Raw genomic sequence first — 144,179 nt, 5'->3', positions numbered from 1 at the left:
CCTCCTGACCCGCTCACAGTGATCCTGCCTCCTGACCCGATCACAAAAACCCTGCTCCTGACCTGATCACAGTGACCCCGCTCCTGACCAATCACAGTGATCTATATCTCTTACCCAATCACAGTGATCCTGCCCATGACCCGATCACAGTTACCCTGCTCCTGACCCAATCACAGTGACCCTGCTCCTCACTCGATCACAATGACCCTGCTTCTGACCTGATCACAGTGACCCTGCTCCTGACCGGATCACACTGACACTGCTCCAGACCCAATCACAGTGACCCTGCTCCTGACCCAATCACAGTGACCCTGCTCCTGACCCAATCACAGTGACCCTGCCTCCTGACCCGATCACAGTGACCCCACTCCTGACCGGATCACACTGACCCTGCCTCCTGACCAGTCACAGTGACCCTGCTCCTGACCCAATTAGAGTGATCCTGCCTCCTGACCCAATCACAGTGATCCTGCACCTGACCCGATCACAGTGACCCTGTTCCTGACCCGATCACAGTGACGCTGCTCCTGACCCGATCACAGTTACCCTGCCTCCTGACCCGATCACATTGACCCAGCTCCTGACCCGATCACAATGACCCTGCTCCTGACCCGATCACAGCGATCACGCTCCTGACCCGATCACTGTGATCCTGCTCCTGACCCAATCACAGTGACCCTGTTCCTGACCCGATCGCACTTACCCTGCTCCTGACCCGATCACAGTGACCCCACTCCTGACCAATCACAGTGACCCCGCTCCTGACCCGATCACAGTGATCCTGCCTCCTGACCCAAGCACAGTGACCCTGCTCCTGACCTGATCACAGTGACCCCGCTCCTGACCAATCACAGTGACCCCGCTCCTGACCCAATCACAGTGACCCATATCTCTTACCCAATCACAGTGATCCTGCCCATGACTTGATCACAGTGACCGTGCTTCTGACCTGATACAGTGACCCTGCTCCTGACCGGATCACAGTGACCCTGCTCCTGACCCAAGCACAGTGACCCTGCTCCTGACCAGATCACAATGACCCTGTTCCTGACCTGATCACAGTGACCCTGCTCCTGATCCACTCACAGTGATCCTGCCTCCTGACCCAATCACAGTGATCCTGCACCTGACCCAATCACAGTGACCCTGCTCCTGGCCCAATCACACTTACCCTGCTCCTGACCCAATCACAGTGATCCTGCCTCCTGACCCAAGCACAGTCACCCTGCTCCTGACCTGATCACAGTGACCCTGCTCCTGACCAATCACAGTGACCCCACTCCTGACCAATCACAGTGACCCATATCTCTTACACAAACACAGTGATCCTGCCCGTGACCCGATCACAGTGACCCTGCCCCTGACCCAATCACAGTGAATCTGCCCCTGACCCGATCACACTGACCCTGCTCCAGACCTGATCACAGTGATCCTGCCCCTGACCCAATCACAGTGAATCTGCCCCTGACCCAAGCACAGTGACCCTGCTCCTGACCGGTTGACAGTGATCCTGCCTCCTGACCCGCTCACAGTGATCCTGCCTCCTGACCCGATCACAAAAACCCTGCTCCTGACCTGATCACAGTGACCCCGCTCCTGACCAATCACAGTGATCTATATCTCTTACCCAATCACAGTGATCCTGCCCATGACCCGATCACAGTTACCCTGCTCCTGACCCAATCACAGTGACCCTGCTCCTCACTCGATCACAATGACCCTACTTCTGACCTGATCACAGTGACCCTGCTCCTGACCGGATCACACTGACCCTGCTCCAGACCCGATCACAGTGACCCTGCTCCTGACCCAATCACAGTGACCCTGCTCCTGACCGGATCACACTGGCCCTGCCTCCTGACCTGATCTCAGTGACCACGCTCCTGACCGGATCACACTGACCCTGCCTCCTGACCAGTCACAGTGACCCTGCTCCTGACCCAATTAGAGTGATCCTGCCTCCTGACCCAATCACAGTGATCCTGCACCTGACCCGATCACAGTGACCCTGTTCCTGACCCGATCACAGTGATCCTGCCTCCTGACCCGATCACAGTAATCCTGCCCCTGACCTGATCACAGTGACCCTGCTCCTGACCCGATCACAGTAATCCTGCCTCTGACCTGATCACAGTGACCCTGCCCCTGACCCAATCACAGCGAATCTGCCCCTGACCCGATCACATTGACCCAGCTCCTGACCCGATCACAGTGATCCTTCCTCCTGACCCGATCACAGTAATCCTGCCTCTGACCTGATCACAGTGACCCTGCCCCTGACCCAATCACAGTGAATCTGCCCCTGACCCGATCACATTGACCCAGCTCCTGACCCGATCACAGTGACCCTGCTCCTGACCCGATCACAGTGACCCTGTTCCTGACCCGATCACAGTGACCCTGCTCCTGAACCGATCACAGCGATCATGTTCCTGACCCGATCAGTGACCCTGCTCCTGACCCGATCACATTGACCCTGCTCCTGACCCGATCACAGTGACCCTGTTCCTGACCAGATCACAGTGACCCTGCTCCTGACCTGATCACAGTGATCATGTTCCTGACCCGATCACAGTGACCCTGCTCCTGACCCGATCACAGTGACCCTGCTCCTGACCTGATCACAGTGACCCCTGCCTCCTGACCCGATCACAATGACCCTGCTCCAGACCCAATCACAGTGACCCTGCCTCCTGACCCGATCACATTGATCCTGCTCCTGATATGATCTCAGTGACACTGCCTCTTGAACCAATCACAGTGACCCTGCTCCTGACCCGATCACAGTGACCCTGCCCCTGACCCAATCATAGTGACCCTGCCTCTTGAACCGATCACAGATCACCTGCTTCTGACCCGATCACATTGATCCTTCTCTGACCCGATCACAGTGACACTGCCTCTTGAACCAATCACAGTGAACCTGCTCCTGACCCGATCACAGTGACACTGCCTCTTGAACCAATCACAGTGACCCTGCTCCTGACCGGATGACAGTGACCTTGCTCCTGACCGGATCACAGTGATCCAGCCTCCTAACCCAAGCACAGTGACCCTGCTCCAGACCCGATCACAGTGATCCAGCCTCCTGACCCAAGCACAGTGACCCTGCTCCTGACCGGTTGACAGTGATCCTGCCTCCTGACCCGGTCACAGTGACCCTGCCTCCTGACCCGATCACAATGACCCTGCTCCTGACCTGATCACAGTGACCCCACTCCTGACCAATCACAGTGACCCATATCTCTTACCCAATCACAGTGACCCTGCTCCTGACCGGATGACAATGACCCTGCTCCTGACCCGATCACCGTGACCCTGCTCCTGACCCGATAACAGAGACCCAGCTCCTGACCCGATCACAGTGACCCTGCCCCTGACCCAATCACAGTGAATCTGCCCCTGACCCGGTCACAGTGACCCTGCCCCTGACCCGATCACATTCACCCAGCTCCTGACCCGATCACAGGGACCCCGCTCCTGACCCGATCACAGTGACCCTGTTCCTAACCAGATCACAGTGACCCTGCCTCCTGACCCGATCACGTTGATCCTGCTCCTGAACCGATCACAGTGACCCTGCTCCTGACCCAATCCCAGTGACACAGCTCCTGACCTGATCACAGTGACCCTGCCCCTGACCCAATCACAGTGACCCTGCTCCTGAACCGATCACAGAGACCCTGCTCCTGACCCAATCACAGTGATCCTGTCTCCTGACCCAATCACAGTGATCCTGCCCCTGACCCAATCACAGTGAATCTGCCCCTGACCCAATCACAGTGACCCTGCCCCTGGCCCGATCACATTGACCCAGCTCCTGACCCGATCACAGTGACCCTGTCTCCTGACCCGATCACATTGATCCTGCTCCTGAACCGATCACAATGACCCTGCCCCTGACCTGATCACAGTGACCCTGCTCCTGACCCGATCACAGTGACCCTGCCTCCTGACCCGATCACAATGACCCTGCTCCTGACCATATGACAGTGACCCAGCTCCTGACCCGATCACAGTGACCCTGTTCCTGACCCGAACACAATGATCCAGCTCCTGACCTGATCACAGTGACCCTGCTCCTGGCACGATCACAGTGGTCCTGCTCCTGACCCGATCACACTGACCCTGCTCCTGACCTGATCACAGTGACCCTGCTCCTGACCCGTTCACAGTGACCCTGCTCCTCACCCGATCACAGTGGCCCTGCTCCTGACCCGTTCACAGTGACCCTGCTCCTCACCCGATCACAGTGGCCCTGCTCCTGACCCGATAACAGAGACCCAGCTCCTGACCCAATCACAGTGATCCTGCTCCTGACCTGATCACAGTGACCCTGCTCCTGACCGGATCACACTGACCCTGCACCAGAACCGATCACAGTGACCCTGCTCCTGACCTGATCACAGTGACCCTGCTCCTCACCCGATCACAATGACCCTGCTCCTGACCAATCACAGTGACTCTGCTCCTGACCCGATAACAGAGACCCAGCTCCTGACCCGATCACAGTGATCCTGCACCAGACCCGATCACAGTGGTCCTGCCCCTGACCCAATCACCGTGACCCTGCCCCTGACCCAATCACAGTGACCCTGCCCCTGACCCAATCACAGTGAATCTGCCCGTGACACGGTCACAGTGACCCTGCCCCTGACCCAATCACAGTGACCCTGCCCCTGACCCAATCACAGTTACCCTGCCCCTGACCCGATCACATTGACCCTGCCCCTGACCTGATCACAGTGACCCTGCCCCTGACCTGATCACAGTGACCCTGCCCCTGACCCAATCACAGTGACCCTGCCTCCTGACCCGATCACAATGACCCTGCTCCTGACCAGATGACAGTGACCCTGCTCCTGACCCGATCACAGTGACCCTGTTCCTGATCCGATCACAATGACCCTGCTCCTGACCAGATGACAGTGACCCTGCTCCTGACCTGATCACAGTGACCCTGCTCCTGGCCCGATCACAGTGACCCTGCTCCTGACCCGATCACAGTGACCCTGTTCCTGACCAGATCACAGTGACCCTGCTCCTGACCCGATCACAGTGACCCTGCTCCTGACCCGTTCACAGGGACCCCGCTCCTGACCTGATCACAGAGACCCTGCTCCTGACCCAATCACAGTGACCCTGCCTCCTGACCCGATCACATTGATCCTGCTCCTGAACTGATCACAGAGACCCTGCTCCTGACCAGATCACATTGACCCTGCTCCTGAACCGATCACAGTGACCCTGCCCCTGACCTGATCACAGTGACCCTGCTCCTGACCAGATCACAGTGACCCTGCTCCTGACCCGATCACAGTGACCCTGCTCCTGACCCAATCACAGTGACCCAGCTCCTGACCTGATCACAGTGACCCTGCCCCTGAACCGATCACAGTGACCCTGCCCCTGACCTGATCACAGTGACCCTGCCCCTGACCTGATCACAGTGACCCTGCCCCTGACCCAATCACAGTGACCCTGCCTCCTGACCCGATCACAATGACCCTGCTCCTGACCAGATGACAGTGACCCTGCTCCTGACCCGATCACAGTGACCCTGTTCCTGATCCGATCACAATGACCCTGCTCCTGACCAGATGACAGTGACCCTGCTCCTGACCTGATCACAGTGACCCTGCTCCTGGCCCGATCACAGTGATCCTGCTCCTGACCCGATCACAGTGACCCTGCTCCTGACCCGATCACAGTGATCCTGCTGCTTAACCGATCACAATGACCCTGCTCCTGACCTGATCACAGTGACCCAGCTCCTGACCCGATCACAGTGACCCTGCTCCTGACCCAAGCACAGTGATCCTGCTGCTTAACCGATCACAATGACCCTGGTCCTGACCTGATCACAGTGACCCAGCTCCTGACCCGATCACAGTGACCCTGCTCCTGAAAGGATCACACTGACCCTGCCTCCAGACCCGATCACAGTGACCCTGCCTCCTGACCCGTTCACTGTGACCCTGCTCCTCACCCGATCACAGTGACCCTGCTCCTGACCAATCACAGTGATCCTGCTCCTGACCCAATCACAGTGATCCTGCACCTGACCCGATCACAGTGACCTTGCTCCTGACCCGATCACAGTGACCCTGCTCCTGACCTGATAACAGAGACCCAGCTCTTGACCTAATTACAGTGATCCTGTCTCCTGACCCAATCACAGTGATCCTGCCCCTGACCCAATCACAGTGAATCTGCCCCTGACCCGATCACAGTGACCCTGCCCCTGGCCCGATCACATTGACCCAGCTCCTGACCCGATCACAGTGACCCTGCTCCTGACACGATCACAAGTGACCCTGTTCCTGACCCGATCACAGTGACCCTGCTCCTGGCCCGATCACAGTGACCCTGCTCCTGACCCAATCACAGTGACCCTGCTCCTGACCCGATCACAGTGACCCTGTTCCTGACCAGATCACAGTGACCCTGCTCCTGACCTGATCACAGTGACCCTGCTCCTGACCCGTTCACAGGGACCCTGCTCCTGACCTGATGACAGAGACGCTGCTCCAGACCCAATCACAGTGACCCTGCCTCCTGACCCGATCACATTAATCATGCTCCTGATCTGATCACAGTGACACTGCCTCTTGAACCAATCACAGTGACCCTGCTCCTGACCCGATCACAGTGACCCTGCCCCTGACCCAATCACAGTGACCCAGCTCCTGACCTGCTCACAGTGACCCTGCCCCTGACCCAATCACAGTGACCCTGCCCCTGACCCAATCACAGTGACCCTGCTCCTGAACCGATCACAGTGACCCTGCCCCTGACCTGATCACAGTGACCCTGCCCCTGACCCGATCACAGTGACCCTGTTCCTGACCAGATCACAGTGACCCTGCTCCTGACCCGATCACAGTGACCCTGCTCCTGACCCGTTCACAGGGACCCCGCTCCTGACCTGATCACAGAGACCCTGCTCCTGACCCAATCACAGTGACCCTGCCTCCTGACCCGATCACATTGATCCTGCTCCTGAACTGATCACAGAGACCCTGCTCCTGACCAGATCACATTGACCCTGCTCCTGAACCGATCACAGTGACCCTGCCCCTGACCCGATCACAGTGACCCTGCTCCTGACCAGATCACAGTGACCCTGCTCCTGACCCGATCACAGTGACCCTGCTCCTGACCCAATCACAGTGACCCAGCTCCTGACCTGATCACAGTGACCCTGCCCCTGAACCGATCACAGTGACCCTGCCCCTGACCTGATCACAGTGACCCTGCCCCTGACCTGATCACAGTGACCCTGCCCCTGACCCAATCACAGTGACCCTGCCTCCTGACCCGATCACAATGACCCTGCTCCTGACCAGATGACAGTGACCCTGCTCCTGACCCGATCACAGTGACCCTGTTCCTGATCCGATCACAATGACCCTGCTCCTGACCAGATGACAGTGACCCTGCTCCTGACCTGATCACAGTGACCCTGCTCCTGGCCCGATCACAGTGATCCTGCTCCTGACCCGATCACAGTGACCCTGCTCCTGACCCGATCACAGTGATCCTGCTGCTTAACCGATCACAATGACCCTGCTCCTGACCTGATCACAGTGACCCAGCTCCTGACCCGATCACAGTGACCCTGCTCCTGACCCAAGCACAGTGATCCTGCTGCTTAACCGATCACAATGACCCTGGTCCTGACCTGATCACAGTGACCCAGCTCCTGACCCGATCACAGTGACCCTGCTCCTGAAAGGATCACACTGACCCTGCCTCCAGACCCGATCACAGTGACCCTGCCTCCTGACCCGTTCACAGTGACCCTGCTCCTCACCCGATCACAATGACCCTGCTCCTGACCAATCACAGTGATTCTGCTCCTGACCCAATCACAGTGATCCTGCACCTGACCCGATCACAGTGACCCTGCTCCTGACCCGATCACAGTGACCCTGCTCCTGACCTGATAACAGAGACCCAGCTCTTGACCCAATCACAGTGATCCTGTCTCCTGACCCAATCACAGTGACCCTGCCCCTGACCTGATCACAGTGACCCTGCCCCTGACCCGATCACAGTGACCCTGTTCCTGACCAGATCACAGTGACCCTGCTCCTGACCCGATCACAGTGACCCTGCTCCTGACCCGTTCACAGGGACCCCGCTCCTGACCTGATCACAGAGACCCTGCTCCTGACCCAATCACAGTGACCCTGCCTCCTGACCCGATCACATTGATCCTGCTCCTGAACTGATCTCAGAGACCCTGCTCCTGACCAGATCACATTGACCCTGCTCCTGAACCGATCACAGTGACCCTGCCCCTGACCTGATCACAGTGACCCTGCTCCTGACCAGATCACAGTGACCCTGCTCCTGACCCGATCGCAGTGACCCTGCTCCTGACCCAATCACAGTGACCCAGCTCCTGACCTGATCACAGTGACCCTGCCCCTGAACCGATCACAGTGACCCTGCCCCTGACCTGATCACAGTGACCCTGCCCCTGACCTGATCACAGTGACCCTGCCCCTGACCCAATCACAGTGACCCTGCCTCCTGACCCGATCACAATGACCCTGCTCCTGACCAGATGACAGTGACCCTGCTCCTGACCCGATCACAGTGACCCTGTTCCTGATCCGATCACAATGACCCTGCTCCTGACCAGATGACAGTGACCCTGCTCCTGACCTGATCACAGTGACCCTGCTCCTGGCCCGATCACAGTGATCCTGCTCCTGACCCGATCACAGTGACCCTGCTCCTGACCCGATCACAGTGATCCTGCTGCTTAACCGATCACAATGACCCTGCTCCTGACCTGATCACAGAGACCCTGCTCCTGACCCAATCACAGTGACCCAGCTCCTGACCCGATCACAGTGACCCTGCTCCTGACCCAAGCAAAGTGATCCTGCTGCTTAACCGATCACAATGACCCTGGTCCTGACCTGATCACAGTGACCCAGCTCCTGACCCGATCACAGTGAACCTGCTCCTGAAAGGATCACACTGACCCTGCCTCCAGACCCGATCACAGTGACCCTGCCTCCTGACCCGTTCACAGTGACCCTGCTCCTCACCCGATCACAATGACCCTGCTCCTGACCAATCACAGTGATTCTGCTCCTGACCCAATCACAGTGATCCTGCACCTGACCCGATCACAGTGACCCTGCTCCTGACCCGATCACAGTGACCCTGCTCCTGACCTGATAACAGAGACCCAGCTCTTGACCCAATCACAGTGATCCTGTCTCCTGACCCAATCACAGTGATCCTGCCCCTGACCCAATCACAGTGAATCTGCCCCTGACCCGATCACAGTGACCCTGCCCCTGGCCCGATCACATTGACCCAGCTCCTGACCCGATCACAGTGACCCTGCTCCTGACCCGATCACAAGTGACCCTGCCCCTGACCCAATCACAGTGACTCTGCCTCCTGACCCGATCACAATGATCCTGCCCCTGACCCAATCACAGTGATCCTGCCCCTGACCCGATCACAGTGACCCTGCTCCTGGCCCGATCACAGTGACCCTGCTCCTGACCCAATCACAGTGACCCTGCTCCTGACCCGATCACAGTGACCCTGTTCCTGACCAGATCACAGTGACCCTGCTCCTGACCTGATCACAGTGACCCTGCTCCTGACCCGTTCACAGGGACCCTGCTCCTGACCTGATGACAGAGACCCTGCTCCAGACCCAATCACAGTGACCCTGCCTCCTGACCCGATCACATTAATCATGCTCCTGATCTGATCACAGTGACACTGCCTCTTGAACCAATCACAGTGACCCTGCTCCTGACCCGATCACAATGACCCTGCCCCTGACCCAATCACAGTGACCCAGCTCCTGACCTGCTCACAGTGACCCCGCCCCTGACCCAATCACAGTGACCCTGCCCCTGACCCAATCACAGTGACCCAGCTCCTGACCCGATCACAGTGACCCTGCTCCTGAAAGGATCACACTGACCCTGCCTCCAGACCCGATCACAGTGACCCTGCCTCCTGACCCGTTCACAGTGACCCTGCTCCTCACCCGATCACAATGACCCTGCTCCTGACCAATCACAGTGATTCTGCTCCTGACCCAATCACAGTGATCCTGCACCTGACCCGATCACAGTGACCCTGCTCCTGACCCGATCACAGTGACCCTGCTCCTGACCTGATAACAGAGACCCAGCTCTTGACCCAATCACAGTGATCCTGTCTCCTGACCCAATCACAGTGACCCTGCCCCTGACCTGATCACAGTGACCCTGCCCCTGACCCGATCACAGTGACCCTGTTCCTGACCAGATCACAGTGACCCTGCTCCTGACCCGATCACAGTGACCCTGCTCCTGACCCGTTCACAGGGACCCCGCTCCTGACCTGATCACAGAGACCCTGCTCCTGACCCAATCACAGTGACCCTGCCTCCTGACCCGATCACATTGATCCTGCTCCTGAACTGATCTCAGAGACCCTGCTCCTGACCAGATCACATTGACCCTGCTCCTGAACCGATCACAGTGACCCTGCCCCTGACCTGATCACAGTGACCCTGCTCCTGACCAGATCACAGTGACCCTGCTCCTGACCCGATCGCAGTGACCCTGCTCCTGACCCAATCACAGTGACCCAGCTCCTGACCTGATCACAGTGACCCTGCCCCTGAACCGATCACAGTGACCCTGCCCCTGACCTGATCACAGTGACCCTGCCCCTGACCTGATCACAGTGACCCTGCCCCTGACCCAATCACAGTGACCCTGCCTCCTGACCCGATCACAATGACCCTGCTCCTGACCAGATGACAGTGACCCTGCTCCTGACCCGATCACAGTGACCCTGTTCCTGATCCGATCACAATGACCCTGCTCCTGACCAGATGACAGTGACCCTGCTCCTGACCTGATCACAGTGACCCTGCTCCTGGCCCGATCACAGTGATCCTGCTCCTGACCCGATCACAGTGACCCTGCTCCTGACCCGATCACAGTGATCCTGCTGCTTAACCGATCACAATGACCCTGCTCCTGACCTGATCACAGAGACCCTGCTCCTGACCCAATCACAGTGACCCAGCTCCTGACCCGATCACAGTGACCCTGCTCCTGACCCAAGCAAAGTGATCCTGCTGCTTAACCGATCACAATGACCCTGGTCCTGACCTGATCACAGTGACCCAGCTCCTGACCCGATCACAGTGAACCTGCTCCTGAAAGGATCACACTGACCCTGCCTCCAGACCCGATCACAGTGACCCTGCCTCCTGACCCGTTCACAGTGACCCTGCTCCTCACCCGATCACAATGACCCTGCTCCTGACCAATCACAGTGATTCTGCTCCTGACCCAATCACAGTGATCCTGCACCTGACCCGATCACAGTGACCCTGCTCCTGACCCGATCACAGTGACCCTGCTCCTGACCTGATAACAGAGACCCAGCTCTTGACCCAATCACAGTGATCCTGTCTCCTGACCCAATCACAGTGATCCTGCCCCTGACCCAATCACAGTGAATCTGCCCCTGACCCGATCACAGTGACCCTGCCCCTGGCCCGATCACATTGACCCAGCTCCTGACCCGATCACAGTGACCCTGCTCCTGACCCGATCACAAGTGACCCTGCCCCTGACCCAATCACAGTGACTCTGCCTCCTGACCCGATCACAATGATCCTGCCCCTGACCCAATCACAGTGATCCTGCCCCTGACCCGATCACAGTGACCCTGCTCCTGGCCCGATCACAGTGACCCTGCTCCTGACCCAATCACAGTGACCCTGCTCCTGACCCGATCACAGTGACCCTGTTCCTGACCAGATCACAGTGACCCTGCTCCTGACCTGATCACAGTGACCCTGCTCCTGACCCGTTCACAGGGACCCTGCTCCTGACCTGATGACAGAGACCCTGCTCCAGACCCAATCACAGTGACCCTGCCTCCTGACCCGATCACATTAATCATGCTCCTGATCTGATCACAGTGACACTGCCTCTTGAACCAATCACAGTGACCCTGCTCCTGACCCGATCACAATGACCCTGCCCCTGACCCAATCACAGTGACCCAGCTCCTGACCTGCTCACAGTGACCCCGCCCCTGACCCAATCACAGTGACCCTGCCCCTGACCCAATCACAGTGACCCTGCTCCTGAACCGATCACAGTGACCCTGCCCCTGACCTGATCACAGTGACCCTGCCCCTGACCCAATCACAGTGACTCTGCCTCCTGACCCGATCACAATGATCCTGCCCCTGACCCAATCACAGTGATCCTGCCCCTGACCCAATCACAGTGAATCTGCCCCTGACCCGATCACAGTGACCCTGCTCCTGACCCGGTCACAGTGACCCAGCTCCTGACCCGATCACAGTGACCCTGCTCCTGACCCAAGCACAGTGACCCTGCTCCTGAAAGGATCACACTGACCCTGCCCCTGACCTGATCACAGTGACCCTGCTCCTGACCCAATCACAGTGACCCTGTTCCTGACCAGATCACAGTGACCCTGCTCCTGAGCCGATCACAGTGACCCTGTTCCTGACCAGATCACAGTGACCCTGCTCCTGACCAGATCACAGTGACCCTGCCTCCAGACCCGATCATAGTGACCCTGCCCCTGACCTGATCACAGTGACCCTGCTCCTGACCCAATCACAGTGACCCTGTTCCTGACCAGATCACAGTGACCCAGCTCCTGACCAGATCACAGTGACCCAGCTACTGACCCGATCACAGTGACCCTGCTCCTGACCAGATCACAGTGACCCAGCTCCTGACCCGATCACAGTGACCCTGCTCCTGACCTGATCACAGTGACCCTGCTCCTGACCCGTTCACAGTGACTCTGCTCCTCACCCGATCACAGTGACCCAGCTCCTGACCCAATCACAGTGACCCAGCTCCTGACCTGCTCACAGTGACCCCGCCCCTGACCCAATCACAGTGACCCTGCCCCTGACCCAATCACAGTGACCCTGCTCCTGAACCGATCACAGTGACCCTGCCCCTGACCTGATCACAGTGACCCTGCCCCTGACCCAATCACAGTGACTCTGCCTCCTGACCCGATCACAATGATCCTGCCCCTGACCCAATCACAGTGATCCTGCCCCTGACCCAATCACAGTGAATCTGCCCCTGACCCGATCACAGTGACCCTGCTCCTGACCCGGTCACAGTGACCCAGCTCCTGACCCGATCACAGTGACCCTGCTCCTGACCCAAGCACAGTGACCCTGCTCCTGAAAGGATCACACTGACCCTGCCCCTGACCTGATCACAGTGACCCTGCTCCTGACCCAATCACAGTGACCCTGTTCCTGACCAGATCACAGTGACCCTGCTCCTGACCCGATCACAGTGACCCTGTTCCTGACCAGATCACAGTGACCCTGCTCCTGACCAGATCACAGTGACCCTGCCTCCAGACCCGATCATAGTGACCCTGCCCCTGACCTGATCACAGTGACCCTGCTCCTGACCCAATCACAGTGACACTGTTCCTGACCAGATCACAGTGACCCAGCTCCTGACCAGATCACAGTGACCCAGCTACTGACCCGATCACAGTGACCCTGCTCCTGACCAGATCACAGTGACCCAGCTCCTGACCCGATCACAGTGACCCTGCTCCTGACCTGATCACAGTGACCCTGCTCCTGACCCGTTCACAGTGACTCTGCTCCTCACCCGATCACAGTGACCCAGCTCCTGACCTAATCACAGTGACCCTGCCCCTGAACCGATCACAGTGACCCTGCCCCTGACCTGATCACAGTGACCCTGCCCCTGACCTGATCACAGTGACCCTGCCCCTGACCCAATCACAGTGACCCTGCCTCCTGACCCGATCACAATGACCCTGCTCCTGACCAGATGACAGTGACCCTGCTCCTGACCCGATCACAGTGACCCTGTTCCTGACCCGATCACAATGACCCTGCTCCTGACCAGATGACAGTGACCCTGCACCTGACCTGATCACAGTGACCCTGCTCCTGACCCGATCACAGTGATCCTGCTAATGACCCGATCACAGTGACCCTGCTCCTGACCCGATCACAGTGATCCTGCTGCTTAACCGATCACAATGACCCTGCTCCTGACCTGATCACAGTGACCCAGCTCCTGACCCGATCACAGTGACCCTGCTCCTGACCCAAGCACAGTGATCCTGCTGCTTAACCGATCACAATGACCCTGCTCCTGACCTGATCACAGTGACCCAGCTCCTGACCCGATCACAGTGACCCTGCTCCTGAAAGGATCACACTGACCCTGCCTCCAGACCCGATCACAGTGACCCTGCCTCCTGACCCGTTCACAGTGACCCTGCTCCTCACCCGATCACAATGACCCTGCTCCTGACCAATCACAGTGATCCTGCTCCTGACCCAATCACAGTGACCCTGCTCCTGACCCGATCACAGTGACCCTGCTCCTGACCCGATAACAGAGACCCAGCTCTTGACCCAATCACAGTGATCCCGTCTCCTGACCCAATCACAGTGATCCTGCCCCTGACCCAATCACAGTGAATCTGCCCCTGACCCGATCACAGTGACCCTGCCCCTGGCCCGATCACATTGACCCAGCTCCTGACCCGATCACAGTGACCCTGCTCCTGACCCGATCACAAGTGACCCTGTTCCTGACCCGATCACAGTGACCCTGCTCCCGACCCGATCACAGTGACCCTGCTCCTGACCCAATCACAGTGACCCTGCTCCTGACCCGATCACAGTGACCCTGTTCCTGACCAGATCACAGTGACCCTGCTCCTGACCTGATCACAGTGACCCTGCTCCTGACCCGTTAACAGGGACCCTGCTCCTGACCTGATGACAGAGACCCTGCTCCAGACCCATTCACAGTGACCCTGCCTCCTGACCCGATCACATTAATCATGCCCCTGATCTGATCACAGTGACACTGCCTCTTGAACCAATCACAGTGACCCTGCTCCTGACCCGATCACAGTGACCCAGCTCCTGACCTGATCACAGTGACCCTGCCCCTGAACCAATCACAGTGACCCTGCCCCTGACCCAATCACAGTGACCCTGCCCCTGACCCAATCACTGTGACCCTGCTCCTGAACCGATCACAGTGACCCTGCCCCTGACCAGATCACAGTGACCCTGCCCCTGACCCAATCACAGTGACCCTGCCTCCTGACCCGATCACAATGATCCTGCCCCTGACCCAATCACAGTGATCCTGCCCCTGACCCAATCACAGTGAATCTGCCCCTGACCCGATCACAGTGACCCTGCTCCTGACCCGGTCACAGTGACCCAGCTCCTGACCCGATCACAGTGACCCTGCTCCTGACCCAAGCACAGTGACCCTGCTCCTGAAAGGATCACACTGACCCTGCCTCCAGACCCGATCACAGTGACCCTGCCTCCAGACCCGATCATAGTGACCCTGCCCCTGACCTGATCACAGTGACCCTGCCCCTAACCCAATCACAGTGACCCTGATCCTGACCAGATCACAGTGACCCTGCTCCTGACCCGATCACAGTGACCCTGCTCCTGACCCGATCACAGTGACCCTGCTCCTGACCCGTTCACAGGGACCCCGCTCCTGACCTGATCACAGTGACCCTGCTCCTGACCCGATCACATTGATCCTGCTCCTGAACTGATCACAGAGACCCTGCTCCTGACCAGATCACAATGATCCTGCCCCTGACCCAATCACAGTGATCCTGCTCCTGACCCGTTCACAGGGACCCCGCTCCTGACCTGATCACAGTGACCCTGCCTCCTGACCCGATCACATTGATCCTGCTCCTGAACTGATCACAGAGACCCTGCTCCTGACCAGATCACAATGATCCTGCCCCTGACCCAATCACAGTGATCCTGCTCCTGACCCAATCACAGTGACCCAGCTCCTGACCTGATCACAGTGACCCTGCCCCTGAACCGATCACAGTGACCCTGCCCCTGACCTGATCACAGTGACCCTGCCCCTGACCTGATCACAGTTACCCTGCCCCTGACCCAATCGCAGTGACCCTGCCTCCTGACCCGATCACAATGACCCTGCTCCTGACCAGATGACAGTGACCCAGCTCCTGACCCGATCACAGTGACCCTGCTCCCGACCCGATCACAGTGACCCTGCTCCTGACCCAATCACAGTGACCCTGCTCCTGACCCGATCACAGTGACCCTGTTCCTGACCAGATCACAGTGACCCTGCTCCTGACCTGATCACAGTGACCCTGCTCCTGACCCGTTCACAGGGACCCTGCTCCTGACCTGATGACAGAGACCCTGCTCCAGACCCATTCACAGTGACCCTGCCTCCTGACCTGATCACATTAATCATGCCCCTGATCTGATCACAGTGACACTGCCTCTTGAACCAATCACAGTGACCCTGCTCCTGACCCGATCACAGTGACCCAGCTCCTGACCTGATCACAGTGACCCTGCCCCTGAACCAATCACAGTGACCCTGCCCCTGACCCAATCACAGTGACCCTGCCCCTGACCCAATCACTGTGACCCTGCTCCTGAACCGATCACAGTGACCCTGCCCCTGACCAGATCACAGTGACCCTGCCCCTGACCCAATCACAGTGACCCTGCCTCCTGACCCGATCACAATGATCCTGCCCCTGACCCAATCACAGTGATCCTGCCCCTGACCCAATCACAGTGAATCTGCCCCTGACCCGATCACAGTGACCCTGCTCCTGACCCGGTCACAGTGACCCAGCTCCTGACCCGATCACAGTGACCCTGCTCCTGACCCAAGCACAGTGACCCTGCTCCTGAAAGGATCACACTGACCCTGCCTCCAGACCCGATCACAGTGACCCTGCCTCCAGACCCGATCATAGTGACCCTGCCCCTGACCTGATCACAGTGACCCTGCCCCTAACCCAATCACAGTGACCCTGATCCTGACCAGATCACAGTGACCCTGCTCCTGACCCGATCACAGTGACCCTGCTCCTGACCCGATCACAGTGACCCTGCTCCTGACCCGTTCACAGGGACCCCGCTCCTGACCTGATCACAGTGACCCTGCTCCTGACCCGATTACAATGATCCTGCTCCTGAACTGATCACAGAGACCCTGCTCCTGACCAGATCACAATGATCCTGCCCCTGACCCAATCACAGTGATCCTGCTCCTGACCCGTTCACAGGGACCCCGCTCCTGACCTGATCACAGTGACCCTGCCTCATGACCCGATCACATTGATCCTGCTCCTGAACTGATCACAGAGACCCTGCTCCTGACCAGATCACAATGATCCTGCCCCTGACCCAATCACAGTGATCCTGCTCCTGACCCAATCACAGTGACCCAGCTCCTGACCTGATCACAGTGACCCTGCCCCTGAACCGATCACAGTAACCCTGCCCCTGACCTGATCACAGTGACCCTGCCCCTGACCTGATCACAGTGACCCTGCCCCTGACCCAATCGCAGTGACCCTGCCTCCTGACCCGATCACAATGACCCTGCTCCTGACCAGATGACAGTGACCCAGCTCCTGACCCGATCACAGTGAACCTGTTCCTGACCCGATCACTATGACCCTGCTCCTGACCAGATGACAGTGACCCTGCTCCTGACCTGATCACAGTGACCCTGCTCCTGGCCCGATCACAGTGATCCTGCTCCTGACCCGATCACAGTGACCCTGCTCCTGACCCGATCACAGTGATCCTGCTGCTTAACCGATCACAATGACCCTGCTCCTGACCTGATCACAGTGACCCAGCTCCTGACCCGATCACAGTGACCCTGCTCCTGACCCAAGCACAGTGACCCTGCCCCTGACCCGATCACAGTGACCCTGCTCCTGAAAGGATCACACTGACCCTGCCTCCAGACCCGATCACAGTGACCCTGCCTCCTGACCCATTCACAGTGACCCTGCTCCTCACCCGATCACAGTGACCCTGCTCCTGACCAATCACAGTGATCCTGCTCCTGACCCGATCACAGTGATCCTGCACCTGATCCGATCACAGTGACCCTGCTCCTGACCCGATCACAGTGACCCTGCTCCTGACCCGATAACAGAGACCCAGCTCTTGACCCAATCACAGTGATCCTGTCTCCTGACCCAATCACAGTGATCCTGCCCCTGACCCAATCACAGTGAATCAGCCCCTGACCCGATCACAGTGACCCTGCCCCTGGCCCGATCACATTGACCCAGCTCCTGACCCGATCACAGTGACCCTGTTCCTGACCCGATCACAGTGACCCTGCTCCTGACCCGATCACAGTGACCCTGCTCCTGACCCAATCACAGAGACCCTGCTCCTGACCCGATCACAGTGACCCTGTTCCTGACCAGATCACAGTGACCCTGCTCCTGACCTGATCACAGTGACCCTGCTCCTGACCCGTTCACAGGGACCCTGCTCCTGACCTGATCACAGTCACCCTGCTCCTGACCCGTTCACAGGGACCCTGCTCCTGACCCGATGACAGAGACCCTGCTCCAGACCCAATCACAGTGACCCTGCCTCCTGACCCGATCACATTAATCATGCTCCTGATCTGATCACAGTGACACTGCCTCTTGAACCAATCACAGTGACCCTGCTCCTGACCCGATCACAGTGACTCTGCCCCTGACCCAATCACAGTGACCCAGCTCCTGACCTGATCACAGTGACCCTGCCCCTGACCCAATCACAGTGACCCTGCTCCTGAACCGATCACAGTGACCCTGCCCCTGACCTGATCACAGTGACCCTGCCCCTGACCCAATCACAGTGACCCTGCCTCCTGACCCGATCACAATGATCCTGCCCCTGACCCAATCACAGTGATCCTGCCCCTGACCCAATCACAGTGAATCTGCCCCTGACCCGATCACAGTGACCCTGCTCCTGACCCGGTCACAGTGACCCAGCTCCTGACCCGATCACAGTGACCCTGCTCCTGACCCAAGCACAGTGACCCTGCTCCTGAAAGGATCACACTGACCCTGCCTCCAGACCCGATCACAGTGACCCTGCCTCCAGACCCGATCATAGTGACCCTGCCCCTGACCTGATCACAGTGACCCTGCCCCTGACCCAATCACAGTGACCCAGCTCCTGACCTGATCACAGTGACCCTGCCCCTGACCCAATCACAGTGACCCTGCACCTGACCCGATCACAGTGACCCTGCTCCTGACCCGATCACAGTGACCCTGCTCCTGACCCGATAACAGAGACCCAGCTCTTGACCCAATCACAGTGATCCTGCCCCTGACCCAATCACAGTGACACTGCCCATGACCCAATCACAGTGATCCTGCCCCTGACCCAATCACAGTGACACTGCCCCTGACCCAATCACAGTGAATTTGCCCTGACCCAATCACAGTGATCCTGCGCCTGACCCGATCACATTGACCCGGCTCCTGACCCGAACACAGTAACCATCCCCTGACCCGATCACAGTGACCCTGCTCCTGACCCAATCACTGTGACCCTGCTCCTGACCCGATCACAGTGACCCTGCTCCTGACCGGATGACAATGACCCTGCTCCTGACCCGATCACAGTGACCCTGCTCCTGACCCGATAACAGAGACCCAGCTCCTGACCCGATCACAGTGATCCTGCACCTGACCCGATCACACTGACCCTGCTCCTGACCCAATCACAGTGACCCTGCCCCTGACCCAATCACAGTGAATCTGCCCCTGACCCGGTCACAGTGACCCTGCCCCTGACCCGATCACATTGACCCAGCTCCTGACCCGATCACAGTGACCCTGCTCCTGACCCGATCACAGTGTTCCTGCTCCTGACCCGATCACACTGACCCTGCTCCTGACCTGATCACAGTGACCCTGCTCCTGACCCGATCACAGTCACCCTGCTCCTGACCCGATCACAGTGACCCTGCTCCTGACCTGATCACAGTGACCTGCTCCTGACCCGATCACAGTGATCATGTTCCTGACTCGATCACAGTGACCCTGTTCCTGAAAAAATCACTGTGACCCTGCTCCTGACCTGATCACAGTGACCACTGCCTCCTGACCCGATCACAATGACCATGCTCCTGACCTCTTCACAGTGACCCTGCTCCTGACCCGATCACAGTGACCCTGTTCCTGACTTGATCAGAGTGACCCTGCTCCTGACCCGATCACATTTACCCTGCTCCAGACGCGATCACAGTGATCCAGCCTCCTGACCCAAGCACAGTGACCCTGCTCCTGACCGGTTGACAGTGACCCTGCTCCTGACCGGTTGACAGTGATCCTGCCTCCTGACCCGATCACAGTGACCCTGCCTCCTGACCCGATCACAATGACCCTGCTCCTGACCTGATCACAGTGACCCCACTCCTGACCAATCACAGTGACCCATATCTCTTACCCAATCACAGTGATCCTGCCCATGACCCGATCACAATTACCCTGCCCCTGACCCAATCACAGTGACCCTGCTCCTCACTCGATCACAATGACCCTGCTTCTGACCTGATCACAGTGACCCTGCTCCTCACTCGATCACAATGACCCTGCTTCTGCCCTGATCACAGTGATCCTGCTCCTGACCTGAGCACAGTGACGCTGCTCCTGACCGGATCACACTGACCCTGCTCCTGACCCAAGCACAGTGACCCTGCTCCTGAAAGGATCACACTGACCCTGCCTCCAGAGCCGATCACAGTGACCCTGCTCCTCACCCGATCACAATGACCCTGCTCCTGACCAATCACAGTGACCCAGCTCCTGACCCAATCACAGTGAATCTGCCCCTGACCCGATCACAGTGACCCTGCCTCCTGACCCGTTCACAGTGACCCTGCTCCTCACCCGATCACAATGACCCTGCTCATGACCCGATCACAGTGACCCAGCTCCTGACCCGATCACAGTGACCCTGCTCCTGTCCCGATAACAGAGACCCAGCTCTTGACCCAGTCACAGTGATCCTGCCTCCTGACCCAATCACAGTGATTCTGCCCCTGACCCAATCACAGTGAATCTGCCCCTGACCCGATCACAGTGACCCTGCCCCTGGCCCGATCACATTGACCCAGCTCCTGACCAGATCACAGTGACCCTGCTCCTGACCCGATCACAGTGACCCTGCTCCTGACCCGATCACAGTGACCCTGTTCCTGACCAGATCACAGTGACCCTGCTCCTGACCCGATCACAGTGACCCTGTTCCTGACCAGATCACAGTGACCCTGCTCCTGACCCGATCACAGTGACCCTGCTCCTGACCCGTTCACAGAGACCCTGCTCCTGACCCAATCACAGTGACCCTGCTCCTGACCTGATCACAGTGACCCTGACCCTGACCCAATCACAGTGACCCTGCTCCTGAACCGATCACAGTGATCCTGCCCCTGACCTGATCACAGTGACCCTGCCCCTGACCTGATCACAGTGACCCTGCCTCCTGACCCGATCACAGTGACCCTGCTCCTGACCAGATGACAGTGACCCTGCTCCTGACCCGATCACAGTGACCCTGCTCCTGACCCGAACACAATGATCCAGCTCCTGACCTGATCACAGTGACCCTGCTCCTGGCCCGATCACAGTGATCCTGCTCCTCACTCGATCACAATGACCCTGCTTCTGCCCTGATCACAGTGATCCTGCTCCTGACCTGAGCACAGTGACGCTGCTCCTGACCGGATCACACTGACCCTGCTCCTGACCCAAGCACAGTGACCCTGCTCCTGAAAGGATCACACTGACCCTGCCTCCAGAGCCGATCACAGTGACCCTGCTCCTCACCCGATCACAATGACCCTGCTCCTGACCAATCACAGTGACCCAGCTCCTGACCCAATCACAGTGAATCTGCCCCTGACCCGATCACAGTGACCCTGCCTCCTGACCCGTTCACAGTGACCCTGCTCCTCACCCGATCACAATGACCCTGCTCATGACCCGATCACAGTGACCCAGCTCCTGACCCGATCACAGTGACCCTGCTCCTGTCCCGATAACAGAGACCCAGCTCTTGACCCAGTCACAGTGATCCTGCCTCCTGACCCAATCACAGTGATTCTGCCCCTGACCCAATCACAGTGAATCTGCCCCTGACCCGATCACAGTGACCCTGCCCCTGGCCCGATCACATTGACCCAGCTCCTGACCAGATCACAGTGACCCTGCTCCTGACCCGATCACAGTGACCCTGCTCCTGACCCAATCACTGTGACCCTGCTCCTGACCCGATCACAGTGACCCTGCTCCTGACCGGATGACAATGACCCTGCTCCTGACCCGATCACAGTGACCCTGCTCCTGACCCGATAACAGAGACCCAGCTCCTGACCCGATCACAGTGATCCTGCACCTGACCCGATCACACTGACCCTGCTCCTGACCCAATCACAGTGACCCTGCCCCTGACCCAATCACAGTGAATCTGCCCCTGACCCGGTCACAGTGACCCTGCCCCTGACCCGATCACATTGACCCAGCTCCTGACCCGATCACAGTGACCCTGCTCCTGACCCGATCACAGTGTTCCTGCTCCTGACCCGATCACACTGACCCTGCTCCTGACCTGATCACAGTGACCCTGCTCCTGACCCGATCACAGTCACCCTGCTCCTGACCCGATCACAGTGACCCTGCTCCTGACCTGATCACAGTGACCTGCTCCTGACCCGATCACAGTGATCATGTTCCTGACTCGATCACAGTGACCCTGTTCCTGAAAAAATCACTGTGACCCTGCTCCTGACCTGATCACAGTGACCACTGCCTCCTGACCCGATCACAATGACCATGCTCCTGACCTCTTCACAGTGACCCTGCTCCTGACCCGATCACAGTGACCCTGTTCCTGACTTGATCAGAGTGACCCTGCTCCTGACCCGATCACATTTACCCTGCTCCAGACGCGATCACAGTGATCCAGCCTCCTGACCCAAGCACAGTGACCCTGCTCCTGACCGGTTGACAGTGACCCTGCTCCTGACCGGTTGACAGTGATCCTGCCTCCTGACCCGATCACAGTGACCCTGCCTCCTGACCCGATCACAATGACCCTGCTCCTGACCTGATCACAGTGACCCCACTCCTGACCAATCACAGTGACCCATATCTCTTACCCAATCACAGTGATCCTGCCCATGACCCGATCACAATTACCCTGCCCCTGACCCAATCACAGTGACCCTGCTCCTCACTCGATCACAATGACCCTGCTTCTGACCTGATCACAGTGACCCTGCTCCTCACTCGATCACAATGACCCTGCTTCTGCCCTGATCACAGTGATCCTGCTCCTGACCTGAGCACAGTGACGCTGCTCCTGACCGGATCACACTGACCCTGCTCCTGACCCAAGCACAGTGACCCTGCTCCTGAAAGGATCACACTGACCCTGCCTCCAGAGCCGATCACAGTGACCCTGCTCCTCACCCGATCACAATGACCCTGCTCCTGACCAATCACAGTGACCCAGCTCCTGACCCAATCACAGTGAATCTGCCCCTGACCCGATCACAGTGACCCTGCCTCCTGACCCGTTCACAGTGACCCTGCTCCTCACCCGATCACAATGACCCTGCTCATGACCCGATCACAGTGACCCAGCTCCTGACCCGATCACAGTGACCCTGCTCCTGTCCCGATAACAGAGACCCAGCTCTTGACCCAGTCACAGTGATCCTGCCTCCTGACCCAATCACAGTGATTCTGCCCCTGACCCAATCACAGTGAATCTGCCCCTGACCCGATCACAGTGACCCTGCCCCTGGCCCGATCACATTGACCCAGCTCCTGACCAGATCACAGTGACCCTGCTCCTGACCCGATCACAGTGACCCTGCTCCTGACCCGATCACAGTGACCCTGTTCCTGACCAGATCACAGTGACCCTGCTCCTGACCCGATCACAGTGACCCTGTTCCTGACCAGATCACAGTGACCCTGCTCCTGACCCGATCACAGTGACCCTGCTCCTGACCCGTTCACAGAGACCCTGCTCCTGACCCAATCACAGTGACCCTGCTCCTGACCTGATCACAGTGACCCTGACCCTGACCCAATCACAGTGACCCTGCTCCTGAACCGATCACAGTGATCCTGCCCCTGACCTGATCACAGTGACCCTGCCCCTGACCTGATCACAGTGACCCTGCCTCCTGACCCGATCACAGTGACCCTGCTCCTGACCAGATGACAGTGACCCTGCTCCTGACCCGATCACAGTGACCCTGCTCCTGACCCGAACACAATGATCCAGCTCCTGACCTGATCACAGTGACCCTGCTCCTGGCCCGATCACAGTGATCCTGCTCCTCACTCGATCACAATGACCCTGCTTCTGCCCTGATCACAGTGATCCTGCTCCTGACCTGAGCACAGTGACGCTGCTCCTGACCGGATCACACTGACCCTGCTCCTGACCCAAGCACAGTGACCCTGCTCCTGAAAGGATCACACTGACCCTGCCTCCAGAGCCGATCACAGTGACCCTGCTCCTCACCCGATCACAATGACCCTGCTCCTGACCAATCACAGTGACCCAGCTCCTGACCCAATCACAGTGAATCTGCCCCTGACCCGATCACAGTGACCCTGCCTCCTGACCCGTTCACAGTGACCCTGCTCCTCACCCGATCACAATGACCCTGCTCATGACCCGATCACAGTGACCCAGCTCCTGACCCGATCACAGTGACCCTGCTCCTGTCCCGATAACAGAGACCCAGCTCTTGACCCAGTCACAGTGATCCTGCCTCCTGACCCAATCACAGTGATTCTGCCCCTGACCCAATCACAGTGAATCTGCCCCTGACCCGATCACAGTGACCCTGCCCCTGGCCCGATCACATTGACCCAGCTCCTGACCAGATCACAGTGACCCTGCTCCTGACCCGATCACAGTGACCCTGCTCCTGACCCGATCACAGTGACTCTGTTCCTGACCAGATCACAGTGACCCTGCTCCTGACCAGATCACAGTGACCCTGCTCCTGACCCGATCACAGTGACCCTGTTCCTGACCAGATCACAGTGACCCTGCTCCTGACCCGATCACAGTGACCCTGTTCCTGACCAGATCACAGTGACCCTGCTCCTGACCCGATCACAGTGACCCTGCTCCTGACCCGTTCACAGAGACCCTGCTCCTGACCCAATCACAGTGACCCTGCTCCTGACCTGATCACAGTGACCCTGACCCTGACCCAATCACAGTGACCCTGCTCCTGAACCGATCACAGTGATCCTGCCCCTGACCTGATCACAGTGACCCTGCCCCTGACCTGATCACAGTGACCCTGCCTCCTGACCCGATCACAGTGACCCTGCTCCTGACCAGATGACAGTGACCCTGCTCCTGACCCGATCACAGTGACCCTGCTCCTGACCCGAACACAATGATCCAGCTCCTGACCTGATCACAGTGACCCTGCTCCTGGCCCGATCACAGTGATCCTGCTCCTCACTCGATCACAATGACCCTGCTTCTGCCCTGATCACAGTGATCCTGCTCCTGACCTGAGCACAGTGACGCTGCTCCTGACCGGATCACACTGACCCTGCTCCTGACCCAAGCACAGTGACCCTGCTCCTGAAAGGATCACACTGACCCTGCCTCCAGAGCCGATCACAGTGACCCTGCTCCTCACCCGATCACAATGACCCTGCTCCTGACCAATCACAGTGACCCAGCTCCTGACCCAATCACAGTGAATCTGCCCCTGACCCGATCACAGTGACCCTGCCTCCTGACCCGTTCACAGTGACCCTGCTCCTCACCCGATCACAATGACCCTGCTCATGACCCGATCACAGTGACCCAGCTCCTGACCCGATCACAGTGACCCTGCTCCTGTCCCGATAACAGAGACCCAGCTCTTGACCCAGTCACAGTGATCCTGCCTCCTGACCCAATCACAGTGATTCTGCCCCTGACCCAATCACAGTGAATCTGCCCCTGACCCGATCACAGTGACCCTGCCCCTGGCCCGATCACATTGACCCAGCTCCTGACCAGATCACAGTGACCCTGCTCCTGACCCGATCACAGTGACCCTGCTCCTGACCCGATCACAGTGACCCTGTTCCTGACCAGATCACAGTGACCCTGCTCCTGACCCGATCACAGTGACCCTGTTCCTGACCAGATCACAGTGACCCTGCTCCTGACCCGATCACAGTGACCCTGCTCCTGACCCGTTCACAGAGACCCTGCTCCTGACCCAATCACAGTGACCCTGCTCCTGACCTGATCACAGTGACCCTGACCCTGACCCAATCACAGTGACCCTGCTCCTGAACCGATCACAGTGATCCTGCCCCTGACCTGATCACAGTGACCCTGCCCCTGACCTGATCACAGTGACCCTGCCTCCTGACCCGATCACAGTGACCCTGCTCCTGACCAGATGACAGTGACCCTGCTCCTGACCCGATCACAGTGACCCTGCTCCTGACCCGAACACAATGATCCAGCTCCTGACCTGATCACAGTGACCCTGCTCCTGGCCCGATCACAGTGATCCTGCTCCTGACCCGATCACACTGACTCTGCTCCTGACCTGATCACAGTGACCCTGCTCCTGACCCGATCACAGTCACCCTGCTCCTGACCCGATCACAGTGACCCTGCTCCTGACCCGATCACAGTGATCCTGCCCCTCACCCAATCACAGTGATCCTGCCCCTGACCCAATCACAGTGAATTTGCCCCTGACCCGATCATAGTGACCCTGCTCCTGACCTGATCACAGTGACCCAGCTCCTGACCCAATCACAGTGATCCTGCTCCTGACCCAAGCACAGTGACCCTGCTCCTGAAAGGATCACACTGACCCTGCCTCCAGACCCGATCACAGTGACCCTGCCTCCTGACCCATTCACAGTGACCCTGCTCCTCACCCGATCACAGTGACCCTGCTCCTGACCAATCACAGTGATCCTGCTCCTGACCCAATCACAGTGATCCTGCACCTGACCTGATCACAGTGACCCTGCTCCTGACCCGATCACAGTGACACTGCTCCTGACCCAATAACAGAGACCCAGCTCTTGACCCAATCACAGTGATCCTGTCTCCTGACCCAATCACAGTGATCCTGCCCCTGACCCAATCACAGTGAATCTTCCCCAGACCCGATCACAGTGACTCTGCCCTGGCCCGATCACATTGACCCAGCTCCTGACCCGATCACAAGTGACCCTGTTCCTGACCAGATCACAGTGACCCTGCTCCTGACCCGATCACAGTGACCCTGCTCCTGACCCGATCACAGTGACCCTGTTCCTGACCAGATCACAGTGACCCTGCTCCTGACCCGATCACAGTGACCCTGTTCCTGACCAGATCACAGTGACCCTGCTCCTGACCTGATCACAGTGACCCTGCTCCTGACCCGTTCACAGGGACCCTGCTCCTGACCTGATCACAGAGACCCTGCTCCAGATCCAATCACAGTGACCCTGCCTCCTGACCCGATCACATTGTTCCTGCTCCTGACCTGATCACAGTGACACTGCCTCTTGAACCAATCACAGTGACCCTGCTCCTGACCCGATCACATTGATCATGCTCCTGACCTGATCACAGTGACACTGCCTCTTGAACCAATCACAGTGACCCTGCTCCTGACCCGATCACAGTGACCCTGCCCCTGACCCAATCACAGTGACCCAGCTCCTGACCTGATCACAGAGACCCTGCTCAAGACCCAGTCACAGTGATCCTGCCCCTGACCCATTCACAGTGAATTTGCCCCTGACCCGATCACAGTGACCCTGCTCCTGACCTGATCACAGTGACCCTGCTCCTGACCCGATCACAGTGACCCTGCCGCTGACCCAATCACAGTGACCCAGCTCCTGACCTGATCACAGTGACCCTGCCCCTGACCTGATCACAGTGACCCTGCCCCTGACCCAATCACAGTGACCCTGCTCCTCACTCGATCACAATGACCCTGCTTCTGACCTGATCACAGTGATCCTGCTCCTGACCTGAGCACAGTGACGCTGCTCCTGACCGGTTCACACTGACCCTGCTCCTGACCCAAGCACAGTGACCCTGCTCCTGAAAGGATCACACTGACCCTGCCTCCAGAGCCGATCACAGTGACCCTGCTCCTGACCCGATCACAGTGACCCTGCTCCTGACCCGATCACAGTGACCCTGCTCCTGACCCGATCACAGTGACCCTGTTCCTGACCAGATCACAGTGACCCTGTTCCTGACCAGATCACAGTGACCCTGCTCCTGACCCGATCACAGTGACCCTGTTCCTGACCAGATCACAGTGACCCTGCTCCTGACCCGATCACAGTGACCCTGTTCCTGACCAGATCACAGTGACCCTGCTCCTGACCCGATCACAGTGACCCTGCTCCTGACCTGATCACAGTGACCCTGCTCCTGACCCGTTCACAGGGACCCTGCTCCTGACCTGATCACAGAGACCCTGCTCCAGACCCAATCACAGTGACCCTGCCTCCTGACCCGATCACGTTGATCCTGCTCCTGACCAGATGACAGTGACACTGCCTCTGAGCTAATCACAGTGACCCTGCTCCTGAACCGATCACAGTGACCCTGCACCTGACCTGATCACAGTGATCCTGCCCCTGACCTGATCACAGTGACCCTGCCCCTGACCCAATCACAGTTTCCCTGCCCCTGATCCAATCACAGTGACCCTGCTCCTGAACCGATCAGAGTGACCCTGCCCCTGACCTGATCACAGTGACCCTGCCCCTGACCCAATCTCAGTGACCCTGCCTCCTGACCCGATCACAGTGACCCTGCTCCTGACCAGATGACAGTGACCCTGCTCCTGACCCGATCACAGTGACCCTGTTCCTGACCCAAGCACAGTGACCCTGCGCCTTAAAGGATCACACTGACCCTGTCTCCAGACCCGATCACAGTGATCCTGCCTCCTGACCCGTTCACAGTGACCCTGCTCCTCACCCGTTCACAGTGACCCTGCTCCTGACCAATCACAGTGACCCTGCCCCTTACCCGATCACAGTGACCCTGCTTCTGACCAATCACAGTGACCCTGCTCCTCATCCGATCACAGTGACCCTGCTCCTGACCAATCACAGTGACCCTGCCCCTTACCCAATCACAGTGATCCTGCTCCTGACCTTATCACAGTGACCCTGCTCCTGACCAATCACAGTGACCCTGCTCCTGACCCGATGACAGAGATCCTGCCTCCTGACCCGATCACACTGACCCTGCTCCTGACCCGATCACAGTGACCCATCTCCTGACCTGATCACAGTGACCCTGGTCATGACATGATCACAGTGACCCTGCCCCTGACCCGATCACAGTGACCCTGTTCCTGGCCCGATCACAGTGATCCAGCTCCTGACTCGCCACTGTGACCCTGCTCCTGACCTGATCACAGTGACCCTGCTCCTGACCCGATCAAACTTACCCTGCTCAATACCCGATCACAGTGATCCAGCCTCCTGACCCGCTCACAGTGACCCTGCATCCTGACCCGATCACAATGACCCTGCCCCTGACCTCATCACAGTGACTCTGCTCCTCACTTGTTCACAATGACCCGATCACAGTGATCCTGCCCCTGACCCGATCACAGTGATCCTGACCCTGACCCGATCACAGTGATCCTGCCCCTGACCCGATCACAGTGAATCAGCCCCTGACCCGATCACAGTGACCCTGCTCCTGACCCGGTCACAGTGACCCTGTTCCTGACCCAATCAGAGTAACCCTGCTCCTGACCCGATCACAGTGATCGTGGTCCTCACCCAATCACAGTGATCCTGCTCCTGACCCAATCACATTGACCCAGCTCCTGACCCAATCACAGTGACACTGCCTCCGGACCTGATCACAGTGACCCTACCCCTGATCTGATAACAGTGACCCTGCTCCTGACCCGATCACAGTGACTCTGCTCCTGACCCGATCACAGTGACCCCGCTCCTGATCAATCACAGTCACCCTGCTCCTGACCTGATCACAGAGACCCTGCTCCTCAAACGATCACAGTGACCCAGCTCCTGACCCGATCATAGTGACCCTGCTCCTGACGCGATCACAAGTGACCCTGTTCCTGACCAGATCACAGTGACCCTGCTCCTGACCCGATCACAGTGACCCTGCCCCTGACACAATCACAGTGACCCTGCTCCTGAACCGATCGCAGTGACCCTGCCCCTGACCCGATCACAGTGATCCTGCCCCTGAACTGATCACAGTGACCCTGCCCCTGACCCAATCACAGTGACCCTGCCTCCTGACCCAATCACAGTGACCCTGCTCCTGACCGGATGACAGTGACCCTGCCCCTGACCCAATCACAGTGACCCTGCTCCTGACCCGTTCACAGGGACCCTGCTCCTGACCTGATCACAGAGACCCTGCTCCTGACCCAATCACAGTGACCGTGCCTCCTGACCCGATCACATTGATCCTGCTCCTGACCTGATCACAGTGACACTGCCTCTTGAACCAATCTCAGTGACCCTGCTCCTGACCCGATCACAGTGACCCTGCCCCGGCCCGATCACATTGACCCAGCTCCTGACCCGATCACAGTGACCCTGCTCCTGACCCGATCACAGTGACACTGCTCCTGACCCGATCACAGTGACCCTGTTCCTGACCAGATCACAGTGACCCTGCTCCTGACCCGATCACAGTGACCCTGTTCCTGACCCGATCACAGTGACCCTGCTCCTGACCCGATCACAGTGACCCTGCTCCTGACCCGATCACATTGATCCTGCTCCTGACCTGATCACAGTGACACTGCCTCTTGAACCAATCTCAGTGACCCTGCTCCTGACCCGATCACAGTGACCCTGCCCCTGACCCAATCACAGTGACCCTGCTCCTGACCCGATCACAGTGACCCTGCTCCTGACCCGATCACAGTGACCCTGCCCCTGACCCAATCACAGTGACCCAGCTCCTGACCTGATCACAGTGACCCTGCCCCTGACCTGATCACAGTGACCCTGCCCCTGACCCAATCACAGTGACCCTGCCCCTGACCCAATCACAGTGACCCTGCTCCTGACCCGATCACAGTGACCCTGCTCCTGACCAGATGACAGTGACCCTGCTCCTGACCCGATCACAGTGACCCTGTTCCTGACCCGATAACAGAGACCCAGCTCTTGACCCAAACACAAGTGACCCTGCTCCTGACCCGATCACAGTCATCCTGCTCCTGACCCAATCACACTGACCCTGCTCCTGACCGGATCACAGTGACCCTGTTCCTCATCCGATCACAATGACCCTGCTCCTGACCTGATCACAGTGACCCTGCCTCTTACCCGATCACAGTGACCCTGCTTCTGACCAATCACAGTGACCCTGCTCCTCATCCGATCACAGTGACCCTGCTCCTGACCAATCACAGTGACCCTGCCCCTTACCCAATCACAGTGATCCTGCTCCTGACCTTATCACAGTGACCCTGCTCCTGACCAATCACAGTGACCCTGCTCCTGACCCGATCACAGTGATCCTGCCTCCTGACCCGATCACAGTGACCCTGCTCCTCACCCGATTCAAATGACCCTGCTCCAGACCTGATCACAGTGACCCTGCTCCTGACCCGATGACAGAGATCCGGCCTCCTGACCCGATCACAGTGACCCTGTTCCTGACCCGATCACAGTGACACATCTCCTGACCTGATCACAGTGACCCTGGTCATGACATGATCACAGTGACCCTGCCTCCTGACCCGATCACAGTGACCCTGCTCCTGACCCGATGACAGAAATCCTGCCTCCTGACCCGATCACAGTGACCCTGCTCCTGACCAGATGACAGTGACCCTGCTCCTGACCTGATCACAGTGACCCTGTTCCTGACCCGAACACAATGATCCAGCTCCTGACCTGATCACAGTGACCCTGCTCCTGACCTGATCACAGTGACCCTGCCCCTTACCCGATCACAGTGACCCTGCTTCTGACCAATCACAGTGATCCTGCTCCTGACCTTATCACAGTGACCCTGCTCCTGACCAATCACAGTGACCCTGCTCCTGACCCGATCACAGTGACCCTGCTCCTGACCAGATGACAGTGACCCTGCTCCTGACCCGATCACAGTGACCCTGTTCCTGACCCGATAACAGAGACCCAGCTCTTGACCCAAACACAAGTGACCCTGCTCCTGACCCGATCACAGTCATCCTGCTCCTGACCCAATCACACTGACCCTGCTCCTGACCGGATCACAGTGACCCTGTTCCTCATCCGATCACAATGACCCTGCTCCTGACCTGATCACAGTGACCCTGCCTCTTACCCGATCACAGTGACCCTGCTTCTGACCAATCACAGTGACCCTGCTCCTCATCCGATCACAGTGACCCTGCTCCTGACCAATCACAGTGACCCTGCCCCTTACCCAATCACAGTGATCCTGCTCCTGACCTTATCACAGTGACCCTGCTCCTGACCAATCACAGTGACCCTGCTCCTGACCCGATCACAGTGATCCTGCCTCCTGACCCGATCACAGTGACCCTGCTCCTCACCCGATTCAAATGACCCTGCTCCAGACCCGATCGCAGTGACCCTGCTCCTGACCCGATGACAGAGATCCGGCCTCCTGACCCGATCACAGTGACCCTGTTCCTGACCCGATCACAGTGACACATCTCCTGACCTGATCACAGTGACCCTGGTCATGACATGATCACAGTGACCCTGCCCCTGACCCGATCACAGTGACCCTGTTCCTGGCCCGATCACAGTGACCCTGCTCCTGACCCGATCAAACTTACCCTGCTCATGACCCGATCACAGTGATCCAGCCTCCTGACCCACACACAGTGACCCTGCTCCTGATCGGATCACAGTGATCCTGCCTCCTGACCCAATCACAGTGACCCTGCTCCTCACCCGATTCAAATGACCCTGCTCCAGACCCGATCACAGTGACCCTGCTCCTGACCCGATGACAGAGATCCTGCCTCCTGACCCGATCACAATGACCCTGCTCCTGACCTGATCACAGTGACCCTGTTCCTGACCCGAACACAATGATCCAGCTCCTGACCTGATCACAGTGACCCTGCTCCTGACCTGATCACAGTGACCCTGCCCCTTACCCGATCACAGTGACCCTGCTTCTGACCAATCACAGTGACCCTGCTCCTCATCCGATCACAGTGACCCTGCTCCTGACCAATCACAGTGACCCTGCCCCTTACCCAATCACAGTGATCCTGCTCCTGACCTTATCACAGTGACCCTGCTCCTGACCAATCACAGTGACCCTGCTCCTGACCCGATCACAGTGATCCTGCCTCCTGACCCGATCACAGTGACCCTGCTTCTCACCCGATTCAAATGACCATGCTCCAGACCTGATCACAGTGACCCTGCTCCTGACCCGATGACAGAGATCCTGCCTCCTGACCCGATCACAGTGACCCTGCTCCTGACCCGATGACAGAGATCCGGCCTTCTGACCCGATCACAGTGACCCTGTTCCTGACCCGATCACAGTGACCCATCTCCTGACCTGATCACAGTGACCCTGGTCATGACATGATCACAGTGACCCTGCCCCTGACCTGATCACAATGACCCTGTTCCTGGCCCGATCACAGTGACCCTGTTCCTGGCCCGATCTCAGTGACCCTGCTCCTGACCCGATCAAACTTACCCTGCTCATGACCCGATCACAGTGATCCAGCCTCCTGACCCACGCACAGTGACCCTGCTCCTGACCTGTTGACAGTGATCCTGCCTCCTGACCCGCTCACAGTGACCCTGCATCCTGACCCGATCACAATGACCCTGCTCCTGACCTCATCACAGTGACTCTGCTCCTCACTTGTTCACAATGAACCGATCACAGTGACCCTGCCCCTGACCCGATCACAGTGATCCTGCCCCTGACCCGATCACAGTGATCCTGCCCCTGACCTGATCACAGTGACCCTGCCCCTGACCTGATCACAGTGACCCTGCCCCTGACCCAATCACAGTGACCCTGCCTCCTGACCCGATCACAGTGACCCTGCTCCTGACCAGATGACAGTGACCCTGTTCCTGACCTTATCACAGTGACCCTGTTCCTGACCCGAACACAATGATCCAGCTCCTGACCTGATCACAGTGATCCTGCTCCTGACCCAATCTCAGTGACCCTGCTCCTGACCGGATCACAGTGACCCTGTTCCTCATCCGATCACAATGACCCTGCTCCTGACCTGATCACAGTGACCCTGCCCCTTACCCGATCACAGTGACCCTGCTTCTGACCAATCACAGTGACCCTGCTCCTCATCCGATCACAGTGACCCTGCTGCTGACCAATCACAGTGACCCTGCCCCTTACCCAATCACAGTGATCCTGCTCCTGACCTTATCACAGTGACCCTGTTCCTGACCAATCACAGTGACCCTGCTCCTGACCCGATCACAGTGATCCTGCCTCCTGACCCGATCACAGTGACCCTGCTCCTCACCCGATTCAAATGACCCTGCTCCTGACCCGATCACAGTGACCCATCTCCTGACCTGATCACAGTGACCCTGGTCATGACATGATCACAGTGACCCTGCCCCTGACCCGATCACAGTGACCCTGTTCCTGGCCCGATCACAGTGATCCAGCTCCTGACTCGCCACTGTGACCCTGCTCCTGACCTGATCACAGTGACCCTGCTCCTGACCCGATCAAACTTACCCTGCTCAATATCCGATCACAGTGATCCAGCCTCCTGACCCGTTCACAGTGACCCTGCATCCTGACCCGATCACAATGACCCTGCCCCTGACCTCATCACAGTGACTCTGCTCCTCACTTGTTCACAATAACCCGATCACAGTGATCCTGCCCCTGACCCGATCACAGTGATCCTGACCCTGACCCGATCACAGTGATCCTGCCCCTGACCCGATCACAGTGAATCAGCCCCTGACCCGATCACAGTGACCCTGCTCCTGACCCGGTCACAGTGACCCTGTTCCTGACCCAATCAGAGTGACCCTGCTCCTGACCCGATCACAGTGATCGTGGTCCTCACCCAATCACAGTGATCCTGCTCCTGACCCAATCACATTGACCCAGCTCCTGACCCAATCACAGTGACACTGCCTCCGGACCTGATCACAGTGACCCTACCCCTGATCTGATAACAGTGACCCTGCTCCTGACACGATCACAGTGACTCTGCTCCTGACCCGATCACAGTGACCCCGCTCCTGATCAATCACAGTCACCCTGCTCCTGACCTGATCACAGTGTCCCAGCTCCTGACCCGATCATAGTGACCCTGCTCCTGACGCGATCACAAGTGACCCTGTTCCTGACCAGATCACAGTGACCCTGCTCCTGACCAGATCACAGTGACCCTGCTCCTGACCAGATCACAGTGACCCAGCTCCTGACCCGATCACAGTGACCCTGTTCCTGACCAGATCACAGTGACCCTGCCCCGACCCAATCACAGTGACCCTGCCCCTGACCCAATCACAGTGACCCTGCTCCTGAACCGATCGCAGTGACCCTGCCCCTGACCCGATCACAGTGATCCTGCCCCTGAACTGATCACAGTGACCCTGCCCCTGACCCAATCACAGTGACCCTGCCTCCTGACCCAATCACAGTGACCCTGCTCCTGACCCGATCACAGTGACCCTGCTCCTGACCGGATGACAGTGACCCTGTTCCTGACCTGATCACAGTGACCCTGCTCCTGACCCGATCACAGTGACCCTGCCCAGGCCCGATCACATTGACCCAGCTCCTGACCCGATCACAGTGACCCTGCTCCTGACCCGATCACAGTGACACTGCTCCTGACCCGATCACAGTGACCCTGTTCCTGACCAGATCACAGTGACCCTGCTCCTGACCCGATCACAGTGACCCTGTTCCTGACCCGATCACAGTGACCCTGCTCCTGACCCGATCACAGTGACCCTGCTCCTGACCCGATCACATTGATCCTGCTCCTGACCTGATCACAGTGACACTGCCTCTTGAACCAATCTCAGTGACCCTGCTCCTGACCCGATCACAGTGACCCTGCCCCTGACCCAATCACAGTGACCCAGGTCCTGACCTGATCACAGTGACCCTGCTCCTGACCCGATCACAGTGACCCTGCCCCTGACCCAATCACAGTGACCCAGCTCCTGACCTGATCAAAGTGACCCTGCCCCTGACCTGATCACAGTGACCCTGCCCCTGACCCGATCACAGTGACCCTGTTCCTGACCAGATCACAGTGACCCTGCCCCTGACCCAATCACAGTGACCCTGCCCCTGACCCAATCACAGTGACCCTGCTCCTGAACCGATCGCAGTGACCCTGCCCCTGACCCGATCACAGTGATCCTGCCCCTGAACTGATCACAGTGACCCTGCCCCTGACCCAATCACAGTGACCCTGCCTCCTGACCCAATCACAGTGACCCTGCTCCTGACCCGATCACAGTGACCCTGCTCCTGACTGGATGACAGTGACCCTGTTCCTGACCTGATCACAGTGACCCTGCTCCTGACCCGATCACAGTGACCCTGCCCAGGCCCGATCACATTGACCCAGCTCCTGACCCGATCACAGTGACCCTGCTCCTGACCCGATCACAGTGACACTGCTCCTGACCCGATCACAGTGACCCTGTTCCTGACCAGATCACAGTGACCCTGCTCCTGACCCGATCACAGTGACCCTGTTCCTGACCCGATCACAGTGACCCTGCTCCTGACCCGATCACAGTGACCCTGCTCCTGACCCGATCACATTGATCCTGCTCCTGACCTGATCACAGTGACACTGCCTCTTGAACCAATCTCAGTGACCCTGCTCCTGACCCGATCACAGTGACCCTGCCCCTGACCCAATCACAGTGACCCAGGTCCTGACCTGATCACAGTGACCCTGCTCCTGACCCGATCACAGTGACCCTGCCCCTGACCCAATCACAGTGACCCAGCTCCTGACCTGATCAAAGTGACCCTGCCCCTGACCTGATCACAGTGACCCTGCCCCTGACCTGATCACAGTGACCCTGCCTCTGACCCAATCACAGTGACCCTGCCCCTGACCCAATCACAGTAACCCTGCTCCTGACCCGATCACAGTGACCCTGCTCCTGACCAGATGACAGTGACCCTGCTCCTGACCCGATCACAGTGACCCTGTTCCTGACCCGATAACAGAGACCCAGCTCTTGACCCAAACACAAGTGACCCTGCTCCTGACCCGATCACAGTCATCCTGCTCCTGACCCAATCACACTGACCCTGCTCCTGTCCGGATCACAGTGACCCTGTTCCTCATCCGATCACAATGACCCTGCTCCTGACCTGATCACAGTGACCCTGCCCCTTACCCGATCACAGTGACCCTGCTTCTGACCAATCACAGTGACCCTGCTCCTCATCCGATCACAGTGACCCTGCTCCTGACCAATCACAGCGACCCTGCCTCTTACCCAATCACAGTGATCCTGCTCCTGACCTTATCACAGTGACCCTGCTCCTGACCAATCACAGTGACCCTGCTCCTGACCCGATCACAGTGATCCTGCCTCCTGACACGATCACAGTGACCCTGCTCCTCACCCGATTCAAATGACCCTGCTCCAGACCCGATCGCAGTGACCCTGCTCCTGACCCGATGACAGAGATCCGGCCTCCTGACCCGATCACAGTGACCCTGTTCCTGACCCGATCACAGTGACCCATCTCCTGACCTGATCACAGTGACCCTGGTCATGACATCATCACAGTGACCCTGCCCCTGACCCGATCACAGTGACCCTGTTCCTGGCCCGATCACAGTGACCCTGCTCCTGACCCGATCAAACTTACCCTGCTCATGACCCGATCACAGTGATCCAGCCTCCTGACCCACACATAGTGACCCTGCTCCTGACCGGTTGACAGTGATCCTGCCTCCTGAACTGATCACAGTGACCCTGCATCCTGACCCGATCACAATGACCCTGCTCCTGACCTCATCAGTGACTCTGCTCCTCACTTGTTCACAATGAACCGATCACAGTGATCCTGCCTCTGACCCGATCACAGTGATCCTGCCCCTGACCCGATCACAGTGATCCTGCCCCTGACCTGATCACAGTGACCCTGCCCCTGACCTGATCACAGTGACCCTGCCTCCTGACCCGATCACACTGACCCTGCTCCTTACCCGATCACAGTGACCCATCTCCTGACCTGATCACAGTGACCCTGGTCATGACATGATCACAGTGACCCTGCCCCTGACCCGATCACACTGACCCTGCTCCTGACCGGATCACAGTGACCCTGTTCCTCATCCGATCACAATGACCCTGCTCCTGACCTGATCACAGTGACCCTGCCCCTTACCCGATTACAGTGATCCTGCTCCTGACCTTATCACAGTGACCCTGCTCCTGACCAATCACAGTGACCCTGCTCCTGACCCGATCACAGTGATCCTGCCTCCTGACCCGATCACAGTGACCCTGCTCCTCACCCGATTCAAATGACCCTGCTCCAGACCCGATCACAGTGACCCTGCTCCTGACCTGATGACAGAGATCCTGCCTCCTGACCCGATCACACTGACCCTGCTCCTTACCCGATCACAGTGACCCATCTCCTGACCTGATCACAGTGACCCTGGTCATGACATGATCACAGTGACCCTGCCCCTGACCCGATTACAGTGACCCTGTTCCTGGCCCGATCACAGTGATCCAGCTCCTGACCCGCCACTGTGACCCTGCTCCTGACCTGATCACAGTGACCCTGCTCCTGACCCGATCAAACTTACCCTGCTCATGACCCGATCACAGTGACCCTGCATCCTGACCCGATCACAATGACCCTGCCCCTGACCTCATCACATTGACTCTGCTCCTCACTTGTTCACAATGACCCGATCACAGTGATCCTGCCCCTGACCCGATCACAGTGATCCTGCCCCTGACCCGATCACAGTGATCCTGCCCCTGACCCGATCACAGTGACCCTGCTCCTCACCCGATTCAAATGACCCTGCTCCAGACCCGATCACAGTGACCCTGCTCCTGACCCGATGACAGAGATCCTGCCTCCTGACCCGATCACAGTGACCCTGCTCCTGACCCGATCACAGTGACCCTGCTCCTGACCGGATCACAGTGATCCTGCCTCCTGACCCAATCACAGTGACCCTGCTCCTCACCCGATTCAAATGACCCTGCTCCTGACCCGATCACAGTGACCCTGCTCCTGACCCGATGACAGAGATCCTGCCTCCTGACCCAATCACACTGACCCTGCTCCTGACCAGATCACAGTGACCCATCTCCTGACCTGATCACAGTAACCCTGGTCATGACATGATCACAGTGACCCTGCCCCTGACCCGATCACAGTGACCCTGTTCCTGGCCCGATCACAGTGATCCAGCTCCTGACCCGCCACTGTGACCCTGCTCCTGACCTGATCACTGTGACCCTGCTCATGACCCGATCACAGTGACCCTGCTCCTGACCCGCTCACAGTGACCCTGCATCCTGACCCGCTCACAGTGACCCTGCATCCTGACCCGATCACAATGACCCTGCCCCTGACCTCATCACAGTGACTCTGCTCCTCACTTGTTCACAATGACCCGATCACAGTGATCCTGCCCCTGACCCGATCACAGTGATCCTGACCCTGACCCGATCACAGTGATCCTGCCCCTGACCCGATCACAGTGAATCAGACCCTGACCCGATCACAGTGACCCTGCTCCTGACCCGATCACAGTGACCCCGCTCCTGATCAATCACAGTCACCCTGCTCCTGACCTGATCACAGAGACCTTGCTCCTCAAACGATCACAGTGACCCAGCTCCTGACCAGATCATAGTGACCCTGCTCCTGACCCGATCACAGTGACTCTACCACTTGTCCTGATCACAGTGACCCTGCTCCTGACCCGATCACAAGTGACTCTGTTCCTGACCAGATCACAGTGACCCTGCTCCTGACCAGATCACAGTGACCCTGCTCCTGACCCGATCACAGTGACCCTGTTCCTGACCAGATCACAGTGACCCTGCTCCTGACCCGATCACAGTGACCCTGTTCCTGACCAGATCACAGTGACCCTGCTCCTGACCTGATCACAGTGATCCTGCTCCTGACCTGATGACAGAGACCCTGCTCCAGACCCAATCACTGGGACCCTGCCTCCTGACCGGATCACATTGATCCTGCTCCTGACCTGATCACAGTGACACTGCCTCTTGAACCAATCACAGTGACCCTGCTCCTGACCCGATCACAGTGACCCAGCTCCTGACCTGATCACAGTGACCCTGCCCCTGACCCAATCACAGTGACCCTGCTCCTGAACCTATCACAGTGACCCTGCTCCTGACCTGATCACAGTGACCCTGCCTCCTGACCTGATCACATTGACCCAGCTCCTGACCCGATCACAGTGACCCTGCTCCTGACCCGATCACAGTGACACTACTCCTGACCCGATCACAGTGACCCTGTTCCTGACCAGATCACAGTGACCCTGCTCCTGACCCGATCACAGTGACCCTGTTCCTGACCAGATCACAGTGACCCTGCTCCTGACCCGATCACAGTGACCCTGCTCCTGACCCGTTCACAGGGACCCTGCTCCTGACCTGATCACAGAGACCCTGCTCCTGACCCAATCACAGTGACCGTGCCTCCTGACCCGATCACATTGATCCTGCTCCTGACCTGATCACAGTGACACTGCCTCTTGAACCAATCTCAGTGACCCTGCTTCTGACCCGATCACAGTGACCCTGCCCCTGACCCAATCACAGTGACCCAGCTCCTGACCTGATCACAGTGACCCTGCCCCTGACCTGATCACAGTGACCCTGCCCCTGACCCGATCACAGTGACCCTGCTCCTGACCCGATCACAGTGACCCTGCTCCTGACCCGATCACAGTGACCCTGTTCCTGACCCGAACACAATGATCCAGCTCCTGACCTGATCACAGTGACCCTGCTCCTGACCAATCACAGTGACCCTGCTCCTGACCCGATCACAGTGATCCTGCCTCCTGACACGATCACAGTGACCCTGCTCCTCACCCGATTCAAATGACCCTGCTCCAGACCCGATCGCAGTGACCCTGCTCCTGACCCGATGACAGAGATCCGGCCTCCTGACCCGATCACAGTGACCCTGTTCCTGACCCGATCACAGTGACCCATCTCCTGACCTGATCACAGTGACCCTGGTCATGACATCATCACAGTGACCCTGCCCCTGACCCGATCACAGTGACCCTGTTCCTGGCCCGATCACAGTGACCCTGCTCCTGACCCGATCAAACTTACCCTGCTCATGACCCGATCACAGTGATCCAGCCTCCTGACCCACACATAGTGACCCTGCTCCTGACCGGTTGACAGTGATCCTGCCTCCTGAACTGATCACAGTGACCCTGCATCCTGACCCGATCACAATGACCCTGCTCCTGACCTCATCAGTGACTCTGCTCCTCACTTGTTCACAATGAACCGATCACAGTGATCCTGCCTCTGACCCGATCACAGTGATCCTGCCCCTGACCCGATCACAGTGATCCTGCCCCTGACCTGATCACAGTGACCCTGCCCCTGACCTGATCACAGTGACCCTGCCTCCTGACCCGATCACACTGACCCTGCTCCTTACCCGATCACAGTGACCCATCTCCTGACCTGATCACAGTGACCCTGGTCATGACATGATCACAGTGACCCTGCCCCTGACCCGATCACACTGACCCTGCTCCTGACCGGATCACAGTGACCCTGTTCCTCATCCGATCACAATGACCCTGCTCCTGACCTGATCACAGTGACCCTGCCCCTTACCCGATTACAGTGATCCTGCTCCTGACCTTATCACAGTGACCCTGCTCCTGACCAATCACAGTGACCCTGCTCCTGACCCGATCACAGTGATCCTGCCTCCTGACCCGATCACAGTGACCCTGCTCCTCACCCGATTCAAATGACCCTGCTCCAGACCCGATCACAGTGACCCTGCTCCTGACCTGATGACAGAGATCCTGCCTCCTGACCCGATCACACTGACCCTGCTCCTTACCCGATCACAGTGACCCATCTCCTGACCTGATCACAGTGACCCTGGTCATGACATGATCACAGTGACCCTGCCCCTGACCCGATTACAGTGACCCTGTTCCTGGCCCGATCACAGTGATCCAGCTCCTGACCCGCCACTGTGACCCTGCTCCTGACCTGATCACAGTGACCCTGCTCCTGACCCGATCAAACTTACCCTGCTCATGACCCGATCACAGTGACCCTGCATCCTGACCCGATCACAATGACCCTGCCCCTGACCTCATCACATTGACTCTGCTCCTCACTTGTTCACAATGACCCGATCACAGTGATCCTGCCCCTGACCCGATCACAGTGATCCTGCCCCTGACCCGATCACAGTGACCCTGCTCCTCACCCGATTCAAATGACCCTGCTCCAGACCCGATCACAGTGACCCTGCTCCTGACCCGATGACAGAGATCCTGCCTCCTGACCCGATCACAGTGACCCTGCTCCTGACCCGATCACAGTGACCCTGCTCCTGACCGGATCACAGTGATCCTGCCTCCTGACCCAATCACAGTGACCCTGCTCCTCACCCGATTCAAATGACCCTGCTCCTGACCCGATCACAGTGACCCTGCTCCTGACCCGATGACAGAGATCCTGCCTCCTGACCCAATCACACTGACCCTGCTCCTGACCAGATCACAGTGACCCATCTCCTGACCTGATCACAGTAACCCTGGTCATGACATGATCACAGTGACCCTGCCCCTGACCCGATCACAGTGACCCTGTTCCTGGCCCGATCACAGTGATCCAGCTCCTGACCCGCCACTGTGACCCTGCTCCTGACCTGATCACTGTGACCCTGCTCATGACCCGATCACAGTGACCCTGCTCCTGACCCGCTCACAGTGACCCTGCATCCTGACCCGCTCACAGTGACCCTGCATCCTGACCCGATCACAATGACCCTGCCCCTGACCTCATCACAGTGACTCTGCTCCTCACTTGTTCACAATGACCCGATCACAGTGATCCTGCCCCTGACCCGATCACAGTGATCCTGACCCTGACCCGATCACAGTGATCCTGCCCCTGACCCGATCACAGTGAATCAGACCCTGACCCGATCACAGTGACCCTGCTCCTGACCCGATCACAGTGACCCCGCTCCTGATCAATCACAGTCACCCTGCTCCTGACCTGATCACAGAGACCTTGCTCCTCAAACGATCACAGTGACCCAGCTCCTGACCAGATCATAGTGACCCTGCTCCTGACCCGATCACAGTGACTCTACCACTTGTCCTGATCACAGTGACCCTGCTCCTGACCCGATCACAAGTGACTCTGTTCCTGACCAGATCACAGTGACCCTGCTCCTGACCAGATCACAGTGACCCTGCTCCTGACCCGATCACAGTGACCCTGTTCCTGACCAGATCACAGTGACCCTGCTCCTGACCCGATCACAGTGACCCTGTTCCTGACCAGATCACAGTGACCCTGCTCCTGACCTGATCACAGTGATCCTGCTCCTGACCTGATGACAGAGACCCTGCTCCAGACCCAATCACTGGGACCCTGCCTCCTGACCGGATCACATTGATCCTGCTCCTGACCTGATCACAGTGACACTGCCTCTTGAACCAATCACAGTGACCCTGCTCCTGACCCGATCACAGTGACCCAGCTCCTGACCTGATCACAGTGACCCTGCCCCTGACCCAATCACAGTGACCCTGCTCCTGAACCTATCACAGTGACCCTGCTCCTGACCTGATCACAGTGACCCTGCCTCCTGACCTGATCACATTGACCCAGCTCCTGACCCGATCACAGTGACCCTGCTCCTGACCCGATCACAGTGACACTACTCCTGACCCGATCACAGTGACCCTGTTCCTGACCAGATCACAGTGACCCTGCTCCTGACCCGATCACAGTGACCCTGTTCCTGACCAGATCACAGTGACCCTGCTCCTGACCCGATCACAGTGACCCTGCTCCTGACCCGTTCACAGGGACCCTGCTCCTGACCTGATCACAGAGACCCTGCTCCTGACCCAATCACAGTGACCGTGCCTCCTGACCCGATCACATTGATCCTGCTCCTGACCTGATCACAGTGACACTGCCTCTTGAACCAATCTCAGTGACCCTGCTTCTGACCCGATCACAGTGACCCTGCCCCTGACCCAATCACAGTGACCCAGCTCCTGACCTGATCACAGTGACCCTGCCCCTGACCTGATCACAGTGACCCTGCCCCTGACCCGATCACAGTGACCCTGCTCCTGACCCGATCACAGTGACCCTGCTCCTGACCCGATCACAGTGACCCTGTTCCTGACCCGAACACAATGATCCAGCTCCTGACCTGATCACAGTGACCCTGCTCCTGACCCGATCACAGTCATCCTGCTCCTGACGCAATCACACTGACCCTGCTCCTGACCGGATCACAGTGACCCTGTTCCTCATCCGATCACAATGACCCTGCTCCTGACCTGATCACAGTGACCCTGCCCCTTACCCGATCACAGTGATCCTGCTTCTGACCAATCACAGTAACCCTGCTCCTCATCCGACCACAGTGACCCTGCTCCTGACCAATCACAGTGACCCTGCCCCTTACCCAATCACAGTGATCCTGCTCCTGACCTTATCACAGTGACCCTGCTCCTGACCCGATCACAGTGACCCTGCTCCTGACCCGATCACAGTGATCCTGCCTCCTGACCCGATCACAGTGACCCTGCTCCTCACCCGATTCAAATGTCCCTGCTCCAGACCCGATCACAGTGACCCTGCTCCTGACCCGATGACAGAGATCCTGCCTCCTGACCCGATAACAGTGACCCTGCTCCTGACCCGATCACAGTGACCCTGGTCATGACACGATCACAGTGACCCTGCCCCTGACCCGATCACAGTGACCCTGTTCCTGGCCCGATCACAGTGATCCAGCTCTTGATTCGCCACTGTGACCCTGCTCCTGACCTGATCACAGTGAACCTGCTCCTGACCCGATCAAACTTACCCTGCTCATGAACCGATCACAGTGATCCAGACTCCTGACCCAAGCACAGTGACCCTGCTCCTGACCGGTTGACAGTGATCCTGCTCCTGACCTCATCACAGTGGCTCTGCTCCTCACTTGTTCACAATGACCCGATCACAGTGATCCTGCCCCTGACCCGATCACAGTGATCCTGCCCCTGACCCGATCACAGTGAATCTGCCCCTGACCCGATCACAGTGACCCTGCTCCTGACCCAGTCACAGTGACCCTGTTCCTGACCCAATCAGAGTGACCCTGCTCCTGACCCGATCACAGTGATCGTGGTCCTCACCCAATCACAGTGACCTTGTCGCCTGACCCATTCACAGTGACCCTGCCTCCTGACGCAATCACAGTGAAACTGTCTCCTGACCCAATCACAGTGACCCTGTTCCTGACCCAATCACAGTGACCCTGCCTCCTGACCCAATCACAGTGACCCTGCCTCCGGCCCCGATCACAATGACCCTGCTCCTGACCTGATCACAGTGACCCTGCTCCTGACCCGATTACAGTGACCCAGCTCCTGACCCGACCACAGTGACCCTGCTACTGACCCAATCAAATTGACCCTGCCCCTGACCTGATCACAGTGACCCTGCTCCTGACCCGAACACAATGATCCAGCTCCTGACCGGATCACAGTGACCCTGCTCCTGACCCAATCACCGTGAACCTGCTCCTGACCCGATTACAGTGACCCTGCCCCTGACCCAATCATAGTGACTCTACCACTTGACCTGATCACAGTGACCCTGCTCCTGACCCAATCAGAGTGACCTTGCCTCCTGACCCGATCACAGTGACCCTGCCCCTGACCCGATCACAGTGACCCTTCCCTGACCCAATCAAAGTGACCCTGTTCCTGACCCAATCAAAGTGACCCTGCTCCTGACCCGATCACAGTGACCCAGCTCATGACCTGATCACAGTGACCCTGCCTCCTGACGCAATCACAGTGACACTGCCTCCTGACCCAATCACAGTGACCCTGCTCCTGATCAATCACAGTGACCCTGCTCCTGACCCGATCACAGTGATCCTGCCTCCTGACCCGATCACAGTGACCCTGCTCCTCACCCGATTCAAATGACCCTGCTCCAGACCCGATCACAGTGACCCTGCTCCTGACCCGATGACAGAGATCCTGCCTCCTGACCCGATCACACTGACCCTGCTCCTGACCCGATCACAGTGACCCATCTCCTGACCTGATCACAGTGACCCTGGTCATGACATGATCACAGTGACCCTGCCTCCTGACCCGATCACATTGATCCTGCTCCTGACCTGATCACAGTGACACTGCCTCTTGAACCAATCTCAGTGACCCTGCTCCTGACCCGATCACAGTGACCCTGCCCCTGACCCAATCACAGTGACCCAGCTCCTGACCTGATCACAGTGACCCTGCCCCTGACCTGATCACAGTGACCCTGCCCCTGACCCGATCACAGTGACCCTGCTCCTGACCAGATGACAGTGACCCTGCTCCTGACCCGATCACAGTGACCCTGCTCCTGACCAGATGACAGTGACCCTGCTCCTGACCCGATCACAGTGACCCTGTTCCTGACCCGAACACAATGATCCAGCTCCTGACCTGGTCACAGTGACCCTGCTCCTGACCCGAACACAGTGATCCTGCTCCTGACCCAATCACACTGACCCTGCTCCTGACCGGATCACAGTGACCCTGTTCCTCATCCGATCATAATGACCCTGCTCCTGACCTGATCACAGTGACCCTGCCCCTTACCCGATCACAATGACCCTGCTTCTGACCAATCACAGTAACCCTGCTCCTCATCCGACCACAGTGACCCTGCTCCTGACCAATCACAGTGACCCTGCCCCTTACCCAATCACAGTGATCCTGCTCCTGACCTTATCACAGTGACCCTGCTCCTGACCCGATCACAGTGACCCTGCTCCTGACCCGATCACAGTGATCCTGCCTCCTGACCCGATCACAGTGACCCTGCTCCTCACCCGATTCAAATGACCCTGCTCCTGACCCGATGACAGAGATCCTGCCTCCTGACCCGATCACAGTGACCCTGCTCCTGACCCGATAACAGTGACCCTGCTCCTGACCCGATCACAGTGACCCATCTCCTGACCTGATCACAGTGACCCTGGTCATGACACGATCACAGTGACCCTGCCCCTGACCCGATCACAGTGACCCTGTTCCTGGCCCGATCACAGTGATCCAGCTCCTGATTCGCCACTGTGACCCTGCTCCTGACCTGATCACAGTGACCCTGCTCCTGACCCGATCACAGTGACCCTGCTCCAGACCCGATCAAACTTACCCTGCTTATGAACCGATCACAGTGATCCAGACTCCTGACCCAAGCACAGTGACCCTGCTCCTGACCGGTTGACAGTGATCCTGCTCCTGACCTCATCACAGTGACTCTGCTCCTCACTTGTTCACAATGACCTGATCACAGTGACCCTGTTCCTGACCCGATCACAGTGACCCTGCCCCTAACCCGATCACAGTGACCCTGCCCCTGACCTGATCACAGTGACCCTACCACTTGACCCAATCACCGTGACCCTGCTCCTGACCCGAACACAATGATCCAGCTCCTGACCGGATCACAGTGACCCTGCTCCTGACCCAATCACCGTGAACCTGCTCCTGACCCGATTACAGTGACCCTGCCCCTGACCCAATCATAGTGACCCTGCTCCTGACCCAATCACAGTGACTCTACCACTTGACCTGATCACAGTGACCCTGCTCCTGACCCAATCAGAGTGACCTTGCCTCCTGACCCGATCACAGTGACCCTGCCCCTGACCCGATCACAGTGACCCTGCCCTGACCCAATCAAAGTGACCCTGTTCCTGACCCAATCAAAGTGACCCTGCTCCTGACCCGATCACAGTGACCCTGCTCCTGACCCGAACACAATGATCCAGCTCCTGACCCAATCACAGTGACCCTGCTCCTGACCCAATCAAAGTGACCTTGCCTCCTGACCCGATCACAGTCTCCCTGTCTCTTGACCCGATCACAGTGACCCTGCTCCTGACCCAATCAGAATGACCTTGCCTCCTGACCCGATCACAGTGACCCTGCCTCTGACCCGATCTCAGTGACCCTGCCCCTGACCCAATCAAAGTGACCCTGTTCCTGACCCAATCAAAGTGACCCTGCTCCTGACCCGATCACAGTGACCCAGCTCATGACCTGATCACAGTGACCCTGCTCCTGACCCAATCACAGTGACCCTGCCTCCTGACCCAATCACAGTGACCCTGTTCCTGACCCAATCACAGTGACCCTGCCTCCTGACCCAATCACAGTGACCCTGCTCCTCACTTGTTCACAATGACCCTGCTCCTCACCCGATCACAGAGACCCTGCCTCCTGACCCGCTCACAGTGACCCTGCTCCTGACCCAATCACAGTGATCCTGCCCATGACACGATCACAGTTACCCTGCCCCGACCCAATCACAGTGACCCTGCTCCTCACTCGATCACAATGATCCTGCTCCTGACCTGATACAGTGATCCTGCTCCTGACCGGATCACAGTGACCCTGCGCCTGACCGGATCACACTGACCCTGCTCCAGACCCGATGACAGTGAGCCTGTTCCTGACCCAAGCACAGTGACCCTGTTCCTGACCGGATCACACTGACCCTGCTCCTCACCCGATCACAATGACCATGCTCCTAACCAATCACAGTGAACCTGCTACTGACCCAATCACAGTGATCCTGTCTCCTGACCCAATCACAGTGATGCTGCACCTGACCCGATCACAGTGATCCTGTTCCTGACCCGATCACAGTGATCCTGCCTCCTGACCCAATCACAGTGATCCTGCCCCTGGCCTGATCACAGTGACCCTGCTCCTGACCCGATCACAGTGACCCTGCTTCTGACCCAATCACAGTGACCCTGCCCCTGACCCAATCACAGTGAATCTGCCCCGGACCCGATCACAGTGACTCTAACTCCTGACCCAATCACAGTGACCCTGCTCCTGACCCGATCACAGTGACCCTGTTCCTGACCCAATCACAGTGACCCTGTCTCCTGACCCGATCACAGTGATCCTGCTCCTGACCTGATCACAGTGACCCTGCTCCTGACCAATCACAGTGACCCTGCTCCTGACCAATCACAGTGATCCTGCTCCTGACCTGATCACAGTGACCGTGCTCCTGACCTGATCACAGTGACCTGCTCCTGACCAATCACAGTGACCCTGCTCCTCACCCGATCACAGTGACCCAGCTCCTGACCCGATCACAGTGACCCTGCTCCTAACCCAATCACAGTGACCCTACCACTTGACCCAATCACCGTGACCCAGCTCCTGACCCGATCACAGTGACCCTGTTCCTGACCCGAACACAATGATCCAGCTCCTGACCCGATCACAGTGACCCTGCTCCTGACCCAATCATAGTGACCCTGCTCCTGTCCCGATCACAGTGACCCTGCCTCCAGACCCGATCACAGTGACCCTATCATAGTGACCCTGCCTCCTGACCTGATCACAGTGACCCTGTCTCCTGACCCGATCACAGTGACCCTGCTCCTGACACAACCACAGTGACCCTGCTCCTGACCCAATCACAGTGACCCTGCCTCCGGACCCGATCACAATGACCCTGCTCCTGACCTGATCACAGTGATCCTGCCCCTGACCCAATCACAGTGACCTTGCTCCTGACCCGATCACAGTGACCCTGCCTCCAGACCCGATCACAGTGACCCTACCTCCTGACCCTATCACAGTGACCCTGCCTCCAGACCCGATCACAGTGACCCTACCTCCTGACCCTATCATAGTGACCCTGCCTTCTGACCTGATCACAGTGACCCTGTCTCCTGACCCGATCACAGTGACCCTGCTCCTGACACAACCACAGTGACCCTGCTCCTGACCCAATCACAGTGATCCTGCCCCTGACCCGATCACAGTGAACCTGCCTCCTGACCCGATCACAGTGAACCTGCTCCTGACCCGGTCACAGTGATCCTGTTCCTGACCCAATCACAGTGGTCCTGTTCCTGACCCGATCACAGTGACCCTGTTCCTGACCCAATCACAGTGACACTGCCTCCTGACCCAATCACAGTGACCCTGTTCCTGACCCAATCACAGTGACTTTGTTCCTGACCCGATCACAGTGACACTCTCTCTTGACCCAATCACAGTGACCCTGCCTCCTGACCTGATCACAGTGATCCTGCCTCCTGACCTGATCACAAAGACCATGCTCCTGACCCGATCTCAGTGACCCTGGTCCTCACCCAATCACAGTGATCCTGCTACTGACCCAATCACAGTGACCCTGCCTCCGGACCCGATCACAATGACCCTGCTCCTGACCTGATCACAGTGACCCTGCTCCTGACCCGATTACAGTGACCCAGCTTCTGACCCAATCACAGTGACCCTGCTCCTAACCCAATCACAGTGACCCAGCTCCTGACCCAATCACAGTGACCCTGCTACTGACCCAATCAAAGTGACACTGCCCCTGACCCGATCACAGTGACCCTGTTCCTCACCCGATCACAATGACCATGCTCCTAACCAATCACAGTGACGTTGTTCCTGACGCGATCACAGTGACACTCTCTCTTGACCCTATCATAGTGACCATGCCTCCTGACCTGATCACAGTGACCCTGTCTCCTGACCCAATCACAGTGACCCTGCTCCTGACACAACCACAGTGACCCTGCTCCTGACCCGATTACAGTGACCCTGCCCCTATCATAGTGACCCTGCTCCTGACCCAATCACAGTGACTCTACCACTTGACCTGATCACAGTGACCCTGCTCCTGACCCAATCAGAGTGACCTTGCCTCCTGACCCAATCAAAGTGACCCTGTTCCTGACCCAATCAAAGTGACCCTGCTCCTGACCCGATCACAGTGACCCAGCTCATGACCTGATCACAGTGACCTTGTCTCCTGACCCTATCACAGTGACCCTGCCTCCTGACGCAATCACAGTGACACTGCCTCCTGACCCAATCACAGTGACTCTGTTCCTGACCCAATCACAGTGACCCTGCCTCCTGACCCAATCACAGTGACCCTGCTCCTCACTTGTTCACAATGACCCTGCTCCTCATCCGATCACAGTGACCCTGCTCCTGACCAATCACAGTGATCCTGCTGCTGACCTGATCACAGTGACCCTGCTCCTGACCAATCACAGCGACACTGCTCCTGACCCGATCACAGTGACCCTGTTCCTGACCTGATCACAGTGACCCTGCTCCTGACCCGATCACAGTGACCCTGCTCCTGACCAATCACAGTGATCCTGCTGCTGACCTGATCACAGTGACCCTGCTCCTGACCAATCACAGCAACACTGCTCCTGACCCGATCACAGTGACCCTGCCTCCTGACCCGATCACAGTGACCCTGTTCCTGACCCGATCACAGTGACCCTGCTCCTGACCAATCACAGTGATCCTGCTGCTGACCTGATCACAGTGACCCTGCTCCTGACCAATCACAGTGACCCTGCTCCTGACCCGATCACAGTGACCCTGTTCCTGACCTGATCACAGTGACCCTGCTCCTGACCCGATCACAGTGACCCTGCCTCCTGACCCGATCACAGTGACCCTGTTCCTGACCCGAACACAATGATCCAGCTCCTGACCCGATCACAGTGACCCTGCTCCTGACCCGATCACAGTGACCCTGCTCCTGACCCAATCAAAGTGACCTTGCCTCCTGACCCGATCACAGTGGCCCTGTTCCTGACCCGAACACAATGATCCAGCTCCTGACCCGATCACAGTGACCCTGCTCCTGACCCAATCAAAGTGACCTTGCCTCCTGACCCGATCACAGTCACCCTGTCTCTTGACCCGATCACAGTGACCTTGCTCCTGACCCGATCACAGTGACCCTGCTCCTGACCTGATCACAGTGACCCTACCACTTGACCCAATCTCCCTGACCCTACCCCCTGACCCTGTCATAGTGACCCTGCCTCCTGACCTGATCACAGTGACCCTACCTCCTGACCCTATCATAGTGACCCTGTCTCCTGACCCAATCACAGTGACCCTGCCTCCTGACCCGATCACAGTGACCCTGCTCCTGACCCGATCACAGTGACCCAGCTCCTGACCCGATCACAGTGACCCTGCCTCCTGACCCGATCACAGTGACCCTGCCTCCTGACCCTATCATAGTGACCCTGCCTCCTGACCCGATCACAGTGACCCTGCTCCTGACCCGATCACAGTGACCCAGCTCCTGACCCGATCACAGTGACCCTGCCTCCTGACCCGATCACAGTGACCCTGCCTCCTGACCCTATCATAGTGACGCTGCCTCCTGACCTGATCACAGTGACCCTACCTCCTGACCCGATCACAGTGACTCTGCCTCCTGACCCGATCACAGTGACTCCCAGCTCCTACTCTGATCACAGACTCCCCTCACTCCCACTCTAATCATACTGCATGCCTCACTGCATGCATTTCAAAGCAAACAGTTTCCTTGTGGACCAATTGGCTGGAGGTTGAACAGCTGCTGGCTTCCCCCAGTGCTGTCCTGTTAGTGATTCAGCTCCACTCACTAATGAGATACATATTCCATTCCAATAATGCTTCCTCCACTCCTGCAGGGACTGAGGCAGGCTCACTACGGTCAGTTCAGAGGTTCCTGTGATCAGTTCAGGGAGCAGAGCTACGGTTTTTTTTTCAGAGCCACTCAGACCGGGTCAGGTGCAGGATCACTGTGATCGGGTCAGGAGACAGGGTCACTGTGATTGGGTCAGGAGACAGGGTTACTGTGATCAGGTCAGGAGTTGGGAGTGAGGGGAGTCTGTGATCAGGTCAGGAGCTGGGAGTGAGGGGAGTCTGTGATCAGAGCAGGAGCTGGGAGTGAGGACAGTCTGTGATCTGGTGAGGAGCTGGGAGTGAGGGGAGTCAGTGATCAGGTCAGAAGTTGGGAGTGAGGGGAGTCTGTGATCAGGTCAGGACTTGGGAGTGAGGGGAGTCTGTGATCAGAGCAGGAGCTGGGAGTGAGGACAGTCTGTGATCTGGTGAGGAGCTGGGAGTGAGGGGAGTCAGTGATCAGGTCAGAAGTTGGGAGTGAGGGGAGTCTGTGATCAGGTCAGGACTTGGGAGTGAGGGGAGTCTGTGATCAGAGCAGGAGCTGGGAGTGAGGACAGTCTGTGATCTGGTGAGGAGCTGGGAGTGAGGGAAGTCTGTAATCTGGTGAGGAGCTGGGAGTGAGGGGACTGTGTGATCTGGTGAGGAGCTGAGAGTGAGGGGAGTCTGTGATCAGAGCAGGAGCTGGGAGTGAGGGGAGTCTGTGATCAGAGCAGGAGCTGGGAGTGAGGGGAGTCTGTGATCAGAGCAGGAGCTGGGAGTGAGGGCAGTCTGTGATCTGGTGAGGAGCTGGGAGTGAGGGGAGTCTGTGATCAGGTCAGGAGCTGGGAGTGAGGGGAGTCTGTGATCAGAGCAGGAGCTGGGAGTGAGGACAGTCTGTGATCTGGTGAGGAGCTGGGAGTGAGGGGACTGTGTGATCTGGTGAGGAGCTGGGAGTGAGGGGAGTCTGTGATCAGGTCAGGAGCTGGGAGTGAGGGGAGTCTGTGATCTGGTGAGGAGCTGGGAGTGAGGGGAGTCTGTGATCAGAGCAGGAGCTGGGAGTGAGAACAGTCTGTGATCTGGTGAGGAGCTGGGAGTGAGGGGAGTCTGTGATCTGGTGAGGAGCTGGGAGTGAGGGGAGTCTGTGATCAGGTCAGGAGCTGGGAGTGAGGGGAGTCTGTGATCTGGTGAGGAGCTGGGAGTGAGGGGAGTCTGTGATCAGAGCAGGAGCTGGGAGTGAGAACAGTCTGTGATCTGGTGAGGAGCTGGGAGTGAGGGGAGTCTGTGATCAGAGCAGGAGCTTGGGAGTGAGGGGAGTCTGTGATCTGGTGAGGAGCTGGGAGTGAGGGGAGTCTGTGATCAGAGCAGGAGCTTGGGAGTGAGGGGAGTCTGTGATCTGGTGAGGAGCTGGGAGTGAGGGGAATCTGTGATCAGGTCAGGAGCTGGGAGTGAGGACAGTCTGTGATCTGGTGAGGAGCTGGGAGTGAGGGGAGTCTGTGATCAGAGCAGGAGCTGGGAGTGAGGGGAGTCTGTGATCAGAGCAGGAGCTGGGAGTGAGGACAGTCTGTGATCTGGTGAGGAGCTGGGAGTGAGGGGAGTCTGTGATCAGAGCAGGAGCTTGGGAGTGAGGGGCGTCTGTGATCTGGTGAGGAGCTGGGAGTGAGGGGAGTCTGTGATCAGGTCAGGAGCTGGGAGTGAGGGGAGTCTGTGATCAGAGAAGGAGCTGGGAGTGAGGGGAGTCTGTGATCCGAGCAGGAGCTGGGAGTGAGGGCAGTCTGTGATCTGGTGAAGAGCTGGGAGTGAGGGGAGTCTGTGATCAGAGCAGGAGCTGGTAGTGAGGGGAGTCTGTGATCAGAGCAGGAGCTGGGAGTGAGGACAGTCTGTGATCAGAGCAGGAGTTGGGAGTGAGGGATCCCTGTGATCATGCGAGGAGTGGGAGTGAGGACAGCATGGCAGAATGGGTTACTCGAAACTGGGATCCCAAGAATGGTAGCTCCAGCCTTGGACAAGGCACTGTGTCAATGTTTTTCTGTGACTGGTGACAATGAAGGAGGAGGGTGAAGCCTTGAATCCATTAGAGGACACCTGGATAAAGGCACACGAGAGAGTCAACAGAAAGGTAAATTGATAAGGAAATATAATAGCATTATGGGCTGAATGTGTCGGTTGAGTGAGCCAATTAGAGGGCACTTTGCAAGTCGGTATTTATCTTTCATAAAAAAGATTTACAAGGATGTTGCCAGGGTTGGAGGGTTTGAGCTACAGGGAGAGGCTGAATAGGCTGGGGCGGTTTTCCCTGGAGCGTCAGAGGCTGAGGGGTGACGTTATAGAGGTTTATAAAATCAAGAGGGGCATGGATAGGATAAATAGACAAGGTATTTTCCCTGGGGGTGGGGGAGTCCAAAATCAGAGTGCATAGGTTTAGGGTGAGAGGGGAAAGATATAAAAGAGATCTAAGGGGCAACTTTTTCACACAGAGGGTGGTACGTGAATGGAATGAGCTGCCAGAGGAAGTGGTGGAGGCTGGTACAATTGCAACACTTAAAAGGCATCTGATAGGTATATGAATAGGAAGGGATTGGAGGGATATAGGCCGGGTGCTGGCAGGTGCGACTAGATTGGGTTGGGATATCTGGTCAGCATGGATGAGTTGGACCGAAGGGTCTGTTCTCTTGCGGAACATCACTATGACTCTATGACTCCAAATGATTCAGCATTGCCCTCCATCAGAAACCGAAGATGACCCGGATAACAGAGAGGAAGAGATTTTGCATTCATAGAGCATTTATACATTCCACAACCTCAGTGGTTCTCCACAATGTGACCAGACAATGTCAGAGGTGAGAAAATGTCAGGTCTTCATGAACTCCATCTGTTTCATTAGGTCTGAGGTATCCATTTTCTAAGGAATACGAGGAGTTCAACAAGTCAAGTGAATTCTGCCATTCAAGTTAATCATAGCTGATCTAATTGCTCTGCCTTGCCAGCAATGAGCACACTCTCTCTGGGTTCAATATCCCTCTTTCAGTTCCTATTGCATTTCAGAAAGCAAAAGTACGAATGTTCAGGTGTTCGGCACCTTCCCTCATGAAAATCTGTCAAGGTCAGGTATCGATTGAAAATCTCAAAGCCTGACTTTTTAACAAGCAAGGGTATTGATAGAATTGTAGAATGAAGCTACACAGAAGGATGTCCTTCAGCCCATCAGGACTGTGAAGGCTGTTTGAAAGAGCTTTCCAACTAGTCCCAAGGATGACAGGTCCACAGTGCATGGATGGAGCTTCTGTATAAGTCAGCCACAATCTCGTCCAATCATGGGCAGGGACAAATGATTTCTTCCAGTTCTTACGTGATTGAAAGGGAGGTCTGGTTTGCACTGTTGAATGGTTTGTTTTATCTGAGTTTGATTATGCTAGTCTCAGAACTAACTGATCCTTGTATGGTGCTTGATTGCTTAAGGCTGTGGCTGGAGCGAATGAGTCCACATTGAGAACTTTCCGGAATAAATCTACAATTCAACAAAGGCTGAGTTCCTGAGATGTTTTAGATTAGATTAGATTACTTCGTGTGGAAACAGGCCCTTCAGCCTAACAAGTCCACACCAACCCTCTGAAGAGTAACCCACCCAGACCGATTCCCCTACATTTACCCCTTCACCTAACACTAGGGGCAATTTAGCATGGCCAATTCACCTAACCTGCATGTCTTTGGACTGTGGGAGGAAACCAGAGCACCCAGAGGAAACCCACGCAGACACGGGGAGAATGTGCAAACTCCACCGAGATAGTTGCCCGAGGCGAGAATTGAACCTGTGGTCCTGGCGCTATGAGGCAGCAGTGCTAACCACCGTGCCACCGTGCCGCCCTGCAAATAAAGATTTAGAACTGATGCCATCAAACAGATTTTTCTGAAGTAAGGCAGACACCGATGAGAAGCGCATCATGAACGCAACATTTCAGTGGGTAACACCTCTCGAGTCACAACCCCTGGGTTCAGGTCCATGAGGTGACCAAACAGCCTGATGATCAATCCTTTCAACACACCAATGACAAAGAGTGATAGAGATTTCCGGTCAACCCCATTGGTATCTCTCAAGCCAGAATCACCATCTCTCTGAACCTGAAAGCAATGCCAATAGTCCCAGGTGCACTGTGGCTTATTGTGGAGGACAAATTAATAGGATAGTTAAGAAGGCATATGAGAGTCTTGCCTTTATCAGTCATGAAAAAGATTGTAAGAGCAGGACAATATGTTGTATCCGTGTGGAACTTTGGTTAGGACACAACTGGAGTACTATGTACAGTTCTGGTCACTACATAAACAACAGGAAGGATGTGATTGTAATGGAAGGGATTCATCAGGATGTTGCTTGGGGTGCAACATTTCAGAGATGAAGAGAGGCTGGATAGACAGGCAAGTGTTTCCTACATCCAATAACAGGTACAAAGGGAAAGCAATCAGCAGAGGCCTTAGCAGAGTATCGGAAGCGCAAGGAGAAGCTTAAGAAAGCAATTAGGAAAGCAGAAAGGGGACATGAAATACATTGGATGGGGTTCAGAGGTGACTCACCAGGACGTTGCCTGGGATGCAGCAACTCAGCGATGCAGAGAGACTGGATAGGCTAGTGTTGTTTTCTTTAGCACAGGGAAGGCTGAGGGGGACCTGATAGAGGTGGATAAGGTTCTCAGGGGCATGGACAGGGTGAAGAGAATGCAGCTATTCCCATTTGTTAAAGGGTCAATTACAAGGAGATGGCATAACTTTAAAGTGGAAGGGAATAGGTTTAGAGGGGATTTGAGGAAATGATTTTCACCCGGAGAGTGATGGGCACCTGGAACACACTGCCTGGGAGAGTAGATGAGGTGGGAAATACACATTCTTTAAAAAGTACTTGGATGGACACTTGACATGTCGTAACATTCAAGGCTTTGGGCGTAGCGTGGGAAAGTGGGACTAGTGTAGGTAGCAGTGTATTTTTGGAAGTACAGGCTTGATGAGCTGTACAATTCTGCAGTATATAATTCTATGATTCAATGAGGGGGAGATGTTATTCAGACAAGACCTGGGCCCATCCTTCACTGGAACTCAGACACAAACAGGACTCAGCCTCTCCCTGCCAAAACAGTAAAAGTGAGAGATAAATCTATTTGCAGAAATCTATTTCTGCTTCCACTTCACTGAATTAAAAAAAGATTCAATCAAGAAAGAATTAAATGGGTGCAAAAATTACTACTTGAGTTTGAACATTGTTCCCCAATCATCGATTTGTCCAAACAATGTTTTATTTTTTCCTGAAAGAAGAATGGGAATCAGAAAATAAATAGCAGGTTGTTGCGGACGCTGACTTGAGTCTTGCTGTATTTTGATAGGTTTTTCAGGGAGTTTTACCGGAGGATAAAAATAATTAGGTATGTCAAACTCTCTAACTTTTCAGGCACTGAAATTATTTACTGTAAAGAAATTTGTTGCAGGCAAACCTGACAAGACAATGGGAAACCCAAGAGGGTTGAGAGTGAGCTCAGTGGGAATTGACGTCATACTATCAGTGCAACTTGTCTTACAGCTCTTGCTTACATCAGTGAAGTGAAGGCTCAACGTTTAATAATGTTTAGAGTCGGCCAGGCCTCCTATTGATTGTCATCTCAATATGTCTTTACATATCAATACATCAAGACTTACATCTTTGACATGATGTGGAGGTGCCAGTGTTAGACTGGGGTGGGCTGAAAATGTGTTGCTGGAAAAGCGCAGCAGGTCAGGCAGCATCCAAGGAACAAGAGAATCGACGTTTCGGGCAAAAGTCCTTCTTCAGGAATCTTAGACTGGGGTGGACACAGTAAAAAATCACACAACACCAGGTTATAGTCCAACAGCTTTGTTTGGAAGTACAAGCTTTCGGAGCACTGCTGCTTCATCAGCTAATGCCAGACAGGCCTTTGCTCTGACATTCTTCCTGAAAAGCACCACCCTCAGCTCGTGGAGGCCATTCAGAAAAGGTCCATGAGATAAATGCCTGCAGTGGGTCGATTACTTTATGAGGAGAAGCTACATGGGTTGGCCCTGTGTCCTCTGTGGTTTAGAAGAGGTGACTTAATTGAAACATTTCAGATCCTGAGGGGACTTGACTGGGTGGATGCGGAAAGCATGTTTCCTCTTGTGGAAGAATCTAGAACAAGGGGTCATAGTTTAAAAATAAGCGGGTGCCCATTTAAAACGGAGATGGGGACTTTTTTCTCCCTCTATCAGAGGACTGTGAGTATTTGGAATGCGCTTTCTCAAAAGGCAGTGGATGCAGAATATTGGTAATGCAGAGATAGAGAGATCATTGATGACCAAGAGGATTGAAATGTTATCGAGGGGTGTGCGGGAAAGTAGAGTTGTGGTTTAAATCAGATCAGCTATGATCTTATTGAATGGGGGAGCAGGTTTAAAGGGCCAAGTGGCCTACTCTTGTTCCTTGCTGGTATGTCTATAATGCAGGACTGCCCCCATTACAGTGCTGGAGCCTCACTCTGTTAAGTTGATGCCGACAAAGTTCTAACACAGAGTCAAAGCCCTAATACAAGCAAATCCGCCTGAAGCAATGAGGCAGCAAAGCATGGAAAAAATTGCACATTTAGGAAATTCATACTCTGCAATCTATCCTGCAATCTCTGACTTATTTCAATTAAAAGTATCCTATCAATTTCCGAATCCAGATTGTAAGTGGCAGCTGTGGCTCAGAGGATAACACTGTCACCTACTTGAGGCTCATGCTGTGTTGGTACAAGTCTTTTCCCCAATGCCTAATCCAGGCTAACACTTGAACTGAAGGAGGGCTGCATTGTTAGACGTACTGTCCTTCAGATGGGAAACTAAACTGAGGCTCCATTTTCCCACAAAAGACCCTGGTACACTTTTTCAAGCAACAGGTAAATCCTCTCCAGTTTCCTGCATCTAAGGTAGAGTCATACAGCATGGAACCAGTCCATGCTGACTGCGATCCCAAACTATATAAGTCCCACTTGCCTGCGTTTAGCCCATATCAGTCCAAACATTTCTTATTCATGTACTTATCCAAATATCTTTTAAATGTTGTAATTGTACCTGCATCCAGCATTTTCTCTGGCAGTTCATTCCACATATAAACAAGTCTGCATAAAAAAATTTCCTCTCACTTATTTTTTAAATCTTTCACTTTTAGCTTTAAAAATATGCACCCTAGTTTTGAAAGCTCCCACTCTAGGGCAAAGATATCTGTCATTCATCTTATCTATGCCCCTCATGATTTTATAAACCTCAATAAGGTCACCCCTCGACCTCCTCCGCTCCAGTGAAAATGTCACAGTCTTTCCCAGGCTATTTTTATATCTCAAACCATCTATTCCTGGCAACATCCTTTTCTGAACTCACTCCAGTTTAATAATATTCTTCCTATGCAAGGGTGGCCAGAACTAGACAAAGTATTCCAGAAGAGGCCTCACTAACATCCTGTACAAATGCAACATGACATCCTAATTCCGATACTCAAAGATCAGAGGAACAAATGTTTATCCACCCTTTCTACATGTGATGCAAATTTCAAAGTACTACAGTATGTACCTGAAACTCAAGGTTCTACAACACTACCCAGGATCTTACCATTAGTTGTGTAAGTCCTGCCCTTGTTTGGTTTACCAAAATGCAATACCTCGCATTTATCCAAACTAAACTCCATCTGCCACTCCTCAGCCCATTGACCCAATTGATCAAGATCCCTTTGTAATCTTAGATAACCTTCTTCACTGTCCACTGTGCCACTAATTTTGGTGTCATCCACAAACGTACTAACCATGTCTCTTATATTCTCATCCAAATCATTTGTATAAATGACAAATAAAAGTGGACCCAGTACTGATCCCTGTGGGACACCGCTGATCACAGGCCTTTAGTCTGAAATACAACCCTCCACCACCACCCCATATCTCCTATTATCAAGCCAATTTTGTATCCAACTGACAATCTCTCCCTGAATCCCATGCGATCTAATCAATCTACCATGCTTCACTGGAGTCCAAGTAAACAAAGTTTACTGTTCTGCCCTCCTCAATCTTTTTGGTTACTTCATTAAAAAGAAACTCAATCAGGTTTGTGAGACAAGCTATTGGCCTTGGAGGGTCACAGGTTATTCTTTCTGATTTCAGAGCGACTACCACTTTGGAATCCCATTCTCCATCACTGACTCATACCCCTCTACAAAACTTATATGAACTTGGCAACTAATGCTCAGCAAGTTTACACAAATGACAATGACCAAATGATCAAATTTAGTGCTGTTGCTGAGTGATAAATATTGGCCAGGACACGAGGCCAAATGCTCCTGCGCTTCAAAGCAGTATCACAAAATTTCTCTATGTCCATCAAGAAAGTAGAGGGGGCAATCTAACATCTTATCTGAAAGGCAGCACCCCCTCAGCACTGCCCTGTGTTTTAGCCTGGATTTTATCCCCCAGCCTCTACAGTGAAATTTGGGAATCAACAGGCTCTGACACCGAGCCTATGTTTCAGTCATTGCCAGGAACATGTTATGCAGCTTCAGGCATAACTGTGATAGCACTAACCCAAAGGTAGTGGGTGGCACGGTGGCACAGTGGTTAGCACTGCTGCCTCACAGCGCCAGAGACTCGGGTTCAATTCACGACTCAGGCGACTGACTGTGTGGAGTTTGCACATTCTCCCCGTGTCTGCGTGGGTTTCCTCCCACAGTCCAAAGATGTGCAGGTCAGGTGAATTGGCCATGCTAAATTGCCCATAGTGTTAGGTAAAAGGGGTAAACGTAGGGGGAATGGGTGGGTTGCGCTTCGGCGGGTCGGTGTGGACTTGTTGGGCCGAAGGGCCTGTTTCCACACTGTAAGTAATCTAATCTAATCAAAGGTAGTAAAACAATTTCTTACACCTTGGTATTGTGCTTTCTAATTAACAATGTGACCTGTGCATACATTCAGACAGTAGGTTCTGCTTAAGACTGACCCCATGATCATGTCTGCAAGTGGTATGGCACTAAGCTGATGACTAAAATGAAACTCCACCAGGCCATTGTTATTATGGCTCTGCAGTACACAGTAGGATTCTGGTTCTATTAAAAATGCCATCAAAGCTCCGGATGTCTTTTGTTGAACATGGCTGTGTCAATGTGGCTGGGTGAGTGCAGCTCAAACAATAAGCAACAAGTTCACCCAGAACAAAGCAACCTGCATAAACAACCCGGCAAATGTTCAGCCCCTCAGTCGCAGCAGTGCATACTATCTACAAAATGCACTGCAGAAGTTCACCAAAGATCCTTGGACAGCACCTTCTAAATCCATGACCACTTCTGTCTGGAAGGACAGGGGCAGCAGATAGGTGGGAACACCACCCCCTGCAAGTTCCCCTCCAAGCCACGCACCATCCTGACTTGGAAATATTTTGCTGTTCTTTCAGTGTCGCTGGGACAAAACCCTAGCATTCCCTCCATAACAGCACAGTGGGTCTACCTTACACCCAGCGGATTCAGAAGGATCAATCTGTTAGCTCACAACCTACCTCAAGGATAACAGAGAGGGACAACAAAAGCTACATTAGCCAGTCACTGTCTCATTGCATGTTCAAGCAAGGAAGAGAGCATTCATGAAACAACTGGACAGTGTTCACATCTGATGGGTTTGACTGAGATTTCCTGGATAGAATCTTCAGTTGAAAGAGTAACTAAAGGGATCTAATTTTCATCCTTTTATGCAAACTACTCTCACCTACTCTGCAGGGATTTAGAGGAACTTTCCTTTTAGAACTGTTAAATACCAATGTGAAATATTTTATTTCCATTTTGCTCAATCATTGTCCAATTGTGCTTCTTTGCTGAAGTGCCCGCAGTGACTGTGCAATAAAAGAAATAAAGGCCTGCATTTTTTATAGTAATTTACATTAGAACATCACAGGGCATTTTACAATCAATAAACTGGGTTTTGGCAAAAGCACTCAAGCTGAGAAATTTCTATCCAATAGGGGACAGACAGGGTTTAAAGTCCGATCTGAAAGAAGCAAGAGATGATACCCTGAAGGCCACCACGATATCAGCGACCAATGGAGACCTTGCTAATAAAAAATTCAGAGGACGCTGGAGAAGCTCAGCATATCTGGCAGCATCTGTGGAGAGAGAAACAAAGTTAGCATTTTGTAAATGTTATGTCTCCTCTTCAGAACTAAAGCTGAACAAACCTTTGGACATGTGACCTGATACTGAGGCTTGGTGTTCATAATATTAACAAATATGAATGTATATTTAAGGCAGAAATAGATTGATTCTTGATCAGTCAGGGAATCAAGGGTTATGGGGAAAGGGCAGGAAAGTGGACTTGAGGAACGTCAGATCAGCCATGATCCTATCAAATAGAACAAGCTCAAGGGGCCGAATGGCCTACTCCTTTCCTATTTCTTACGGTGTTAACACATGTAAAGTGCACCTGGGGGTGGGCTGTATTTTGCTAAGTAGCTCCGCTATATAAATGCAAGATTTTGTTGTGTTGAAACACCCCAAGGTCATAAAAGATTTTTACATGAATGCAACCTATCTTGTTCCTTCCTGGAGGAGAGCATCAGCATGGAGGAAGAAAAGATTCCACTATAAAAATAACACAGAGCTGCAAGAACTGTTGAAGTCCGTGCCCCAGGGAGATTATTTTTTGCAGAAAAACATTGAGAGTTCCCATTCGCTTGGTGTTGACATGCTACACTGACATACCATATGGTTTGCTATTGTTCACAGCTGCTACAGGGGCTCCCACGCTCCTTATAATGATATGTTTTATCCACTCCTGGCCTTTGTTCCATGCACATAGTCACCCATGTCCTTTCCCACTGATTCTTCTGATGATGCACAAAATATGCAATTATTCTTTTTAAATTCGAACTTGTGAGTTATTGGGTCTGGGGTGCAGCTTGTGTCAATATTGGCAAAGGGAGTAAGGCCCTTGATGTGATATCCCACACTCTTTTGTCTGGCACAGCATGGGTTACATTGTAGATTTAAGCTCTCCTTAATCAGCTCTCCTGTGTCAAATCCTGTTTACAACTAGAGGATGAGGATATAAAGAGGAAGGTGTTTGCCACAATGGCATAGAGTTTATGGTGTCACCACAGGTAAAGTACAGTTTAGAGCACCACACCTTAGGAAGCTTGTATTGGTTTCAGAGCGGGTAAGCTGAGGTGTTAATTCATACTTACAGCTAAACCTTCCAATTTGTTTTGGCTGAGTGTAAGTTGTGTTAAGTTTTTAAAAAGATTTTTCTCGCCATATTTTACCAAATATCTACCTACCCGACCCCTACAGCACTCTTCTGGCCCAATTCTAGCCCCAACTTGCTACACACCTTGACAAGACAACTTGGCACTCAGCGGATATCCACTAAAAGAGTGGCATTTCTATCACTCATGCCAATTTTGGAGAAGTGTTGGTAATCCAGAGTGGCCCCTCACCAGCACCATAATGGCACAGCAGCCACACTTCTTACGGCATGCAGTCAACATGACTGATACTCCCTCACACTTTCAACCCTCGCTCTCTCACCCTTACCACCAGGCCACACAGTTTACCTGTCCAGAGATAATGAGGACTGCAGATGCTGGAGAAAGTTAAAAATCACATAACACCAGGTTATAGTCCAACAGGTTTATGTAGAAACACCTGGAGAGTCACAGTCAAAAAGTGTGGTGCTGGAAAAGCACATCAGGTCAGGCAGCATCCGAGGCGCAGGGGAGTCAACGTTTTGAGCATAAACTCTTTATCAGGACCAGGACTCTCTGAATTACCATTGGTCCGCCCCCCCTCCTGTCCACTGGAGACCAGCAGCTTGTCATTATCCAGCTGGGGAATGTCATGGACAGGCGAGCGATTGGACAATTCTAAAGAAGAGCTTTGATTTCCAGTCAGCAGAAGGGAACACAAACAAAATCAGTAGAGCGTACGGTTGCCCCACAAGGTTGGCATTATGATAAACAACTATTTTAAAGTCTGTGGTGACCTACCACATCCAGCTCTCATCTGCTGGAACTCAGGTCAGAACAGGAAAACTTCCAAGCAGGAGTTAGACATAGGTCTTCAGGCTAAATGGATCAAAGCATCCGGGAGGGAAAGCAGGAAGAGGGGACTGAGTTGAACGATCCGTTGTGATTATATTGAAATGGTGGAGCAGGGTTGGGTCGCCTACTGGTGCCCCTCGTGCTATGGTGTCAGTCGGGTCCAAGTCGCTTGTGGCACCCAATATTGTTGAGCTCTGTCATGGACAAGGAGAGCCTCCTCTTTTGTAGTGTCCTTGTCCTCTTCCTCCTCCTCGTCCGAAGACTAGTCCCATTCCCCCATTTCCTCAGCATCTATCAAATCACATCATTACAGATTTATATATATATCTGTCCTGTTCCAGTTTTACAGAGCACTGCACACCAAGATGGTGCATTGCACTCTGTCTAGGCAACTAGGTAAGGTCCAGGTGAATGTCCTGTGGACATGGATTCAAATCCCATTCTGGCTCATGGTGAATTCAGTGAAGATCTAGAATAAACGTGAGTGCAATGATGATCACATAACCACTGTCACTTGTCATAAAGACCCACCAGCTTCACCAGTGCCCTTTAAGGAAGGATATCTGTCACCCTTACCTGGTCTGGTCTACACGTGACTCCAGACACACAGCAATGTGGTTGACTCTTAACTGCCCTCTGGGTAATTAAGGCTGGACAATGAATGCTGGCCCAGACAGTGATATTCCCTGTACGAATGTGAACCAAAGCTATTGTGCTGGGTAGAATCCATGAAGAGAAAAGGTTGCATCCGTGGTGTCAGAGTAACCCATAGGACCAGCCCCGTCAATGTGTGTGGGGGTGTCGATGTTAGACTGGGGTGGACAAAGTCAGAGGTCACACAACACCAGGTTATAGTCCAACAGGTTTACTTGAAATCACAAGCTTTCGGATTGTTGCAGGTGACAAAGGAGCACCGTTTTGAAAGCTTGTGGTTTCAAATAAAGCTGTTGGACTATAACCTGGTGTTGTGTGATATCTGACTTTGTCAATGTGTGATCTCAGATTCAAATTGGGAAAGAATGCTAGCTGACTATTTCATCCAATGTTGAGAGTGAGTACAATTCTCTTTCCAGGATTCAGCCTCTGTGCATTGAGCTGCACTCAATGCCTGTAATAGACAGACCATTCTCTGGATAGCATCATGACTGAGGGCACTAGTTCTCATCCTGAGCCAAAGACTGTGTTTGGATGCAGTAATTCGCTCCCTGGAGGCTGAAGCCTGGAGGTTGTTGTTTTCAGTGCAGGAAGTATATCAGGTCTTGCTGAGCCCGGAGCAATAGTGCAGCATTGAGAGGTCTTTTTCAGATATGCAGCCCTTCAATTATTCATCATGTCAATTGTCAGCCAGGAAATGTGGTGGGGCACTTTCGCATTTGTTGAAGTTCTCTCTAGGTTGTTACTGTGCTGGAGAAGTGCTCATTCCCGAAGAAGGGCTTATGCCCGAAACGTCGATTCTCCTGTTCCTTGGATGCGGCCTGACCTGCTGCGCTTTTCCAGCAACACATTTTCAGCTCTGTGCTGGAATCAAATTGAAGGGAATCAGGTCCTTTTACAAAAGCAGCATGGTCATTCAGCAGTGTTTGCTCTTTCTACCTCGTTGCTCTTGCTCTGAGCTAATGCTCAGTGAGCGACTGACAGCTGTATGACCAGGACCAGGTTTAGCACATTGACATGAAAATTACAGGATACAGTCCCAAGCACTTCAGCCAACCAAGCCTGCTCCTTCCCTCATTCTTTCATAGAGACATCAATGTCAAGGCCATCCCTAACTGCCCCTGATTGACTGGTTATTTTGGCTATTTTACGGGCAGTTAAGAGTGAACCACATCGCTTTGTCTGGAGTCACAAAGGTCATAGGACCACAGGAGTAGGATTAGGTCATTTGGCCCATCAAAAATACCAACTAAATTTCCTCAATTTATCTTCATAAAACAATCCCATCAACCCAGGAATCAGTCTGATTAAAATTTTCTTCACTCCATCAATGACAAGTAAATGCTTCCTCAGAAAAGGAGACCAGAACTGCCAGCAATACTCCAGGTAAAGTCTCACTAAAGGTCTGCAGCATCTTTACTCCTGTATTCAAAACTCCTAGAGATAAGGGTCAACATACCATTTGTCAAAGAACCAGAGAATCCCTACAGCGTGAAAGCAGGCCATTAAGCCCACCAAGTTCATACCGACCCTCTGAACAGCATGCCACCCAATTGCAACCTCTACACTGTTTCTGTAACCTTGCATTTCCATGGCTAGTCCACCTAAACTACACGTCCCTGTCTTCCAAGTTGTTTATTGTACCTGCATGCCAGCTTCTAGTGACTCATGGACAAGGACGCAAAGCATCACTTTGGACACCTCACTTCCCAACCTCTCACCATTTGGGAACTATCTGTCTTTATTACCAAAGTGTATGACTTCACATCTATTCTCATTGGCTCAATTTTCTTGTCTAAATGCAAGTTGCATCTGGTATTTTTAGAGGTTTTTCCACCCTCAGTCTGAGTAATTTTTCTCACCATATCTAATCTCACTCACCTCATTAATTACCCATCCTGCCATTGCAGCAGCCCTTACATCTGCTTTCCAGCCCAACTTACTATGTGCATCACCCACTCCCCGATGAAAGATCGAACAATCCTTGCAGAGTTGGGACAAGCACTGGCATTTCAGGGCTGCTCTGCCTAATAAGGGACAGAGTCAGAATGAGGTGGGGATTTGGTATGTTGGGAATGTTTGGCTTAGAGAGTGAGGAGGCACAGTCTGACAGGCACCCCATTGAGACAGGTCCACAGCTGGCTAAGAAAGAAAGGACACAGGTTTCTTGGCCCTTGGAGGACTGCAAGAGATAAGGCTCTTGCTCAGCCCTAAGCAGGAGAGGACCCTGTGGTAATGACGGTCAAGGACTTTGCCCACAAGCACAGAGAAGGACAGGAACAGCAGACAGGTATGTGACAGGTAATCATCCAGAGGCTGTGGCAGTTCCAGTCCAGTTCTGGCCTCTGATTATTGGAGGAATATTACTAACCTGGAGAGAGTTCAGAAGACACTTACCAGGATGTTGGCATGAATGGAGGGTTTGAGTTATAAGGCGAAAAACAGGGACTGTTTCCCTGGAGCTTAGGTGCTTAAAAGGTGACCTTATAGATGTTTGTAAAATAATGAGGTATAAAGATAAGTGAATGGCAGATGTCATTTCCCTAGAATGGGGGAATTTCAAGATGGGGAGGTTTATATTTTCAAGGTGAGAGGAGAATGATTTAAAAAGGACATGAGGGGCATTTTCTTTTTACACAAAGAGTGGTTTGTGTGTGAAATGAACTTCCAGAGGAAGTGGTGGATGTGGATACAATTACAATATTGAAAAGACATTTAGATAAGCACATGAATAAGAAATGTTAGAGAGATATAGGCCAAGTGCAGACAGGTGGGACGAGTTTACTTTGGGATTATGGTCAGCATGGATGAGTTGGACCAAAGGGTCTGTTTCAGTGAATGTATGGGTATGAGTCTATGAGTACTGTAGCTGCCTGCCTGCCCTTCTGGAGAGCCAGTACCAACAGACCCTGAGCGCTGAGAACTACCCTTCATCATCCCATGTATTAGTCGTCAGGACTGATGGCCTGGCAACAGGAGAGATGGCGGAACTTGACCCTCATCCTTATGTTACCCCGCTTGCAACAACCTGACACTGTACACTAATTTCTACTCTCTGTTTTCTATCTGCTACCAAGCTTCAGTAGTGTAACATATTTGCCCCAGCCAGAAGCAGCTTTATTTTGGTTTACCAAACCTCCTATGCAGGATATTATCAAAACCCTTCTGAGACTCTGAATATACCACATCCACTGTTCTCCATTACCAACCTATAAGGAACATTCTCAATAGTATTCTAACAAATTTGACAAATGTGATTGTCCTTTCATAAATTCAGGTTAACTTTGCCCATTTTACCACTACTTCTTTAAATGTTCAGTTATCACACACTTTATAATAGATTCTCGCATTCCCTCTGCAACCAATGTCAAGCTAACAGATCTGCAGGTTCCCATTGTCACTCTAAACAGTAGCATTACATTTATTAATTTCCAGTCTGCAGGAAGCTTTCCAGGATCTCTTCAATTCTGAATGGTAACCTCCAATGCATATATTAGCTTTGTAGCCACCTCTTTCAACAGTCTGAAGTCAAGATGATCAGGTCTATGGATTTATCAATTTTCAACCCAATTAACTTTACAAGTGCTACCACTTTACAAATATCAATATACTTTAGTTCCTATAATTTTGCAAGTCACTTAGTCTCCTTGTAAATCTGGGAAATTTTCTGTATCTTAGAGAGTCAGACGGTTACACAGTATGGAAACAAGTCCTTCAGTCCAACACGTTCATGCTGACCAGATATCCTAAATTAATCTAGTCCCATTTGCCAGCACTTGGCCCATATCTCTCCAAACCTTTCCTATTCATGTATCTATCCAGATGTCTTTTAAATGTAATTGCCCCAGCCTCCACCACTTCCTCTGGCAACTCTTTCCATACACGCAGCACCCTCTGCATGGAAACATTACCCTTTAGGTCCCTTTTAAATCTTTCCCCTTCCACCTTAAATCTATGCCCGCTAGTTTTGGACTCCCCTATCCTGGGAAAATGACCTTGTCTATTCACCCTATCCATGCCACTCATGATTTTATAAACTTTTACAAGGTCACCCCTCAGCCTTTGACGCTCCAGAGAAAATAACACCAACCTATTCAGCCTCTCCCTATAGCTCACACCCACCAACTCTGGCAACATCCTTGTAAATGTTTTCTGCACCCGTTTAGGTTTAACAACATCTTTCCTATATCAGGGAGACAAGAATTGAATGCAGTATTCCAAAAGTGCCCTTCTTACTTTGTGAAGGCAGCTACAGCGTAATTGTTTAGTTTTTCCACCATTTCCCTGTTCTGCAATATTAATTATCTTGTTCCCAATTGTAACGAGCCCACATTTGTTCCAGCTAATCCTTTCCCACTAATAAACCTAAAGAACATTTAGATTTCACCTTTACCTATCGAGCTAGCTACGATTCAAGAATACAGCTCACACGACCTTCACCAGAGTAATTAGGACTGAGCAATAAAAGCTGGCTGAAGATACTTGAATATTCTCTTTTCCCTTCTTAATCAGTGACTTGGTCCTCCTTCGCTGCATTTTAAATTGCTCCCAATCCCCCAGACTAATCATTTTTTTCTGCCATTTTTCTGCCTATTGTTGAATGCAATATTCATTTTCTTTTGTTACACATCTTTGATTCATCTTTCTCTGTCTGATAAAGGTTTGCAAAGTAATTAGTAAGCTGGATAGAGTGGAAAGGGCAGATAGGGAGAAACTGTTCCTGCTCCTAAAAGGGACAAGAACAAGAGAGGCTTTCATTAAAAACCCAAACGGGATAAGGGTGATTTGAGGAAAAGTTTTTTTAACATGGCGAGCAGTTAGGGTACAGAATGCACTGCTTGGAAATGTGATGGAGGCAGGTTCAATTGAGGCATTCAAGAGGGCATTGCGTGATTATTTGAATAAAAATAATGTGCAAGGGCTTGGGGGAAACGCAGGAGATCAGGACTGGGTAATGATGCTTGTTTAATGAGACGGTGCAGGCATAATGGGCTGAATGGCCTCCTTCTGCACGGTTGCCCTGTGTGATTCTCTTTGAATGTTTGAGTCTGGGAGGAATGTATGTGTAGTCATAGAGTCGTACAATATAGAAATAAACTCTTCAGCCCATCTCGTCCATGCCGACTGAATTTCCCAAAATAAACTAGCCCCACTTGCCTTCATTGGGCCCATGTCCCTCCAAACCTTTCCAATTCATGCACCTATCTAAATGTCCTTTAAATGTTGTAACTGTAGCTGCATCCACCACTTTCTCTGGCAGTTCATTCCACATACAAACCACAACCTGTTTGAAAAGATTGTCTTTTAGGTCCTTTTTTAAATCTTTCTCCTCTCACCTTAAAAATATGCCTCTTGTTTTGAACTCCCCTACCCTAGGGAAAAGACCTTTGGTATTCACCCTATCCATGCCCCTTATGATTTTCTAAACCTCCATAAGTTTACCCTTCGACCTACTGTGCTCCAGTGAAAAAAAGTCCCAGCCTACCCAGCCTCTCCTCATAACTCAAACTCTCCAGTGCAGGCAACATCCTTGTAAAACTTTTCTGCACCCTTTCCAATTTAATAATATACTTCTTAGAGCACAATGAGCAGAATTGCACACAGTGGTCCAAAAGTGGTTCAGCAGCATCATGGACGACCTCAACATGACATCCCAACTCCTATAATCAGTGGCCTAAGCAATGAAGGTAAACGTGCTAAGCTCTTGTAATACCTTCCTTTTCTTTCTGCTGTGGTATTTTATGCTGGAAGCCAGCACTCTGTGTAAATGACAACATTGTAACTTTCAGGGGGTAGAGAGAGTTTTTAAGGCGTTGCTGCATTTGACTGTTCCAAGTTTAATTGCATGCAATTACGCCTAGAAATAGGAGCAGGACTAATTGCAAGGATTTCGAGGGCTGTTTACAGATCACTAAAGAGACAGAGCTTCTCTGTTCAGCAGAAATTTGGTTAAATACACTGCTAAAGGCAACAGAACAACAATGAGTTGGTTTGTTCAGTGACGATCTAGAGCAATTGAATAGCTCCATATTCCTTGGGTTTAGGAAAGACCTGGAATGAGAAGAAGTAACTTCATGCAAAAAGGAGCCATTGTATTGCGTTGCTAAAAAGCAACTGTGGTATACTATCATAGAGTCTGCGTCTATGTAACTGAGAACCCAGTGAGAGGTTAAGAGCCATTGGATGTCTCTATATTGTTGAAACTCAGACCAAGCTCTAGGAGGTTTAGGCAACTAGGTGATGCAGTCCTAGCTTATGAAAAGTTCTGGAAGTTGTAAACTTCTTCAGTTCTGAAGAGACATACCTGACTCAAAATATTAACTATTTCTCTCTGCACAAGTGCTGCACTGAGTTTTTCTAGCATTATCTGGAAGTCGTGAAGCTTACAAAAAGTTAAAAGCTACTAATGGGTCAGTACAGTTAAGAGTGTCCGTTGAGGGCTTTCCTGATGAAGGGCTTTTGCCCGAAACGTCGATTTTCCTGCTCCTCGGATGCTGCCTGACCTGTTGTGCTTTTCCAGCATCACTCTAATCTAGACTCTGATTTCCAGCATCTGCAATACCCACTTCTGTCTAATCCAGTACAGTTGAGAGTGTCTGTTGAAAAGCCAAAGATATTGTCTGCCTAATGCAGTTGAGGAAGGTAGGTCTCACAGGAAAGCACAAGGGAAGGACCAGCTTGGTGAAGCTAACTGATAGTGAGAAGTGCTGTGCCTGTGAGGGAGTAAAGTTTCTCGAGTTAAGGGGAGTATGCATACTGTACAAGAAGATTGGGCAAAGTCAAAAGTCACATGACACCAAGTTATAATCCAGCAGGTTTGTTTGAAATCAAAAGCTTTCGGAGTGCTGATGAAGTCACATGACAAAGGAACAGCACTCCAAGAGCTTATGATTTCAAATAAACCCATTTAACAATATCTTGGTGTCATATGACTTTTGGCTTTTGTCACCGCAATCCAACACTGAATTGAATTGAATTGAATTGAATTTACTGTCATGTGTGCCGCGGTGCAGTGAAAAGCTTTGTCTTGCAAGCAATACAGGCAGATCACCTCATTCAATAGCATAGATAAGTAAATAATAGGTAAACAGCAGCAAAACCAAAAACACAGGTACAGGCAAATGATAAGTTTGTGAGTCCATTCAGTATTCTCACAGTAGAGTAGAAACTATTTCAAAACCAGCTGGTGCTTCTCCCCGATTGTAGAGATTGTAGAAAAACATTGCCAGGGTGGGATGGATTTTTGAGAATGCTGGCGGCCTTTCCATGACAGCGGGGCCTGGTAGATGGATTCTATCAATGGGCGGTTGGCCTTTGTGATTGTCCAGGCTGAGTTCACCACTCTCTGTAACCGTCTCCGTTCCTGAATGGTACAGTTGCCATACCAGGTAGTGATACATCCAGACAGAATGCTCTCGATGGCTCACCTATAAACGTTCGCAAGGGTATTCGCCGTCATGCCAAATTTCCTCAGCTGCATGAGGAAGAAGAGACATTGTTGGGCCTTTGTAGCCAGTGCATCCAATTGAAGAGTCTAAGAAAGCTTGTTATGGATGACCACTCCCAGGAGCTTGACACTCTCCACACATTCCCCTCTGTGCTGTTAATGTGTAGGGGGGCATGAGTAACTTCCCGCCGAATGTCATTAATGAGTTCTTTGGTTTTGCTCGCATTGAGAGCTAGGTTGTTCTTCCAGGTCTTCCACCTCCCGTCTGTCGCCTGTTCCATCGCCATCTGAGATTTGACCGACTATGGTGGTGTCACCAGCGAACTTGTAGATGGCATTAGTCTGGTATTTGGTGATGCAGTCATGGGTATACAGTGAGTACAGTAAGGGGGGTCCAGTGTTGAGTGTTAGTGAGGATGAAATATTGTCCCCAGTCTTCACTGATTGTGGCCTGTGGGTCAAGAAACTGAGGATCCAGTTGCAGAGAATGGGGCTTAGTCCAAGATCACTAAGTTTATTAATCAGTCTCGAGGGGATAATAGTGTTGAAGGCTGAACTGTAATCAACGAGTAGGATTCGTACATAGGATTCTTACTGGCAGTTCCACATGAAGGTTGGGAGCTGTCATTGAGCAGTCCATGTTGGATGGCACTTGAGAGGGAGCTTCAAGGCCAGATTAGTAAAAATTAATAATTGTAATCCTTTACAAATTTTGAAGAGGTTTGATGATCCACTTACATCACTAAAGTCTTCAGGGAATTGCAGAGAAATTCATGGGATTTCTCCTGAACAGATTTGCATTTGTTATCAGCCATTTATAACTCGAATTTACCACACAGGTAAGTACGTGTGGCTATTCCCACCATCCAAAGATGTCAAGTTAGGTGGATTGGCCAAGTTAAATTGGTCATTGTGTCTGGGGATGTGCAGGCTGGGTGGGTTAGCCATAGGAACTGCATGGTTACAGGGGATAGGGTAGCAGGGTGGGGAGCTCTTTGGGGGATCAGTGTCGACTTGATGGGCCAAATGACCTGCTTCCAAACAGCAGGTATTCTATGAAATCCTTTCATGTATTTTCCCAATCAATCAGACCCAAATTGTTCCTTATTCTTTGATGGTTTCTTTGTAAGTCAGCATAGGCAGAGACAGCAGGTTTCATTGCCCAAAGGACATTAGTGAAGCCGATTATTTTTTTATGACAATGGATGATAGTGTCACAGTCACCATTACAGAGACTAGCCTCATAGTCCAGATTGGTACATTGGATGTTTTAAAATTTAACAAATTGCCACTAATGAGGCCAGAGCATTAGTCTGGAATTGTTAGTCCAATGACATCACTGTCGTGCCACCTTCTCCCAGGATGTGTATTTAACTTCAGTTTCCCTGCTTTTGCTCCACCTCTGCTAATACTCTATGAGGATGAAATTAAACAGGCAACTGAAATATATGAAGTCTCAGGACCCCCAGATCAAATAGGGGAGGGGGACTGCTTAGATTGGTCCATGGGGAGCCGGCATGAAGACAAGGGGATGAATGGCCTTTTTCTGCACTATTAACACAGCTGAAGGGACTGTAAACCGAGCTTGAAATGGTTTACCAGGGCATTTCAGAGAGCATTGAGAGTTAAAGACATTGATTTAAGAGCCCCCACCTCCAAGTCAAGTGTCTTACTGATTGGGAACTATATTGTCATTCTTTCATTGTTGCTGAGTCAAAATTCCTTCCTACGAGTGCCCTACACTACACCCACTACACCCACTACTGTGGGTCAAGAAGGCAGCTCACCTCTGCCTTCACCAGGGTCATTAAGCCTGAGAAATAAAAGCTAGTTTAAGATATTTGACGAAATAGCTGCTGATAAACTGCTTCCCCCCAGTTTGTGCACCTAAAACATGGAGTCAGTCTCAGAATTTGAGCAGAACTGGCTGGTGAAACTTAGCAGGTCCCTGGAGAGAGAGAGAGAGAGAAATAGAGTTAGCATTTCGAGAATGGTGACTCTTCATCAGTAACGGACTCAAAACGTTAACTCTGCTTTCTCTCTCCACAGAGGCGGCCAGACCTGCTGTGTTTCTCCAGAAATTTTTGTTTTTGTTTCAGATCTCCAGCATCGACACAGTTCTTCATTTTATTTCAGATGTTGGTGTTTTTGTAGTAAAATGAAGAGAGTTTTCTTCACTCAAAGCTTTGTGAATCTTTGTTATTCTCTACCCTAGGGACCTGCGAATGCTCAGTCATTGAGCATCCTCAAGGCAGAGATTGGCAGATTTTGGGGGTGTTCAGGGACCTGGAACAGTGCAAGAGAGTGCACACATTATAAATGATTCCTGAAGAAGGGCTTATGCCCGAAACGTCGATTCTCCTGTTCCCTGGATGCTGCCTGACCTGCTGCGCTTTTCCAGCAACACATTTCCAGCTCTGATCTCCAGCATCTGCAGACCTCACTTTCTCCACACGTTATAAATGACCAACCGTGATCTTCTGGAACGCTGGAGTAAGCTAGAGAGTCAATAAGGTGTGCTGTAATGTTAAATTTTGATAGGTGTGTACTTTGCCCATTCCCATTTAACAGGAACCCTTTCATCTTAAATTTGTTTTATAATTGGTTTGGGATGGACCAGCCTATATGTGAATATGTAATGAATTCCATGCTAGTTTACTTTATATGTTTGTCGCTCAATCCCACAGCCTCACTGACCTTTCTCAAAATAGGGACCGTTTTAAGGAATACAGTGGTTCACTTGGTTCAGTGTGTGCTATGCTGCATTTTTCCACATTAAAGTCCATCTGGCACATTCAAGCTCATGTATTTAATTGGCCAAATTTTCCTTCAAAATAATCATTTCATTACCTGCCCTCACATCTTAATAAAAGAATTATAGATATGGCAAATGCTGTAAATAGCACAGGGGCTGCAGAGCAGATCCCTGGGGAATGTCACTGATTACTTTATCCGAAAGCAAAACTGTTTCCATTTATCACCAGGCTTCATTGTGTTGCCAAGTCAGTTCTCCATATAACTGGGCAGTTATTCTATGGTCCCGTGAGGTTTCAGCTTTCTGACCAATATCACGTAAGGATATTTTGTCAATTGCCTTTCGAGAATAAGAACATGGAATGAGCAGCAGGACCAAGCGCTTTCAGCAGTTGCTTGAAACTCATCCATCATTCAATCCAACAATGGCCAACCTTCTACCTCAACTCCAACTTCCCACACTACCTCCATGTTGCTTCACATCCGTTGTACCTCGAACTCTTGCTATCTCAGCTTTAAATATACACGTAGACTGAGCAATCGCCACCTCCTAGGGCAGGGAATTCAAAAGATTCAGAACCACCTAGCCAAATTGTTGTCTCATCCCTTATCCTAAGACTGTCATCCCTAACTTTGGCCTCTCCAGCCTAAGGAAACAGCACCCCAATATCTACCCTGACAAAGATTTTATGCATCATGAAAAAGTCACCTTGCATTCTTCCAGGCTCCAGAGAATACGGACCCATTCAACTTAGTCCCCACACATAGGACAAGCCCCTCATCCCCAGAATCGATCTTGTGAACCTTCCAAATAGACACAATATTCCGGAGATGCTCTCAGGCCTTGTGTTATTGAGGTAAGAATTCTTCACTGCCATACTTCAAGTGAGAATCAAAGTGAAAGAAAGAGTGTGGGAAGCTAACAGATCGATGGGCCAATGCTGAACACTCTGGTGACAAGTGTATCCTGTCCTCCCCGACCTTCTCCCCGTCCCCAACCCCCCTTCCTGTTCCCCTCCTCCACATGGCTATCCAATCTCCAGGGAGGAGCAAGAAAGAAAGGAAAAAGAAAATCAAACTCTGGGAAGTTGCTGTCCCCTCCTTCCAGCCCAGCCCACCAGAATCAAAGGTTATCATGTAAGCCTTGAATAGAGGGATGGTGGCATTGTAATGTCATTGGGCTAATAATCCAGAGATCGAGATTAGTGCTCTGGTGGAATGAGTTCAAAATCCAATCTGTGAGATTATGTTAATACAAAGCTTTCCTTAATAATTGTGTAACGGGAAAATCCCCTCTGGTTCACTAATGCCATTTAGGGCACGTAATTCCAAAATGACAACCAAGTGGTTAGTTGATTCGAAAATACGCATGGCTGCGAGCGTGGAGCAGAGGATCCTGAAGGAGAACCGTTGCTGGTGGTTTTGAATCTGTAGTCTGTACTGGTTGTCCTGTTCGGATCCAAACTGTGCTGGTTTGAATGTAGTTCAGAGTCCATGTGGGATCAATTGGTTACGGAGACAGGCACGGAGGAAGCCGATGTGGCTGTGGTAGTGAATCTGTTTCAGGACATGGTTGAAGAGCTTCAGGGCAGAGGAGATGACCTGGGGTTTGCAGTGAGAGAGAGAGACTCACTGAGATCCTTATGGAGAGCAGAGGAGAACTTCTTCAAGGTAGGCATCCTTGCAAGAGGATTCACAGTAAGGTTAAAATCAACTAGGCAAAAGGGAGGACCGCAGATGCTGGAGATCAGAGTCTAGATTAGAGTGGTACTGGAAAAGCACAGCAGGTCAGGCAGCATCCGAGGAGCAGGAAAATCGACGTTTCGGGCAGAAGCCCTTCATCAGGTGGGCCTGAAATGTCGATTTTCCTGCCCCTCGGATGCTGCCTGACCTGCTGTGCTTTTCCAGCACCACTCTAATCTAGACTCTGGTTTCCAGCATCTGCAGTCCTCAGTTTTGCCCGCCTGATTCGAAAATGGCCGAGCCAGCGATTCAGGGTGCGGCCAAAACAGTGGACACCCACACTTCATGGAAGAACTGCAAATACTGCACATAGTGGTGGAAGCCTACGGTCAATCAGCTTAGCTGGGAGAGCACTTAGAAATGAACATTCAAACTCAATTTTGATTTGATCCCTGCCCTCCCCTTCACTGTTTGATCACACAGCATTGCCCTTTGATGTGAAGGGCACTGCTTGTCACTGGCCACTCGGGTGTTTCCTTTCTTCCTGGTGGTGGAAATTTGAATAAAGATTTGTGCACCTTGTGTCTCTCACTGTGTGTCACACCTGCACACACACACCATGGGTGCTGGGGAAAAATAAGAAAAAAAAAATGAACATTCATGGCAGATTTAATAGTCAAACAAACACAGAAAGTACTGGAGAAAGATCTTTGTGCAGAGAGGAACAGAGTTAACATTGCAAGTTCAAATTAAATCTGAGTTTCCACTTGACCCTCAGCCTCAATGCCTTTCCCGGGGACAGTGCTCCCAATTCCTATTACTGTTTGTGTGAAGAGCAGATACCAAGCCACACGGTCTGCCTTTAATTATAAGGTTCCATAATCTGGGCTCCCCTGCCTATGAGAGAAAATAGTCTCACTCAGTCTTACTTAACAAATCCATTCACACTTCAATTAGATTCGACCTTAATCTTCCATAATCAGGAGGATACCGGACTAGTCCAGGCCACATCCTCATCACCCCTTCTTCCCTGGGTATCACGGCACTGTACTACAGCAGGCAAATGGCTCCAGCCCAGAGCAGGACATCAAACACTGCATTTTACTTAATTACGTTTTGTCTTCATCTCATTACGGTTGTCATGGCAGTCAGAATGATCGTGTGGCAATGTAAGCGCGTCACTAACCTGGCTCTTCCCTTCCTGGTCTCATTCCAAGTCCCATGTGCCTTGTTACTGCATGACAATAATCCTGCAAGAAAAGCAATTGCGTACCAGAAGAAAGCAGCTCCTTTATAGGCTTGCCTCGTTTTCTTTTCTGACACAGTTTTCATATCGAGCACTAAATTCCACTTCATTTTTATTACAGCAGTTAATTGCAATTGTGGAATTGAAGGAGGTAGAAAGAGAGAGAGAGGTGGGGGGAAGGAGAGAGCAGGGCAATGATCATTATTAAAGTTCTCATTTTCCTCAGGATCTGATACACAGAAACACGGATGAGCAGATTGTAAAAAATGTTTATGATTTAGCTGCAACATATGGTGGCAAATATAACCATTTATTAATCTGGTAGCTCCAAGTGATTTCTCAGTATGAAACTCCCCAGCTCTCAGTACTTTCAATGTGTTCTATTTAATTATCCACATCACTGCATCAGCAATGGAAATACAGGGCCAGAGAGCTTCAGAGTCATCATAGAGCAGGCCTCTTCACAGATGCAGTACTTAAATTGATTTTTAGTTCCATATAACACAAGAAACTCCTTCAAGCCAGCCTCTGGGCATGTAGGAGTGCAGAGCCAGAACTCTGTCCCATCTATTTTATTTCTCCCCGAAATATTCTGCAAATATGCTGCACTTCCTCTGCTCCTGGTCTCCATGAAATCATCCCAGTGCAAGATAGCTCCTTTAGGAATGAAGAAAGAATTTATACAGCTGTCTCCCAGACCGTGGAATGCTGCTGCACTTTATAATGGAGTAATTTTGAAGTGTTGGCCTGTGTTGAAAGGTAGGAGAACGTGGCTGCCAATTTCACACAATGCAATAAATGACCAGCTAGTGTTTATCATGCTGCTGGTTGAGTGATGAATACTGGACCGGGACACCAGGAGGAACTCCATTGCTCATCACTAAGAGGTCACATTGGCTCTCGGATTAATATCTCATGGAAGGCAGTACCTTCAACAGTGCAGCATTCCCGTTGTACTGGGGTGGGAATTAAATCCACAACCTGGAGAAGTAGGGATCGCATTATCCCACATGGTGTTTAGAAGCAAGTACAGTATCACAGAATGATAGCATAGCATGTTCAGAAAGAGGCCATTTGGTCCATCAAATCTATGTCAACTATGTAAAGCAAACTAGTTGATCCACCTCCTTAAATTTTTTTCCAGACTGGTGAAAAATATTATTCTTCAATATTTCCCCCAAACAGTTTTGAAAGCTGCTCAAAGACTGCTATTCCACCCCCCCCCCCCCCCCCCCCACCTCTTGCATATGTGCCTGAAAGGGTTAATTTTGAGGTGTGCCACAAACATCATCCACTATGATGACACCTTATGGACCTATGGGCAGATTAGATTTGGATATTGAGCAGAGACACCTAACATCTAGTCATAGGATCATAGAGTTGTGCAGACCCTTCGGTCCAACCAGTCCATGCTGACCATAATCCCAAACTAAACTAGTCCCACCAGCCTACTTCTGGCCCATAACCCTCCCAAAACCTTTTCTATTCACGTAATTATCCAAATCTCTTTTAAACATTGTAATTATACCCTCATTCACCACTTCCTCTGGAAGTTCATCCCACAATCGAACCACCCTCTGGGTAAAAGATTTGCACCTCATGTCTTATTTTAAGCTTTCTCCTCTCACTTGAAAATCATGCCCCTGAGTTTTGAAATCCCCTTTCATAGGGAAAAGAATACTTTCCATTAACCCTATCTATAGTCCTCATATAACTTTTCTAAACTTCTATAAGGATCTCCTCAATGTCTCCTCAACAATGCCCATTATTGGATCTCAACAGCAGACATATCAAATCACAGAGTGCCTTCACGACCCAGAAGTGTTATTTTTATTTCTGTTTGCTCTGGAGATCAATCACTGAAAATATCTACAAGAGGGTTACCAATGTACTCTTACCATAGAAGAAAAAGACGTAAACTACATAGCACTCTACAAAACCTATTAGGATGATCACTTTATAACAATCAGAATGTACTCTGAATGGGGGAGTGTGATACCTACCACCAAGAGTGTCTGGGCAGCAGTACTATGGATCGAGCTGGTCAGGTCATAAAGGTCTGCGGCAGGTGGTGAAGGAACCAATAAGAGAGAAACACATATTTGATCTCATCCTTACCAATCTGCCAGCTGCAGATGTATCGGTAAGAGTGACCACCGCACACACTTTGCGAAGACAAAGTCTTGCCTTCACATTGAGAATATCCTCCATCGTATTGTGTGACACTATCAGCGTGCTGAATGGGACAGACTTCAAACACATCTAGCAATTCAGGACTGGCCATCCATGAGGCTCTGTGGGCCACCAACAGCAGCAGAATCATACTCCAACACAACCTGTAACCTCATAGCCTGACATATCCCCCACTCAACTACTACCATCAAACCAGGGGATCAACCCTCGTTCAATGAGAGAGCAGGTGGGCATGTCAGGAACAGCACTGGGCATACCTGAAGATGAGGTGTCAACCTGGTGAAGCCACTAAATAGGACTACACAAACAGCAAGTGATCGACAGAGCTAAAATGATCTCACCACCAATGGATCAGATTGAAACTCCGTAGTCCTGCCACATCCAGTTGTGAATGGTGGTGGACAACTAAACAACTCACTAGAGGAGGAGGCTCCACAAATATCCCCATCCTCAGTGATGGAGGAGCCCAGCACATCAGAGCATAAGATAAGGCTTATACACTTACAGCAAACTTCAGCCAGAAGTGTCGAGTGGATGATCCATCTCGGGTTCCTCCAGTGGTCCCCAGCATCACAGATACCAGTCTCCAGCCAATTCGATTCACTCCACATGATATCAAGAGATGGCTGGAGACATTGGTTACTGCAAAAGCTATGGGCCCTGTCAAAATTCCAGCAATGGTACTGAAAGCTTATGGTCCCGCACTTTCTGCTCTCTTAGTCAGGTTCTTCCAGTACAATAACAACACTGGTTTCCAGCTGACAATGTGGAAAATCACCCAGATATGTCCTGGTACATAAAAAGCAGGACAAATCCAACCCAACCAATTAGCGCCCCATTAATCTATTCTTGATCCTCAGTAAAGTGATGGAAGGTGTCATCAACAGTGCTATCAAGCAGCACCTGCTCAGTGACGCCCAGTTTGGGTTCCCCCAGGGCCACTCAGCTCCTGACCTCATTACAGCCTTGGTTGAAACATGGACAAAAGAGGCTGGATTCCAGAGGGGAGGGGAGAGTGACAGCCCTTGACATCAAGGCTGCATTCAACCAAGTGTGGCATCAAGGAGCCCGAGCAAAACTGGAATCAATAGGTATCGGGGGCAAACTCTCCACTAATTGGAGTCATACCTAGCACAAAGGAAGATGGTTGTGGTTGTCAGAGGTCAGTCATCTCAGCTTCAGGATATCTCTGCAGGAGTTCCTCAGGGTAATGTCCTAGGTCCAACCATCTTCAGCTACTTCATCAACGACGTGCTACAATCTCTGAATCAATATCCTGGGGGTTGCCATTGACCAGAAACTGAACTGGACTTGCCACACAAACACAGAGGCTAAAACATCAGGTCAGAGGCTAGGAATATTGTGGTAAGTAACTGACATCCAGAAGCCCCAAGGCCTATCCATCATGCATCCAATGAATCCCTACTGTGTGAAAGCAGACCAATCAGCCCGTAGAGTTCACACTGACCCTCCAAAAAGCATCCCATTCAGACTCACTGAATCCCTGCAATCCTGCATTTCCCAATGCTAATCTGTTTAGCCTACACACCCCTGGGCACTATGGGCTATTAAACATGGCCAGTCCACCTAACCTGCACATCTTTGGGCTGTGGGAGGAAAACACGGCACCTAGAGGAAGCGCACACAGACACAGGGAGAGTGCGCAAACTCCACACAGTCGACCAGGGTGGAATCCAGTCCAGATATCTGGTGCTGTGATGCAGTAGTGCTAACCATTGAGCCACCATGCTGCCCCTACATCATCCACAAGATACAAGTCAGGAGTGTGTGGAATGGTCCTCACTTACCTGGATGGGTACAGCTCCAACAACACTCAAGAAACTTGACACTATCCAGGATAAAACAGCCGCTTGATTGGTACCACATCTACAACATCCATTCCCTTCACCACCAACGTTCAGTAGCAGGAGTGTGTACTATCTGCGGAAATTCACGAAAGATTTTTAGACAGTGATTTCCAAAATGACAATCACTTCCATCCAGATGGACAAGGGCAGCAGATATATGGGAAGACCACCAATGCAAATTCCCTTCCAAGCCACTCTCTGTCATGACTTGGAAAGATATCGCCGTTCCTTCACTGTCACGGGATCAAAATCCAAGAATTCCTTCCCTAAGGGCATTGTAAGTCAACTCAAAGCACATGGCCTGCAACGGTTCAAGAAGGCAGCTCACCCCCACCTTCTCAAAGGCAACTCAGGATGGACAATAAATGCTGGGCCAGTCAGTAACGCTCCCATTCTGTTGATGAATAAAAGAAAAACTCAGCAATATTTTTGCTTGTCACGTCCAGTCCATGAGATCGTAAAAGAAATGTAAGGAGTAAAGCCATCATTGTCAATCTTTAGCCATACATCTTAAACTATCAATGTGTTTGCCTTTCAGGCATCAAAAGAGAAGGATTTCAAGATGATACTGCAGTGAGCTTATCAGTAAAATGAATTCTGCTCAGACTTCATGTAATTGTACGTGTGAGGCTGGTAGATGCTTTCTCTGTCAATAGAGTGTAGACTGAAGAAATGGTCCAATCTGCTATGTTCAAGGGCAGGGGGATTTCAGCCTTGATTCAATATCAGTGATGCCTCAGTGCCAAATGTTCTGGACAGCACAGTGCTAATCTAGGATATGAACCTGTGATCAATTTCATCTCTGCCACAGGGGAGTGCTGCAATTCTCGAGGTGCTACATTTGGGATGGGATATTAACTCAACACCTTTCCTGTCTTCTCAAGCCATTGGTAAAGATCCCACAGCATCAATTAAAGAGCCAGCCAGTTTAGTCAGCACTTATCCCACAGGCGACATCATGAAACAAAGATAGATCTTTGTCTTGTTGCTTGGGATCTTGCTGTGTACACATTTTCTGCCACATCTCCCTTGCATCACAACAATGGATAAACCTCAAATCATGGATGCCAGAAATTGAAATCAAAATGGAAAATGTCAGAGATACCCAGCAGTCCAGGCAGTATCTACGCAGAGAGAAGCCACGGGAATGGGCTCCAGGAGCTTGTGGAGGAGAGTAAGTGGGCCCACATTTACATAAAACATAGAACGTTACAGTGCAGTACAGGCCCTTCGACCCTCGATGTTGTGCTGACCTGTGAAAATAATCTGACGCCCATCTAACCCTACACCGTTCCATTATTATCCATATGTATGTGTAATGCCTACTTAAATGCCCTTAGTGTCGCAAGTCTACTTCTGTTGCAGGCAGGCCGTTCCACACCCCAACTACTCTGTGAGTGAAGAAACTACCCCTAATATCATTCCTAAATCAATTACCCCTCAATTTAAAGCTATGTCCCCTCATACTTTAGATTAGATTAGATTAGATTACTTACAGTGTGGAAACAGGCCCTTCGGCCCAACAAGTCCACACCGCCCCGCCGAAGCGCAACCCACCCATACCCCTACATGTACCCCTTACCTAACATTACGGGCAATTTAGCATGGCCAATTTACCTGACCTGCACATCTTTGGACTGTGGGAGGAAACCGGAGCACCCGGAGGAAACCCACGCAGACACGGGGAGAACATGCAAACTCCACACAGTCGGTCGCCTGAGGCGGGAATTGAACCCGGGTCTCTGGCGCTGTGAGGCAGCAGTGCCTCACTGTGCCACCGTGCCGCCCACATGTTAGCCTTCACCATCTGAGGAAAAAGGCTCTCACTGTCCACCCTATCGAACCCTCTGATTATCTTATACGTCTCGGTTAAGTCACCTCTCAACCTTCTTCTCTCCAATGAAAACAGCCTCAGCCTTTCCTTGTAAGACATTCCTTCCATACCAGGTAACATCTGTGTAAATCTCCTCTGAACCCTTTCCAAAGATTCCACATCCTTCCTATAATGTGGTGACCAGAACTGTACACAATATTCCAGGTACAGCCTTACCAGGTGTGGCCTTACCAGTGTCTTGTTCAGCTGAATCATGACCTCGTGGCTCTGAAACTCAATCCCCCGACCAATAAATGCCAACACACCATATGCCTTCTTAACAACTCTATCAACCTGGGTGACAACTTGCAGGGATTTATGCACGCGGACACCAAGAGCTCTCTGTTCATCTACACTGCCAAGAAATTTACCATTAGCCCAGTACTCTGCATTCCTGTTACTTCTTCTGACCTGAACTACATCACACTTTTCCGCATTAAGCTCCATTTACCACTTATCAGCCCAGCTCTGCATCTTATCTATATCCCTCTGTAACCCACAACATCCATCGGCACTATCCACAACTCTGCCTACCTTAGAGACATCTGCAAATTTACTAACCCATCCTTCTAAGCCCACATCCAGATTATTTATAAAAATGACAAATAGCAGTGGCCCAAAACAGATTCTTGCAGCACACCACTGGTAACTGAGCTCCAGGATGAACATTTCCCATCAACCACCACCCTCTGTCTTCTTTCAGCGAGCCAATTTCTGATCCAAACCATTAAATCACCTTCAATCTAGAAACTCTGTACATTGTGCAATAGCCAACCATGTGGAACCGTATTCACCTTAAGACTGCCAACTGGGTATAGCTGCGCTCACTGTTCTGAACAGTGGGCATATTCCCAAACAGAGGACCAACAATGTCACCAGAATGCCAGTTCAGCAGTCAACTGCCCAGGAGATGAGGCAAGATTGTGACCCCGAGGGACACTCAACAATACAGGCACCCTCATAGGCATATCCCACTAGGTAATGTCTTGACAGGTGAAGCTGTTAGATTGGCAACCTCTCATGAAGCCATCTGGTTCATTAATATCCTTCAGGGAAGGAAAGCGGTCATCCTTACCTGCTCTGGTCTTCACGAGACTCATGATCCATGGGCAATCTGGTTGACTTTTAACTGTGCTCAAGGGCGGTTAGAGGTGAACAACAAATGCTACCCTTGCCAGTGACATCTAAATCCAATAAGCAATTCTTTTCAAAATAGCCCTCTGACAGCAGAGGTAAATCGTTATGTTGGAATTGTTTGAGGCCTGGAGGTAGTCTTTCCTGGGTTATAGGTGCATTCCTGATGAAGAGCCTGTGCTCAAAACGTTGATTCTTCTGCTCCTCGGATGCTGCCTGACCTGCTGTGCTTTTCCAGCACCACTCTCGACTCTGATCTCCAGCATCTGCAGTCCTCACTTTCTTCTTATCGGTGAATTTGACTCAGATACCTACCCGAATCCAAGACCAACTTCATTGAGCTGGCAGCCTCTGCATATAATGGAAAGGGGCTCCACTGGCAACAAAATGCCAGAGTACCTGCAAAGAAATCCGACCTGATTGGAATTGCCATCAGTTGAATTGGTCTTCAACCTTCCTGGCAATGGGCCAATGTTTCCAGGTGCCAACTCATGGGAAACCATGGGAAACTTTCCTGGCTGCAGAACTGAACCAGTGAGCTGTCTTGACATGATTCCCTCCCGCACCCCATCCCACCCAAACCTTATGTGACTCCAACAGTGCCCCTAGCTCCTCATCATGGGGCAGCAAAGTTCAGCGCCATCTTTCAAGTAAATAACATTCCATCATTAAAATGGGCAGAAGTAACTTGCTGTGGGCTCATTCAGTCATGCCTGTGCCCCAGGAACATGGTTGCTGTCAGCAGGAACAGTGCAATTCAATATTTCATTGGGAGCAGAGGACTGCACAAATATCAGGGATTCACATGATCTATCCATGACATTGTATCTGTTACAGTGAATGTTCAGAGAATCAAACAAACTGAGGCAGCAAAGTGCTCAAGTCAAACATTCCAGGATCACTGCCCACCTCCACTATTTGGTTTCATTAATTTTCAAGAATGTCGACAGCCCAGCTGCTGAGTTCCATTGCACAGGGGGGTTCCATTTGCCATGCTTTGTCTTCTCATTCCACTGCCTCCACCCCCTCCCCACCCCCTCCCCACCAACCATCCCCCAACCCCTTCCCTGCCAGCTCTCTGACAATTACCCTCTTGAGTTTTGAAACACTTTCAGGCGGTCTTTCACCACCCACTTGTCAATGTTGGTAGATTTTCAACTTTCACTCCCCCCCCCCTTATCTGAGTTTGCCAAGCATGAATCCTGCCACAGCAGACTGAAGAGTCTGATGATGACCATTTTTGATGATTGTTGGAAAAACCCATCTGGTTCACTAAGGACCTGTAGGGAAGCAAACTGCGGACCGTACCTAATCGGGCCTACACGTGACTCCAGACCCACAGCAATGTGGTTGACTCTTTACTGTCCTGTGGGCAATTAGGGATGGGCAATAAGTGCTGGCCTAGTCAGTGACGCCCGTGAACGAATTTTCAAAAAAACTGAAGCTATCCAAACAAAACCAGAAATTGCTGGAGAAACTCAGCAGGTCTGGCAACACCTGTGAAAGGAAAGCAGCTTTAACATTTGGAGTCCAATATGACTCTTCTTCAGAACCAATCTTGCCCTCACCTGATAGACACACATACACACACACACACTCTCACACACACGCACATGCACACACACTCTCACACACACATAAACACATGCACATACACATGCATAGACACACACGCACACATGCACACGCACACTTGCACACGCATGCACACACTCAGACACACACACACACACACACTCTCACCCATACACACAGACACACACATAAGTAGAGGCTAGGTTCATCAACATCCCCAATATACTATTTTAAGATAATTTCAGAGATTTTTTGATACTTTTATGACATTGCCCCTTGGAGCTGCCTTTTTTTTATTTTAGTCATTTAAAAGCAGGATTGGTGGGAGCACTTTACCTCAATGACAAGCTATCAGTGGTTAGTAGTGCAACAAGGCCTAATGAGGTTATTAATCTAGAAACCCGGGTAATGATCTGGCGACAATGGCCAAAGGTGGAATTTGAATTCAATAATGACCTGGAAATAAGATCCTGATAATAAACCTTAAACCATTGCTGGTTGTCAAGGGGAAAATCCCATCTGGTTCACTAATGTCTTTTAGGGAAGGAAACTTGGTCAGGCCTACACATGACGACAGACCTACAGTGATGTGTATGACTTCTTAACTGCCCTCTGGGCAATTAGGGATAGACAATGAATGTTAGCACAGCCAGTGATGGTCACATCCATGGATTAATTTTTCAAAAAAGGTGAACACATGCAATTTTCATTTTGCAACACGCTGAAGCACCCAAAACATTAGGGACAAGAAGAGAGTGTTTCTTCTGCATTGGTTGGGGCAATATTTTGACAGAAGCCAGTGGACAAATCTTCAGATACAGGCGGCATGGTGGCACAGTGGTTGGTGCTATTGCCTTACAGCACTAGGTAGATGGGTTCAATTCCAGCCTTGGGCGACTGTCTGTGTGGAGTTTGCACGTTCTCCTTGTGTCTGCGTGGGTTTCCTCCGGGTGCTCGGGTTTCCTCCCCCAATCCAAAGATGTGCAGGTTTCATGAATTCGCCATGATAAATGGCCCATAGTGTTCAGGGATGTGTAAGCGAGGCACATTAGTCAGGACTAAAGTTGTGAGTAATAGGGTAAGGGAATGGGTTTGGGTGGAATACTCTTCAGAGTGTTGGCGTGGACTTGTTGGGCCGAAGGGCCTGTTTCCACACTGTAGGGATTCTATAATAAAATAATATTGTGCCTTCATCACCCTGTTCCTTTCAAGTCCTGCTTCACCCATTCTCCAGCAGTTGAGCTGGTGTCCTGTCAGTTGCACACAGCGTCTAATAAAAGAGAGACTTGCACCTAGTGACTGACTGATGAAGCAGTAAGCTGAAAATGTGTTGCTGGAAAAGCGCAGCAGGTCAGGCAGCATCCAGGGAACAGGAGAATCGACGTTTCGGGCATAAGCCCTTCTTCAGGAATGAGGAAGGTTTGTCCAGCAGGCTAAGATAAAAGGTAGGGAGGAGGGACTTGGGGGAGGGGCATCGGAAATGTGATAGGTGGAAAGAGGTCAAGGTGAGGGTGATAGGTCAGACTGGGGTGGGGGCGGAGAGGTCGGGAAGAAGATTGCAGGTTAGGAAGGCGGTGCTGAATTCGATGGATTAGACTGAGACAAGGTGGGGGGAGGGGAAATGAGGAAACTGGTGAAATCCGAGTTCATCCCTTGTGGTTGGAGGGTTCCTAGGCGGAAGATGAGGCGCTCTTCCTCCAACCGTCGTTTTGTTGTGGTCTGACGATGGAGGAGTCCAAAGACCTGCATATCCTTGGTGGAGTGGGAGGGGGAATTGAAATGTTGAGCCACAGGGTGGTTGGGTTGGTTGGTCTGGGTGTCCCAGAGGTGTTCTCTGAAACGCTCCGCAAGTAGCCGGCCTGTCTCCCCAATATAGAGGAGGCCACATCGGGTGCAGAGGATGCAATAGATGATGTGTGTGGAGGTGCAGGTGAATCTGTGGCGGATATGGAAGTTTCCTTTGGGGCCTTGGAGGGAGGTGAGGGGGGAGGTGTGGGCGCAAGTCTTGCATCTCCTGCGGTTGCAAGGGAAGGTGCCGGGAGTGGAGGTTGGGTTGGTGGGAGGTGTGGACCTGACGAGGGAGTCACGGAGGGAGTGGTCTTTACGGAATGCTGATAGGGGAGGGGAGGGAAATATATCCTTGGTGGTGGGGTCCGTTTGGAGGTGGCGGAAATGACGGCGGATGATGCGCTGAACATGGAGATTGGTGGGGTGGTAGGTGAGGACCAGTGGGGTTCTGTCCTGGTGGCGGTTGGAGGGGCGGGGCTCAAGGGCGGAGGAGCGGGAAGTGGAAGAGATGCGGTGGAGGGCATCGTCGACCACGTTGGGGGGGAAATTGCGGTCCTTGAAGAAGGAGGCCATCTGGGATGTGCGTTTTTGGAACTGGTCCTCCTGGGAGCAGATGCGGCGGAGTCGAAGGAATTGGGAGAATGGGATGGCGTTTTTACAGGGGGCAGGATGGGAGGAGGTGTAGTCCAGGTAGCTGTGGGAGTCGGTCGGTTTGTAGTAGATGTTGATTCGGTCGCCTGAGATAGAAATAGAAAGGTCGAGGAAGGGGAGGGAGGAATCTGAGACTGTCCAGGTGAATTTGAGGTCGGGGTGGAAGGTGTTGGTGAAGTGGATGAACTGTTCAACCTCCTCGTGGGAGCACGAGGTGGCACCGATACAGTCATCGATGTAGCGGAGGAAAAGGTGGGGGGTGGGGCCAGTGTAGTTGCGGAAGATGGACTGTTCAACATATCCTACGAAGAGGCAGGCATAGCTGGGGCCCATGCGGGTGCCTATGGCTACTCCTTTCGTTTGGAGGAAGTGGGAGGATTGGAAACAGAAGTTGTTCAGGGTGAGGACCAGTTCCCTGGATGCTGCCTGACCTGCTGCGCTTTTCCAGCAACACCTTTTCAGCTCTGATCTCCTGCATCTGCAGACCTCACTTTCTCCTGATGAAGCAGTAAGGCCTTGGGTCATCTAACGAGGGACGGTTCAACAATTAGAACTCTTGTTTACCAGATTTCTGCAGAAAGTCTTTGAATTTGATCCCACTTCCTTGTTAAATGGAAACCTTATGTGATGCTCAGAGAATATGCAGACCAGGTGCTGAAGTAAAAAATATCGGTTCTGTTTGTGAGAGGGTGATAGAGAGGGTTCAAGCAATTAATAAGGACCGCAACTCGACAGCACGTGGGTGGTATTGGCACATGCTCCCCAATACAAGAGCACTGTAAGATGGTCTCGTACATACTCACCTCCTCGCAATTCTTTCACAGCTGTTGTGGGCAGGGGGGCTTGAGGTTTTTTGATCTTTGGGACTATAGGGAGGCATCATTCAAAGCCACTACTGCATCTGCTGGAACAATAAGCCATCATAAGGCCATCCTCCTCCCCCTTCCCCAGGATTGCTAGCCAGACTCAGCCTTCCATATGTCGACCATAGTGCATGTTTGGTGAGTTTATCTTGGCTCACATGACATCCTGCATTCACCGTTTTCCTTTGTTTAAGCAGGACTTTGATGAGTTTTTCCAGGACAGAACCCTTATTTTTTTTGAGGAGAGAGAGAAGGAGGAAGAGTGCAATTGCATCTGTGTAGCATCTTTCACGACTACTGGACTTCTCAAAGCCCTTTGTAACCAATGAGCTATCTTTTTGAAATGTAGCCTCTGTTGTACCATCAAAGGAACACAGCAGCCAATTCGCACTCAGCCCAGGCTTCCACACACAACAATCCCATATCTTTTTATCTTTATTTTTTCATGAGATTTGAGGCCAGAATTTGTTGCCTATCCTGCACCGGCGTTGAGCTGAGGAGCTTGCTAGGTTTCTTTCATTTATTCATAGGATGAGGGCAGCACCAGCTCATCCCTAAATGCTGGGGTCTGGAAGCACATGTAGGCCAGACCAAGTAAGGATTGCAGATTTCCTTCCCTAAGTAACATGAGTGGGTTTTTACAACAATCACGCTCACTGACACAGAAACTGGCTTTATATTATAGAATTATTCATTAATCTCAAATTGTTTTGGTGAGATTTGAACTTATCTTTAGTGTTGATCATTTGGGCTTCCTAATCACAGAATAACAGAATAATTTACCGTGCAAAGTGAGGCCATTCAGCCCACAGTGCCTGCACTGATTCTATCACCTACAGCCAATCTCATGCCTTGCCCCCCATGTCCCTGCACTCTGTTACAATCCAAAAAAACATCCAATGGCCTCTCGAATTCCTCAGTTGAACCTGCCTCTGCCACATATCCAGGGAGTGTACTCCAGAATCTAATTACTCACTCTGTGGAAAAGTACCTTTACACAACATCCTTGCATCGATCACATGTCACTTTCAATCTATAGCCTCTCATTCTTGTGTCTTTTGCAAATGGAACCTGAGTCAAGCGATATAACCACTGCTCCATAGTTACCTAAATAAACCTTTGATTTAATGACACTGATTTATTGATAAATATCAGCCCAGGTATCAATGCGAACTCTTCTGCTTTCCCTTGCAGAACTAATTGCCCAATCCTTTACCTCCATCAGAGACATCACTTTAACATTAGTGTGTCTGGCAGTGCAGCAGGCTTTGAGGCACTGTCAACCTGAAAGCAGAACACAGTGTTCAGCACTTATCCCTCAAGTTCAGATGGAGGCCAGGAGTTAGTCAGCCTAAGAGTCAGCTCTTTTTTGTGGAAGCATCTTTGTATTAAACAGCATTGGGCCTGTTAGGTTATAGGTTACCATTTGTTAGTAACAGGCCCTGCCATGCAGTTTGTGTGATCAAGATTTGCCTTAGGCTCCCTCAGCAATCTTTTATTACTCTGCCTTTAAAAAGGAACTTAGAATCTGCTTTTCAAGGAATTCCAATGTTTTAAATTCTTCTTGCCCCAAATGTACTCTCAAAGGGGCCCACCCACAGCTGGACGTCCAGAAACAAGACACATTCAATTCCTCCTTTCTTCCTCTCTTACACATAACTGAGGTGGCTGTTTGCGAATACGCTGCATCAGGAGTTAGCTGCGACTGAATGGGTTCAAAGGTCAGGGGTTGAAGCCTCACTACGAGGGACTTCACAAATCACTGCTGATACTCGCGTGCCAACACTGAAGGTGTGCTGTTCTGGTTGGAGCACTGACTGACAGGTTTAAACATTAGACTGTAAAATGGGGGAGCAGAGATTGTCATTCAGCCTGTCCAGGAAGAAAGTAAGGGCTGCAGATGCTGGCGAGCAGAGTCAAGAAAACAGTGCTGGAAAAGCACAGCAGGTCAGGCAGCATCCAAGGAGCAGGAGAATCGACGTTTCAGGCAAAAGCTCTTCTAGCGTAAGCCTGTCTAGTCTGCTCCACCATTCAATCACAGATTCACCACAGATTCCTCCTCATCTCAGGTTGTCCTTTCACTCTGAGGCTGTGCCCTCGGTTCCTCGTCTCTCTGACGAGTGGAAACATCTTCTCCAAGTCCACTCTGTCCAGGTCTCTCAGCATCCTGTAAGTTTCTAACAGGTTAAACTGCCCTCCTGCCTGCCCTCTCAGGCATCACCTCCAATGTGACCCCTCAGCATTCTGACTGAGGAAAAGAGGTTTTGAAAAATCCAAGGCTAACAATTTACTGGGCCGCAGTGATTCCTGGGATACAATTGACTTCAGAAACTTGCACAACCTACAGCAAATACCGAAGAAGCACTGCTGTCAGCTCCTTCAGATTGGAGAGACAAGTGACTTCAATAGCAGCATCCTCTCCCCAAACCAACTTCTCAACATTGAGGTGCTAATCATCAGAAAACATTTACAAGGATGTTGCCAGGGTTGGAGGGTTTGAGCTATAGGGAGAGGCTGAACAGGCTGGGGCTATTTTCCCTGGAGCATTGAAGGCTGAGGGTGACCTTATAGAGGTTTATAAAAATATGCGGGGCATATATAGGGTGTATAGTTAAGGTCTTTTTTTCCAGGGTAGGGCAGTCCAAAATGAGAGGGGCATAGGTTTAAAGTGAGGGGGAAAGAGTTAAAAGGGACCTACAGGGCAATTCTTTCACACAGAGGGTGGTGCATGTATGGAATGAGCTGCCAGAGGAAGTGGTGGAGGCTGGTACAATTACAACATTTAAAAGTCATCTGGATGGGTATTTAATGGTTTAGAGGGATATGGACCAAGTGCTGGCAAATGGGACTATATTAGGTTGGGATATCTGGTCGGCATGGACAAGTTGGAAGGAAAGGTCAGTCTCCATGCTGTACATCTCGATGACTCTAAATGTAGACCCAACGCCCAATATAAACCCATCAAACCTGGACCCATCATCAAATACAAAATTTATCAAACCTGGGCCCATCACCCGATACAAAACCCATCAAGCTTGGAGGGGAGGTGATGGCCTAGTGACATTATCCATCAGCTATTAATCCAGAGATATTGGTAATGTTCTGGGGACTTGGTTTAAATCTGACAGATGGTAAAATTCAAATTCAATTTTTGAAAAAAAGCCTGGAACAAGGAGTCTAATGATGACCATGAAGCCATTGTCGATTGTCACGAAAAACTTACTTGGTTCAAGAATATCCTTTAGGAAAGGAAATCTATCATTCTTACTTAGTCTGGCCTACATGTGACTCCTGACCCACAGCAATGCTGTTGAAACATAAGGACGACAAAAAATGCTGCCTGAGTCAGTGATGCCCTCAACCTGTGAATGAATACAAAAAAAAACCATAAGCCATCAAACCTGGACTCATCATTCAACTCAGAATCCAACAAACTGGAGTGGGAGACAGTCACCCCCTGATCACGAGAGGCCACCTGAGAAAGTGACATCCTCCCCACCCCACCTCCACCTGGGTCCAGAGCATCCCCTCAACCAACACTGGCAGTAATTAGTGAAATCAAATTCAACAATTCACAGCCAGATTGTTGACACGGTGATAATCCCAGCCTAGCTCCAGCTCCTGTGTTAATTGACACAGCTTTAGCTTGACATCCATGTCATCATTGCACCAGTCAATGCACAGAAAATCTGAAAAGAAATTCCTCTGGTCTGTGTCTTTGCTTGAGGCAGACTCATTTAATATTCAGCTCCTCTGGCGCTGGCAATCACGGCTCAAGTTAAATAATTTGCCTCTTCATGAAAGTCGACCTGGTTTTTATTTCCCTGTGAAATTATCAAGGGTGTTTAGTCTCAGCATGTGCACTCTCAGAAAGAACAAGGTAAGTCACTTCACACTTCATCAGAAAGAAAGCTCGCTGCTGTGGATGGGTTTAAGCGTTGGCTGCTCTGATTTTTAAACACAAGAGCTTTATGTTAAAGTGCAGATGAAAACATCGCCTGCTGAAGGTGTCTCCAATCTCCTGCCATTGGGGGAGATTTGCAATGCTTTAGATCATTGCCTGTGCATTGCTGGTCGTGCTCGGCTAATTGTTCTACACGGCTTGTTCACAGTTCCTGCATTTGCATGTAAATTGTCTGACAGGTGATCAGGGCTTGACGAAAGAGTTAGTCTGGAAGCCAGCTGCTGTCCTCCTCCTCTGCAAAGTTTGACTGGTACCTGAACTGTGAAGCACACTGCACTCCCACAGCAACCCTTCAGTCTGCTCCTTAAATACTGCCTCAGCCAAACTGGCTGAGCTAAGTAAAGGAAATCAGCAAACCGAATGGATGAAAACATTACCTTCCACTTCCTCAGTGAGTCCTGTAAGAATCTAATAATAAACTCTCTGTCTATTTGCAGCTGCAACTGAGCTCAGTCACAAGTCAAATGGCTTAGCCATTCCTGTATTGGATCTCTTGTGCAGTGGTAATGCCCCTATTCTGAGCCAGGAGGCCTGGGCACAAGGTGCATCCGACAATAGACAATAGACAATAGACAATAGTTGCAGGAGTAGGCCATTCTGCCCTTCGAGCCTGCACCACCATTCAATATGATCATGGTTGATCATCCTTAATCAGTATCCTGTTCCTGCCTTATCTCCATAACCCTTGATTCCACAATCCTTGAGAGCTCTACCCAACTCTTTCTTAAATGAATCCAGAGACTGGGCCTCCACTGCCCTCTGGGGCAGAACATTCCACACAGCCACCACTCTCTGGGTGCAGACGTTTCTCCTCATCTCTGTCCTAAATGGTCTACCCCATATTTTTAAGCTGTGTCCTCTGGTTCGGCACTCACCCATCAGCAGAAACATGTTTCCTGCCGCCAGAGTGTCCAGTCCTTTAATAATCTTAAAAATCACACAACACCAGGTTATAATCCAACAGGTTTAATTGGAAGCACACAAGTTTTCGGAGCAACGCTCCTTCATCAGGTGATTTAATAATCTTATATGTCTCAATCAGATCCCCTCTCAGTCTTCTAAACTCAAGGGTATACAAATCTAGTCGCTCCAGTCTTTCAGTGAAAGGTAGTCCCGCCATTCCAGGAATTGACCTCGTGAACCTACATTGCACTCCCTCAATAGCCAGAATGTCTTTCCTCAAATTTGGAGACCAGAACTGCACACAGTACTCCAGGTGTGGTCTCACCAGGGCCCTGTACAGCTGCAGAAGAACCTCTTTGCTTCTATACTCAATCCCTCTTGTTATGAAGGCCAGCATGCTATTAGCCTTCTTCACTACCTGCTGTACCTGCATGCTTACCTTCATTGACTGGTGTACAAGAACACCCAGATCTCTCTGTACTGCCCCTTTGCCTAAATTGATTCCATTTAGGTCGTAATCTGCCTTCCTGTTCTTGCCACCAAGGTGGATAACCATACATTTATCCACATTAAACTGCATCTGCTATGCATCTGACCACTCACCTAACCTGTCCAAGTCACCCTGTAATCTCCTAACATCCTCATCACATTTTACCCTGCCACCCAACTTAGTATCATCAGCAAATTTGCTAATGTTATTGCTAATACCATCTTCTATATCATTAACATATATTATAAAAAGCTGCGGTCCCAGTACTGATCCCTGCGGTACCCCACTGGTCACTGCCTGCCGTTCTGAAATGGAGCCGTTTATCACTACTCTTTGTTTCCTATCAGCCAATCAACTTTCAATCCAAGTTAGTACTTTGCCCCCAATACCATGCGCTCTAATTTTACTCACTAACCTCCTATGTGGGACCTTATCAAAAACTTTCTGAAAGTCCAGGTACACTACATCTACTGGATCTCCCTCGTCCATCTTCAGAGTTACATCCTCAAAAAATTCCAGAAGATTAGTCAAGCATGATTTCCCCTTCATAAATCCATGCTGACTCTGACCTATCCTGTTACTACAATCCAGATGTGTCGTAATTTCATCCTTTATAATAGACTCCAGCATCTTTCCCACCACTGAGGTCAGACTAACTGGTCTATAATTCCCTGTTTTCTCTCTCCCATCTTTCGTAAAAAGTGGCACAACATTAGCCACCCTCCACTCCGCAGGAACTGATCCTGAATCTACCGAACTCTGGAAAATAATCACCAACGCATTCACGATTTCTCGAGCCACCTCCTTCAGTACCCTGGGATGTAGACCATTAAGCCCCAGGGACTTATCAACCTTCAGACCTAACACTCTCTCCAACACCAATTCCTGGCAAATATAAATTCCCTTCAATTCAGGTCCTTCAGCCACTGTTACCTCAGGGAGATTGCTTGTGTCTTCCCCAGTGAACACAGATCTGAAGTACCAATTCAATTCTTCTGCCATTTCTTTGTTCCCCGTAATATATTCCCCTGTTTCTGTCTTCAAGGACCCAATTTTAGTCTTAACCATTTTTTTGCCTTTCACATACCTAAAAAAGCTTTTACTATCCTCCTTTATATTTTTTTCCAGTTTACCTTCGTACCTCATTTTTTCTCTGCGTATTTCCTTCTTAGTAATCCTCTGTTGTTCTTTAAAAGCTTCCCAGTCCTCCGTTTTCCCACTGATCTTTGCTATGTTATACTTTTTCTCTTTTAACTTTATATGTTTCTTAACTTCCCTCGTCAGCCACGGCCGCCCATGCCTCCTCCTGGGATCTTTCTTCGTTTTTGGAATGAACTGATCCTGCAACTTCTGCATTATACCCAGAAATATCGCCATTGTTCCTCCACTGTCATCCCTGCTAAGGTATTGCACCATTGAACTTTGGCCAGCTCCTCCCTCATAGCTCCATAGTTCCCTTTATTCAACAGAAATATTGTCACTTCCGATTGTACCGTCTGCCTCTCAAATTGCAGATTGAAGCTTATTGTATTATGGTCACTACTTCCCAATGGCTCCTTCACTTCGAGGTCTCTGACCAATTCTGGTTCGTTGCACAATACCAGATCCAGAATTGCTTTCTTCCTGGTCAGCTCCAGCATCAGCTGTTCTAAGAATCCATCTCGGAGGCACTCCACAAAGTCTCTTTCTTGAGGTCCAATACGATCCTGATTCTCCCAGTCTACCTGCATGTTAAAATCCCCCATAATAACTGTAGTAACATCTTTGCGACAGGCCAATTTCAGCTCCTGATTTAACTTACATCCAACATCCAGACTACTGTTTGGGGGCCTGTAGATAACTCCCAAGAGGGTCTTTTTACCCTTAGTATTTCTCAGCTCTATCCATACTGACTCTACATCCCCTGATTCTAGGTCGCTCTGCGCAAGGGACTGAATATCATCCCTTACCAACATGGCCACCCCACCCCCTCTGCCCGTCAGTCTGTCCTTATGATAGCACGTGTAGCCTTGAATATTCATTTCCCAGGCCCTGTCCACTTGAAGCCACGTCTCAGTTATCCCCACAATATCGTATCTGCCAATTTCCAAAAGAGCCTCAAGCTCATCCATCTTATTTCTAATGCTTCATGCATTCATGTATAGTATTTTAAATTTGTTACTGCCCTCACCCTTCCCATCAACTCCTATTTCACTCGACCTTACAGCATGATCCCTTTTTGAGTTTTCTGCTTCATTGATACAGTTGTCTTTCTTGACTTCCCTTGTTCTGACTTTCCCTCCAATTTCCTTCTTAAACATCCAGTTTGTCCCCTCCCCCCCGCTACTTAGTTTAAACGTAGCTGTGTTGCAGAAGAAAACCTGCCTGCCAGAATGCTGGTCCCTAACCTATTAAGGTGCAAACCATCTCTCTTAATTTATGCTTACCACAAAACATACCCCAGTGATCCAAGAATTTAAATCCTTGCTTCCTGCACCAGTTCCCCAGCCACACGTTCAAGTCCATTATCTCCCTGTTTCTGGCCTCACCAGCCGAGGAACTGGAAGCAAACCAGAGATAACCACCCTGGACGCCCTGCTTTTCAGCCTTCTTCCTAGTTCTCCGAAGTCCCGCTATAGTATGTTCCTCCTCTTCTTCCCGACATCATTTGTGCCAACATGTACCACCACCTCTGGCTCTTCACCTTCGTCCTTGAGGATTTCCTGCACTCTGTCTGTGATGGCTTTAACCCTGGCACCAGGAAGGCAACACACCATCCTTAAGTCTCGTCTGCTGCCACAAAAACCCCGGTCAGTTCCTCTCACCATGGAGACACCTATTACCATGGCTTTGTGCGATGTCCGACTCTTCCGCTCTGCCTCCACGCCAACCTTTGATTGATAGACCTGGCCGCCTCGCAGACTGGCAGTGTCATCTGTCTCTCCTGTTTCCAAAAGATTCAACTTGTTCCTGACAGGTACTTCCCCTGGGGTCTCTTGCACCTGTCTCCTCTCTGCCTTCCTCATCGTCTGCTCTCTTCTGGTACGATTGGTGTAATAACCTCGCTGAAGGTCTTGTCCAGAAAGATCTCGTTCTCTCGGAATGAGCCTAAGGTCCTCGAGTTCTTTCATCAGTGCTGCAATATGCTCGGTCAGTAGCTGAACGTGCACACACTTTCCACACTAATACGAGCCAGACACACCAGAGTCGTTGACCTCCCACATCAAGCACATAGCCCCCTGAACCAGCTTGGCAGTCATGTCTTCACCCTCTTCAACTGTAGCGTAATCACTTCACTCAACCTCCTTGTCAAAGACTCCTGAGCTAAAGCCCCACTCTTCAATCCACAGGAATTTCCTTGGACCCTCTTTTTGTGGCAAGTCTGTGGACTTTTAATTTAGGTTAGAGGAGGAGGGAGGGAGGGAGGCCCTACTTTGTAGGACCTGGGGTCTAGAACACACCCACTCAAATAACAATCACTTACCTTCCCGACAGGCTTTGTGCTCTGCCTTCACTTCCGCCCAGCTCCCGCCGCTCTAGAAGTGTACAATATCATCTCTGATCAGGTTGCTTAGAAAATATCGAAGCACTCAACATTCAACATATAACGTCACATCAAAAGCACAAGTCAATACAGTCAACCTGCCATGAACAGGTGGTCAAAACCAACAAAGAAGTTGTAATTTTATTTGGAACTCAATGCATAAGCTTTTTTTTAATCCATTCACAGGATGTGGGCAGATTCAACTACATTGCTGTGGGTCGGGAGATAAAATTAAGGTAAAGACAGCAGCTCTCCTTCCCTGAAGGACATTAGGGAACCAGGTGGGGTTTTCCCCAACAGCACTGTTGCACACTGGCTCAGTGGTTAGCCCTGCTGCCTCACAGTACCAGGGACCCCAGTTCAATTCCAACTTTGGCCGAATATCTGTGTGGAGTTTGCACGTTCTGCGTGAGTTTCCTCCAGCTGCTCTGATTTCCTCCCACAGTACAAAGGTGTGTCAGTTAGGTGAATTGACCATGCTAAAAAGCCCATGGTGTTAGTAAGAGGGAAATGGGTCTGGGTGGGTCACGCTTTGGAGAGTCAGTGTGGACTTGTTGGGCTGAAGGGCCTGTTTCCACACTGTAGGGAATCTAATCTGAACAGTTTTATGATCATTATTGAATTTTAGTTCTATTTTTTACCATTTGAACTTAAATCATCGCAGCTGCCACCTTTTGCCCATGATTAATAGCAACAGCAGCACTAGACCTTCAGCTCTCTTTGGTTTTAAGCAAAACATAGAAGTCCTTTACATTGAAAGCTGATGCCTCTTGTACTGATCCAAATTCCCCCTTATCCTTCTAAACTCCATCGAGTATAAACCCAGAGTCCTCAAAGGTTCCTCATATGTTAAGCTTTTCATTCCAGGGACCATTCTCGAGAACCTCCTCTGAACACGCACCAGGGCTGATACATCCTCCCTGAGATATGGGGCCCAAAACTGTACACAATACTCCAAATGTGGTCTGAGCAGAGTGTTATAAGAGCCTCAGAAGTACATCCCTGCTTTCATATTCAAGTCCTCCCAAAATAAATGCCATCATTGCATTTGCCTTCCTAACTACTGACTCAACCTGCAAGTTTACTTTGAGAGAATCCTGGACTTGAACTCCAAACTCTCTTTGCATTTCAGACTTCTGAATTTTCTCCCCTTTTAGAAAATAGTCCATGCCTCTATTCTTCCTACCAAAGTGCATGACCTTACACTTTCTCATGTTGTACTCCATCTGCCACTTCTTTGTCCGCTCTCCTAACCTGTGCAAATCCTTCGCCATCCTCCCTGCCTTCTCAGTACTACCTGTCCCTCTACCTACCTTTGTATTGTCTGCAAACTTAGCCAGAATGCCCTCAGTTCCTTCATCAGGTTATTAATGTATAAAGTGAAAAGTTGTGGTACCAATACTGAGCCTTGCAGAACACCACGTCATCCTGAGAAGGACCCTTTTATTCCCACTCTCTGCTTTCTGCCAGACAGCCAGGCTTCTATCCAGACTAGCTCCTTGCCTCTGACACCATGGACCCTTATTCTACTCAGTAGCCTCCTGTGCAGCACCTTGTCAAAGGCCTTCTTGAAGTCCAAGTAGATAACATCCATTGGCTCTCCTTGGTCTAACCTGCTCACTTCCTCCTCAAACAATTCTAGCAGATTTGTCAGGCATGACTTCCCCTTGATGAAACCATGCTGACTTTGCCCTATTTTACCATAGGCTTCCAAGTATTCTGAAATCTCATCCTTCACAATGGATTCCAGGATCTTACCCACAACTGAGGTTAGGGTAATCGGTCTGTAATTTTCTGTCTTCTGCCTTACTCCCTTTTTAAACAGGGGTGTCATGTTAGCGATTTTCCAGTCCTCTGGGACCCTCCCTGATTCTAGTGATTTCTGAAAGATCACCACTAACGTCTCTATTATCTCTTCATCAATCTCCTTGGAACTTTGGGGTGTAGTCCATCTGGTCCAGGTGATTTATCCACCCTCTGGCCATTCAGATTTTCCAGCACCTTCTCCTTGGTGATGCCCACCATACTCAGCTCTGTCCCCTCACTCTCTTGAATTTTTGGGATATCACTTGTGGTCTTCCACCATGAAGACTAACGCGAAGTAATTATTCAGTTCCTCAGCCATTGCCTTATGCCCCACTACTACCTTTCCAGCGTCAATTTCCAGCAGCCCAATGTCCACTTTTGCCTCTCTTTTTCCCTTTATATACCTAAAGAAACTCTTACAGTATTCCTTTGTATTATTAGTTAGCTTACCCTCATTTTTAACCTTCTCCCTCCTTAGTTCTTTTTTTGTTACTCTTTGTTGGTCTTTGTAAGCTTCTCAATTCTCTGGTTTCCCATTGCCATTTGCCACATGATATGCTTTCTCTTTTGCTTTTATGTTATCCCTGCCTTCCCTAGTCAGCCATGGTGGCCTCATCCTCCCTGTATCATGCTTCGTTTTCCTCAGGATGCTGTGTCTCCTGAATTGCTCCCAGAAACCCCTGCCATTGCTGTTCCACTGTCTCTCCTGCTCGGCTCCTCTCCCAGTCAATTCTCTCCAGCACCTCCCTCGTGCCTCTGTAGTTGCCTCTATTCAGCTGTAATACTGTTCCCTCTGATTCTATCTTCTCCCTCTCAAATTGTAGAGTAAATTCAATCATATTATGATCAATGCCTCCTAAGGATTCCTTCACCTTAAGCTCCCTTATCAAGCCTGTCTCATTGATCAACACTAAATCCAGTATTGCCTGTTCCCTCATGGGCTCCACCACAAGCTGCTCCAAAAAGCCATCTTGTCGACGTTCCACAAATTCCTTTTATTGCGAACCACTATAATCTGATTTTCCCAGTCCACCTGCATATTGAAATCCCCCCTGGTCACTGTAACTTCGCCTTTCCTACACATCTTTTCTATCTCCTGGTGTGTCTTGCGCCCCAGCTGTTTGGAGGCCTGGACATAACTCCAGCTGTGTTTTTTTTAACCTTTGTGGTTCCTCAGTTCTGCCCACACAGACTGTACACCACGTGACCCTACTTCATTTTTTTGCTACTGAGTTAATTTCATTTTTTATTAATAAGACATCCCCCCCCCCAACCCCCGGCCACCTGCCTATCTTCTCGATAAGATGTATATCCTTGAAAATTCAACACCCAGTCCTGCTCACCTTGCAGCCATGTGTCAGTGATTCCCACTACATCATACCTGCTTTTTTCAATCTGTGCCACTAGCTCGTTTGCCTTATTCCTTACACTGCGTGCTCACTGTGTGGGAGTCCTCCTTGTTTCCCTCGTGGATTCAAGGTGGAGTGTACTGCGCACAGCAGCCCCGTGCAACTGTAAATTGCAGTATTTCTGTTTAATTTATTTTTATATGCAAAAGTGCTCTTACACACAACTGAACATAAATAAATCAACTGTGGTTATTTTTTAATCAATTAAGCGCCACCAGGAAATCACTGTGTTTTCCAATTGAATAATTTATGTACAGAGCCTGCTAAGGGCAATACAAACCATCAAAGGTGAGGGAGATATGGGGAGAGAGGGAGGGGGCTGAATCAAAGTAGATTTGGATAAAGCACTTCACCCACTTCTCTCTAAAGACATGGAGAGTATTGGTGGATACTGTGTGCTCCCTCTCTAATGATACCCAGGTATGAATGCAGCCCACAAAAGAGGGGTAAGCAGTCAGCAGACCCCGCCACGGCCCGTTGTCTGGGTCTGGTAGTGGCCAGTCTGGTCAGGTTCAGGACCAGACCCACGAGAAGATCTTCCGACCTTCCCTCCCCCTTCCACACCAGGTGCCGAAAGATCGGTGCGTGGGGCTGAAGTGCAACCAAAAATGCAGCCAAAGGTCTTTAAATAACTGAAGAGGGGATTCAACCATCCTCAATAAGTCCACAGTGCCACAGAACAAGCAGTTGGGCTGCCGCGTGCAGCACCCTCCACCCCAGATCGCCGAGAGAAAAGTGGGAGGACTCATAGAACATAGAACATAGAACATAGAACATAGAAGAATACAGCGCAGTACAGGCCCTTGGGCCCTCGATGTTGCGCCGATCCAAGCCCACCTAAACTACACTAACCCACTATCCTCCATATACCTATCCAATGCCCTCTTAAATGCCCATAAAGAGGGAGAGTCCACCACTGTTACTGGCAGGGCATTCCATGAACTAACGACTCGCTGAGTGAAGAACCTACCCCTAACATCAGTCCTATATCTACCCCCCCTTAATTTAAAGCTATGCCCCCTTGTAATACCCGACTCAATACGCGGGAAAAGGTTCATACTGTCGACCCTATCTAACCCCCTAATCATCTTGTACACCTCAATCAAGTCACCCCTAAACCTTCTTTTCTCTAGTGAAAACAGCCCCAAGTGCCTCAGTCTTTCCTCATACGATTTTCCTACCATACCAGGCAACATCCTGGTAAACCTCCTCTGCACCCGTTCCAGTGCCTCCACGTCCTTCCTATAGTATGGCGACCAAAACTGCACACAATATTCCAGATGCGGCCGCACCAGAGTCTTATACAACTGCATCATGACCTCAGGACTCCGGAACTCAATTCCTCTACCAATAAAAGCCAGTACGCCATATGCCTTCCTCACCGCACTATTTACCTGGGTGGCAACTTTCAGAGATCTGTGTACATGGACACCAAGATCCCTCTGCTCATCCACACTACCAAGTATCCGACCATTAGCCCAGTACCCCATCTTTTTGTTACTCTTCCCAAAGTGAATCACCTCGCACTTAGCTACATTGAATTCCATCTGCCACCTTTCTGCCCAGCTCTGCAGCTTCTCTATATCCTGCTGTAACCTGCCACATGCTTCCTCACTGTCAACAACTCCTCCGACTTTCGTATCATCCGCAAACTTGCTCACCCAACCTTCTAACCCCTCTTCCAGGTCATTTATAAAAATGACAAACAGCAATGGTCCCAAAAGAGATCCTTGCGGAACACCGCTAGTGACGGCACTCCATGAAGAAACTTTGCCATCAACTACTACCCTCTGTCTTCTTCCATCCAGCCAATTCCTAATCCAAACCTCCAACTCACCCTCAATGCCATATCTCCGTATTTTCTGCAGTAGCCTACCATGGGGAACCTTATCAAACGCCTTACTAAAATCCATATATACCACATCTACCGCTTTCCCCTCATCAACCTCCTTCGTCACCTTTTCAAAGAATTCAATAAGGTTTGTGAGGCACGACTTGCCCTTCACAAAACCATGCTGACTATCCTTGATCACATTATTCCTATCTAGATGTGCATAAATCCTATCCCTTACAATTCTCTCTAAGACTTTGCCCACAACAGAAGTGAGACTCACCGGCCTATAGTTACTAGGGTTATCCCTACTCCCCTTTTTGAACAAGGGAACCACATTTGCTATCCTCCAGTCTTCTGGGACTACTCCTGTAGACAAAGAGGACATAAAAATCAAGGCCAATGGCTCTGCAATCTCCTCCCTTGCTTCCCAGAGAATCCTAGGATAAATGCCATCAGGCCCAGGGGACTTATCTATTTTCACCTTTTCCAGGATTTCCAACACCTCTTCTCTACATACCTCAAAGCCATCCATTCTACTTATTTGTGCCTCAGTATTCTCATCGACAACAATGCCCTGTTCCTGAGTGAATACTGAAGACTCCCGCGTAGAGAGCCCTCCACTGGGGATCCCCACCGCCCGGTGGCAAATGGGCACGCCAAGGTGTGTCCGGGAGGTGAAGGTAGGAGTCAAAGAGGATGGTGTGCAGCAGCAGCCTGTAGTCAGGTAAAATGGCGGGCAGGGGGCAGGGGGAATGGGACAAGTGAGAACACGTGTGTGACAGGAGCCAGAGGCAGATTGGGATTAATGAAAGGTGGAAGCGAGGGGGAGGTCTGTGTACGGAGAGGGAGAATGAAATCAGGAAGCAGAGAATAAGGTTGTCTCTAAAATGTGCAACAGGTCTATTTGGAAGCAAAACCACCTGATGAAGGAGCGACGCTCCGAAAGCTCGTGCTTCCAATTAAACCTCTTGGACTATAACCTGGTGTTGTGTGATTTTTAACTTTGTACACCCCAGTCCAACACCGGCATCTCCAAATCATGTCTAAAATGTGCATCTGCATGAACTCAGCAATCAGCATGTACCTTACACTGAAATGAACAGATCATTAATCACAGCTTTTTGAAAGTTCAATACTGTTGAATATGCAAACTGTTCATGGACCAGGCAAGTCACGCTGAAAGAAGTTTGGAGCTCACCCAATTCAAAGAAAGCTGGGACACTGACCACAGGCAAGACCAGCTTTTTGAGCTCACCCTTAATAAATCCGTAAGACCATAATGAATAGGAACAGGAGTAGGTCATTCAGCCCCTCAAGCCTGGCCCAGCATTCAATAGAATCATGACTAATCTGACACCCTTATGCCCACTTGCCTGAGGGCAGTTCAAAGTCAACCACATTTCTTTGGGTCTCGAGTCCCAGGTAGGTCCAATTGGATAAGATCAGCAGATTTTCCTCCATAAAGGACATTCGTGAGCCAGATGGATTCAATAATTTCATGATCACTGTTACATCTGCGAAGTTCAGATTCGCTAAATCGGGATATTTAACTTTTCCATTTAGCTTGGTGGGTGTTAGACACCCATTTACTGAATCAGTAATTAAACTTGCTGGGTTACTAGTTCCACACCATAACCACCATGGCGTCTCATGTTGTCCTGTCTCATTGGTAGGTGATGTTAAAGCAGCAAATTCCAAATACCTCAGATCAATTGATTCCAGCTACTAATCTATTTCTGATGTAGGAATATATAGATGGCAAGTAGAGGAGGGACCTCCCAGGAGGTAAAACTTTAACATTATTTTGCATTAATTTCTCACCAAGACCAATTTAATTTCACCTGAAGGTTGAAAAGGTGAAACAGACCTAAGACAATTGGCAAAAAATACAAAGGCAAGATGAGGAGAGTTTTTCTAATCCGTTGAATTCTACAGAATCGATGAGGAACACTCCAACTTGAAGGGTGCAGATTCAATAGGAACTTTCAAGAGTGAATCAGGCAGATGCTTGAACAGGGAATGCAGAAAGGTCTGGGAAAGTGGGGTGAAGTGGATGCAGCTGACAACTTGGCATTGCAGGTGCCCAGTACTCGGTGAACTCATTCTGTGCTCGATTATTCTATGATGGTGTCATTTCAGTTTTCCATCTCTCAAACACACTGGAATTGTTCCCCATGATAACTGAAGATCACTTACTGCAGTGCTCCTCCCAAATTTGTACCTGCTCTATTATAACTGTACACCATGGGCAATCTGAGCAGACTATCACCCCAGTTATAACCCTTAAACCAAAGAGTTGGAATTTGAATGTCATAGAATACAGAAACAGACCCTTTGGCCCAACTCATCCATGCCAATCAGGTTTGTTCATCTGAACTATTCCCATTTGCCTGCGTTTGGCCCATATCTCTCTAAACCTTTCCTATCCATGTACCTGTCCAGATGTTGTTTTAAATGTTGTAATTGCACGCAAGTCTACCACTTCCTCTGGCAGTTTGTTCCAAATATACACCACCCTCAGTGTGAAAAAGCTGCCCCTCAAGTCCCTTTTTATTGATTAGATTCCCTACAGTGTGGAAACAGGTCCTTCAGCCCAACAAGTCCACACCGACTCTCCGAAGAGTAACCTACCCAGACCCATTTCCCTCTGACTAATGCACCTATCACTACGGGCAATTTAGAATGGCCAATTCACCTGACCTGCATGTCTTTGGATTGTGGGAGGAAACCCATGCAGACACAGGGAGAATGAACAAATGCTACACAGGCAATCGCTCAAGGCTGGAATCAAACCGGGGTCCCTGGCGCTGTGAGGCAGCAGTGCCTATCACTGAGCCACCGTGCCGTGCATTGAACCTTTCCCCTTTCACCTTAAACCCAAGGCCCTCTAGTCTTAGATTCCCCCCTCCCTCCCCCGCCTTCCCATGGAAAAGACCTTGGCGATTGACCCTATTTATGCCCCTCATGATTTTGTAAATCTTAATAAGGTCACACTCAGAATCATAGAATCATCATAGAATCCCTACAGTGTGTAAACAGGCCCTTCAGCCCAGGAAGCCCACACCGACCCTCTGAAGAGTACCCCCAGCCAGGCCCATTCTCTTATTACTCTACATTTACCCCTGACTTCAACCTCCAGTGCACTAGAGAAAGTAGCCCCAACCTATCCAGTCTTTCCTTATCAATCATATCCTCCACTTTCATAGCATCCTTGTAAATCTTTTTCTGCATATCCTTCCTGTAGGAGGGTGACCAGAATTGTACACTGTGGGTCACACATGTGATTAGAATCCTACGATTGCCAAATGTTAGTGTACATTCAGTCTGTTGGTCCAAGTGGAACTCTGGGTGATTTGAGTTGTATTGTACATGATCAAGTCTTGACACAAAAGAATGAAAGGCAATATTTTGCTTCATACCATTTCAATAACTCAATGAAAGCAATTAACCCAAATTAAACAAAATAGAGCCAGACTAGATAGTTGGCAGCCCCTCAAAAATATATTGCCACAGAGGACAACATCTCAAAGGAAATGTCATTTACCTTAGAGTATTACCTTTGTGAAGTGCAGCCCATGTGGAGCCCACCAGTTATAAAGTCATAGGGTTATGCAGCACTTCATAAGGTATTTTTAACCTGTTCAGCGATGTTAAGATACACTTATGGAGAGCATGGGTGGCACAGTGGCTCAGTGGTTAGCACTGCTGCCTCACAGCGCCAGGGACCAGGGTTCAATTCCAGCCTCTGGCGACTGTCTGTGCAGTTTGAACATTTTGCCTGTTTCTGTGTGGGTTTCCTCCGGGTACTCTGGCTTCCTTCCACAGTCCAAAGATGTGTAGATTAGGTGGATTGGTCATGCTAAATTACCCATAGTGCCCATGGATGTGTATGTTAGGTCCATTAGCCATGGGAAATGCAGGGTTTCAAGGATGGGTCCAAGTGGATTGCTCTTTGGAGGGTTGGTGTGGAATTGTTGGGTCAAATGGCCTACTTCCACATTGTGGGAATTCTATGAACACGGGTCTCAAACCCAGGACTGCTGCTTCAGAGGTAGGGACACTAGGAGCGTGCCACCAAAGCCCCTCCATGACTGCACTTATGTATTTTCTAATCAGCCTGTTCCAAGACGGTATTACATACCTCTGGAGCAGGTGAGACTTGGACCTGGGTCTCCTGGCTCAGAGGTAGGGACATTATCACTGCACCACAAACACCCCTGTGAGAACTTAATAATGTTCTTCAACTGTGCATCCAACATGGTCATTAATGTACCATTAACAGATTGGTGGAAATATACAAGGAGTTAACCCAATACCTGTGGCCTTACTGAATAATGAAACATGCCTACATTTGCTTCCAATGCTTATGTCCTTATGCACAAGATCAATTGAGTGCTAGGACATGACTGAATTCTTCCAGTTTATCGACTGTGTATCATGTGGCTGTTTAATTCAGTTGGAAGTCTGTCTGCTGATCCATGAACCTGATTAATCACCGCGGTGACTGATTCTCCAACTCCCTTTGTGAACATGCCAAATTTCAATAATTTCCCTTAGACAGGCCCCTATTCTAGGTCTTGTAGCACTAACGATCTTATCATTAGCACAGGCTGAGGAAGGTCTTTTCCTTGAGAAAACTAAGAGCCACGATAGAAGAGACTGCCGGTGGGGGAGGGGGAAAAGAAGATGAGATAAATCAAGGAGGGACTGTCAGTTGATGCCTACCTTGTTTTCTTGATGAACTCATATAGATTAGAATAAGGAACAAGATAGAGATTAATGCAAGGTTCTCTGCACACTCAGATATATGGCACTGAATGACATAGCGACATAGCGTTGGATGATGTGGAGTCTGTGTGGGTGGAATTGAGGAACCACAAAGGCAAAAAAACCATAAGGGGAGTTAGTACAGACCTCCTAACAGTGGTCAGGACCAGGGGCGCAACATGTACCGGGAAATAGAGAAGGCATGTCAGAAAGGCAAGGTCACGGTGATCACAGGAGACTTCAAAATGCAGGTGGACTGGGTAAATAATGTTGCCAGTGGATCCAAAGAAAGGGAATTCATGGAATGCTTACAGGATGGCTTTTTGGAACAGCTTGTCATGGAGCCCACAAGGGAGCAGGTAATTCTGGACCTAGGAGGAGAAAGTGAGGTCTGCAGATGCTGGAGATCAGAGCTGAAAATGTGTTGCTGGAGAAGCGCAGCATCCAGGGAACAGGAGAATCGACTTTTCGGGCATAAGCCCTTCTTCAGGACCGAGTGCTATGTAAGACTTTATAAAAAATCTTAAAGTAGGGGAACACTTAGGAAGCAGCGATCATAATATGGTAGAGTTCAGTCTGCAGTTTGAAAGAGAGAAGGCAAAATCGGATGTAATGGTGTTACAGTTAAATAAAGGTAATTACAGGGGCATGAGAGAGGAACTGACTAAAATAGGTTGGAAGCAGAGCCTAGCAGGGAAGACAGTAGAGCAAAAATGGCAGGAGTTTGTGGGTATAATTGAGGACACTGTACAGAGGTTCATCCCCAAGAAAAAAAAGATTATCCAGGGAGGGATTAGACAGCCATGGCTGACAAAGGAAGTCAGGAAATGTATTAAAGAAAAAGAGAGATCCTATAAAGTGGCCAAGAGCACTGGGAAATCAGAAGATTGGGAAGGCTACAAAAACAAACAGAGGATAACAAAGAGAGAAATAAGGAAGGAGAGGATCAAATATGAAGGTAGGCTAGCCAGTAATATTAGAAATGATAGTAAAAGTTTCTTTCAATACATAAGAAACAAATGACAGGCAAAACTAGACATTGGGCCGCTTCAAACAGATGCTGGAAGGCTAGTGATGGGAGATAAGGAAATAGCAGGAGAACTTAATAAGTACTTTGAATCAGTCTTCACAGTGGAAGACATGAGTAATATCCCAACAATTAAAGAGAGTCAGGGGGCTGAGTTGAATATGGTTGCCATTACAAAAGAGAAAGTGCTAGAAAAGCTAAAAGGTCTTAAAATTGATAAATCTCCAGGCCCTGATAAGCTACATTCCTAGAGTTCTGAGGGAGGTGGCTGAGGAAATAGCGGAGGCGTTGGTTGAGATCTTTCAAAAGTCACTGGAGTCAGGGAAAGTCCCGGATGATTGGAAGACCGCTGTTGTCACCCCCTTGTTCAAGAAAGGATCAAGACAAAAGATGGAAAATTATAGGCCAATCAGCTTAACCTCGGTTGTTGGTAAAATTCTAGAATCCATTATTAAGGATGAGGTTTCTAAATTCTTGGAAAAGCAGGATCGGATTAGAACAAGTCAACATGGATTTAGTAAGGGGAGGTTGTGCCCGACAAACCTGTTGGAATTCTTTGAAGAGGTGACAAGTAGGTTAGACCAGGTAAAACCCAGTGGATGTGGTCTATCTAGACTTCCAAAAGGCCTTTGATAAGGTGCCACACGGGAGGCTGCTAAGCAAGTGAGGGCCCATGGTGTTCGAGGTGAGCTACTGGTATGGATAGAGGATTGGCTGTCTGACACAAGGCAGAGAGTTGGGATAAAAGGTTTCTTTTTCGGAATGGCAGCCGGTGACAAGCGGTGTCCCGCAGAGTTCAGTGTTGGGGCCGCAGCTGTTCATGTTATATATTAATGATCTGGATGAAGGGACTGGGGGCATTCTAGTGAAGTTTGCCGATGATACAAAGTTAGGTGGACAGGCAGGTAGTACTGAGGAAGTGGGGAGGCTGCAGAAGAAACTAGACAGTTTGGAGGAGTGGTCCAGGAAATGGTTGATGGAATTCAATATGAGCAAATGCGAGATCTTGCACTTTGGTAAAAAGAATATAAGCATGGACTACTTTCTAAACGGTGAGAAAATTCGTAAAGCCAAAGTACAGAGGGCTCTGGGAGTGCTAGTCGAGGATTCTCTAAAGGTAAACATGCAGGTTGAGTCAGTGATTAAGAAAGCGAATGCAATGTTGTCATTTATCTCAAGAGGGTTGGAATATAAAGCACCGTTGCTACTGAGACTTTATAAAGCTCTGGTTAGGCCTCATTTGGAGTACTGTGTCCAGTTTTGGTCCCCACACCTCAGGAAGGACATACTGGCACTGGAGCGTGTCCAGCGGAGATTCACACGGATGATCCCTGGAATGGTAGGTCTAACATATGAGAAACAGCTGAGGATCCTGGGATTGTATTCATTGGAGTTTAGAAGATTAAGGGGAGATCTAATAGAAACTTACAAGATAATACATGGCTTGGAGAGGGTGGACGCTAGGAAATTGTTTCTGTTAGGCGAGGAGACTAGGACCCGTGGACACAGCCTTAGAATTAGAGGGGGTAAATTCAGAAAAGAAATGAGGAGACATTTCTTCAGCCAGAGAGTGGTGGGCCTGTGGAATTCATTGCCGCAGAGTGCAGTGGAGGCCGGGACGCTAAATGTCTTCAAGGCAGAGATTGATAAATTCTTGATGTCTAGAGGAATTAAGGGCTATGGGGAGAATGCGGGTAAGTGGAGTTGAAATGCCCATCAGCCATGATTGAATGGCGGAGTGGACCGATGGGCCAAATGGCCTTACTTCCGCTCCTATGTCTTATGGTCTTATGGTCTTATTTTATCCCTTGGAATTTAGACAGGGAAGATGTGATTTGATCAAAGTTTTCAAGGTATAAAGTGTTGTTTTTGGGGGTTTTGTGATCACAGGGACCTCATATCAGCAATCAACAATCTGCCACAATTTTCTGATAATTTATTAAGTTTGTTAAGAAGCAGCAGTTTAATTCTGAGACTCCAGTTAAATAGACAATTATGATCTTGCCAGATGTGAAGTTATTGTGTAAATGGAGAGGCAGGGCTGGTGGTTTTAGGGGGGGTGGGGGAGAGGGGGTGCAGTGTCAGTCCCAGTCATCGTGCAGTGTTTGGTGGTAATAGCTTTTGTTCATCCCTTGGCTCACTGTAAGGATGCTCCTGGCCTACTCCCAACAAGGCAGTGCCTCATTCCCCTCAATCCTCTCTTTCCCTTTCTCCCCATACACCCCAGTTTATGTACATTACATTAGGAGCTCCCCACCTCTGCTGTATCTAAACTCTCTCAGCCAATGACAATGGGCAGGTCTTCAAGAAGCCAGGATGACCATTGTCTCCTTGTCCACCTCCACTTGAAAGTCGTTTTTCATTTCCTCAAATAACAAAAACATCTCATCTTCCCAAACACTGCAATCGTCAAGAGTAGTGTGGCACTAGATAAATGTAGCTCTCTTGCCTTCACCAGTAAGAGGATGGAGTACAGATGTTAGGATGTCAATGTTACGCTGTACAAGACCTTGCATGGAGTACTGTGTACAATTCTGGTCACCCTGCTGTAGGAAGGATGTTATTAAACTGGAAAGGATGTAAAAAAGATTTACAAGGATGTTACCGAGACTGAAAAGTTTGAATTAGAATTAGACTTTATTGTCACACGTACTCAAGAAAAGGAATACAGGGGTACAGTGAAAAGTGCACAAGTTGCTTTTCTCCGATGCCATCTTGGTTACTCACTTGGTTACAAAACTGGAATTAAAAATTCAGCAGAAGTAAAATTTTAAAAAGCCAAAAGGAATGGAAAGAGCCCAGTTATTAGAGTCTTATTTAAGTTGTTTTTCCATGGACCCGGGTCCAGATCACTTTTTGGAGACATGGGAGTTGCTGAATGCTTGTGGCTACTGACGCTACTGTCTCCAGAGCTTGATAGAGTCATAGAGATATCCAGTTCAGAAACAGAACCTTCATTCCACCTCGTCCATGCCGGCCAGATATCCTAAGATTTATCTAGTCCCATTTGTCAGCACTTGGCCCACATCCCTCCAAACCCTTCCTATTCATATACCCATCCAGATGCCTTTTAAATGCTGTAATTGTACCAGCGTCCACCACTTCCTCTGGCAGCTCATTCCAGACACACACCACCATGAAGGACCTTTTTCCCTGCAACATTTGGGGCTGAGGGGTGACCTTATGGAGGTTTATAAAATCATAAGGGGCATGGATAGGGTAAATAGATCAAATCTTTTCCCTGGGTTGGGGAGTCCAGAACTAGAGGGCATAGGTTTAGGGTGAGAGGGGAAAGATATAAAAGGGACTTGAAGGGTAACTTTTTCACACAGAGGGTAGTGCAAGTATGGAACAAGCTGCCTGAGAAAGTGGAGGCTGTGGTACAATTAGAACTTTTAAAAGGCATCTGGATGGGTATAGGAAGGGTTTAGGGGGATACGGGCCAAGTGCTGGCAAATGGGAGTCGTCCAGTTTCTGAAACCTGGTTAGCATGGACGAGTTGGGCCAAAAGGCTTGTTTCTGTGCTGTATGACTCTATGACTCTATAAAACTTTGGTTTATTTGGAATTCGTACTGTCACACTGTTGGATGAGGTCTCACGCTGCGCAGGAAATACCGAATATGGAGTACGAAGAGAAAACAGATTTAAAAGCATCAAGATGGAAACAAGAAGGGTGGGTAGGGAGAAACTCGTTGGAGAATGTAGGACTGAAGCACAGAACTGAAACTTAAGAGTCAGATTTTTCAGGAAGGCTGTTAAGAAACACTTTAACAAAACATTTTCCAAAATGGTGAAATGAGTCTTACTTTTGACACAACAATATGACACAAAAAGGGTGAAGTTTGTGTTGTTGGAGCAAGTATTTAATTATTTAATTATTGAGGAACATTCAGAGAAACAATGACTGTACCAATCTTGTTAAAATAGAAAACACAGTGATGGGAAGACAAAAGGAACCTGTCTGTTTATAGCTAATTTTTTCAACCACAGGATGTCAGAAAGCATTTTGCAAGCTCATAACTACCTTTTAAAATGTAGTCATTGTTGCAAATGTAATGAGATAATCATTACTCAGAAAGCAGGCTCTGACAAACAGAAGGGACCAGATCATAGCTGGTTAGTCATGTTGAGAATTAGATGTTGTCTTAAAACACCACAGAAAACCAATAGTGCTTTTCCTCAAAATATTGAGGCTTTTACATGAAACAGATTGACATCTCCAACAGTTCTGTTTTGGAAATAAATGTTCCATGTTCGTATCCCAGCCAAGGTTAGGGATAAACAAGTGTGTCGTTTATCCCACTGGACTGGAAAAGTAGAAACCTAGTAATTGAAGAAACATGAGGTCACATTTCACATAAATTTCTGGAGGTAATTCATTTATTGTTTGATGGGATGTGGGCATTAGCAGCCTGGCCAGTATTTATTGCCCATCCCTAACTGCACTTTAACAGATGACTCCGTGCACCATTTCAGGGGGCAGCTAACTGCACCATTATGTTGCTCTGGTCCTGGAGTGAGCATTGCAGGGCAGATCAGGAGGACTTCCTTCCCTAAAGGCTATCTGTGAATCAGATAGTCTTTTACAATGACTGACGATGAGTTCATGGTCATCGTCGCTCAGTTTACCTCCATATTAACCAAGTTAAAGTAGGCAATTGCTTTATCGTGTGTTTCAAGCCATTTCCTGCACACTGAGAAACAGGTCTGGAGCATAACATGCTGTGGGTGTGTGCATATTCACTAGCCCTGAGGTTGCTTGCTATGTACTCTATACCACTCCTTTATTTACGTCTGTACATCTGGGTGAATGAATACAGTTCTCCAGTACAGTGTCTAAGACCTCCCTCTTCATGTGCTCATTCCAAGCAGATGTCTTTGTTCTCACTGATGTCATTTATATATTCATAATTTGGAAGTGCTGCTATTGGACTGGGGTGTACAAAGTTAAAAATCACCCAACACCAGGTTATAGTCCAACAGGTTTATTTGGAAACACTAGCTTTCAGAGCGTTGTTCCTTCATCAGGTGGTTGTGGAGCATAAGATTGTAGAACACAGAATTTATAGCAGACGTTTAGACTGTGATAAAATGATATATTGAAAAAGATCTGGATTGTTCATTAAGTCTCTCAGCTTTGAGAATGACCATGTTGGTTTCAGTTCTTTCAAATGTAAACCCCAGAACTTTTTTTAAAGTTTCATTCTCAAGTGAACTTTAACAATAGGTGCCATGTCTGCTCAAATAATGTATTGAAGGTGTAAGGTTAAAATCTGTCTGTGCCCCAAAGTTCAGACTGATTCTATTTCTTCAGAAAAGGGTTTTACAGAATCTTACATGGATTCACACAGTTTTTGAGCAAAATAAAATGTAATTCTGCAAGTACAAATTTACTCCACAAACTTATATATGTGTGTGTAAAGGGGTCATCTGTAGTGTGACATGAACCCAAAGTCCCGGTTGAGGCCCTCCTCATGGGTACTGAACTTGGCTATCAGCCTCTGCTCGACCACTTTGTATTGTTGAATGTCCCAAAGTCCGCCTCGGACGACGGTCACCCGAAGGTCCGAGGTGGAATGACATGGACCACTGAAGTGTTCCCCGACTGGGAGGGAACCCTCCTGTCTGCTGATTGTTGTGCGGTGTCCATTCATCCGTTGCCATAGCCACTGCTCGGTCACACTTATATACCATGCCTCAGGGCATCCTTGCCTGCAGCGTATGAGACAACGTTGGCCGAATCACATTAGTACCAGCAGTGTAGATGGTGGGTGGTGTCCCCACGTATACTGGCGGTATCCAACGGCTGCCAGGGTTGTATGGTGTTGTTTTGAAGGTCCTGCAGTTTGCTCTGAACAGTGATCAGTTTGAGGTTTGGTGGTTACTTAAAGGCAAGAAGTGGAGTCTTGGGGAGAGTCTTGGCAAGGTACTCATCCTGATCAATAATGTGTTGCAGGCTGCGAAGAACATTATGTAGCTGTTTGGCTCCTAGGAAGTACTAGACAATGAAGGGTATCCTTCGTTGTATGTTCAGTGATATCATCATGAGGTGTTCAGAATCACGAACAATTTTGACAAGGTATGTGTCAAAACATCAAACTAGTTGGTATGACAGTAATTAGGGATAACAATTTCAAGACTGTTGCAAGAGAGCTAAGAGTGACATGAGGGGAAACTTCTTTACACAGACAGTTGTTATGATTTGGAATGTGCTGCCTGAGAGAGGGGTGGAGGTGAGTTCAACATGAGGTTTCAAAAGAGAGCTGGATATACATTTGAAAGTGATGCAGTTACAGAGACAGGGCTGAAGTATGGAACTAGCTGGGTAGCTCTTTCAGGAGCTGGTACAGACATGATGGGCCAAATGGCCTCCTTCTATGCTGTGAAATTCGATTTACCTGAATCTCATGAAGAGAGAGTGAGCGGTCAGGGATTAGAACCGATTGAAAACTTGCAGATTAAAGAACAGACTTGGTCTTGTCACCTGTCACAAGGGAATGCATTTGCTCAACAAATAAATACAAAGTCTCTGTACAACTGACTCACCTATTTATAATAATTCCAAGGGGAACAATATGATAATATCCCATTCTGATGTAACTGTGGCTGAATGACTTGAAACAGAGGTTTGAGCTGCAAAGAGAACGCTCAATCCTAACTTGCATAAATCAGGGGATAATTTAACGAGTAACAGTGTGACACACATGAAGGTGTCTGTGTTTGTCCTAAAAGCGCTAAAATGAAGAGTGTCTCCATATTGCTCTCGGCGGACCTTATCAATGAGTAAGTTCATGAAGGACCACAATCTTATCAATTACAGGTTAACACGGACAGCTAGGCAGAAAGGTTTGTTCCACCCTTGAATTTAGTAAAGAGATCAGAAGCAGGAGCAGGAATACCTCAGATCGTCACACAGACAGGTAAAGAGCTTCCCTTTGGAACGATGCCAGGGATAGCCCTGGGAGACTAACTCTTCTGCCATCCACTCTAACCCAAATCCCACCCAATCACAACTTCATCCCAGCCACCTCTGGGATGGTCACATCTGATTACATCCATAACTTATCGCAGTTCTGGATGAGAGGTCACAGACTTGAAACATTGGCCCAAATCTTCAAATTAGCATGAGAACAGATCTGACCAATTCTAATCACTAGGATGACTACACTTTCTATCTGGCCTCACCTCTGATCCTAGTGATTCCCCAGAGACTCCATCAGAAAGAAATGGGTATTTCTCAGCACAATGCAAGAGAGAGGAACTCAGGCCCCTTTCCCCAGCTGCACAGGCCAGTGGAGTTTCAGTGTCCCGTATGTCTCATTGTGACGGCATGTGTGGTAAGTGAATGGTTGAATATGTGGGTGTGTGAGTGCATAAGGTGCATAGGTAGGTATAGCAAGTGGGCAAGGGAGTAGTGTACTTTCTGAATGGAGTAGCTAAGTAGTAGCTGTACATAGTGAAAGGGAAATAGGGTGACAACTTGGTAGGTGAGTAGACCGTTAGAGTGGGAGCTGGGTATGGAAGCAATAGCCTCGTGGTATTATCACTGCACTATTAATTCGGGAACTCAGCTGATATTCTGAGGACCTGAGTTTGATTCCTGCCACAGCAGATGGTGGAATCTGAATTCAATAAAAAATATCTGGCGTTAGGTTTCAACTGATGACAGCGAAACTATTATCAATTGTCGGAGAAGCTCACCTAGTTCACTAATCTCCTTCAGGAAAGGAAATCTGACATCCTCACCTGATCTGACCTACAGCAATGTGATTCACTTTCAACTGCCCTCTGAAATGGCCTAGCGAGCCACTCAGTCAAATCAAAACAAAGGTAGCAGATGTATCACCTGGCAACGACCTCGGCACAGGAAACAACAGCAGCCCTGTCCACCCTGCAAGGTCCTCCTCACTAACAACTTGGGGCTAGTGCCAACATTGGGAGAGCTGTCTCACAGAGTGGTCAAGCAACAGCCTGACACAGTCATACTCACGGAATCATACCTAACAGGCAATGTCCCAGAGCCTACCATCACCATCCTTGGATATGTCCTGTCCCACTGGCAGGATAGACCTAACAGAGGTGGCGGCACAGTGGGATACAGTCGGGAGGGAGTTGCACTGGGAGTCCTCAAAAAAATCTCATGGCTTTGGGTTAAACATGGGCAAGGAAACCTCCTGCCGATTACCACGCATTATCCTCCATCAGCTGATGAATCAGTGCTTCCTCCACATTGACCAACACTTGGAGGAAGCACTGAGGTTGATTTTATGATGATGTGGGTATACTGTACCTTTAAGAGAGTTAAAAGCTAGCAGAACTACTGAGAGCACCGAGTGTTGTGAATAATATGCAATGTAACATGTGGTCCAGCAGCTAGGGTAGCTGGTTGCCTGGAGACAAAAACAAATTTGAATTAGGCCAATCAGTTTAAATTATACCCCCCAAAAAATACCAAACTCCAATCAAGTTTGTATTTAGTATATTGACAATGTTAAAAGCCAATGTCCCAATCCGCTGCTTTGGGGGTATAAGACCGGGGGAAAATTGAACAGCTGGGGGAGAACTGCCAAAAGACCAACAGATGTAGGTTGCTAGCGAGAACTCTCTGAGAGATACCTGTCTAGAAGAGGAGCTGGCACAGAGAAAAAACGTCAACACCGACCTGGAGAGCAACTCTATAAAGGGAAGAAATGACAGCTGAAAATGTGTTGCTGGAAAAGCGCAGCAGGTCAGGCAGCATCCAGGGAACAGGAGAATCGACGTTTCGGGCATAAGCCCTTCTTCAGGAATGAGGAAAGTGTGTCCAGCAGGCTAAGATAAAAGGTAGGGAGGAGGGACTTGGGGGAGGGGCGTTGGACTCCTCCCTACCTTTTATCTTAGCCTGCTGGACACACTTTCCTCATTCCTGAAGAAGGGCTTATGCCCGAAACGTCGATTCTCCTGTTCCCTGGATGCTGCCTGACCTGCTGCGCTTTTCCAGCAACACATTTCCAGCTCTGATCTCCAGCATCTGCAGTCCTCACTTTCTCCTCGAAGAAATGACAGCTGGCTGGTTTTGAAATTTGTCTTTTTGAAAATCTTAATCAGGGGTTTTATCGGACTCGTACTATGGAAGAGAAAATAAAATATAGATTAGAGAAAGGAGTTGTAAATAGTTGTTAGTTAATTATTCTCTGTTATATTTTAAGAAATAAAGTTGTTACTTTTTACTTTAACCAGGTCTTGGCCTCTCAAATTTTCACAGATTACTGCATGGGACAATTTTTTTCTGTGTTGCTGGTTTAAAATTAACAGAGGGGGTTTACCCCGTGTTGTAACAGTTTGGGGGCTCGCTGTCGGGTTTTGAACAGTTTAGGGGGCTTTTGTCCATGATTTGAACAGTTTGGGCTTGGATTTGAGATTTGAACTGGGTTAGACAGATTTGAGTAGATTTGGGGGTACAAAACATCCCAGCAGATTTAAACACTTCCAGGTTAGTGTCCAAGAGCTTTAAATAAAACATAAGTGAGATAATTTGTTTAATTTCGGTGACTAGTTGATTAAATTAAAAGTGAGAGAAATGGCTCTTAAAATTGCTAAAGAGATTCGCAGATTTGAAGATGGTTCTCAAATTTGCCAAGGAAGTTTAGAAGGAAAGAAAAAGACCATACATTTAAAATTAGCAAATAAGTTAGTTTTGGATTTAACCAAGGACAAAAGTAAAGCTGAAATTGTAGGGGAGTTACTCAAACATTTGGGTGTATCAGAGGAACAGACAAGAGCAGTAGAGGTAGAAAAACTGAAATTACAGTTGAGGAAAATGGAGTTAGAAGACAAACAAAAGGAGAGAGAAAGAGAGAGAGAGAATGGAGAGAGAAAGAGAGGAAAATAAGAGAGAGAAGGCTCTTAGCTGAGTAAAGAGAGAGAGAGAATTTCAACTTGAGAAGTTGCGACTCAGTCAGCCAAGTCAAGTTAACAGGATGGAGATTAAAAGAGAAGGCAGTGATAGATATAAATATGTGAAAACTCTGCCACATTTTGATGAGAAAGATGTTGAAGCCTTCTTTATTTCATTTGGAAAATTGGCTAGACAAATGGAGTGGTCTGAGGGTTTATGGGTAATGCTAGTTCAGACTAAACTGATCGGCAGAGCTAGTGAAGTATTTGGCGTGCTGTCAGATGAGGGGTCAGAGATTATGAAGAGGTTAAACAGGCTATTTTAAGTGCTTATGAATTGGTACCAGAAGCATATAGACAGCGGTTCAGAGACACAAAGAAGGAACCAGGTCAGAATTATGTTGAGTTCGAAAGAATTAAACATAATCATTTTGATGGATGGGTGCATGCTTTGAAAATAGATAGGACCTTTGAGGCTCTAAAAGAGATTATTCTGCTGGAAGCATTTATAAACTCACTTCCAGAGATGATAAGAATTCACATGGAGAAACAGAAAGTCACAGCACAAAGCGAAAAGTAAAGAGAAAGATGAAAGAGTTGAGGTTTGGTTAGCAGATACCCTGTTTGATATAATAATGCAGGAGAAACCTGAACAGGCAGAGGATCAGACGGAAGTGTTCAGTCCTGAAAGCCTAAGGGACTGGCAACAGCAAGACAAGATGATAAAAGATATTTATATGGATGCATACTCCTAAATAGAGGCAGAGAATATTCCTGAGGGTTATTATCTGAAAGATAGAATCCTGAGGTGGAAATAGAGACCACGGCAGGTTAGTGCAAAGGAGAAATGGGTTGAAGTGCACCAGGTTGTGTTGCCGGTAGCCTACAGACAGGAAGTGTTATGGGTAGCACATGAACTACCTATAGGAGGTCACCTAGGGGTATGAAAGACTCAGGCTAAGGTGCAAAAACATTTCTGTTGGCCTGGAATGCACAAGGATGAAGTGAACTTTTGTCATCTGTGTCATACATGCCAGGCAGTAATAAAACCAGCACTTTTATTGCCAAGTCCTGCATTTGAAGAACTTTCACATGGGTTATAATTGATTATGTAGGTGCCCTCCCAAGAACTAAAAGTGGGAACCAGTACGTGTTAACCATTATGGATGTGTCCACCAGATTTCCGGAGGCAATTCCATTACGGAGTATCAAGGCAAAAAAGGTAGTAGAGGAGTTAGTAGCTTTCATCACACGGTATGGGCCACCCAGAGAGATTCAGTCGGACTAAGGGTCAAATTTTACTGTTAGGCTGTTTAAGGAGGTTATGGATAGCTTAGGTATACAGCACTTTAAATCCAGTGTGTATCATCCTGAATCCCAGAGAGCTATAGAAAGGTAGCATCAGACCTTGAAGACCACGTTGAGAGCGTACTGTCAGGATTACCCGAATGATTGGGATAAAGGTATCTCATTCGCATTGTTTGCCATTAGAAATACCCCAAATGACTCGACTCAGTTTACTCCCTTTGAGTTAATATTCGGGCATGAAGTGAGAGGCCCTTTGAAATTAGTTAAAGAAAAATTGACAGGACCAAAGTTGGAGATCTCACACTTCGATTATATATCAGCAGTGAGGGAGAGATTAAAATCAAGTAGGTGAGTTAGCTAAACAGCACCGAAAGAGAGCACAGTATAGAATGAAGCAGATAAAAGCTCTGAGACTCAGAAGCTTTCCCAAGGGTTGACGTGTTAATACTGCTACCAGTGATAGGAGATCCCTTCAAAGTCAGGTTTAGTGGTCCCTATCAAATTGAGAAAAAGTTGAGTCAGGTGAACTATGTAGTAAAGTTGCCAGATAGAAAACAAAAGATATCGGGTATGTCATGTGAACATGTTGAAACCGTATTATACTAGAGAGAAAGCACTGGAGAAACAGGTGTTAGTTACTGCCCCGCAGAGTGAGGAATCAAATCCAGATGATGTGGATTTTGATGTGACTCAAAATAAATTAAAAAATGAAGAAGTCCTTGAGGAGTGGGATAGGTTAGTAAGCTATCTGTCTCAGGAGCATAGAATGGAGTTGAAAGATTTGTTCCTGCAGTATAAGAACATATGTAAGAATCAGATCGGGAGGACTAATGCTATTGTAGACGTAGGGAACACTGCTCCGATAAAACAATACCCCTATCGGCTTAATCCTCTCAAAGCAGGACAGGTCCAGATGGAGGTGGGGGACATGCTCAACGAGGACATCATCGAACCAAGCCAGAGCAAGTGGAATTCGCCAATCATCTTAGTTCCCAAACTGGCCGGGACTCAGCGATTCTGCATGGATTATCAGAAGGTCAACGCCATTACAAAATCGGACTCATATCCAGTTCCTAGATTGGAAGACTGTATCGAGAAAGTCAGACAAGCCAGTTATATCACCAAGTTGGACTTACTGCGTGGTTACTGGCAGGTACCTTTACCAGAGATAGCAAAAGAAATTTCTGCATTTGTAACCCCAAGTGGGCTATATCAGTTTAAAATGATGTCCTTTGGAATGAAGAATGCACCTACTATATTCCAAAGACTCATGAACAGAGTTGTGTCTGGGTTAACAAACTGTGCAGTCTGTTTCAACAATGTAGTGATCTTTAGTAAGTCTTGGAAAGATCACATGGTACAGTTGACAGAGCTCTTTGAACGACTACAAGAAGCAAAAGTGGTGATAAACTTAAACAAAACTGAATTCACAAAAGCATAGGTGAAGTTCTTGGGACATAACATCGGTCATGGAAGGTTGACCCCACGGAACGCAAAGACGAAGGCCATTGAGGAATTTCCACGACCAACCTCGAAGAAAGAGGTGCTTCGATTCTGAGGACTCAGTAGATTCTAACGGAAGTTTGTTCAAAACCCCAGCATTGTAGTGGCATCATTAACCAATTTGCTGAAGAAGAAAACAGTTTCGGTGGACAGAACAATGCCAGGAGGCATTCGACCATTTAAAATCAATATTAACCACCGCACCAGTGTTAGCTACACCAAACGTTTCAAAGCCTTTTAAAGTCGCCATCAATGACAGTGACACAGGAGTTGGAGCTGTACTCCTATAGGAAGATGAGGATGGAATACAACTGCCAGTTGGTTACTTTCGAAAAAAGATCAACATCCACCAGAGGAAATATTCTCCAATCGGAAAAGAATTATTGAGTTTGATACTGGTCTTATAGCATTTTATTGTGTATGTCACGAATAATATGTCAGAGATGGTTGTGTACATGGAACACAATCCTCTTACATTCTTAGAACGCTTTAAATACAGAATATGAGACTATTTCATTGGAGTCATATGTTACAGACTTTTAATTTAAAAATCGTACGGCCATAGTGTAATCGCAGATGCATTATCACAGATTTACTCATAAAGTTTAGATGAGATTTGTACTTATTTAATGTTCTTTTTTTTTATATATATATATCTCACACACGCACACATATACAGTTATATGGGAAGAAGTTAAGGTGAACTTAGATTAAAGTTATCGGTATGTGAGGGTAATGTGTTTAAAGAATAGGAAAAAAAAACATGAAGCCATCTTTTCATTATAGTGGTTCATTTTGGCTACAAGGGGGCGGTGTTATGAAGATGTGGGTGTACGGTACCTTTAAGAGAGTTAAAAGCTAGCTTTGGGGGTATAAGACCGGGGAAAATTGAATAGTTGGGGAGAACTGCCAAAAGATGTAGGTTGCTAGAGAGAAATCTCTGAGAGAGGCACCTGTCTAGAGAAGGAGTTTGCACAGAGGAAAACATCAACACCAACCTGGAGAGCCAATCTACAGAGGGAAGATTCGACAGCTGCTTGGTTTTGAAATTTGACTTTTGGAAAATCTTAATTGGGGGTTTTATTGGACTAGCATTATTGAAGGGAAAATAAAAGGTAGGTTAGAGGAAGGAGTTGTAAATAGTTGTTAGTTGATTATTCTCTGTTATACTTTAAGAAATAAAGTTGTTATGTTTTAATTTAACTAGTTCTTGGCCTCTCGAATTTTCACAGATTACTGCAAGAGATAAATCTTTTCTGTGTTGCTGGTTTAAAATTAACTTTGGTGTGACACTGATGAGTTCACAAAATGTCCTCTGGCTGGGGATTACAATGTCCAACACAAAGAGTTGCTTGGCAGCAGTATGACTGAACAAGCTGGTTGGGTCATAAATGACATAGGTACTAGACTGAGTCTGCGGTAGATGGTGAGGGAATCAACAAGAGGGAAACATATTCTTGACCTCATCCATACCAATCTGCCAGCTGTAGATGTATCTGTCCATGACAATATCGGTAAGAGTGACCGCCGCACAGTCCTTGTCAAGACAAAGTCCCACCTTCACATTGAGAATGTCCTCCATCGTGTTGTGTGGCACTATCACCGTGTTTAATGGGACAGACTTCAAACACATCTAGTAACTCAAGACTGGGCATCCATGAGGCACTGTGGGCCATCAACAGCAGCAAAATCATACTCCAGCACAATCTGTAATCTCATGGCCCAACATATCCCCCACTCAACCATTACCATCAAGCCAGGGGATCAACCCTGGTTTAATGGAGAGTGCAGGAGGGCATGCCAGGAGCAGCATCAGGCATACCTGAAGATGAGGTGATGACCTGGTGACAACACCAAACAGGACTATACAAGCAGCAAGTGATAGACAGAGTTAAGTGATCCCACAACCAAAGGATCAGATCTAAGCTCTGTAAGCCTGTTACATCCAATCATGAATGGTGATGGATAATTAACCACCTCCACAAATATCTCATCCTCCATGATGGAACAGCCCAGCACATCAATATAAACGTTATGACTGAAGACTTGTGCTCCTGAACTTACCGATCCCCTAGCCAAGCTCATCCAGTACAGTTACAACACTGGCATCTACCCAACAATGTGGAAATTTGTCTAAGTATGTCCTGTACATAAAAAGCAAGATAAATCAAACCTGACCAATTCCCGCCCCATTAGTCTATGCTCGATCATCAGTAAACTGATGGAAGGGGTCACCAACAGTGCTATCAAGCAGCACCTGCTCAGCAATAACCTGCTCAGTGACACCCAGTTTGGGTTCCCCCAGGGTCACTCAGCTCCTGACTTCATTACAGCCTTGGTTCATAGATGAACAAAAGAGCTGAATCCCAGAGGGGAGGTGGGAGTGACAGCCATTAACATCAAGGCTGCATTCGACTGAGTGTAGCATCACGGTGCCCTGGCAAAACTGGAATCAATGTGTATTGGGGGCAAACTCTCCGGTGGTTGGAGTCATGCTGACACATAGGAGGATGGTTGTAGTTGTTGGAGATCAGTCATCTCAGCTCCAGGACATCTTTACAGGAGTTCCTCCAGGTAGTGCCCTCGGCTCAACCATCTTCAGCTGCTTCATCAGCCTCTGCATTTCAAAGTGTTACACTTTTGTCTTCAGCCAATCTTTGAAGTGCAGGTACTTTGGGATTTGGAACTTTAAACGTAAGGGCAGTCAGTATCAAACCACTGAAACTCTGTTAAACTTGTAGAGGTCATTGGTTGGGTTGGTGCAGAGTGTTATTTTGGATCCAAACCAGTTGGTAATAGAGAAAACCAAGGTACCTGATTCTGTGGATCGTGTTTATCGACAACTCAGTCTCCAACTCCTTCCAGCCACCTCAAGCAACAGGTGCTCCTTTTGTATGTATTTACACATCCACCTATTTAGAGAGGTTGGTACACACCTCAGGAGCAGGTGAGAATTGAATGCTGGTCTCCTGTCTCAAAGGTAGGGACAATATCACTGCATCGCAAGAGCCCTGTTCCCTATACAGATGCTCAAACAGCTAATATCAACCACATGTTTTTCTTGATCTTAATTAACGTATTTAATAATGCCAATAAGTGTGGTGCTGGAAAAGCACAGCCAGTCAGGCAGCATCCGAGGAGCAGGAGAGACATTTTGGACATTGGATAGATAGTTGAAAAGCAATGACGTTAAGGGTGCATGGGGAAAGAACAGGGGCAGTGAGTGGTAGCTCCTTCAAATAGCCAGCATAGGAATGATGCATTGAATGACCTCCTTCTGTGCTAATTAATAGCAGCCTAGCAACAACAGAACCTGCTGCCATTTGCAATGCGTTTAAAGTGCAAAGCTGGAAGGAATGTGGAGTGATGCTTATTTGCAATCCTGTGGGCTGCAGCGTCTTTTTTTTCCCCTCTCCCCTCTTGGAAATTTCAATTAAAGACATAGGAGATAGATTCTGATAGATCAAACACTTCAATCCATCAATTGAGGGATTATCTCAGAAACTCTCAGGAAGCAATCATGCATGAAGATGGGTTTTGAGCTAACTTCTTATTTGAATTTTGTTAAAGGTGATGAAGGTCAAAGGTAATCTTCCCAATCGGTCTGGACCTAATCACATTTCAAAGCAGAGCAAGAGAGAAATATTAATAGGTTATATGTAGAGCTCAGAGAGTCCCTCACTGAAAGTCTCTACATTTTTTTTCTTTCTTTCCACCCCAAAGGGAGCATTGCTGGAGAATTCGGCTTTTTTGACCCTCTTGGTTATTTTCCTGGCACCAATATAAAGGGGTAATGGGTGCCAGTGACTGGCAGCTGGGGGAGGTCTCATTAATGGGGTGTATCACTGCATTCCTTACTCATCTCTCATTGCCTGTGAAAGGAGAGTCATGCCAGGCCATTTCAGAAGGCAATTCAGAATCAACCACGAGGATGTGGGTCTGGAGTCACATGGAAGTTGGACAGGGTAAGATCGGCAGATTTTCTTCCCTAAATGATGTAGTGAACCAGGTGAGATTTTGCAATAATTGACAATATTTTTGGCACCAATGACATAGGTAGGAGGAGGGCTGAGGATGTTAGGCAGGCTTTCAGGGAGCTATGTTGGAAGCTCAAAGCTAGAACGAACAGAGTTGTTGTCTCTGGTTTGTTACCCGTGCCACGTGATAGAGAGTCGAGGAATAGGGAGAGAGAACAGTTAAATGCGTGGCTACAGGGATGGTGCAGGAGGGAGGGATTCCGGTATTTGGATAACTGGGGTTCTTTCTGGGGAAGGTGGGACCTCTATAAACAGGATAGTCTGCACCTGAACCTGAGGGGCACCAGTATCCTTGGGGGGAGGTTTGCTAGTGCTCTTGGGGGGGGTTTAAACTAACTCTGCAGGGGCATGGAAACCCAGACTGTAGCTTTAGGGTGCAGGACCTGGAGTGTAGGGAGGTTAGGAACATGGCATCAATTTCAAACGAGGGTGCCTGTAATCAGGAAAGTGGCTTGAAGTGTGTATACTCCAATGCAAGAAGTATACGAAATAAGGTAGGTGAACTTGCAGCGTGGGTTGGTACCTGGGACTTCAATGTTGTGGCTATTACGGAGACATGGGTAGAACAGGGACAGGATTGGCTGCTGCAGGTTCCAGGGTTTAAATGTTTTAGTAGGGTCAGAGGTGGGGGTAAAAGAGGGGGAGGTGTGGCATTGCTTGTCAAAGATAGTATTACAGCTGTGGAAAGGACGATGGATGAAGATTCGCCATCTGAGGTAGTTTGGGCTGAGGTTAGGAATAGGAAAGGTGAGCTCACCCTGTTAGGAGTTTTTTACAGGCCTCCTAATAGTCCTAGAAACGTAGAAGAAAGGATTGCGAGGATGATTCAAGAGAAGAGTGAAAGTAATAGGGTGGTTGTTATGGGGGACTTTAACTTTCCTGATATTGATTGGGAAAGCTATAGCTCAAGTTCGTTAGATGGGTCAGTGTTTGTCCAATGAGTGCAGGAGGGTTTCCTGACACAATATGTAGATAGGCCAACAAGAGGTGAGGCCATACTGGATTTGGTTCTGGGTAATGAACCAGGCCAAGTGTTAGAATTAGAGGTAGGTGAGCACTTTGGGGACAGTGACCACAATTCGGTGACTTTTACTCTCGTGATGGAGAGGGATAAGTGTGCACTACAGGGCAAGAGTTATAGCTGGGGGCAGGGAAATTATGATGCGGTGAGGCATAACTTAGGATGTGTGGCTTGGAAAAGTAAGCTTCAAGGCAAGGGCGTAATTGATATGTGGAGCTTGTTCAAGGAGCAACTATTGAGTGTCCTTGATAAGTATGTACCCGTCAGGCAGGGAGGAAAGGGTCGTGTGAGGGAGCCGTGGTTTAATAAGGAATTGGAATCCCTTGTTAAATGGAAGAGGGCGGCCTATGTAAAGATGAGGCATGAAGGTTCAATTGGGGCGATTGAGAGTTATAAGGTAGCCAGGAAAGACCTAAGAGCAGCAAGGAGGGGACATGAAAGGTCCTTAGTTGGTAGGATTAGGGAAAACCCTAAGGCTTTCTATAGGTATGTCAGGAATAAAAGAATGACTAGGGTTGGAATAGGTCCAGTCAAGGATAGTAGTGGGAAGTTGCATGTGGAGGCTGAAGAGATTGGGGAGACACTGAATGAATACTTTTCGTCAGTATTCAATCAGGAACAGGACATTGTTGTCAATGTGAATACTGAGTCACAATTAAGTAGAATGGATGGCTTTGAGGTATGTACAGAAGAGGTGTTGGAAATTCTGGAAAGGGTGAAAATAGATAAGTCCCCTGGGCCTGATGGCATTTATCCTAGGATTCTCTGGGAAGCGAGGGAGGAGATTGCAGAGCCATTGGCCTTGATTTTTATGTCCTCGTTGTCTACAGGAGTAGTGCCAGAAGATTGGAGGCTAGCAAATGTGGTTCCCTTGTTCAAGAAGGGGAGTAGGGATAACCCTAGTAACTATAGGCCGGTGAGTCTCACTTCTGTTGTGGGCAAAATCTTAGAGAGAATTGTAAGGGATAGGATTTATGAACATCTGGATAGGAATAATGTGATCAAGGATAGTCAGCATGGTTTTGTGAAGGGCAGGTCGTGCCTCACAAACCTTATTGAATTCTTTGAGAAGGTGACTAAGGAGGTGGACGAGGGGAAAGCGGTAGATGTAGTGTATATGGATTTTAGTAAGGCATTTGATAAGGTTCCCCATGGTAGACTACTGCAAAAAATACGGAGGTATGGCATTGAGGGTGAGTTGGAGGTTTGGATTAGGAGTTGGCTGGCTGGAAGAAGACAGAGGGTAGTAGTTGATGGTAAAGGTTCATCTTGGAGTGCCGTCATTAGCGGTGTTCCGCAAGGATCTCTTTTGGGACCATTGCTGTTTGTCATTTTTATAAATGACCTGGAAGAGGGGTTAGAAGGTTGGGTGAGCAAGTTTGCGGATGATACGAAAGTCGGAGGAGTTGTAGACAGTGAGGAAGAATGTGGCAGGTTACAGCGGGATATAGATAAGCTGCAGAACTGGGCAGAAAGGTGGCAAATGGAGTTCAATGTAGCTAAGTGTGAGGTGATTCACTTTGGTAAGAGTAACAAAAAGATGGGGTACTGGGCTAATGGTCGGATACTTGGTAGTGTGGATGAGCAGAGGGATCTTGGTGTCCATGTACACAGATCTTTGAAAGTTGCCACCCAGGTAAATAGTGCGGTGAAGAAGGCATATGGCGTATTGGCTTTTATTGGTAGAGGAATTGAGTTCCGGAGTACTGAGGTCATGTTGCAGTTGTATAAGACTCTGGTGCGGCCGCATCTGGAGTATTGTGTGCAGTTTTGGTCGCCATACTATAGGAAGGATGTGGAGGCACTGGAACGGGTGCAGAGGAGGTTTACCAGGATGTTGCCTGGTATGGTAGAAAGATCATATGAGGAAAGGCTGAGGCACTTGGGGTTGTTTTCATTGGAGAAAAGAAGGTTTAGGGGTGACTTGATAGAGGTGTACAAGATGATTAGGGGTTTAGATAGGGTCGACAGTGAGAATCTTTTTCCACGTGTGGAGTCAGCTATTACAAGGGGGCATAGCTTTAAATTAAGGGGGGGTAGGTATAGGACAGATGTTAGGGGTAGGTTCTTTACTCAGCGAGTCGTGAGTTCATGGAATGCCCTGCCAGTAGCAGTGGTGGACTCTCCCTCATTATGGGCATTTAAGCGGGCATTGGATAGGTATATGGAGGATAGTGGGCTAGTGTAGGTTAGGTGGGCTTGGATCGGCGCAACATCGAGGGCCGAAGGGCCTGTACTGCGCTGTATTCTTCTATGTTCTATGTTAATATATCATCAATTGACAACAATAAACCAACATTTAATTCCAAGATTTTAAAAAATTGCATTTAAATTTGTCTAACTGGCTTGAACCCATCTCTAGCTAATTAGGCTGGGACTTTGGATTATTAGCCCAGTGACATCACCACTGCACCATTACCTTCCTGAGGACCAGTGCCTGTCCTTTCTATGCCTGATCTAAGATCCTACCTGATTAATTGGTGATAGTAAAAGAAGGGCTTATGCCCGAAACGTCGATTCTCCTGTTCCCTGGATGCTGCCTGACCTGCTGCGCTTTTCCAGCAACACATTTTCAGCTCTGATCTCCAGCATCTGCAGACCTCACTTTCTCCTCAAAGATAGTAAAGGATAGAAAACTAATGAGTAATAACAAGAAGAGACACATGTCAGCTGTAACAAGGTATAGTTTACTACATGATTGATAGAGGCACAACAAACATTAGGTGGTAAGGCATAATTAGAAAGGCTTCCAGGAACCAGACATGTTTCCAACAGGGGCTTATATAAGATTGCTCACTGCTCCACTCGTATGACCATTGGCAGACTGGGGCTTGCCTAATGCAATTCAGCATTAACAATTTCAGAATCACTACCTTATACAATAAGAGACAAAACTGTTTAGCTGCTGGAAATGTGCTACTGGTCTTTGACCAGGCACTGGTATATCTCCAAAATAACCTCCAGGGTGAAGAACTAGCCTCAGGACACATTAGAAACAGGAGCTAGAAAGGACTGTGTGGTCATCTGCCTTACTCTGCCTTTCCTAAGATCTTGGTTGGTTTTGACTGGGGGTGGGGAACGAGGTTGGAATAGTAACATTATCACAGGATGAATAATCGAAGTTAAAGTTCAGGGCACACAGCAGCAAATCCCACTGCAGAATTAAATTAATAAAAACTGGATTTGAAAACTGGGTGATGAAGCTATTGTCAACTGTTGTTAAAAACATACTAGGTTGACAAATGCCTTTTAGAAAGGGAAATCTGCTGTCCTCACCTGCTCTGGCCTGCACGTGACTCCAGACCCACCATGTTGACTGCACTTTGAAATGCTGAGCAAGTCATTTAATTCACCAGGCAATGAGAGATAAGCACTGAGCTGAAAAATGTGTTGCTGGAAAAGCGCAGCAGGTCAGGCAGCATCCAAGGAGCAGGAGAATCGACGTTTCAGGCATCAGCCCCTGCCTGACCTGCTGCGCTTTTCCAGCAACACATTGTTCAGCTCTGATCTCCAGCATCTGCAGTCCTCACTTTCTCCATGAGAGATAAGCAACAAATACTGGCCTTGCCAGTGACGATTATATTCCATAAAAGAATATATTGTCCCTCGCCTGAGGTGTGGTGACCCTCAAGTTAAACTTACCACCAGTTGTCTGTCTCTCTAATAACAGAATGGTCCTCTGGAACAGCAACTTTGTCCTTTATCTTACAACAGGAAATCATCCAGCAAATTCTCTTGTACTTTCCACACATTTTGGAAACCTTTTCTTCTTCGGATATCATCAAACCCCTTTTGAAATTCACGACTGAATCTTCTTCCAGCACTCTCTCAGGGTATTCCAGATCCTAGCCGTTGGCTGTGTCAAAAAGATTTTCCTCATGTTGTTCTTGGGTCCTTTCACCAATTACTTTTAATCAACAAATAACCACTAATAAAGGCAAGATGCTGCAGGTGCTGGGAATCTGAAACCAGAACAGAGAATGCTGGAGAAACTCAGCAGATCTGGTAGTAACTGTGGAGAGCAAAACAGAGTTAACATTTTGCGTCAGTTTGATTTTTCTTCAGAACCTTAGTCAGCGTCTATTGGTTCTTTGTCTTTCTGTCAGTGGCAATAGCCCCTCCTTATCAGCTCAGTGCAGACTCCTCGTGTTTTTGAAATGTGAGGGAGCTTGCTGTGTACAAATTGGCTGTTCTGTCTCCAAACTTTGTAACGGCTCCATTGAGAATTGCTTAATTGGAAGTTAAACATCTTGGAACAACCCTGTACATGGATGACGTCGCCGTTTTCTGCTCGGATCCGCTGTCCGTGCGCAGACTCATGTGCATTTGTGACCAGTTCGAACGGGCCTCGGGGGCCAAGGTAAACCGAGGCAAGAGCGAGGCCATGCTCTTCGGGAACTGGGCCGACCAATCCTCGATCCCCTTCACCGTCAGGACCAACCACCTGAAGGTGCTGGGTATTTGGTTCGGAGGGGCTGGGGCGTGCGCCAAGTCTTGGGAGGAGCGTATCAGCAAAGTGAGGCAGAAACTGGGCAGATGGAAGCTACGGTCGCTCTCCATCGCGGGAAAAAACCTGGTCATCAGGTGTGAGGCACTGTCATTGCTGTTATACGTGGCACAGGTCTGGCCTATTCCCAGAACCTGTGCCGCTGCAGTCACCCGGGCCATCTTCCAGTTTATATGGAGGTCAAAGATGGACCGGGTCCGAAGGGACTCACTGTATAAAGATCTGGGCAACGGGGGAAAAAATACACCCAATGCCACCCTCACCCTGATGGCCACCTTTGTGTGTGGCTGCATCAAGCTGTGCGTGGATCCCCGGTAGGCAAACACCAAGTGTCACTACGTACTGAGGTTCTACCTGTCCCCGGTGTTGCGAAGGATGGGCCTGGCCTCGCTGCCGCGGAACGCTCCGAGTAGTTGGACCGTTCCGTATCACCTGTCCTTCGTGGAGAAATTTATGAAGAAAAACACCTTTGACCACAAGCCCATTAGGAAGTGGTCAGCACGTAGTGTCCTTGAGACCCTTCGAGAAAAGGAGAGGGCGGATCCTATCGAGCGGTTCCCTGAGCAGACTGTCAAAGCCATTTGGCAGAATGCCTCATCGCCAGAACTTTCCAACAAGCACCCAGACATGGCTTGGCTGGTGGTGAGAAGGGCTCTGCCTGTGAGATCCTTTATGCACGCCCGGACTCTCAGCCGCACCGCACGCTGCCCTCGAAGCGGCTGCGAGGGGGATGAGACTGTCACACACCTCCTTCTGGAATGTGCCTATGCAGAAGACGTCTGGAGAGGAATGCCACAGACAACACCTTCAGTCCCTGAACACTTGTTCATCAAACTGCTGCACTGTCGCTCACTGGGGACGTGTTCTGTAAAATGTTCCCAGATCTGCCATATGCCACTTACTGAGATTAGCAATCACTCATCTTGATTTAAAACAGTGACCTGTTTTAATGAATGCCTCTCTTCAAAAATAAACACAGCTTTATTTGTTTAACTGGGACGGCCAGGATTCTGTTATTGAACACAAATGTCACTCTTAACACCTTTCAATGCTTGCAGCTTAAGGGATTTTGTAAAAGCATACTTCACAGAACGAGTCCAATCCGTCCATCATGCCTGGACCATCTCCTTGAATCAGCAATCCAATTAGTATCAAGTCTGCACTTTATCTCTGTAGCTCTGTATTTATTTCCCCTTTTTAAGTATCCATTGAGTTCTCTTTTGAAAGTGACTATTAAATCCATTTCCTCCACTCTTTTAGGCAGCTCATAACAGATCCCAACACACTATACAGAAACATAGGAAATAGGGACAGCAGTAAGCCATTTGGCCCCTCAACTTTGCTTCATCACTTAATAAGATCATAGCTAATCAGGTGGCTTTAACTCCACTTTCGTACCTGCCTGCTTGTCCACCTCTCCCCCATCATAACCCTTGTCTCCCTTGTAGATCACAAATTACAGCCTTGATTGAGCGACTTAGCCTCCATTACTGTCCGAGGAAGAGAACTACAAAGACTAGCAACCACCTGAGAGACAAATTGCCTTCTCATCTCCATCCAAATGGGAACCCCTCATCGTTAAACTCTTTCCCATAGCTCTGGAATCCCACATGAGGGTGGGAGTTGAAATGTTCTTTCAGTATCCACCCTGTCAAGTTTCCTGAGAAACTTTAAATGTTCCATTAAAATCAGCTCTCATTCTTCTCAGTTCCAATTGCATGGTATGGAGGACCTGGGTATGGAGGGCGCTAGCTATGAAGTGAGGTTGAGTAGATTAGGACTATTTTCATTAGAAAGATGGAGAATTGAGGGGGGAACCTGATTGAGGTCTACAAAATCATGAGAGGTACAGACAGAGTGGATAACAAGAAACTTTTTTCTCCCAGAGTGGGAGACTCAATTACTAGGGGGTCACAAGTTCAAAGTGAGAGGGGAAAAATTTAAGAGAGATGTACGTGGAAAGTTCTTTACACAGAGGATGGTGAGTGCCTGAAATGTATTGGCACTGGAGGTGGTAGAGGCAAGCACAATAGTGTCACTTAAGATGTATCTGGACAGATACATGACTAGCAAGGGAACAGAGGGATACAGATCCTTAGAAAATAGGCAACAGGTTCAGGTAGAGAACAAAGAACAAAGAAAATTTACAGCCCAGGAACAGGGCCTTCGGCCCTCCAAGCCTGAGCCGATCCAAATGTACTGTCTAAACCTGTCGCCCAATTCCTAAGCATCTGCATCCCTCTGCTCCCCACCTACTCATGCATCTGTCCAGACGCATCTTAAATGAATCTACGGTGCCTGCCTCTACCACCTCTGCTGGCAACACATTCCAGACACCCACCACCCTCTGTGTGAAGCACTTGCCGTGTGTATCCCCCTTAATCTTTCCACCTTTCACCTTGAAAGCATGACCTCTCATTATTGAATCCCTCACCCTGGGAAAAAGCTTGTCTCTATCCACCGTGTCTATACCCTTCATGATTTTATAAACCTCGATCACGTCCCCCCTCAATCTCCTTTTCTCTAATGAAAATAAACTTAACCTACTCAAACTGTCTTCATAGCTAGCACCTTCCATACCAGGCAACATCCTTGTAAACCTTCTCTGCACCCTCTCCAAAGCGTCCACATCCTTTTGGTAATGTGGCGACCAGAACTGTACACTGTATTCTAAATGCGGCCGAAACAAAGTCTTTGTGGCCAACTTAAATACAGATAAGGTGCCGGAGGACTGGAGGGTTGCTCATGTTGTCCCCCTGTACAAGAAGGGTAGTAGGGATATTCCGGGTAACTACAGACTAGTGAGCCTGACATCAATGGTTGGAAAGTTGCTGGAGAAGGTACTGAGGGATAGGATCTTTTTATATTTAGAAAAGAATGAGCTTATCAGTGATAGGCATGGTTTTGTGCGGGGGAGATCATGCCTTACCAACTTAATAGAGTTCTTCGAGGAAGTGACCAAGTTAATAGATGGAGAAAGGGCTGTTGATGTCATATACATGGACTTTAGTAAGACTTTAGTAAGAGGATCTGGACTGGTGCAGGATTAGAGAACGGAAGGCCCTGTTCCTGTGCTGTAATTTCCTTTGTTCTTTGTTCTAATGGTATCAGGCCTGACTTATTCTGTCGTTCCTCATAAGATAACTGATTCATTCCAGAAATCAGACAAGTGAACCTTCTCTGCTGTCTCTAATGCAATTATATCCTAATGATGGATTTAACACAATTGAGAGGAATGATGTACATCCAGGGAACCACAATGTAACAAGTGAATTTGGATAGAGATGAGAAATACTAAAGACTTGTGGGAGTGTGAACAAACCCCCAAACAGTAGCCATTTGATAGGATAGTGTATGAAGGAAGAAATAATCATAGGGGATTTTAATCTTACATATAGAGTGGAAAAATCAAATGGTTAAAAGAGGTCTATATGAGGAATTTTTTCAGGATTGTTATATAGGTAAGCGCCTATTGAAGCCACACAGAGAGCAAGCTAAACCATAGTAAGGTTTGATTAATTAATGATGTCATAGTGATGGTAATAAAAAGCTAATGTCACCACAGTATCTGGGGACCATAACGCTACTTTTTCATTAGATAAGTATCTGGTGATGTTGTTAATCCGAAGGCCATTACACCTCAGGTGAAGGGAGAGTTTGAGAAGGAGAGTTCTTCATGGTAACCTCAGTTGATGGAGGAAAGGATTCATTAAAGATTTTTGAACTTTTGGCTTTTTTTTTGTTCTCCGGGTTTGGACTGCGAGGGACTTTGGTGTTGGCTATTGCCGCGTTTCTTTGTTTTTCTGCTATTCTGTGGAATAGTGTTTGGCTTTTTGGCTCTCATTTCTCGTTCGACTTTGTGACGAGGTTTCTCTGTGCCTAGGTACCTTGGTACCTAAGATGGCGCCATGTGTGGCACGATTATATACTTCTCACTGTACTCCTATACTTGAGTACATGTGACAATAAAATCTAAAATCTAAATATCTATTAGCATCACTCACCAGCCATCCAACCAACCAAGCTAACTGACCTAAAGGTATTACGAGACATGTGATTGAATTTTGATTCTGCTTGTGACAGAGAAGAGTGGATCCAAATGTAGTGTTTTAAACTTCAATAAACTTAAAACCCATGGGGCAGCACGGTGGCTCAGTGGTTAGCACTGCTGCCTCACAGCACTAGGATCTCAGGTTCGATTCCAGCCTCAGCGACTGCCTGTGTGGAGTTTGCACATTCTCCCCGTGTCTGCGTGGGTTTCCTCTGGATGCTCTGGTTTCCTCCCACAGTGCAAAGATGTTCAGGTTAGGTGAATTGGCCATGCTAAATTGTCCATAGCATTAGGTGAGTTAATCAGGTGGGAATAGGTGGTTTACTCTTCAGAGGGTCGGTGTAGACTTGTTGGCCACAGGGCCTGTTTCCACACTGTAGGGAATCTAATCTAATCTAAAAGCAAGCTAGCTCAAGTGCAGTGACAGATATTTAAGTGGATATTGCAGAATACACAGAGAATAAACACATCTAATGAGACAGAAAAATAAAATTCTTGGGGGAATGACCCATTACTCGTAGTTAACAAAAAGATTTATAGATAATAACAAATCTAACAAAGAGAAGCATATCATTGCACAAAGATTCATAGTAAAAGATTGGCCAGATTATACAAACAGTAAAGAATGCATGCAAGAGTAATAAAGAGGAAAAATAGAAAAATTGAGAAAAGCAGTGAGAAATAGCAAATAGCTAGTGGGAGTTTCCATAGATATTTTGAAAAGTAAAGATCTAAAAATTAAAGTGTTGCTCTGAAAGTGATTCTATGAAATTAATAATAGGAAGAAAAATGATAGCAGATGAGTTAAACAAATGCTTTGCAATCATCTGTACTGTGGAGGACATGGCTAACATCTCAGAAATACAACAGGAAATGCGTGGATGGAACTCGTGAATTTTACAGTTGCTGAGGAAGTGGTACTGAACAAATTATTGGATCTGTGGGCTGGCAAATGCATGGGTTTTGACAGATTTCATCCTAGCATCTGTAAAAGAAGTCACTAGTGAGATGGCTGAGGCATTCCTTTTAATTTTCCAAAATTTTCTAGATTCTGGGAAGGTTTCATTCGCTTGAGAAATGGCAAATGTACCTCTTCTTTTCAAAAAAATTTGGGGAAAGGAAACAGAAAACTACGAGTCAGTTATCTTCACATTGTCATAGAGAAGATGTCAGAAGCTATTACTAAAGACATTATAACAAGGCATTTAGAGAGCCGAACATAGATTATAGAACTGTACAGCACAGTACAAGTCCTTTGGCCTACAATATTATACCAGCCTTTTATCCTACTCTAAGATCAGACTAACCTACTTACCCTTCATTGTACTATCTTCCATATGCCTATCCAAGAGTCACTTAAATGTCTCTAATACTTCTGATTGACTCTGCTACCACTGCTGGTAGTGCATTCCACACACCCACCACTCTGTATAAAGAACTGACCTCTGACATCTCCCCTAAACTTTCCTCCAATCACCTTAAAATTATGCCCCCCCATGATAGCCATTTCTACAATGGGAAAAAGTCTCTGACTATCCACTCTATTTATGTCTATCATCATCTTGTACACTTCTATCAAGTCTCTTCTCATCCTTCTTCGCTCCAAAACCCTAGCTACCTCAACCTTTCTTCATAAGATTTGCCCTCCAGTCCAGGCAGCATCCTGGTAAATCGCTGCACCCTCTCTAGAGCTTCCACATCTTTCCTGTAATGAGGCGACCAGAACTGACCACAATATTCCAAATGTGGTTGAACCAGATCTCTACAGAATTGCAGTGGAATCTCGCAGCTCTTGAACTCAATCCTCCTGCTAATGAAAGCCAACAAAACCCTTCTTAACAACCCTATCAACTTGGGTGGCAACTTTGAGGGATCTATGTACATTGACCCCAAGGTCCCTCTGTTCCTGCACACTGCCAAGAATTCTGCATTTAACCCTGTATTCTGCATTCAAATTCGACCTTCCAAAGTGAATCATTTCACATTTTTCCAGGTTGAACTCCATCTGCCACTTCTCAGCCCAGCTCTGCATCTTGTCAATGTCCTGTTGCAACCTACAACAGCCCTCCACACTATCTACAACTCCACCAACCTTCATGTCATCAGCAAACTTACTAACCCACCCTGCCACTTCCCCATCCAATTCATTTATAATACTCACAAAGAGCAGAGATCCCAGAACCGATCCTTGTGAAACACCACTGGTCACCAAGCTTCAGGCTGAATATTTTCCATGTACTACCACCCTCTGTCTTCTATGGGGAGAAAGTGAGGACTGCAGATGCTGGAGATCAGAGCTGAAAATGTGTTGCTGGAAAAGCGCAGCAGGTCAGGCAGCATCCAGGGAACAGGAGAATCGACGTTTCGGGCATAAGCCCTTCTTCAGGAATGAGGAAAGTTTGTCCAGCAGGCTAATATAAAAGGTAGGGAGGAGGGACTTGGGGGAGGGGCGTCGGAAATGTGATAGGTGGAAAGAGGTCAAGGTGAGGGTGATAGGTCAGACTGGGGTGGGGGCGGAGAGGTCAGGAAGAAGATTGCAGGTTAGGAAGGCGGTGCTGAATTCGATTGATTTGACTGAGACAAGGTGGGGGGAGGGGAAATGAGGAAACTGGTGAAATACGAGTTCATCCCTTGTGGTTGGAGGGTTGCTAGGCGGAAGATGAGGCGCTCTTCCTCCAACCGTCGTGTTGTTGTGGTCTGGCGATGGAGGAGTCCAAAGACCTGCATATCCTTGATGGAGTGGGAGGGGGAGTTGAAGTGTTGAGCCACAGGGTGGTTGGGTTGGTTGGTCCGGGTGTCCCAGAGGTGTTCTCTGAAACGCTCCGCAAGTAGCCGGCCTGTCTCCCCAATATAGAGGAGGCCACATCGGGTGCAGAGGATGCAATAGATGATGTGTGTGGAGGTGCAGGTGAATCTGTGGCGGATATGGAAGTTTCCTTTGGGGCCTTGGAGGGAGGTGAGGGGGGAGGTGTGGGCGCAAGTCTTGCACCTCCTGCGGTTGCAGGGGAAGGTGCCGGGAGTGGAGGTTGGGTTGGTGGGAGGTGTGGATCTGACGAGGGAGTCACGGAGGGAGTGGTCTTTACGGAATGCTGATAGGGGAGGGGAGGGAAATATATCCTTGGTGGTGGGGTCCGTTTGGAGGTGGCGGAAATGATGGCGGATGATGCGCTGTACATGGAGATTGGTGGGGTGGTAGGTGAGGACCAGTGGGGTTCTGTCCTGGTGGCGGTTGGAGGGGCGGGGCTCAAGGGCGGAGGAGCGGGAAGTGGAAGAGATGCGGTGGAGGGCATCGTCGACCACGTCGGGGGGGAAATTGCGGTCCCTGAAGAAGGAGGCCATCTGGGTTGTACGTTTTTGGAACTGGTCCTCCTGGGAGCAGATGCGGCGGAGTCGAAGGAATTGGGAGAATGGGATGGCGTTTTTACAGGGGGCAGGGTGGGAGGAGGTGTAGTCCAGGTAGCTGTGGGAGTCGGTCGGTTTGTAGTAGATGTCCGTGTTGATTCGGTCGCCTGAGATAGAAATAGAAAGATCGAGGAAGGGGAGGGAGGAATCTGAGACTGTCCAGGTGAATTTGAGGTCGGGGTGGAAAGTGTTGGTGAAGTGGATGAACTGTTCAACTTCCTCGTGGGAGCACGAGGCGGCGCCGATACAGTCATCGATGTAGCGGAGGAAAAGGTGGGGGGTGGGGCCAGTGTAGTTGCGGAAGATGGACTGTTCCACATATCCTACGAAGAGGCAGGCATAGCTGGGGCCCATGCGGATGCCAATGGCTACTCCTTTCATTTGGAGGAAGTGGGAGGATTGGAAAGAGAAGTTGTTCAGGGTGAGGACCAGTTCAGTCAGTCGAAGGAGGGTGTCAGTGGAAGGGTACTGGTCGGTACGACGGGAAAGGAAGAAGCGGAGGGCTTTGAGTCCTTCGTGATGGGGGATAGAGGTGTACAGGGACTGGATGTCCATGGTGAAAATAAGGCGTTGGGGACCGGGGAAGCGAAAATCCATCGAATTCAGCACCGCCTTCCTAACCTGCAATCTTCTTCCTGACCTCTCCGCCCCCACCCCAGTCTGACCTATCACCCTCACCTTGACATCTTTCCACCTATCACATTTCCGACGCCCCTCCCCCAAGTCCCTCCTCCCTACCTTTTATCTTAGCCTGCTGGACAAACTTTCCTCATTCCTGAAGAAAGGCTTATGCCCGAAACGTCGATTTTCCTGTTCCCTGGATGCTGCCTGACCTGCTGCGCTTTTCCAGCAACACATTTTCAGCTCTGTCTTCTGTGGGCCAGCCAATTCTGTATCCAGACAGCCAGATTTTCCTCTACCCCATGCCTCCTTACTTTCTGAATGAGACTACCACAGGGAACCTTATCAAATGCCTTGCTAAAATCGATGTACACCACATCCACTATTATACCTTCATCCACATGTTTTGTCACATTCTCAAAGAATTCAATAAGATTTGTGAGGCATGACCTGGCCATCACAAAGCTGTATTGACTATCTCTAATCAAGCTAATCATAAATCCTGTCTGTCAGAAACCTCTCTAATACTTTGCCCACCATTGATATAAGACTGACTGGTCTGTAATTCCCAGGATTCTCTCTATTCCCTTTCTTGGACAAGGGAATAACATTTGCTACCCTCCAATCATCTGGCATTACTCCAGTGGACAATGAGGATGCAAAGATCATTGCCAAAGGTGCAGAAATCTCTTCCTCTCTTCCTGTTGTAACCTAGGTATATCCTGCCTGGCCCAGGAGATGTATCTATTCTTATGTTTTTCAAATTATCACCACATCCTCCTTCTTAACATCAACTTGTTTGGGCATATCAGTCTGTTTCACACTATCCTCAGAAACATCAAGGTCCCTCTCAGTCATGAATACTGAAGCAAAGTATCCATTAAGGACCTCCCCTACCTTGTTAGATTCCAGACCCAGGTTCCCTCCACTATTCTTGAGCAGCCCTACTGTCACTCTAGTCAACCTCTTGTTCCTCACATAAGTGACGAATGCCTCAGAGATTTCCTTAATACTACCCGCTAAAGCTTTTTCATGCCCCTTTCTCGCTCTACAAAGTCCATTCTCCAGTTCCTTCCTGGCTACCTTTTAACTCTCTAGAACTCTGTTTGATCCTTGCTTCCTCAACCTTAAGGAAGCTTCCTTCTTCCTCTTGACTAGATGCTTCACACCCCTTGTCATCCAAGGTTCTTTCACCCTACCATTCCTTCCTTACCTCAGTGGGACAAACCTATCTGGCGAGTGCTTCCTAAACAATCTCCCCATTTCTGTTATGCATTTCTCTGAGAACACCTGTTCCCAATTTAGGTGCCCCAATTTCCACCTAATAGCATTGTAATTACTCCTTTCCCAGTTAAATACTTTCCAATATCATCTGCTCCTATCCTTCTCCATGAGTACAGTAAAGGTCAGGGAGTTGTGATCACTATCACTGAAATGCTCTCTCTCCAAGAGACCTGACATCTGGCATGGTTCATTGCCAAACACCAAATCCAATATGGCCTTCTCCTTAGTCAACCTATCTGCTGTATATTCTCAAGTAATAGTTGATCTCATGTAAAAGTCAACTATCTTTGGTCAAATAACGTGGAATTGTCCATATATCTCATGTAAAGGTTGACCCTAGTTCTTCAAAGATAACAGATCAACGTTTATGAGTCAGTCTGTCGGCCTCATGTCCCACTCCAGATTTCCAGTCCTCTGTTTCACTCCCAGTCTTCGAGTTCGCTGGCTGTTGTACTCCACTCCAGGTGTTCAGAATTACCAGAATTCATTTTTATTCTTTATTTCTTTAGAGATTTATTGGGCTTCTGTTAATGATACAGTATGAATTTTGATGGGCATGAATTTCAGCCCCTCAAAAATAGTGTCAATGTAAAAGTTGACCCCATAAGTTTAACCTTAAAAAGTAGTCAAACAAATTTGACTATTACTCGAGTATATGTGGTACAATAATGAGTCAGGAATCCTTCCTGGACACACTTGACAAAAACTGCACATCCAAACTATTTGAACTAAGGAGATTCCGATCAATATTAGGGAAGTTAAAGTCACCCATGACAACAACCCTGTTACTTCTGCACCTTTCCAAAATCTGTGTCTCTGCTGCTATTGGGGGACCTGTAGCAAATTCCCAATAAAGTGACTGCTCCTTTCCTGTTTCTGACTTCCACCCAGACTGACTCTGTTGACAAACTCTCCTCGATGAACTTCCTTTCTGCAGCTGTGATACTACCCGTGATTAACAATGCCACGCCTCCACCTCTTTTATACCTCCCTCGTTGTTCCTTTTGAAACATCTAAACCCTGGAACATCCAACAACCGTTCCTGTCCCTGTGATATCCAAGTCTCTGTAATGGCCACAACATCATAGTTCCAAGTACTGATCCATGCTCTAAGCTCGTCACCATTATTCCTGATAGTTCTTGCATTAAAACAGACATACTTCAACCCATCACACTGACTGCACCTTTACCCTGTTAACTGCCTATCCCTCCTCACAGAATCTCTGCACCCTATACCTGGCTGTTCACTACCTACTTCATCATCTGATCTGTAGCTTTGGTTCCCACCCCGCTGCCAATCTAGTTTAAACCCTCCTGAAGAGCTCGAGCAAACCTCCCAACCAGGATATTGGTGTCCCTCCGGTTCAGGTGCAACTCACCCTTCTTGTACAGATCCCATCTTCCCCAGAAGGTATCCCAATGATCCACATATCTGAAACCCTCCCTCCTACACCAGCCCTGCAGCCATATGTTCAGCTGCACTCACTCTCTGTTCCTAGCCTCACTAGCCCATGGCACCGGTAGCAATCCTGAGATTACTACTCAGCTCATCCTGTCTTCTAGTTTCCAACCTAACTCCCTATATTCTCTTTTCAGATCATCCTCCCTTCTTCTAGCTATGTTATTGATACCAACGTGTACCATGACTTCTGGCTGCTCTCCCTCCCCATTAAGAATACTGTAGACTCGATCTGATCCCTGACCCTGGCACGCAGGAGGCATATTACCATTTGAGAGTCTCGCTCACGACCACAGAATCTCCTGTCCATTCTCCTGTCATCATTGAATCTCCTATCAGTATCACTCTCCTACTCCCCCCCCCCCTCCTTCTCTTCTGAGCCACAGAGCCAGACTCAGTGCCAGAGACCTGGCCACTGTGGCTTTCCGCTGGTAAGTCATCCCCCAACATTATCCAAAACGGTATACTTATAATTGAGGGGAATGGCCACAGGGGGTCCTTGCACTGATTGCCTATTACCTTTCCCTCTCCTGACGGTCAGAAAAGTTTGTGGTAAATTAGACAGAGTCAACACAGTGTTGTGAAAAGGAACAACTTATAATTCTTTGAGGAAGTAAGATATGCTGAGAATAAAGATAACTGATTGATGTCTTATATTTAGATTTTCAGAAGAAATTTAATAATGTGACACATCAAAGTTTATTACAGAAAATACAATCACAACTTATAGAGGGTAATGTACCAACATGGATAGAAGAATGGCTGGCTAACAGGAAATAACAGCAGGAATAATTGGATCATTTACCAGTTGGTGGGATGCAGTGAGTGGTGTGCCACAGGGATCAGTGCTGGGACCTCCACATATTAATGACTTGGATGAAG

Source organism: Chiloscyllium plagiosum, unplaced genomic scaffold (assembly GCF_037043375.1).
Source record: "Chiloscyllium plagiosum isolate Xiang-an unplaced genomic scaffold, Cpla_swu_hap1 HiC_scaffold_17, whole genome shotgun sequence".
NCBI classification, from domain to species: domain Eukaryota; kingdom Metazoa; phylum Chordata; class Chondrichthyes; order Orectolobiformes; family Hemiscylliidae; genus Chiloscyllium; species Chiloscyllium plagiosum.
Note: the sequence above shows the minus strand (reverse complement) of the source record.